The sequence below is a fragment of the Rhynchophorus ferrugineus genome, unplaced genomic scaffold, assembly GCF_030347505.1.
Source record: "Rhynchophorus ferrugineus isolate W39M unplaced genomic scaffold, kcgeb_rfMv2 rfM3, whole genome shotgun sequence".
Taxonomy (NCBI): domain Eukaryota; kingdom Metazoa; phylum Arthropoda; class Insecta; order Coleoptera; family Curculionidae; genus Rhynchophorus; species Rhynchophorus ferrugineus.
In genome coordinates, this window is record NW_027472582.1 from 47,032,201 (window position 1) to 47,154,096 (window position 121,896).

The following is a 121,896-nucleotide window of genomic DNA, read 5'->3' on the forward strand; positions in this document are numbered from 1 at the left end:
AATATTCGACCTTGTTCTTATCTTTAGGTGGATAATATATAGCGAACACTGTTATTGACCCATGAAATTCTTTTATAGCTAGACCGGTTGCTTGTGGGTAGTCTTTGCTAAATCTTTCTCTCTAATATGCTTTATCTTCGCATATGATTATATCTGTAGCTCCATCTGCTTTATTATTTGAGTGTTTTGTTTAGTATGATACAGCTTATGATGAAATGTGTTTGGGAAACCATCATTATGTCCATATTTTGTTTAGCTGTAAATATTTTTAGTTCCTTGGAATATTGTTGGAGGTCACTGGCATTCCATACGGCGGTTATTTTACTGGTGACGGTGAAGCATTGTATTCATTTGTTCCATTAGTACACTCATAATTTCCTCCAGTTTACTGATATGGGAGGTACAATTAGTGCAAATGTTGCTTATACGTTTTGTGCTTGGACCTCGTCAACTTTGTTTGTAAATATCGTAGTTCTGGTTGAAAGGTCTTATTGGATAGTCTGGATGATACGGACTGTCTTTGTTGTTGCTAATTTCTTTTTCCTTTAACGGCGTGATAACGTTTTCCTGTAGTTGCTTGCAAAGTACGTAATCCTTGTAATTTCCTGGGTTATCGCCGTTGTAATTGGAGTATTATACCTTATCGTCGCGTACATTACGGGTGAAGTTTATGGTTGAATGTTTTCCTGCTTATTTCGCATGTCTGAAAGGTTTGTGACATTATGTTCTTGGATGAGTGTGTTCTTGACACCTTGTGCAATATAGAGACGGTTCAGTTATATGATTATTTATATCCTATTTGTAGTTTACTAACCTTTACTCTGTATTATGCTAACATATCATTTTGTAACTATAAATAAGCTTGTGGTTTCTTTAGTCCTCAGTCTTGTTAGGTCAGTTATTTGTAATATATCAATTAGTTGTTAGTGCAAAGTCCTTCTGTATTAATATTAACACTAAAGTTTGTTTTGACTTTGAGCAATTGTAGAAGTCAACATTTTCTAGCAATAGTTTAATGCATTTGAATTTTCCAAGATCAAATAGATTTATAGCTCTATATCAAAATGAAGATGCATTCCAAGCATTTTTGTACTATCACTGCATTATTGCAAGTCTTAACTAGTAAGAGATTAATAACAGAAATGGTAATGGAAATAGCATTTAAAATAATTCTCTTAATTCTCTCAAAAGACGTTCCGTTCCCTCAGATAGCGCCTCTTCCAAATGCAGCTCGATGAAGGCAAAATGGAAATGTTACTACATACCGATATCAGATGACTAAGCAGAGGTAATTCCTATAATTGCCTGTAATTATAAATTTTCTTTACGAACAAGATGGGAACTGTGAAAATATAAATGATGGATCTTGGCTTAGTGGCTTAGCATTTTTTTTATCGATTTTACTTCAATATTAGGTTATTTAAATTTAGAATTAGAAGAACAATAAAACATCTGTAACAAAATAATCTAAATTATTTTCCAAATATGGTGGATAACCTAAAAATACATAACAATTTTAATTATAAGATTGATAAATGTGTTGTTTACTCGGCAAGTTCTTGATATATTAGAAAAAGCCAAGCCGAAAAAGTCATGTTCATCATGATTTTTCCTAGCCAAAAAAAAAAAAAAAATGCGCAACTGAAACATTGATATCAAATTATCGGTCATACTGTGCATTATTTTTATAACGATTTTTTCATATTTAAGAATAAATAGTACGACTTATAAACTGTAGGTGATAAAAAAATTAAATTGCATTTTAAGTTAGTAAAAATATGTCCTGAAAAATTTCGGTAAATCGATTATTTTAGGTGCCACATATATGGAATGCTATCAAAAGTTGGGTCTGGAAATTTATTTTCTTCATGAGCCTATATCTCGAAAATTTAGTAAGTGATTTAAAAAAGAAAAAAAAGTTTTGAACGTTTTACTTAACAGCTCAATTGTAAAGTTCCCGGCCTGACACATACATGGCGCTATTAGAATTAAAATGCATTTGTTTTTTAGTTAGCCCTAACCCTCAAAAGATGCGTGTATAAATTTTACAGCTGTCGGATTATTAGTTTGTGAATTTTAGCATTTTGAGTGAAGCTACTTTTGTTAGTGTGAAAAAAAATGGATAAAAAGGAATTTCGCTTGTTGATAAAATATTGCTTTTTGAAAGGAAAAAATACAGTTGAAACAAAAACTTGGCTTTATGCCGAGTTTCCAGACACTACCGCAGGAAAATTAACCATCAAGTACCAATCCTTAAGTTTTGATGTGGCGAAATGAGCACCGAAGACGGTGAACGCAGTGGACGTCCAAAAGAGGTTGTTACCGACGAAAACATTAAAAAAATTCACAAAATTATTTTGAATGACCGTAAATTGAATATGAATGAAATAGCAGACACTCTAATGATATCAGCTGAACGTGTACATTATATCATTCACGAATATTTGGGTATGAGAAAGCTCTGTGCAAAGAGGGTGCCGCGCGAGCTTATTATTGACCAAAAACAACGACGAGTTGATAATTCGGAGCAGTGTTTGAAGATGATCAAGCGTAATAAACCCGAGTTTTTGCATCGATATGTGACATAAGATGAAACATGGCTCTATTATTCCAATCGACAGTCATCCGAGTGGACTGCACACGATGAACCCGCTCCAAAGCGTGGGAAAGGGAATAAATTTCATTGACTACCTTGAAAAAGGAAGGATCATCAACAGCGACTATTATATAGCGTTATTGGACCGTTTAAAGGACGATATCGCAGAAAAAACGGCCGCATTTGAAGAAAAAGAAAGTGCTGCTTCATCAAGACAGTGCACCGTGTGAAAAATCCATGATTTGAGCTTCGAATTCCTTCCTCATCCAGATTTGGCTCCCAGCGACTATTTCCTGTTTTCACACCATGTATATATGTATTTCACCCCTTCTTTCCGCTTAAACTACACCTATGAGAGCAAGTCGATCGCGACATACTTTTAAGATAAAAAGTAGATCTTATATACAAAAATTTGGCCACCCCTGCTCTAGATTGTCTTATTATTTTCTTTTTTTTTTTGATGCTATTATAAAACATTGGCAAAGTTTTTTTTTATGCGATGCTATTGTTTATAATATTAGTGTATATCTACCACGTACCACCTACCATGTAGTCCTTTCAGCACACATTTACAAGTTTTTGTCACATTTTGGTCTGAATGTGTGGTATTGCGTGTTCCTCTTGTCTATTTCCGGCACGAGTGTGTTAAATTACTCATCGTCATATAGCTTTATTTTTAATGTTTCGAATAATTGTTTTAAATTTGTAGTTATGTGTGTTGCTTTTTAGTAGATCCTGAATAGGTTTAATTACTCATACATTGTAGAGAGTTGTTGGTGGTTGGGTAATTGTTTTTTCTTGGCTTGGTCTCATGTTTATTTCAATTTGTTTATTTTTATTTGTTTCTGTAATCAATGGTTGCTGATCCTGGTCTGTTTTCGCAGAATCTGTTCCGCGTGGCATGTAGTTTTTGTTTAAGACTGTTTCAGGAGCATTGTGTTGATCATAACTGTGATTGCATTGCATAGGCTATTGAACAAATACCGAAGTTGTTTTTAGGTACTTTTTGTTAATATATATCACTTCGTATTTTACTCGTTCTAGAACAAATACTTTATATTATTAGAATGTACGTTGGTTTAAGGGGTTTAAAGAGAACAGAGCAAAATTAAAAATATAACGACCTTTATTTAGAGTCACGTGTTATCTTACAGTTTATGATTAAACACAGATGTTTTCTGTAAGACAGTATTTATTCAGAGGTTGGAATGTATTGAGAAAATACGTCTTCACGGGTTGAAACTGACTGAAATAATGAAATAAATATAAATGTTGCTTTCCATGTAGACAAAATCAAGCCGCATATAAATGAAGATAGCACATCTTTTTTAACGTAATGATAATTTGTGCCCCCTCTATTAATTTTTTTCTTCAAACTTAGATACAATCAATTTTTGTAAAACTATTCCACACACAACATTGGTTGAAATGAGTTCAACGATTTATGCCTTAGAGTAGATGTTATATTATAAAATGCAAATATTATAGCTTCGCAAAGCTGCTAGAATTTTCATTTCGAAAATGGCAGCGATCGAAAATGGCACAAATGGCTCTTTCAGGAATTAATTTTTTTGTTATTACACGATGTGTAAATGTGGATCTACTTTCAAGATGTAGATAAGCGTCGTTCAATTAAATATAGACAATTTCGAATAATTGTTAGAGCAACGATTAATGGAGAGACATTTAGTAGAGGTTTACAATTTTATGGAGTTGTACAAACATTATTGACAGGATTTTGAGTATCGGTTCACCGTTATGGTCGAAGTAAACGAGGCGAACTATTTTGAGAGACTTTTTGACGTGCAAAGGAATTTTCTTTGTGTATTAGTTTTAAATCAGTAAGTCAATAAACTTAAAATAATATTATATCCTTTCGGACCAGTTGGATGAAAGGTATAAATTTTCATTAATACAACAAAACTCACATGATTCAAAAATCAACAAACGAATATGAAATGCAACTTCTAGTTTATCCGCCAGAATTAGTTCCCTCTAGCTTTTGTAATATATAAACAAATGTATGCAAAGAAAATTATTTTTTTGGATAGAACCAGTATCTCGACAGTCTTAACCGATTTCAAAAAAGGATGAGGTTCTTTGTTCGACTATATATATATATATATACTTTTTTAATGTATGTTTGCCAATTTGTTTGTCAATTGTGGATCGATTTTCAAGTTTTTTTTATTAGTGCACTTCCGAGCTAGTCACCCAAGTCAGAATCTGACGGGGAAGGGGAGAAATCGAGGGAATCCCTGAAATTTCAAAGGCATACAAAGTTTTCACATATTTATTTGATCTAAAATAATCAGATAATTGGATATAATTGTTGATTCGATGTGACGGAAAATCAGAAATTGTTCAGTGCAAAAGCAATTAAGTTTGCTTTTTAAGCACTGACCATAGCATATAACATCCCGAGCCCAAACAATACGAAAATAATAATATAATTTTGTGATATATACACAAAATTAAATTACGAACAAAGAAATATAATTTTTTGCTCGTACCGACTTCAAATTGATCACTTGGTAAATGCAAAAGCAAAAAAAAATTGCAAAAGTTAAAGTAATATTGTAAATAGATGAATAGTTTTATGTAGGTATTAAGCTAAATTGTGTGTATATAGTAGAATATAAAATATGCGTACTAAATAGGCTAATAAGGTTTTTATCTATATTTATTTATTACGTCTTTTATTTTAACACTTTTTTTGTATTAAACATCTAAGCTTGATTATTTTTTACTTTTTAGTGAGTTCCTTATTTATTTTTTGAAGTCGGTTTAAATTTTTTTGCTAAAAGTATTTTATTACTTCAGAGATTGTATTCACAATTTAGAAGATCATTGGAACAACTGTGTTGAAGTTCAAGGAGGTTATATTGAAAAACAAAATAATAGCTTGATGAAAAATAATTTCGGATTCCCCTAATAAGTGACTTTAAAGTACTATAAATTTAGTTACGCCTATTACATAAAGACATATTATAGAGCTTTAGAAAGATAAAAGTCTATAGAGCAGCCTCGACTAGACTATTACCGTAAGTAATTTATTTACTTAGTAAGCTAAATATTATTATGACTTCAAATGAGGCATTTCAGAAGGTCGTATATAATATAGTTATTTTTTTATTCCCGAAGAATAGCGCAGATTCATCGAAAATGTGTGAACGAAAATTTACAATTTAATATATTTTAAGGGTGGTATCTTCAGAAAGAAATATTTACTTAAATATGGTCGAAGTTTCAGATACTCCACAAGACTACTTTGAGAGAACATATCGAAATAGGTTTTGAGAGAGATTTATAAAAACCAAAATAGTTTCAAGAAGTTCAAGGATTTTAAAACCGAACCAATCTGGTATATCACCTTCCTTGTTTCCTAATTATTTAACGGGCCATGAAAATACAGGTTCTTCATTGGTTGAATACACAGTAAGGTATTTGCTCAAATAGGAGAAGTTGAATATCAATATTTTAAATATTGTGTAAGGTTCTTACACCATCTAATGTTTGTGGCAGTTGAGCACATGAATTATTATAGAATCTTCTCAAGGATATCAACAATTGTTTATAATGAGACAATGTTAACAGGTTAATTGAAAAGTCCCCGGCCTACTAGAGTAAAACACATTTTTTTGGCAATTTTTTTTAATTTAACATAATTCCTTTCAAGGGTTATACACTGATTAAGCGACCGCTTAATTTTTTGATACCATTTTTGTAGTACGATTTGTCCTTTGCTTCAAAATAGGCCTCAGTTTTGGCGATCACCTCTTTATTCAACGAATATTTCTTCCTAGTGAGCATTATTTTGATATCTGAGAACAGGAAATAGTAGCTGGGGACCAGATCTGGAGAATACGGTGGATGAGGAAGTAATTCGAAGCCCAATCCATGGATTTTTGCCATCGTTTTTACTGACTTGTGACACGATGCATTGTCTTGGTGAAACACCACTTTCTTTTTCTTCAAATGCGGCCGTTTTTTCGACGATTTCGTCCTTCAAGCGGTTTAATAAAGCTATGTAATAGTCGCTGTTGATGGTCCTTCCTTTTTCAAGGTAGTCAATGACAATTATTCCATGCTCATCCCAAAATACAGACGCCATAACCTTGTCACCCGACTGTTGCGTTTTCCCACGCTTTGGAGCGGGTTCATCGTGTGCAGTCCACTCGGAGAACTCGATTGGACTTCGGAGTGAAACGGAGGAGCCATGTTTCATCCTTTGTCACATATCGACGCAAAAAATAGGATCATCTTCAAACACTGCTCTGAATCATCAACTCGTCATTGATTTTGGTCAAAAGTGAGCTCGCGCGACACCCACTTTGCACAGAGCTTTCTCATACCCAAATATTCGTGAATGTTATATGTACATGTTAATTTGATATCTTTAGAGTGTCTGCTATTTCATTCAATTTCAATTTACGGTCATTCAAAATCATTTTATATTTTTTAATGTTTTCTTCGGTAACAACTTCTTTTGGACGCCCACCGCGTTCACCGTCTTCGGTGCTCATTTTATCTCGTCTGAACTTAGCATACCAATCCTTGATGGTTGATTTTCCTGGGGCAGTGTTCGGATATTCAGCATCAAGTATATGCTAATACGCGAAATTCCTTTCGTGGACTTTTCAATTGACCTGTTATATTCCATATTAGTTGTCTCTTATCTTTAAAGGTCACTGTAATCGACTTCAAAATAGCTAGCGGTTCTTATTAGCTGAAAAAGGAATATATTGAGAGAAATTTGTATAAGATATGTTAATAGACATATTTTACATCATTTTCTATAATTTTTTGCTATTTTCTGGTAACATTGCGATACCGTGTCGAAATAACGATGCTGGTTTGAATCAAGTCTAATCATCGATAAATTTTCGCACTTCTACAGCATTTTGAAACCATATGGCAGCGAAATCATGCTGCGTCGATCTGAATAAGTGGCAATTAGAAGGTGCTATATCTGACGGATACGATGGGTTCGACGAGTTTGAGCTGCAGCATTGTATTGAGATTGGCTTTGCATCTGTTACTCGCGATGGTCTTTGCAACAATACGTTTTTCAGTTTGTTTACGTGACATTAGTAGACGTCCGTACTTGTTTTCTGAACAGTTTGCTTCTATTTTCGCAGCTCGTAAAATTTTATGACCATGAATTTCCTATCTCGGTATCGATGTAAATGGCTTATCTGTACTAATTCTCGACTTTCTGCGCTTGGAGTATCGTAGTATATTTATTTTGTATCGCCAGTATATATTATATGCCATAGAAAACTCTTTCAAGAATTCTTTCATGGCAAGCAATAAAATCGCGATATCGAATCTGAAACTGAAATGGTTATATTTTCAGTTAGTTCATGTTGTGACTATTTAGCCTCCTTTTGGATCATCCGCACCATATGTAAAGGTCTGTAAACAGTTGATTCACCAACAGTAGAATTGGTCAGCAGAGTTTGAAATTTATTTTCAGCCAGTTAGCTATGTAATTCATTATCTTCAATCTCGTTTGGCTTTCTAGGTTGTTCTTTGTTATTAATATAAAAATTAAACATTTATAAATCATTAAAACCAGAACCGACAATTGGGATTTAGTACCAGGGGGGATTCGACAACACATTTAACAGTTAAACATGACTAGCGTTTATACATATTATATTAGCGTGTATACAGAATAACTCAATAATACAAAATCAAAAACTCTTATAGTATGTATAGTGATGCAGTGTCGTTATATTGTTTACATGGATACTTTCGTATTTTGACCAATAGATATAGCTGATTAAAATATATACAAGCATCTAACACTTGTAGTAATATACTTTCATAGAGCGTTTTTCAACATATTGAATAAATAATAGTGAGTACTTATATTTTTTCTATATACTAGAGGTTTGAATGTATGTGTCAATCTAATATCAATATAAATAACATAAAAATACCCACCATATATAACCATTAGAATAGAATAATATATAATGATAAAATAAATGATATAATAAATATAAAAATTATATTTCAAAATATTCATGTTTCGTATATAATGCCAATTAGATTTTATTAAATTGAACCGGATACCTACAGGTATAGGAATGTTCTATAAGCGTTTTTTAATCAATTGTATGTCCTTACTGACCGCATCTTCGATGTTTATGTTCTTGAGAGATCCTCTTGGAGGAAGTAAACGAACTTCACAGTCAGCTGGACGCGCTAACTAGAAACGCGACCCTGGCGCAAACCAATCTTGATCTTGCCGATTATTAATTGGTCATCTGAAAAACATTATAAAACCAGATACGAACCATAAACAATTTTAGTTTCTGATCGTTGCTAAAAGGAAGGTCTTAAAGGCAGCTAGTACCATATTTCTTGTTTTGTTTTAAAAGCTTAGTGAATAATAGTGTAAAGTGGTAAGTAGGATTTTTTCAATCATATTTCCAGCGTCTATATGTTTATGGATAAATCACAATTTTAAGGGTTAATTGACAAAAATGTACAGAATTTTGATAATAATAAAATTATTCTGTAATTGGAATATTTCGTAGTATAGTAAAATATTCATCGTTAAGTTCTATATAGTAATTTTTTCTACTCTAATATACATACCTTGTTTTATTATTCAGAAGAGTATTTCTTTATTATGTTTTTAAGGTTTGTATTATTTCATTTTAAAGCAAATAGAAGTATATACTTTTTAAAAGTTTTATATTATAATATACATTTTTATTTATACAATAATATTAGTTATCAAATACTGAATTCACACTGGACGGATTGTTGAACAAAATTGCTTGATAATAAAAGCTATATTTGTTTGGTAATTTGTTTAAGTAATAATATTGTACTCTATGTGTTTTAATATGTATTCTATCCATTTTTTCACGTATTTATTGAGAAAAATTAATAAAATGTACTAATCAACATATTTTTTATTGTCTTGCTCCAACTTTTTCCCTTCTTTTTGGCAATATGGCTATGCAATGTCGAAAGAAATATGTTGGTGTGACAGCCAAGCCATGCTGAATCTATCTGAACAAGCAATCCGAACACACAATGTCTGATGAGTATGCTGGGTAGGGCAGAAATTCTCTTGACTACTCTTGTAAAGTGTTGTCGAGCATCGGCAGGAAAAAGGATTACTTTGTGCCTGTTATTCATTATTGCTGATCTCTTGCAATAATGTCCAATTCACTTTGTTCAATTGACATCGGTAAACATCTACGGTAATAGTTTCATTCGGTTTTGACAGCTCGTAGTATACTACACCTTACCAACTCTATCGCCTATTATATGTAAATGTCAGCAATTGATTCATCAACTGCTAAGTTGCTAAACTAGAAATTCCTTAAGAATTTGGGCTGGATTTTTGTTTAAGAATGTCTAAGAAGTCTTGCAATTAATTGTCTTCGAACTTATTTGGTCATCCATAACGTTCCTTCTCAATGACATCAAAATCGCTTTTAAAACGTTCAAATCAAAACTGCCTATTGAGATATGACGGATAATCGTCATAAGTTTCTAAAAGTGTCTAATGGGCTTTGTGAGCAGATTCTTCCAAGTTAATTAAATCAAACTGAAAAACTATTCTTTTATGTAGAGAAATTCCAAAATTATCGAAATTAATAATTGTTTACATTGGTACTTCGCATTTTTACAAATTGACATAGCATCATAGACAATACGCTCAAAATACATGAAAACACCTATTAGTATACTACAAACAAAAAAGAATTAGTTCTATTGATTTTGGTCACATCAACCTAAAAAGAAAAAGAACTGTGAAAGGATTTTGAGGGATTTAACTTTATTTTAACATTAATTTTTTTAATCAACATACACGAAGCTACTAAAAGTATAAAACAAACAAAAATTAACTCCGAATAGATTTTGATGGATTTAACAACGATTTTTTATTTAATTAAGATGCTTATTGTAAAAAATGTGTACATTGTTAGTTTTTGAATCATTGATTGATAGATAAAGATATCTTTAGTCGGTACTATTGAAGAATAGGTAAATTTTCAACTATATTAATAAAATGAGCTTGTGATATAATCAATAGTCGGAACTGGTAATGTTTAAGGCAGTGTTTTAATTTAAGATTTTTCCTGTAGCAGAATATTGTCAGGTGAAACAATATTGATGCCTGACTGATTCCCATTCGATAATGTTACTTCAATTTCACTGTCAGTGTTTTATAGTCCATTTTCTGATATTCTAATAGAAAATTGACTTTTAGAGGCTTGGCTATGCCTCCTTACCTTAACAGCATTTGTGATGGTTGTTTGCGAATTTAATCTTCAGTTCAGCTTAAGTTTAGATTTTTGTAGTTTATTATCAATTTATTTTATACTACTTTTTACTAATATTATTTATCTGTATATTAAGCACTTTATTTATTTTTATTTGGCATTTTCCGTCATTTGGTTATTACAAAGTTTATATCTTTATAGCCAATTTTAGTTTCTAAGGAACTAATATGTCATTGTTACACATCTGTAACTTTGAAGACTCTCCAATTCCCAATATAAACAGTCTTAACATGACTAAAATGAGACGTCTCTGAGTTGCAACACATTTCCATCTTTTTTAAGCTGGTCTAGTGTGATATCAAAAAGACCTATGGCTAAAACTTTATTGACTGAATATTATTGGTGGGACTTATTGTAGAAATTTCGTGAAGAGTATTCGTTGTCTAACTTTGTATATCAATATTTTTATTTATAAATAATATATTAAGGAAATTACTTTTCTACTAATATTTAATTACGATTTGTCTTTCTTTTCCAATCAGATGTTCCATTTATATTCTATTTTGAGGAGTTCCCATTTTCTCGCCATTGTCAGGTTTCAGCAAATACAAAAGTCAAATATAAAAATATTATTAGTTCTTACTTACTTTTCTACTGCTAGAATGTCTTCTTTTGGATAAATCTATCTTCTTTCTATTTAATTAATAGGTATAAATTTACTATGTAAATAAATTCGTAGCAATAGTAAGTAAAATGTAATTAATACAAGTAGTATATAAATTCACTTTTCTGGAAAAGCGTACATATTATTACTTTAAAATATTCTATTATTATTTATAATACTCTATTTATTTCTATTTGATGCGGCTCATTGGCATATTTTTGCAACTTTAGAAAACACGGTTTTGACCACCTCTACGAGCAAACTATTCATGCATTGTGACGTTTTCTTGGAACCATATGTTATGTCGTCTACGTCCATACTGTTTAAAGAAATTAGTTATTAGTTTTTGCGGATGTAATCCCACGTGTAAATTACTGTCGTTCCATGTAAAACAATTATGGTTGTTAACATAGGCATTAATCTAAAAATGCTCTTCGTCGCTAAAGGTTATTTTTTGACTAAATTTTCAGTCATAAGGAATGTTTTTAACAATAAAGATCTATTTTTTAGATGTATTGCTCAATCATGTATATTATTGATGCCTTAATTGAAATGCTCTTATCATTTCAAAAAAAATCATGCCCTTATTGAAAACTAATAATACATTGAAATCACTACTTGTGTGGTTAAAGAAAAGTGACACTGATTTCAAACCTACTTATTTATAAAAGGACCATTAATAACAAATACTGGATATTGGTTGATGGATAAATATGGATTATTCTGATCTGCACGCTTTCATGTAAGCGTTGATGATGTGCTTTTTTTACTCGATTATTATGTGCGTGCTTTATTTGCTTGATAGCAGGGATATTCCGCTTCTGATATTGATTGACGATATTGAACGTAATAAATTCGTTGAATGTTCGATATTCGGCTTGAAAGAGCTTCAAAATTAACCCTGATGCTCATCTCTCGAATCCTTTGTGGTGCTATAGATTGAATTTGAATTAAAATATCTTTGCTGCATCTGATTCCTAGGATGTGGAAGACCTGAAGTAAGAAGAAAACGTGTTTTTTTCTTAAAACGTTTTATTGTATAGGTGTCAATTAATTTATACTTAACAAAAGATAAAGTAAACTGACAGAGCTTCGACATTAATATAAATACAAAAGTTGTCAATACAATGTAAGTTAAGCTATATATTGCAAATTACTTAAAATTCATATACAGTTCTTTGGAAAGTTTTCATGATCTTCAAAAATAAAAAAAAAACATTATAAATGCTATTGGAAATATTTATACAATATTATATTTAAAGCAGGATGTTAATACGCATTTATTTATTCTAATATTCCGGATATATAACCACTTTAAATACATAGCTAAAATATAGCGTGACCTCATAAAAATATAGAAAAAACATGGTCATTATTTTATTTGAGTAGACATACAAATCATAAATATTATAGTAATTTTTTGGAAGTCGTGTCAAATTTAAACGGTTATGTTTAATATCCAGATTTTCAGCAGCAGAGATTGTAATATATACAAAAAAATACTTTTTCCATTACTATTTACTGATAATGTTCGGTCAAATATTGTTTTGATTGTTTATCTGTAGTTAATATTGCCATAAAATTTGTTGAATGGTAAGCAGACACATTTTGAGTTATGTCCAGTGGAATAAGTGTTTTGGTGGATTCGATGGAATTTAGGAGGTGAAAAGGCTTTAATATTTATTATCCTTAGTATTTTAAAGGTCCGCCCAGAGACATAGTTTGTATAGGCATTACTTATGATAATTATTAAAAACATGATATGTAGAAAAGCAGTTTAGTAAGTGATTCTCTGTGTAAAATATTCTATTCTAAACGTTACCATTAGGCTTGTATATTCTATATCAGTTAATTTATCAGATAAGTAAATGTTTTAGTCACATACACTGTACTGCTATCACGCAATTAAGTACACATAAAATCAACGTTTATATAGTGCTGATAATCTTATGATTCTCAAATACGGAATGAGATTGATTATAACAATGAAAAGTTACATGAATCCTATCAAATACCAATATACAAATAAGTACAGCGGTAGAATATGATTAAGATAACATTTTTTTATTTGGAAATTTTACCATGACAAGGACTATAACGATCTATGTAGGCACTGCCACTAAAATTATATTAATGCAATAGAGTATGATTTTATTTAATAGATATTACCAGATATATAGTCTATAAAATAAAACAGCCAAAGCGCGTCATTAAACTTTATGATGCTAGTATGTCGCCACACTAAATTTGGTTTTTGGTTTACAACGTTTATCGGCTATTAACCTTATTATAATTACTGTTAGTAATCTCTGAAAAAAAATTGCAGACATCTGATAACAGGTCCAACCAATACCTACACAAATCGAATTTTATAAGCACATTCAGTTATATTTTCCGACGTATCAGACAGCATTCTGTTTTTTTTTAACTAGAACATTTTAACTAGTAAAGTGAGAAGGAAAAATCCGATCTGAATTTAAAACAAATTTTACATTTTTACGAGCTGCATTATATTCGACGTCATCTATGACGTGCATTAGTTGTTTTATCGAAAAGACTGTAAGCTAATTTTAAGCCATACGGTAAGAAAAATATATTGTCTGTATATTATATTACATGTATTTATATTATCAAAATTAATGAATTCAGATAAAAAAATATATCACTAAAATGGTGCACATGAAGATCCGTTCGAACTGCATGATTGCTTTTTTGTTTCAGATATATGATGGAAATATGGCTGGCGCTAATTGCATTTGTTATTTTACATTCGTCCAGGTATGGAGTTTATTCAGCTGAACAGCCTAATATCATATTTATTATTGTGGATGATTTGGTAAGTAAATAAGTAGAACATTCTTGGATATATATTTTTAACTATTAATCTTGATTAATCTCAATGAAGTATGATTATATCTGATATGATTTCTATATTGAAATATAATATAATTACAATATAAAATAAAGTGATCTGAATAATTAATAACCAATATTTAATATTTAATTAAAAAAAGTTCAATATTATATAAAATTCGGGAAATCTTTACAAAAGTAGATGTGGTGAATCATAGATCGTTATTTGATAATAAAACTATTCGGCATTCTTTTTGTTTAATATACTTTTCACATATATAAAATATTAAGTTGTCGTTAAGGGATTTATGAACGTTACTTATTCATTATTATTTATTATTTTTTACGTTTATAATTGCTATTAAATTGACGATGGTGATTTAATGTTATCTATTATAAAAACCCAATGTGAGTGAACTAAATTATTGTTTTTATTGTTATTGTAAGTAATGTAACATATAAGCGTATAATATATAGAAATTATAAGAGTTTTCAAATAGTATAGGTTGATATTCGCTGCCAGTGGTTGCCATGTTGTTTAACTTATGCCTATTTTTTAACAAACGCATTGGTTCTTAAACATTTTCGACGACTGGTTTGGTAAACATCAGTTAAGTAAACATCAGTGAATCAGTTAAAACTAGTAGGAGATCGTCTGAAAATATTGCCGCCGTGCATGAAACTGAGTAGATGTTGTGTTCTTTGACGAAACCTTTGATTCACTTGGAACGGAGGACATTCTGTATGAACGCGCGGAGGATATGGTGATTTGTCGAAACGATGCAAATTAGCCACAATTGCATTTACAACTGATTCAGTTAGACATTACCTGAAGTGGCGGTCGACTGATGTCTTTTAAAGTTAATATAACGATCAACAACATAATACATCTCGAACTCAGCTTGTTTCATTCTATTTCAACAGTTTAAAAAGCTTAAAATACCATATAAAAGTTAGCTAAAATTAAGCTTACTAAAAATAAACGAATTTTGAGTTAATCAAGTTATTAATCTTCTGGTAAACATCCTGATACATTAGCTTAATTTGGTAGGATTAATATAGATGTATAAGGTGATTAATTTTTGGTAACCTGTAATATTTGTAAACATGTTTTCCTATTAAATCGTACTCCGGGCTACTTATTTATTCTCTACCAGTTTCTGTGAATAACGCTTCAAATTTCAAAGAAACTTAAAATTTATTTGCGCATGCAATAGTTATTTTTATAGAGTGTCCTTTTTATTAGCTATTGCTTATTCAAACTTCTTCTATTGTTTAATCTGTATTTTGAATCAGGTGGTCGATGACAATTAGTATTGGAAGGCCGAAACTGTATGAAGACGCGAAATTGAAATATGAAAATGAACTCAATCATCATGATATTGATTGATATAAGTTATTAGCTTAACTCGAGAAGGGCTGACCGATTTGGCTAATTTGGTTTTGAAATATTTGTGGGAAAGTCCGGAGAATGTTTATACGGTGAGACAATAATCAATAATTATGAGAAAAATTGTAAAAACTACAAGTTTGTTTTTCCATACAGATTTACTCTCACTGTCATCAAGTTATAGTTTAATGCCACAAAGGATCGACATACTGTCAAATATGTATGGATGCGTTCGGATATTTATTTTGTAAATAAAATGATTACTAATTGAATCTATCGGCCACTATTGTTAAACTGCGATTAGTATATATAGGGTCTTAATATTGAAGATTTTTTGATAGGCACATCGATACGATAACGCAAAAATCAAATGAAAAGTAATGACATATACTGTAATGACCAATGTGGTATAACTATTTACTAGAGGTAATTTAGAATTATATTCTAATTGTGGTCGAGTAAACATTTACTGAGAATAGAGTTTAAGGAAAAGCATACTTTGCAAATGTGTTTCACATTTATTATGATTTGGTCTCAAATTTAGTGTGCGAGAACTTTTATTATTAACAAGGCCAAATAGACCACGACCTGATTTAGGTCGTCAAATGTGCGTCAAAGTCAATCAAATGTGCGACAAGCCGGCTTGGTCACTTGATGCAGTGGTAAAGGCGACAGGACGGTCCTCCTGCTCTGGCGATAATCGCGGGTTAGAATTCTGCTGGGACATGGTCGTAAATTTATGTTTGTAATTGTTTAATATATGTGATTATCCTTACCCTTAGATTCGTCAAAAAGAAACCGTGTTTATGCTAAACAGGTGACGAATCAAGATGAATTTTGGTGTTTCAGAGATCAAATATACGAAATGTATAAAACAGTAAGTAGCTTTTTTCAATCGAAACATAATTTAATACAATTACTTCAGGAAAAATTGTTAGTCTGGAAAGTATTCACAAAAATCCAAAAGATATACAGTTATTTGAGTGATGTAGAACATCCGCTTATACATTGTTGGATAATATAGGATTGAAGTGGTGTAAAGATAACTCACAAAGGGGTTTAATTATATCAATTTATATATTTAACATGAATATTTCAGAATGGTACTTTGGATTGCTCATGGAAAGATTATAATAAATATAGTGTAAAGACAACAAAAGTTCCTGGAAAAAGGTAAACATTGGAAAAACTATCGATTAGGTTTTGTTAGTCATAACATTTATTCATTGCAGACATATAGTTCTTCATGTTGGAAACAGGAAGGGTTTTATTTCTGGTGCAGAATTAGTGTTTTTCTAAGTCCAAGGGTGACTACCATGAAGAAATGAACCATAACTCGTCTTTGCAGTAGATTGAAAATCAGCTTTTAAATAACTTGGAGGAACCATCACATATTGTTATGGACAATGCACCATATCTACCATTTATATATAGTACACTGGTGAAGAGAATCCCAACACGTTCATCAACAAATGCTGCAATTAAGGAATGCCTTAAAGTACATAAAATAAGTTTCGAAGAAAACATGCTAAAGAATGAACTATTTCAAATTATTACTCGGTAAATATAAATGAAATATTTTATTACATTTTATGTAATTTACTTTTTCAGAATAAAGCCTGAGAAAGATATATAGTAGATCAGATTACTGAATGTTATGGCTACAGAGTATTACGTTTTCCTCCCTATCGCTGCATTTTTATGCCAATTGAGTTGATATGGGGTATTGCAAAGAATTATTACAATAGATATTCAGGTCGAGAAGGATATTCAAACCATAACTGTCTGGATTTATGGATAGAGACATTGCCGAAAATAACTCCGGTTTGTGTGAGCTCGATCAGACATATTGAAAAAGAAATTGACAAATGATAGAATCTTGAGCAAGTTTTTGATAGATTGGAAATAAAAAGTTTAGTTATTAACTTCATTAGTACTTTTAAAAGTTACAGTGATTGAACAAAACTTAATGAATGTTGGTTTATGATTCGATGCTGACAATTACCAAGACAAGGTGATGAAAGAGGAAACAACTAAAGTTCAGTATGCAATTAATATACTTTAATTGTAGGAAATTGTATTATAGCTTTGATTAACTGAAATTGTATGTGAAAGTTTTATGAGCATATGTATTATTGTTCAGAACATACATGAACATTTGGTTAACATGTATGAAGAGAGAAATAATACTCTTTTGCAGATATGGCAAATGCATTAAGGAGAATGCAGTGATTAAATGTAGTTTTATCAAGAAATATGTATACACATAGTAACAGGATAAACTAAAGAGAAATATAGTAATATCATAATGACTTTACAAGGATACATTGCATCAAAAGAAATAAGAACTAATCCTAAAACATAATTATGCTCCCTAATGAAAGCAAATTACATTACTCAGATATACAATTGTTAATTATGTGGATTAGGCCTTCGGGGGTTACCACTACAAAAAAAAACGCGTCTAGAATCCTACCGATACTAGTGTGGAAAAAAGCTCAATGTATATATAATAAAATAACTCTAACCTGTAAATTATTGTGGTTGTAAAATTAATTGTAGTTTTAAGTTCTTCGATAATAAATGTATTTGATGTACTATATATTAAAATAATTGTATTTAATAGAATATTTGTTGAATTATTTTATTTATATTAAAATTTTGTTATGTCAGAGCCTAAATGTACTAAAACTCAGAGTAGGTGCGGCAACATTGCGACGTTTTGAAAAGTCCCCCGTGTCACTGCTATTTTGAATTGACTCTATAAGTTGGTTACTCGCCAGTCGGTAGACTTAATGCGGAGGACCGTGGTTCGGAGCCTGTGTTAAATTGTAGATTCAGTCCCGATAAACCATCGTTGGTAAAAAGGGGAGTTTAAAATATATATTTAAAAAAATGTGTGACGACCGGATAACCCTCGTGTTACAATGTTACAATTATGTTACAATGTTATTATGTTAATTGCGCTATGTTACAATTGCTTTCAAGAGTGACGGGAAACAACATTGATAGGCTGTCAATTGTCTGTAATCTACTGGGATATGTTGTGTTGGTGGAAACAGTTGGTCTCATCATAGATCCATTATTAAAATCCATATTTAAATTAATTTATGTTACATCTTTAGTCTGTTAATTATATATACTTATTTCTTCTGGCTTAATCACCATAAATTTCATTTTGCTTTTGTTTGATATCATTCAGTATTACCTTAGTACTAGTTTTCTTGTGTCATTTGAGGCATTCTTTAGGTTGTCTGGAATATCAGCTGTTATCAGAACATTATTACTAAAAGCTTCTTCCGACATTTCTATGTTTTATACTCCTATATTTTATGTACAGCTCTATCTCTTTGATCTGACATTTCTCTATAATTTTATTAATTAATATTAGAACAATGATGGAGTTAAGTCTGCACCTTGCTTTAGTGCTGCTTGTATTGAAGCTGCTTTTTGAAGGTTTTTTAAATTTTTATAATTACGGTTTTTATATTTGTTCCATATGTTTTTTCAATTACGTTTATCATTTTCTTTTTATTCGAGTATTTTGTCTATATTTGCTCCTCTTCAGATTCAGATCAGATCTTCTGTGATTTGTCCATATTTCTGTCATGTATATTTTGGGTTAGCATTTTGGTATAATTTTTGCTTATGAGCCTGTTTTGTAACTTTTATGTTCTAAGTACAGTTTTTAACTGTATATATTTTCTTAGTTGATTGCTTATGTTGCGCATATTGTCGTTGCTGCTAAGGAGTGATCATTTGCAGTTTTTATTCCACTTCTTAATCTTGGTTGCATTACCTATCATTTGTTTATAATTTTGTTAGATTATACATGTGAGGTACATATGAGGTACAGCACCATTTCTTTGAAAATGGTTTGAATTTATATAAAGTCGTGTATTAGTCACACAAGTTGATTTATTAAAACAAATACAAAATTGTAGATAAAATTTGGAGCTTAAATTAAAAAGAAAAATTTGTGGAAAAGCGTTTATTGATCATCACATCACATATTTTGTTTTTTATTTACATTAGTTGAACCAGAAACTAATTCTTATAATTGCTATTTGATGGTTGTATTTTTAACATTTTGAAGCTGAAATTGAAAATGGTATTTCTGATGCCAATAACAAAGCACGCCAAAAATACAAATCCAGTTTAAATGTGTAAAGAACGTGCGAATAAGTTAGGACTTGATGACAGTTGGGAAATTTAATGCTTAGGAAAAAGAAGTATGAATCTATTTTATTTACATAATTGTCTGTAGAGTGAATGAGGATTCCATCAATTATGACAAAAATGGATGATCAGCCTCTCTCAAACTTTGTGATCAGTGAACAGAAACGGATGATCAGATAATAATTTTAATTCTTAATTCATACATTCTTCATCAAATCAAACATTGGCTTTGGAGTTTGGCTTGCTTTGTGGTTTTCTTGTGAATCTTTTTGGTCGCTCCTTAATATATGTTCTAACCGCCTTACTCTCCATTGCTTTATTTATTTTATATTTATTACTATCTCAAAATCTATTATTTAGTTCGTATTATTATTCGTCTTTTGCTATTTTAATATATTTATTGCTATTTTTGGCGACTATTAGACTAATAGAGTTATCGATTTCGCAAATACAATGGAACATTCAGTCTAAATATTGATTTTATAATATTGTAGTTAGAATGGGAAATTCGTGCGTACCCATATATTCAACTATAGGGTACTGCTAGCAAATCTAATATATCCATCATTCAACGGTTTCAAAATAAAGTGCATCAAAATAAAATGAGGTGATACAACGCGATATTCCTCTAGAACCTATAACGAGTGTAATTCAACGTGTTTGTGTGAAGTATTTCGAAGGGTGTCAGTGCATCCCAATGATTCGCTAATCAGCTAAATGTGCGAGGTGATAGTAAAGTGCGTAGATTAAAATATTTAATACCATCTGATTTGATGGACTTTGGAATAAGATTAATTAATTAAGATAGTATTTTGTACAGGACATCACTCTAAATGATTTTCTACATGCCATGTATATATATATATATATATATATATATATATAAACATAAGAAATACTTATTGTCTATTGGGCAGATTGTGGAACCACTAAGAGTAATAAAAAAACTAGTGGTATTTTCCAACGGTAAAAGGCTAATTTCAGTTCGAATGCTTGTAATATCGAACAAAATTTGTATTCTTGCATTTCAACATACAGTCATGTGTTTGTTTCTTTTTTGGAATTGGAGTTTTATATGTGGCGTCTTCAGCTTTGAACTGTGATACTCAGGTTTTCCTAATCAGTTTGTCTAATTTAATCAAGTGCCTCTCAGTAATCAACCAATAAATATTCTGCTTTTTCATGCACTAAAAAATGAGAGGATGGTGTATCAAGTAGGATATATTTGTTGAGATTATGTTACTATTCATATGTCTTAAGAACCACTCGCTTTCTTCTCTCAAATATATTTTTTTCCTTCTAAAAGTCGTATTTGAAGTTTTCGAACCCATTTAGTCTTCAGTCAAGGCTGTCTGGACCGTGCGTCCATATCTCCCACATTGTTGATGTTCTTTTACTCGTGTGCTTATAATCGTCCCATTTCCTTCTATGTACATTTTTTTGCACCATTCACAGTGGAGTTTGTTCATACCTGTCACCATTAAGAGAGTTTTCAGCGTTAGCATTCGTTCTTCACACAATGACATTTTCGCCGTTTTGTTAACGTGAAGATATAAAAGTCGTAAAACATGATAGGCAATTTGTTGACGAGACCTAACGTACCCATCTTTTTCAATAAATGTCTGTTAAGTCATCAAGTAAACATTTAAATATTAATTTCTAGTCCTAATATAAATATGACAGATTGTGTTCATTAGATTTTATTAAAATTCATCTATTATGTGATTGACATTTATCTGTGAATATTAATGCACAAGTTTATAGTATGGTTTTAATTCCACTTACTATGCGAAGTGCTCATCTGATGTTGCCGCTGATAGAAGATAATTAAAAAAACCAAGCAGTGAAACACGATTTATATCTGAAAATATTAACGTGAACGGAAGGCCGAGTCGGTTTTTCCATTGAGGATCGTACAACTATGGGAACCGGTTTTTCTCTTTCGTTCGACTCGAAACTGGGTCTAAATAGGACCAGGTTCGGATTTAACTTTAATTGGTGCAATTTATATCGACCGACGTGTTCTTGATGCCGCGGTATTTCCGAAACGGGAAGCTTGAAGAGCTATACGTTGTTTGTCTTAAAAAAAAACGAAACATTTTTTCAAGTATGTTAAATTGGAATATTTCTCAGTTGGAAAAAAATGTATAGTTTCGGTCTAATTTTGATTTGTTTTTTATACACTGCTTAAATGCTGTTAATATATGAGGATGAATATATCTTAACCTGCTTAGTAATTACCGTTAAGTTAATTTGAAATATTCCAACATCAATAGCATCCTGTTACATATTAATTATGATATATACCATTCATACGAGGGTGAAGCTACAATTTTTTTGGCACAACCAAGGTATAATTAAATTAGAAACGCGGATTGTCTTTATAAAAAACAAACTTTATTTCCAATATTGCTTAACACTAAGATATAATAACTACAATGGATTATTAGAGACTATATAACTCCTTCCTCCTTAAGTGCGAGAAAATGGGGTGTATTTCCCGAGACATATATATAACATTATTAAAATAACTATAATGATTAGTGCAAATACAATGTTTAAGCAGGACAATCCCTCTCCAACGGTAAGTGGTTGGAGACGGTGAACTACCAAGGAATCAACAGCTTCCAACCCATCATGAACGGGCTCATGTTTAATTATTCCAGTTTTACCGATTTTGACTCATCAGATTCTCATAATTTGTAATAATATCAATAGCCGAATCCAGATTTTGGGGGTTTTGAACAATTAACAGTGTTCTTAATTCGTTCGATATATTTGATAATAAATTTTGTTTAGCTATTAATTATATTTCGGTCTTCAATGTTTTCTATTTCTGCACAGATTTTAGTGATTGGGTCACTAAACTTTTACTGTAACGCGAATTTAATTTGATCCCAAGTATTTAAATCAGAACGAGTAAGGATGAAGTCTTCAGCTTCTCCGATTAATTTAGAATTTATTGCTAGCAATACATATTCTTGCTGTGATTGGTTCCATCGAAAGTTTTCAGTAATTGTACGGTTGATCTTAATGATTCAGCCATATTTTTGCTAAAGAAATCAATTAAATTCGAATATGTTTTTTCAAGATCTTTGTCGGAACTTGATTCATGTTTTCTACTTTTAATATTAGGATTTGTAATTCCTTCTAACTTTTTACAAAATTTTTTCATTCATATAATAAAAATAATTAATTGTAACATAAACAATTATATAAAATTCTTTGAATAGTTGTATAATATTAAATTATCAATATTTATTTTCAATTATAAATGATTTCTTTATATAAAATTCAACTTTTAATTTCTTTGTATAACATTCAAGATTTGTATTTATTTTTCAACTTAATTAAAAAGAATTAACCAATTTTAACTTTTAATGACTTACAGTAAGTCGTTAGTTCTGGATTGCTCCTATTGTCGATGCAGTGGAAGCCTTCTGCCGTAGATACACTTTCCGACTGGTCCGCTACTCGCCGAAGACACATGCTATGCCAATATGTTCGTGACTGTCAGTGGTTGAGGTCTAATTGCCTAATTCTAAGACATGTTTCCTAATCCTAACTGCCAATGGTTGAGGTCTTCGCTTAATTCCAGGGCAGGAGTCCCAATTCAAAAATTGTTGACTTTCAGTGTTTCTGCTGGTTCCGCTTCTTAATTGTTGATACAAACGGCGATCACAATTCACTGCGAACTATATGATACACCGGAAGAATCTTACGAACTGCGCCAATTAAATTAGGAACGCGGATTGTTTTTATAAAAAAACAAACTTTATTGCCAATATTAATACAAAGGATGCTTAACACTAAGATATAACAACTACAATGGATTATTTTAGACTATATAACTGTATCCAGCTAGAACCAATAGGTGTTTTGCTGATGTCGCTTCGGGTTCGGGAGATTTAATTTTGTGGGTGACAGATTACATTAGGATACGACTTGGATTGCCGTATTTTATTTACTTAGAGCAAATAGTGGGTCTGTAAGGACCTTAATCAGCTTCTCGGAATGTTTCAAGCTGCCAAGGGAAAACCTTACACTCAGCATGTTCGTGATTTTTTTTACAAATGGGATGCCTGATTTGATATGAGTGTTCGCATCCTCATAAACCATGGTGCATGGAGTAATGCGCAGGCTTTTTTGAATTGGAGCACTTGGAGTTGTACAAGTCTCTCAGAGACGTACTTGTACCACATCTTTGATCCAAAAAGGCGGACTGATCGGATTAGCGTTTTATACAGGGTCGATTTCTGTGGGAAGGATTGGAAGAAATTTTTTCAGCAGAGTAGTAAATATAGGAGGCTATACACGCCATTGCCTTTGGAGATAGCGTGTTGGATTTGTGTTGATCATTGGAACCTGCGATCGAATTGAAGACCGAGCTATGACACTTTCTGGTGCCAGGGGATAGATATTTTATCGATTTGAAGGCGGTATGCACGGAACTCGCTCCTACTATGGAACAGAATAGCCTGAGTTTCGCTCGGGTTAATCTGTAGTCGCTAGAACCTGTACCACGTGGCCGCCTGATTGAGTTGGCTTAGAGTCTGTTTCGAATGACATAGGACAGTATCCGGTGGTGAAAAAGTCTGTGCCGTCTGCACAAATTGCTGTGTTCGACTGCTTGGGGAGTGAGAACTTGGGCATGTACAAATTGAACGGGGCCGGGGCTATTGGAGAACCTTGTGGAGCGAGGAACTTGCGGAGATTTGCATTTGAGAGGAAACCGAGTCACCAATATTTACTTGAAAAGATCTGTCTTCCAAGTATGAAAGAATTAGGGATATTAGGTCACCCGGTAGACCTAGTTTTTTGGCATTGAAAATTAGGTCATTGGCACATGCCTATATCTTTGCGATCTTTACGAAGAGCATGATGAATAGTGGCTGCTACGTATGATGAAGGCTTAAGTGTTTGACACGGATACCGAATTGTTCGTTAGGAATTATATTATACTAATTATGTTCGTTAGCATTATGTGATTAAATTGTTGAGAGCTTGCAATATTGGAGAGTGAACTAATTAGGTTGATGGGCCTGTAGTCGGATGGATTCGAGTTGGCTTTCTTCTTAGGAATAATTGTGACGTGCGCGTGTTTGCATTGTTTGGGAAAATGTTTTAGCCTGAATATGGTGTTTATGATATTTGCAAGCTAGGAAAGTTGCTTTCTGGTGAGATTTTTCAGAAGGTTTGCTACGATACTATCTGAGTTTGGAACTTTTGTAGACGAAAGATGTTTGATTGAGAGCTGGTTTCTGGGAGAGATGAAAATTTCTTTTAGAAGATGTTCTGACGAGGAGTTTTCTTTGTAAAAAAGGGGATTGTGTCAGTTATTATGTCTAGCATCTGTCGTGTAGAGTAAAGTGAAGGAATGCATTCCATTTGATTCTCAAATATTTGAACAAATTTGGCTTTTTATGGTTTTTTCAACGCTGTCGTTGTCTTTTCGAACTCTGTGGAGGACTCGACCTAAAGCGGGGGCTAGCGTTCGAAGTTTTTCTAATAAGGCCAGAGATCGCCAGAAGCAATACGATTACTTAGATTTTGAAGAAATGCTTTTCATTTCCTCTCATTCCAGATTTTCATCCTGTCCTTGACTTCCGTAATTACGCACTATATTTTATATATATTATATATCAATATTATATATATATATATATATATATATATATATATATATATATATATATATATATATATATATATATATATATATATATATATATATGTATATGTGTATATTGCGACGTAATATGTTTATTTTGATTTAAGAGACTTGTTTAATTTTTAATTTGCGAGAATTATAATATTTTTTCTTTTGTATAGTTTAGTGGCCTGATTTATTAGATCATTGCACTGGTTTCTGTGAGATGGGAAATAATTATGACATGAGACAATATACAGTATTGCATTGTACCAAATGTTTGGTGAAGTTAGACCAAAATAAGAAAGACACCAAGCAAACAGGAAAGACGTGTCTGGCAAAAACATGTATCATTGAATTGTTGTCGACTGTTCTAGATAATGGGCGTGCAGGTATCAGGGCAGACGAGGCATGTCAGATGTTAGATCTGGCAGAGGATCCCTTATGGTGGTTATAACCATAAACTTGAAGAAGATCGTGGAATTTTGGAGCATTTCTTAAGAGTCCGCAGCATGCGTGTTTTATTGGTGCGAGAAGTTTCTAACTGGAAGAGTATTTCCCTCTTCGAATTTCTGAATGAATCGGGATACAGAAAAGGGCTTTTCGAAGCAGCCTCCTCAGCTACCACCAAGAATCGACAATATGCATCGAAAATGAAAATGAGAAACCGAGAAGTGGCCTAAATAATTAAAGAACTAAGAATAGAAGATCAGAATTAGTAAAAGATTTACAGAATTTATCAAAGAACATGAATTAATAAACAGTCAAAAGAGTCACTATTTAATCAGAATTAACAAGTTGTGTCCGATGATGGAATCAATATTATCCAAAATCAGACATACAATTATGTAAGGCATTTCCATCCAATTCATAATTCTATTCACCATTATTAAACAATATATAATAGCAACTTTCCCATTAACATTATTGAATTATTTACTATATATTCACGTTGACTATAGAACGCCCAAAATTGAATCGTAGACATTCATTACTTTGCATTGTTTGATTTAAATAAATCTGCTGCCGAGGTTCATTAGCAACTTTTATAAACCTATGGTGGTTTCGTTTTTAACGATTTAAATTTAGTGATTTTGTTAGTATGTTAATGTTAAAGAACTAACGTGAGAACAAAAAAGTTCAAACAGAATGAATCTCAAGACTTATTCGATACAAACCTAGCTGAAATTCTCAAGAAACTTTCAGGCAGATTAACTGTTCTTACATCTTATGCGAAAGATCCAAAATGTATGAAGATGTGTACCACACTAATTGAGTAAAATTTTTTTTCGAATCGTTTCAACATTGTGGTTTCGTTGTTTGTCAGGCAAAGAAAGAATGTTTGTATGAAAAGATGTTTTTAGGACCTATTAGCATGAGAATTCATAGTTCCCGTGTCGAAATCTAGTTGTTTTATCTTGATAACATAATATTATACATATACTTTCTTAAGGGCGCGATATAATGAATACAGGAAAATCACAAAGCCGATATATATAATTAATTATTATAATTATTAGTTCATTCGAGAAAGTTCCATTTTATAGTTTGCATTCTTCATTTTTTGCATATTTTTTTTATAAGGCAATGCTCCATGAATCGATAATTTTACAGCCTGTAATGATTATTACATGATTATGTATGACCGTTGTTTGTTTATAGAAAAAAATTAAAATCTGCTCATCAGTTTGGTTTTATGAACAAACATTCAAAAGCTGATCTTGTGTAGACATGTAATTGAAAAAGTCCACGAAGAAAAAAAAGTTGCTTAGCTGTGTCTTCGGGTGTAGCTGAAGAATTTGACTATTTGGTCTTGTAGTGCAGTATATTTAACAGAAAAAAACGGTGTTAATTGATACACGAATACTTCTACCATAGAGACTAAGTGAGGAACGATGAGTTCTTCTAAATATATTTTTAACTCAAAAACTAGGCATATAGTTTACAAAAAAAAGTTGTAGGGCAGCCGGCAATGACTAGTTACAAAGTTTTAATAAAATAATTAATTTTCTGGCCTTATTCGTCTCTTCTAAACATGGAAATCATTTTATCTGCTTCTAGTTAATATTATCTTGGTTATCTTGATCTGAAGTTTAATTATGGCAGAGTAATTATGTAAAATTACGTTTTTGTTTGTTTATTTTTGTGTTTGTTTTCTTGAACGTTAAAACAATTATGTCATTACAATTTAAGGGCTGGAACGATGTGGGATTTCATGGAAGCAACCAGATACCTACGCCAAATATTGACGTCTTGGCTTATAATGGTATTATACTCAACAGTCACTATGTGCAGTCTTATAGCACACCAACGAGGGCGGCCCTTCTCTCGGGAATATATCCAATGAAGTTAGGTAGGTATATACACTATGTTACGTTAATAATAAAAGCCTTTATACATATTTAATCTCGACAGGTATGCAAGGGCCAAGTTTTTTGGCAGCCGAGAAGAAAGCTATGCCGAAACATAAACTTTTACCAGAATATTTTAAGGTATATAAAATAAACGATTTTAACTTTTAGATGAAGAAAATAAAACGTATTGAAGTTAGTTATCCATAAGTTATCTAGTATTTCGCATTGATATATCAACAATTGAGATATCTAAATGAACTACTAAAGCCTTAAACTGTATGTTTATAGGAAAGGGAAATATATATATATATATATATATATATATATATATATATACATATATATATATATATATATATATATATATATATAAATATATATATATAAGTATAAATATATATATATATATATATATATATATATATATATATATATATATATTTATTTATTTATTTATTTATTTTTGTTTTATTGTTATCTTCAAGATGGAAGATGAGATTCTTGAGATTCTGATGCTCCTTAAACCAAGAATGAAATTTTTACCTGGTCGCGGAGACTTGCCCTGGAGTGACAAGTTGGGCCGGGTTATGTGGGACTGCCTCTGGGCTTACCAATACACTAAACCGAAACCGCCTCACAGTTGACCCCTGTGGATCACTACTGCTACTGCATTAAATTTGGGGATATGGCAGCCGCTGATCGGGCAGCCGTTATTGGGCACGAGGGCCCGGCGATTCTATTGATTCGCGAACCTGAGTTAGCACACAACTGGGTACTGTTGTATGGGGGCGAAAGTTGTGACTATAGCGACGGATGAGGTCGTTTCAGTCTGGAAAAGGGGGAGAGTTTAGCGGTGACGCGGTGCTAAGCTCCCAGCATGTCGACCAGCTCGCGAACAAGCGCGTTTTCAGAAGAACTTGAGCTGAGTTGTTGTTTGTGGAATGATTGAGATATGAAGTGCTTGATTTCTGGAGTGTCAGTTTCCCTATGAATTTGATTATTTCTGACAAACCATGGAGCGTTTAATATTCTCCTGAGGAGCTTATTTTGGAAAACTTGAAGCCGTTTGACCTGGTTGGGTGTAACAAACTTGAAGTAGACATTAGATCCGTAGAGGAGTACGGACCGAATTAACAGCTTGTAAAATAAGCATTTGATGGAGATGGGCAGATCAGAGAAGATAGCAGGTTTGCTATCCCCGAACCTTTTTGGATTGCTTTCTGGATTTGGGAATGCCAACCGAACCGCCGGTCGAAGTGAAGACCTAGGTACGTGACGTTATCCAGCCATGGAATTATTGCGGTGTCGATCTTAAGTTGCGAGACGCGCAGTGCGTAACGCTTCTTGTGGAAAATGATGGCGTGGGTTTTCAGGGGGTTGATTTGCAACCTCCAGAATTTAAACCACTTGACCGCATGATCGAGCTGCTTCTGTAAACGTTCATGAATTGTAACTTCGAACCTGGCGGCCGTGAAGAAAGCAGTGTGGTCAGCGTAAAAGGCGACGTCAATGCTCTTTTCTCGGCATATCTGAAATAAAGAGGTTAAATAAGGCTGGGGCCAGCGGGGAATCTTGAGGTACGCCAGCATCGATTTGTTTACGACTGGAAAGTGATGCCCTGATCTTGACCTGGAAAGATCTCTCCGAGAGATAGGACTTGATGAGAGCGGTTAGGTCTTCTGGGAGGCCTAGCCGCACGCACTTTGCGAACAATCCGTCGTGCCAGACCTTGTCGAAGGCTTTGGTTAGGTCCAGAAGAACTGCTCCAAGCTTTTTACTTTGGCCAAGGGCATGATGGATGTGTGCAGCCAGACGGGAAGCTTGATGGACGGATGAGTGGTGAGCGCGAAAGCCGAATTGTTCATCTGGAATGATGTTGTTTTCCTTTGTGAAAGAGTTGAGAGCGTAGAGTATTGCCCTCTCGGCAAGCATCGAAATGGCGCTGAGTAGGCTGATAGGCCTGTAATCAGATGGAGATGATTTTGCTCCTTTCTTGGGTATAACCGCTATATGTGCGTCTTTCCAAGATGCCGGGAAGTGTTGCAGTCTCATGATGGAGTTAATGACGTTTGCCAGTTCTGCGAGCTGCTTATGCGGGAGCTTTTTTAACTGGGTAATCGATATTCCATCGAAACCTGGAGATTTTTTGGTTTGAAGTTTGCCGATCATAGACTGTAGAGACTTTGGAGACACAAAATGGTTGAGAAGAAAGGCGGGGGTTGCTGGTCTTTTGACGGAGTTGGATTCGTTGATGACGGTGTCAATGTCTTTAGTTTTAGTGTTCTGTGCGGGTGGGAGGCATTTCATTTGAGGTTCGTAGGTCTCTGCAAGGAGCTCGACTTTTTCTTGGTCAGTGACTGCGAAATTTCCTGTAACCGCTGACTTCAGGGGAGGGATGACATTGTGCGTCTTCCCCACGAGGCATTTGGAGACACGCCAGAAGGAAGGGGGGCTATCCAGCCTTTGGTCCGCGAGAAATGAGTTCCATTTCATTGCTCGCCAAGTCGAGATGGCCGCCCTTACCCTCTTGCATGCTCTGTTCGCCTCCCTTTTGTCTGCAGCATCAAGGGTGAATCGAGCTAATCTGCATAAACCGTTTTTGATGCGAATTTCACGTTTAAGAGAAGCGGGAAGGTTGTTTTTCCACGGCTGGAGTTGTGATGAAATTTTGACTGTGGAAGATTTGTGAGCAGACTGAATATCGCGAGTTAGCTTGAGTACGGCTTCCTCGAGGTGTTCTGGTGTGTTAGTTTTCGGAATTGGATCGGATTTCAGGAGAAGAGATTGGTAGTTTTTCCAGTCGGTTTTTTTCCTGAATCTTGTTAGTGGGACTTGAGTGGTGGCGCAGTTTCCGAGTTTGAGAAGGACCGGACGATGATCAGAGTCTAGTTCGTCAAGGACTCGAACTTCGGAATCGCGATTTACGTCTTGAAGAATAAAGAAATCAAGGATTCTTGCTGCGCCTTGAGAGACTGTACTAGGGTGATGGACCAAGAATGAAAGCTTTCTGTTGTATACATGCGCCTTATATAGGTACTTCCTTGAATGATAGCCTGGTGAAGCTACCGTCTTACTGGTTTTTGTCGAAACAGTATTACTCAAGTGAGTGTTGAACTTTGCTGTCCCTTTTACTGCGATAGATTGTTGTTGTCTTTTCAAATTATTTTTCGCCTATCTGTGTCAGTTTACTTTAGGTTTCTCCCATTATTCCTTTTCACCGATGGTATTTTACCATGTATTTTATATGTTGTCATTGCCCTGGATACAGTGAACTATTCACGAGCGACTGTGAGCTTTAACCAATATTTTAGAGATTACACCGATAGATTTTTTTCGTCAATAATAACATAAAGCATATAATATACTGAAATATTTCCTACAAGGCGTGGCATGCTAACTGAGTGTTATTCGTGTGAATTCGTGAGTGAAAGTAGTGTTATCAATATTCCAAAAGATGTACTTTTATGGTAATGATGTTATTTTGACTATTACTGTATATAATACATAAAAGCATATATTAATATTATGTATATATGTACAAGCAAGAAATTATAAAACATGATGTGAAAAAATAATTTTCTGTATATCTATAAAACGCATATTCTATTTGGAAATTCAGTGCTATAATAATCCTAGCTGGAGTAAATATTTTTCCGTCAAATCATTTTCATATTTTTGAAAGGAAATGTGAGCTAAATCTGAAGGGTGTGAAATGAATTCCTACCTTTAAATGTAAATTTGTAGACTTTTACTAATGGTAACTTTCATTTTTTTTATTAGTTCTTTGTGTTTATAGTCTGATGTGGTGGATTTTTAATTTTGTTAAAAGCTGTATCACATCCAAATAAGTTAAAAGTGTAAATATGTTTTACACCTTGAATAGAGGAAGGTGATCTGGACGAGTAGTCAAAATGGTCAATATAAATATCTACAATACGAAAAATAAATTTTAGCTTGACAATCATTGTGTTATAAAAAATCCATTTTTGAAAATTACCATTGGCAATTTTGGCCATATTGGTTTTAATGGAAAATAAATGAAAATATTTGTCATTTTACTATTAAAAATTCCAGTTTAATGTTTTTTAAATCAGGATATGGGCTACGAGACTCATCTTGTTGGCAAATGGCATTTGGGATACAGTAGATGGAACGAGACACCGACCTTGCGAGGTTTTGATCACCATTTCGGATTTTACAACTCGTATTGCAGTTATTATGATTATTTATCTACTTGGACTGTAAGCAATTCAACGAATTAACAACTCATTGACATTTTTATGGAATTATAACTATTTCAGTACAATGAACACGATTATACTGGTTTCGAACTCAGGAAAGATGGTCAAGCAGTGTTTGATGAGGCTGGAAAATATGCGACAGATCTTTTCACTGAATACACAGTCAATACTATCAACGAGCATGATAGTGGGAAACCTTTATTCCTCATGTTATCACATTTAGGTGTTCATGCAGCCAATAGCGGCAAACCTTTGGAGGCACCACAAGAAACTATAAATAAGTTTCGACATATAGTTGATGCTAATAGAAGAACATACGCAGGTAAGTTAATAAACTTGTCGTAAATATAAATTATATATATATATACTGTATTGATAGCAATGGTATCCAAGATAGATGATAGTATGGGTTCAATCATTACCGCTTTAGATCAGAAGAATATGTTATCAAATACTATTATAGCTTTTATCAGTGACAATGGTGCTCCTACTACTGGTAAATGAAACTTAAAAAAAGATCTGTCTTCATTCCATTTTGAAATAACATGTTTTTGTAGGTCCCTACCAAAATTGGGGTAGTAATTTACCTTTGAGAGGGATTAAAGATACACTTTTTGAAGGTGGTGTTAGGTCCGTCGCCTTCATCTGGAGCCCTTTGCTTGTACAAACTGCACGCGTATCTACAGATCTAATGCATGTTACCGACTGGTTCCCAACTTTATTTACGGCTGCTGGTGGTGACATCGATGCACTAGATCCTGAGTTGGATGGTATCGATGTTTGGTCTAGTTTGGTGCGTATAAAATAAAAAAAATAATGCCAAATAAAATTCTTGACATGCAACATTTCTTGATAATAATTTTTTACATTATTCTTGATTTTAACACAGTTGCTCCTACGTTTCCATTTTCCAATATTAGTGTTTCTTCCTGGAAGTGAGAGTCTGAAAGATGAAAATGTTCGTTTGGGAACAAATGGAAATCAGAGGATTAAGTCAGGCTTTTGCCTATCTAGTTTGTTTTGCATCTTCTCTATCGATGTCTCTATAGACTCAGCTATCTTACCCAGATATTTTCAGTCACCTATTTTTCCCTAGAGCAATTTCTCAATAAGTTGATCATACTGAAATTTAACTGCACGCCTTTTAACGGTTGAATTGAAGCTGCTCCTGTACTTGCTGCTTTCCTCATGCTCCCTTGCAATTCTCTTGATTTCTTGACTGACTGTGGCTATCCGAAGGTCTCGATGTAAGTAATCAGTCCTATACTATTTGGGTGCTCCCACAATAGCTCTTAAGACTTTGTTCTGAAAAATTTGTATTTTATTTATGTTACTCTTTGCAGAACATCCCCATAATTGAACTCCGTATAGGTTTCAGTATTTACTTATATAATAGCAATTTATTATGCACTGATAATTGTCATTTTCTTCCAATTAGCCAGTACATTTTCTTATATTTCAATTCCACTTCTATTATTTTCTTCTTTATATGTTCATTCCAGCGAAGTTTTGCATCAAGATTCATTCCGAGATATTTAGCGTTGTTGCATGCATATCAATAATCTATTTTAAGCATGCTTATTTCTTATTCATATTTATAAAAATGCGACATTCAAGTTTAATTACTATTTCAGTGTCATTATTTTAACACCATTTCTATTCAATGTTTTGAGATACAGAAATATTTAGTTTATAATCCTTTTTATAGTAACATACCACTTCACTATATTGTTTTTACTTAAATTATTTTTATTATAATATCATTGGCATTCAGTTCGTTATTATTGTTTTTTGAAGTAATTTAATATGTTTTTTAACCAATATGATTCATACTAATGCGAAGAAACCAAACGTAATATATTTTTATGCATGAGTACAAAGAAACATATTTATACAATGTTGTGTATAATCTTTATTTACTTATTAGCTGAGAATCACACGCTTCGCTGAAGATAAAAGTTGGTTGTTTCGTTGTTGTTCTTTAAAAATCTCTGAGGGCAGATTATGATTGATAAGGAGATAATTCAATGGTTCACTGAACATCTAATGGGAGCTTGACTGTCACTAAAGCTTCTAAATGTTGGTCCTTCTATTTTAAATCACGTTATCAAATATTGGGCGACCATTATCCTATACTTACAAATTCATTTGTATCATTTGAATAGTTCATAAATGTTATATGTAATTCAGGATGATTTTGATTCTATTTTCTAAGGGATATATCGCCTAGCAGATTTTACAGATTCTTCAGTGTAACTTTGATAATAATTGTTCACTGCTAACTCCTAATTCCTACATGTCAATGTTTAACTGTCTTCTCTTTTCATATTATGAGAACTAAATGTATTAATATCCGTAAACTTTCTTAAATTTATTTTGTACAAATTTTGTTCTGACAATAACGAACATTTGTTTGATACGGATAAATCAAACAAAGGCAACATAATTTAAACAAATGACCAACAAATATTTCTTATTTATTAAAATATTATTGAATATTTATTTTATTAATGTTGAATCAATGTTTTTGGACAGTTATTGGTAGTTTTACCACCACTTATTTATACAATATATTTCGAAGGGTTTTACCAAAAATAATATAAAAACGGGTATGTGCCGCAACGTCAATGTTATATTTGTTAGAGGCTAAAATAATTTATCAGAAGGTGTTAATGAGAGAAATAGAAAATCGTCTTTAGAAACTTTAACACGTTGAAGCTTACAACAAGAATATCGAATTGTGAAGAAAAGAACTTACTATATTGTTAGTTCAGAAAACGATGATCAATGAAAACCATCTGAAAAAGAACATAAGCTACTTACTTACTTTATTATCAACTTTATTAGTAAGTATTGGTACGAATATCAATGAAATTCAATTATCTTATGCATCAAAGTGTATACTGGCTATTCATGGAATAGAATACCACCGGAAGCATAATACGGCTTCTCTAAAAAAGTCTCCAAAAGAGTATGGTTTGATTTCAGTGGGAGATAAAAACCGAAATATAAAATCTGAGTGGAATGAACTTCTGTGCATATTTTGGGTGCTTGCAGTTATTTATGATTTGTAACGAGGTTCACTGCGGACGATGTATGTCTTTTATACGTTTGAACGTGAATATTCTTAAAATAATATATGCAACCCACGACATAGTTTTGAGTGATCCACGAATCCAAGCGTCGGTAATCGTTGAGGCCACCATATGTTATGTTTTGGTGAGAGGTGTTATGTTATAGAGTTAAAAGGAAATTATATTAAAAAGAAACTATTTAAGAGAAAGCAAAACTATTTAAAATACACCTAATATTATTGTAGTTGAAATAAAATGACTGGCATCAAATGTCGCTGAAGCCTTAAAAAAAAACCAATTAAAATTTCTCTAGTAGCTATAGTTTCTGAATGAATATAGAAGCTTTGAATGTGGGAAATTCGAGACAACTGGAGCACGAATTAATATTATGTAAATAAAAACAGTATTTTCTGTAGTAACTGTCTACATAATAGATACATGTCAAATATAAACATTTTTAATAATCTATTTTTATAAATTAAGAAAATTGTTTATGTTATGTTTAATTTATGTTAGACTAATTCATTTGCAGTAGAGCCAATACAAATATTCCATATTTATATTTTATAGTATATAATAATAAAAGCTCAATATAAAAGTTAATATGTATATTTAAGAGCATTCCATTATAAATTTTGCTAAGATTTTGTATTAAACATATATTCATAATATGCATAATTTATAGGTTTATGATTTACCATCACCAAGAAATGATATTTTGCTTAATATTGATGAAAAAACAAGAAATGCCGGATTAAGGTTTTATAATTGGAAACTCATTGTAGGTGAGTTTACTTAGTATGATAACGTTTTCTATATTAATGCTTTCATTTTGTAAGGCACTAGTCAAAATGGAAGTTATAATGATTATTTTGGGCATATACCCATGGAGAATATCGAAGAGATACCATACAACTCATCGGCAGTTTATGAAAGTCCAGCTGGACAAGTGTTAAAGAAAGTTAATTACAGTCCATTAAGTGAAGTTGAATATGAAAATATAAGATATCAAGCGACAATAAAATGTACAGCCACTAAGAAGAATCCATGTGATCCAGCAAGTAAGTGGAAATGAGTATTCTTAAGGAAAACAAAAATCTATTTAAACCATGAAGTATTATATCATTTTTATATATAAATATTTTTTATGTAAATTAAGATTTTCTGTTGATTTTCACAGCTATATTATGGCAATTTATAATGGTACTAAACTCTTCTCTATTTTACTAGACGAGCAAACATATAATAGTGAACCAATTCGGACTTTTTCCATACAATGAAAACTTTTTCCAATCTGATATATTAACTGCTTGCTTGTATTTTGTTCATATTTCCACTTAAAAAGGCATTTATTGAGAAAAAATGGTATAATATTCATTGGCGCTAACATATACATATTTTCCAACAATTCTATATATTTTTCCTATGTTTTGGTAATATGGGGTTACTGTGTCAAACAGTGTTAGTTTCACTCATCACTTCATCTAATCATCGATTTATTTTACATTTCTTCAAAACATGGCGATCAGAAGGCGCTATGCCTAGTGCAACAGAACTTCCCATTCGAGCTGCAATAGCGTATCCTTCACAATATACAGCCGAATGTTGTCACGTTGTTGGCAGCTGTTCTTGCCAGATATCATCATATGCAGAGATTTATGGCCATGTACATTCCGTTTCGGTATCGATGTAGATGGCTCTCTGTGACTAACACATGACCTTTTGCTCTTAGGATTGTTGTAGTACATCCATTTTTCATCGCCAGTCACAATATGCTACATAACACGTACGGACGTGCAATAAGTCTTGCAATTTATTGGTCATCCTTTATCATTAACAATAATATCCGTACTTTTAAAGTGTTGAAACCAAAATTGGTTAATGACAGGCCATCATAAGTCTCTAAAGGTGTTTGATGATCTTAGGTCATATGACAGCCATAGGACCATATTTATTTACATCAAGCGCAAAATTAATTTGTATACAATGAGTAATTCAATAATATTAAACGGAAAGGTATTATTTTATGTTAACCTTGTCAAAACTATCGAATTTAGCAGTTAGTTATTAAACACCTATTTACATTGACTTACATATACATAGTTATAGCTGATCAAAATTCATGCAAGCTTTTGTCTTTGTAATTGATATAAAGACCAGTTTTAAATCGTTGAAAACAAACTCAGGCAGTATCACTAAAGAAATTTGATTTTAGTTTTATAATCAGGTGATTTTCGTAACTGCTGGATATACAAGATATTATTTATTTTTATGTCGAATTTCTATGTTAAAACTGGTCTTCTCGACCAACAACTAGTTTATTTCTAACATTTATGAGTTGTATAATCCAATGATAAGCTGCAGCTTTATTTTCCTACACATAAGTTCTTAGGTTTTGGCCGTCTTGAGTTTGCAAGCGATATGTTTATCAATAACTGCAGAGTTTCCATTGCATACTTTTTGATTTCTTCTTTGACCACTGGTATTCCTAGATCTTGCGCTAGACTTTGCTTTGAAATATTAGAATTTTGGTAAATTTGCTGTGCCGGGCATCAGAATTGCAGATATTGGTATAAAAATTTGTCTTTAAGGTATAATCTTACTATGTATTATGTATTGATGTGTTTGATTTTATTCCAAGAAGCCATCATAGTTGTCAATATTTTATTTTCATTTCGACTCACTTCGTTCGAGTTATAATAATTATTATATTCTCAAAGGGTAAACTAGTGCTGAATTAATTTGAGACCCGTTGGTTGTTTACTCCCTTATTGGTAAAGTTGATAGGAATATATTTGAGTTCTTTAGCTTTATTCGCAATTATTTGGTTTGGTCAATTATTTGATCGATAGTTGCCTGAAATTGCTTTATATATGTTTCTTGGTTTGTGCTTACTGCTAATAGTCATGCTAATAGCGTCCAAAGACGCAACCTAGGAGCAGTCCTGCTTGTATTTTTAATCGACTTTATAGTCGATTGGTAAATCCTTATCTGAATCCAAACTGATACTCCGTGATTTGGTAATATTTTCTCAAGAAGTCTCAGAATTGTTAATATAGTAATAGGTCTGGAAGATAGTAGAATTTTAGGAAGTAGGATTTTCCAGTATGCAGGCATATATTGCAAATCCGAAAGCTGCCTTAAACAGATGGATAAGGTTTTTAATTGTTTTTATAAATAACTTTGTTATATCGTATTTTCCAATCTCAAAGCTCGGTGGTTTCCTTTGAGTCGAGTTGATCTTATCTCCATGTAATTATGGCGTAATTTTTCTGTACTTGGTTCATAATATATAATTTAGCCATAGCCAGACGCTCAGTAAATAGCTCTGTTCGGTTCATTATTGCTTCTTATAGTACTATTGCTTCTTCTCCGTGGTGTCAAAAGTTAATTTATAAATATTTTTTAACGTTAAACATCACAAGTTGATTGAAAAAGTTCGTTGATCATTATTTCAAAATAATTTTTATTTTAAAATTTGAAGAAGAATATATATATAAATTATAATCCTACGCAAAAAAATGTTTAGGATACCATTAAACTGTGCGGTAAAGATTTTTAATTAATTTTTTTTTCAACCTCAAGATACGCAGTTTACAAATTATGCACGTTTTTCAGCTTTTTTCAATCACATATTAATGAATGAGATCATCTGTAGTTAACTGTTTGGAATAAAGTGGTACGCTTCTAATGTGTGCCTCATATTTTAAGTTTTTTTTGACACTTTTTAATGGACGAATCAAAATCTAGCTGTTTCATTACCAGTTTAGCAAAATAAATTTTTAATTTTATTCTTATTTAAAATTCCTTACCTAAAATATATTTAAAACATTTTCATTTATCATTAGAATAATACTATTAATTAATAATTAAATTATTATTTTTTAAGAAACTAGATTATTATGGAATTTACTTTACCAAAATGCCGTTTAAAAATGTGGATGATTTTGTCCACAGATCTATTTTTTAGCCAACTTTATTTTAAATTTAGCTAATAATATTCAATAATAAATACCAAATTTCATTCTTTACATGATGCTTTAAATATTTTCAGCTGGTGCAGTTTGTTTGTATGATATACCGAGCGATCCTTGCGAAGAAAATGATCTTGCAAAATACTTTCCAAGCGTCGTTAGGAGAATGAAACGGGCTTTAGTCGATTATAGAAAAGGCCTCATACCACAAATAGAGGGTGAGGTTGATATTGAAGCTGCGGATCCTAAGCTGTTTAAATATACTTGGTCGCCATGGGTAGACTGTGCCGACGCCACCTGTAATATTGCTTAGTATGTGCCTTGTAATTTTGTTGCATATTTGATAGTTTTAATCTTAAGTTATAAATAAACTATAGTTAGAATTAGTTGACATATAATTTACTCAAAAAAATAAAATATATTTATATTAATAGTTGTTTATATCATTTATTTGAAGACCCTTATTTTCATTAAATATTTGTATTTTGTGTATTAATTAACTGTTAACTGGCATTCCTTTCAATGCCACGTGAAGTGAAAAAGTTGTTGGTTGTATAATCTGTTTAGATTAGGATAAATAACATTTTTAGTTTTTTTCGTTTGGTGTATACATGAATAAGTTTTTCAGTTTCTTGGGTGTGAGTATGCCATTGACCGTCTATTTGAGAAGTATCAATTTACGAATATCAAACTTAGTCCACACACTTGTAGTGACTGTCCTTGCGTATTATTGATGATGATTTTAATTAAAAGATTCAAAGCAAATTTCCAGCGCTTTATTGAGATGCTAACAATAGTGCATATTTTATTTAAATTTTCTATTTTCTAAGATTATATCTTCCGCGGTAATATGTATGTAAAAAGTAAATTCTGAAAGATGACGAACATTTTTTTCATTCAAAATTTAAAACTTAGTCTTGATACATTGCAGTATTGATGGACTATGTCATCACATCTAGTATTATGTTGTGAATACTCATTAGAGCACTCACAATAATAGCAATGACGTCGCAGTTTTTATATGTTAATACGAGAATAAGGTAAGTTCTTCCCTTAACACAGAGATGGTGCCTCAATCAGCATAACATGCATATTTCTAACTTGGGTGTGCGTCTTCTTCGTTCGTATTACAAATTAATAAAATTAGTATAAAACTGTATTAGTTTAATTAATAATTAAAGTGACATCGCCATTGAAATGTCATTTTTTACTGTGGTGGCTGTTTAGGCTCTCTTTTCTTCTTGAAAAGGCAGACAGCATGGATGTATTTGCACACTATACCTACCTTTGATACTGTTTTTGAAGTACTGACAATTAACTTTTTATTAACTACATCTTTTAATATTATACAGGCATCTTTATTCACGTTGTCATATTAATTGATATAAATATACCTTTGTTTCATATAAGTCTAGAAAATCACTATTACTAAATCATAATATTTTACTAATAATGTATGCCTTACAAACGTATGTTGGTATTGTTTGTTCTTAATTTTCTTTATTAAGTAATAAATAATTATATAAACTAATTGAAGAATAAAGTAAACATAACATAATAACTTTAATGAATGCTGTAACGAAACACAAGTCGAAACAGTGGACTAAAGCCAGTGGGTCGGTTCCAAAGACAGTTGATCTACTATCTAATAACAAAGGGATCCTGTTATCTAATAACCTTTAAAAAAGCAGAAAAGTTCACTTTCCATTTCCATCTGTTCCTAAACCTAAATAAATGTGTTTTTATGAATGAAGTGCCTCTAATTCCATGAAGAGTTTTAGAGGGTCGTAGATTAATGAAGAATCGCAGCTTTCTAGATCCTCGCTTTTTATGCTGATGACACGGCTTTCTTCACGGCATTTAAATTTAAGGACACCATTCAAGGCTGACTTCAAATGTAGCTTGATCACACGGTTAAGTAGATTATATTGTGGAGGTTGCAAATCAACGACCACAAAATTCAGGTCTTTATCTTCCTTCAGAAGCCTTCTACAAGATGTAAATAAAGTTAGCTTCCCATAAGAATTATTAACATACCATGATTTGTCAGAAATTATCACATTAACACAGAAAAACTGACACTCCAAAAATCAAGAACTTCATATCTTACGCCTTTGACAAGTAGACAACAACAAGCGTTTCATCATTCGCGAGCTGGTCGATATGCATTTAGCACCATTCACCGTTATGACCTTTTTCGTCACTCCAGTTTTTATTTTTGCCTCACATTTCACTACCTTGTCATTTGTAGACTTCGCGGTACCACAGTTAATTTAATAGTTATATCGTCGTTGTTAGTTTATAAAGGCTTCCTGGTTAGCGTGTGCTATATCCCCAAAATTACACAGTAGGAGTAAGTGATCTTTGGCGATCAGCTGTGAGGCGGTTGGTTCAATGTATTGTTAAGTCCAGAGCCCAGTTCCATATAACTTGCCAATTCTAGGTCGAGTCTTCTGAGCCGGATATATGTAAAGTATTCTATCGTATTGGTTCCAATGAACTTTTTCTGTGATGACATTATAAAAGTAAAAAAAATACAAAAAAAACAGATTATAATTAAAAAAAAAAAATTTAAATGTTACAGTTAGTTCTCAATAAAATTAGGAGCTTATGTTAAAATTGTTTTGGAATATTACTATCGTAGTAATATTGCCCTATTACAAATAGTTTTAGTGTGTTTCGAATATAACTATGGTTACAAACTGTATTAATTTGAAAAACTATTAGAAATCTAAAATTCAAGACCATTGTGAAAGTTAAATATACTGGTGCTAAATATTATATCCTTTCTTTTCGGATTCTTAACTTAATTAATCTGCAAATAAATTTTAGTGCAATATTAACATAAATAGTGAAGAAAAAAAAACCCGTACTTTAATAATACATAAATAGACGTACAAAATACATTAGAGCTTTATTTATCAGAAGTAACACGTATAAAAACACTGATTCTTTGGTTTTCATTTTGTTTGAACATGATAGTACATGAACTTAACTAATTAATCGTATATAATTGTAAAAATATTTATCTATATATAAACTAATAACTCTTCGATCAGTCAAATATATAATAGAGATGTGATGGATAGTTGGACGGTATTTTTGGTATTAATTATATAATCGTTGATCAATAATTAGTGTATATATGAAGGGCTTTTCATTAAAGGCGATTGAACTTGCTACAGTTTAACGGCGAATGCTTGACACTCCCTATGATCGTTTAAAAGGCACTTTAACATTTATTATTGGTTTATATTTTATTATATTTATTTTAACAAAACAATCGATAAACAACTTTTACACTTTATTTCAGAGAGATCTTAGATTTCTGCTAATTATTCAAATAAAGTTGTTACTATGCTATCATATATTAGGAATCTTAAACTCCATCCGGTCATCTTAATTTAGTAAAGTCGATTTTTTAAGGGAATTGTTACCTAAATTTAATTTAGTTAGAAGTTTGAAGTGGTTTTTTTAAACTTATTTCTTCTAATAATTTGGTTAACATTATTTGGTTGTTTTAGTTTAGTGACAATGATTAATTAATCTCTGTAGTAGAATAACATTCATTTCAAATTTCAGTACTTAAGAAGGAAATTTAAGTGTAATTGATTATGGTTTTGGAAGTTTAATGTTGTTGATACAAGTTAGTTGTTCGTTTATTTTAATAGATAACGCTATGCTTGATTAAAAATTAACTTACTATACGTTTAGAGTGACATTGACTTTGATGACATTGTTCTATTGACAGTATTGAGACATCTGAATTAGAAAAAATAATGCGATCGAACCTTCTAAGCAGAGCTCAAGTTTCATCCGATTAATCTCAAATTAAAATTGTGGCTTTTTAGACTCTCAGTGGAATGTAATTAGACTTGCAATAAACAATTTAAGTTAGATTCAATCTGTTGTCAATTCGACAGTAAAAAATGTAGGTACATCTACAGAAATGATAAGGTAAAAACTTTAAATTGAATGTTATATTTGGTATCCAGAAATTAGATATTGTATTTTAATATTTAATTTTGAAGAGATATTTCATGAGTCATTAGGGACACTAAGAGTTGTATATAAAAGTCACAAAGCATCATTCACAAAGAATAAAGTGTTTTCCAAAATAAATTATTTAGTTGGTAGCCAAGATGGTTGGTCCCCTGATTTAGGTTTCTGGCTAATTTGAATTTTTTACGGGTGTAGTTAATGTGAGATGTATAGCAGTGTACTTTTCTTGTGTGTAGATGTGTACTTTACTTGTGTATTCTTCACAGAATCACTTTACTCGAATTTGTTCACCAAATGACAAATAACCAACTAAATAAAATTTGAAAATTAGATTTAATACTGAATTTTGGATTTTGATCGCATAGCTACACTGAAATTTCCTATATGATAACCATCTCAAATTTATACAGTGTTTTCCTGAACATGATCGCTGTACTCAATGTTCGTGCGCCTTTATTGAAAATACCAATAAGAAGCATGTTTGCTTGTTTTCTCAGTATAATTTTGAATGTAAGTTATTGCTTTGACTATTTATTTTACAAGATAATTCACAATTTTTCTTTAGATGTTGTTAAACATAATGCGCTTCTAGGAACCAAATAATCTTAATAAAATTTAGCGACGAGAGTAAAAACTAATAGGGGAATCTAAACTATACACAAAGTGTTTTCTTTGCAAACGGATATTTGAGCTTCTTGCATAATCCGAAGTCGTGGTCCTAGAGGGATTCCCATCTTTTGGAGCCTGTCTTCAGTCAGATAGGGTAATTCGATCATACCAATCTTTTCATTTTCGAAAACTGTAGCGTATTTCTAAAAAACAATGTAGTTTAGTTTTATAAAAGTACTTAAGATATTGACTAAATAATCTTTTTAAGATATAGCAACAGTGATACAACATTTACAAAACGTACTTCATAACCTAATTTCCTTAAAAATAGCCGTAACAGTGGAGGTTCATCGCCAAAAAATTTCGTTAGTTTCTTTACCCGGATGGGATTGGCCAAACTCGGTAAATCTCGGTTGCTTGTGGGCCTTAAAGCTGACTGAGATCTGAAAAGTAATTAATTGTAAAATAACTATTGCTTTCTTTTTTTCTTGAATTCATCTATATTAAATGTTCGAATTGATTGATTAAAATTTTAGAAAACGTTCAAACATAACATAAAAGTAATACTCTATATAAGGTACTCTATAACAGAGATATCACGAAATATCCCTGATTTTTGATCCCTGAAATTTGATGATTTGATATCTCTGCATTGTATACATTTTCCATTTGGCATTATTGAGTTATTTATCATATACACATGCTAATAATAGAATGCTCAAAATTTCATTTTCGATATTGATTAATTGTGTTCTTTGATCTGAAGCAATCTGCTGTCGAAGCCTGTTAAACATTTTTCGGAAATTTATCGTGATGCCGCTTCATCATATCTCAATTGTTAGATTAATGTCAACGATGTAAAAGTATTAATTATGATATCAATAACAAAGGATAGGTCGAAATGCTAAAAGTAGTTCGAAGATAATAAATTGTAAGTTTTATTGGAGGAGAACCCAACTGAAATTCACAAAGAACATACGGTTTCAGACGAAGATCAACAATAGCGAGTAATCGAAGCAGTCATTCTCTCGCATGGCAATGATCGAGCACAATTTGCAAGAGTCGGGTAGGATACACTGTGCAGCTGAAAAGGGAAGTTCTGCTTCACCCAGCATAGTCACCAGATATAAGCAATGTGATAACCACTTGTTTAGATTGAGACAGTATTTAAATACAGTAGTTAGAAAGCAGCGAGAATGATTACTTGATTGGAGTGCTGTCCAACCAACATTAAACTTTCTGCATGGTATCGACATGTTCATAGAAATTTGATTAATATATATTGTACGAATAGTTCGAATGAGCTTTTAAAGTGAAAAATTTTAATGTTCCATGAAAGCCCTTAATAACTTAAAAGAGATTATTGTTATTCCAAATAAAATAAGAATAATAAATAGTTAGACGTTTACTAATATACTATATCCTTGATGACATTTCAAAATTATATTAGTATGAGGTACAATTATACAAATGTAATAATAATTTACATTGTTTTATATTTGTATACTTTATTATTGCAGACAATTTATAAGAATGCCATAATTTGTTTTTATATGATTGCCTCGAACCGTATATTAATGTATTGTGAATAGTTGTTTCTAAAAACATATTTTCATTGTTCATGTTGTATATTATGTACTTTTAATTACTAGAATAAAGTGAAGATACTACTTAAGAATTTTATTTGCAACTGAGCTTTTTATAATAATAGTTTAAGCATTCACTCTTCACTTTCTATTGTTCAGTGATAGCAGATCATACAAAACTTAATATATAAATTAAATTGTACTTTATATTAAAATTTTGTGGTATTCAGTAGGTATTATCAATTACAGGTTCTTATTTGCCAATTAAAATATTTTAAGTTACAGTGCCCAGTGACTAAAATTTTTCAAAAACTGGAAAACAATATTATGTTCGCTTCACTGAAAAGAAAGCGTCAACATACGAAGCGGTTGACTAAACAAGATCATCTTAATATCTCCTGAACATAGATCCATAGTATCACAAAGTATTATGTTTTACTCGCTGGTACTGCGTGTGGCAAATAATTACAATGGACATGTCGACCAAGATGTTTGGATATCTGGAAATACGTATTGTTTACAATAACACCTTGAATACACACGTGAATACTGTTTTGCAGATATGGTAAGTGCATCAGGGTGAATGTAGTGATTAATTTTATTTAAAAAATGTACACAGATAGGTATTGCAACAGCAGTAACTAAGGACAAATAAAGATCAAAATAATTTGACAAAGAAACACTGCATCAAAGGAAACAATAATTAAATGAAAAAAGATAAGCATGCTTTCTAATGAAAGCAAAATACATTACTTGGATATAGAATTATTAATTAGGTAGTTTTATTAAATAGACTATAATATAAGTTAAACTATCACAAGATCTAGAACTCTTTACTAGAACTATGATTTGCAGGGAAAGTATTTCTTAAATATCTATAATAGTATATTGTATATATATATATTAAATCGATAAGCACTTGCAATAATTTTGCATATTTTTGATATTTTCAATACCAATACATTTATTTATCTTTACCTGATATTGAGCATATTTGTTTGTGCCCGTAAAGCTGCTACTTCTTGCCTTACGGCTTCCATCTCTTGAGTAACTAAATGTTGCGTTCTCATTTCGCTGGAGAGATGTGCCACGCTTCGAGCTAAGGTCACCACGTGCGCCTCTAGTCGTTGAAACCGTCGGGCAGTCGCTCTTGGCTGTTCACGCCCCCGTCTTCTATCTTCCGGTAATCCTCGAGTACTCCGCCTCTCACGCCTTATCGAACTGACTGACGAAGATACCAAAGACGACATGCTTCCATAGCTAGACGATAATAACTTAGTTTTGAATTATAGAAGCTCATTGAAGTGCTTACCGTCTTTTGTTGCATTTTGGATCGGATGGTTGATACTTTCCACCTCGTTTATTCACACCCAGTAATTTTAGAACTTCAGAGTACATAGTCTCCAGACCTTCCAACTGTTTCCTAATAGCCTTAGCATCTGCCATACTTAGGTCACCATCCGAATCTGTTTGTCCTTCCAACATTGATTCCAAATCCAGTGATCTGGTAGTCGTTGACGTTAGATCAGTATTATCCAATCCGAATACTAAAGTTAATTAATAGATAATAACAATTTTACTTTCTTAATTACTTATAGTATTACTCACTTTGTTTTCCTCTTAATATGGTGTTAGGGTCCATCTTCCTTGACGGCTTGTATTTCTGACTGCTATCGAGATATCTGGATTTGCTCGTGTTGCCTTTGTCATAATCCAGTTTACTCCCATACTGTAAACTAGAGATTTAATTATGATTATTAAGTAGCCACTGAAATCAAGGAAATGCTTTTCTACAACAGCAATTTTGATGAATTAACAAAATATAGTATATAACAATCAATACGTATATGATCTAAGAAACACATTTTTTACCATTTTTAAATTCATTCCAATACAAGAAAAATCCTCTGGTAGACGTAGTTTTTTTCATATGACGATATATCTTTGTTCTCTAAATACGCGTTACCTAATTAAAAATTGCTATAAAATTGAACCCCATAAACGAAAATCGAGATATTTCTTTCAAAATTATAGATTAACATGAGTATACGATTTCTTACTTGATTTCATTCACTAATTAAAGCTAAAGTAATTAAAATATTGTTACATTTGCAGATGACATTGCAATTATAACTAATGGACATAACATCACTGAATCAACCGAAAAGTGACAACCACCTATTGCCCAAAATACAATGCTAGACATTTCCGCGTCATAATGAATCAAAATAAATGAGTTCATATTGATTTCACTAACAAAAGAATCAAGCACAATCCAGTATGTATAAATCAGCGAATAGTCTTGTATGGAAATACTGTCAAAAATCTTGGCATGATCCGTGATGTTAAACTTAGGTGGAAAGAAGTGACATGTTAAGAAAAAATGTAAAGAACACGAGGAAGCTGAAGTACAAACAAATTTACTGATTGTTGGATATATATTCAGCACTGTCAGTATATAATGAAGTAATAAATAAAAGTAAAAGTAATAATGAAGCTTTTGCTTTAGTAACAAGTTTTAAAACCAGTAACGTTGGGAACTATCGACTGAAAACGACTGTCAGCTGTTCAGTAATTACTACCGACTGTTTCAGTCGCTATTTTTGGTTCGACTGACTTTGTTACTATTTACTATCGACTGTAGTTTTAGTTACTATTTTTGGTTCTACTAGTTTCATTCCACTGATTTTTAACGTCCTAGCTTTGTCGTCCTAGTCGTGTCCTTGACAAAAATGTGCCCAATTTATGCTTACATAGATTTATATGTAATATATACAGTTTTATGATTAGTTTGGTAGTTTGCTTGTAAATGACAATATATTGTATATTAATCAAGATTGTTAATGTAATAGGGTAACAAGATTAAAATTGTGAATGATAAATAGTAAAATACTTTTTACTGTTTTTATTGCAATAATAAGTAATATTTCGATTACTCTCTCGATTTTTGTAAATATTTAAAATAAAATATAAAATATTTCCGTTCAATAAATAAAGAATTTACTTTATTTAAAAAAGGTCTTGTAGTTATTCTTCATAAACATCATTTTTAATTATGTCATGGATTAGTTTTTTTTTAATGATTAGGTATATGTTTAATTTTTAGTCAGTATTTATAGTTATTGTACATCTTTAGTTTTAAGGTTTTGTTTAAGTTATATTTTATTGTCTATATTTATTATAGTATATTGTTTAAAAATAGCAATTAACATATTAAAATACGGTAAAACATTTGTGGGGTATTACTCCATTCCAGGTCCACAGAACATTCAAATATAAAAGTAATTCTACTTTATTTAAAATGAAATTATCAATTACATGTTAATATTTTCAGTAATTATTTTTGTCCTTTTCTTTTTAAAGTTAGTTCGTGTAGGAATATGTATGTTGGGTAAAAAGCAATTATCTTCGTCCTTTCCTCTTTTCATATAGGAAAGGGTTCGTACATCGTCGTCAGATATCACGAATTAATTTTAGCTAGATTTTTGACTATCGACTGTTTTGTAACTATCGACTGTTTCGACTGTTTTCAGTCGATAGTTACCAACGCTAGAAATCAGTGTGAACTTATGGTGTTGAACTCTGAACTTGTACAAGACGAACGGATAGAAATATAATATCAATCCAAAGCTGCGAGGTATTGATGATGCTCCATGGTACATTCGTAGCGACAATCTGCATAAGGATCTGAAGGTTGAAACGGTCGACAACTTTATTAAGGACTATGCCCAAACATGTGAATAAAGCCTCCATCACCACATCAATGTTGAGGATCTTCAGCTCCTAGGTAATCATGGCTTAGTCAGAAGATTAAAGAAAGTTAAGCGATTGGATCTATTTCAGTAAATTTGTTTGTAAAATTCAGTGCATATTAAAAACGGTAACATAGATGTTACGCTGAAAGTATATATTTTGGAATAAATGCTTTGTAACATATCATACCTGCTATGTTTATAATGTGACATGTTACGTGGCGTCATAGTTGGTGAGGAATGTTCGGCTACGGAGAGTGGAGGTAGAGGAGGAGTCATTGAAGATATACTTTCGCTTACAGTTGAATTAGCTATGGCTGGATTATTATTCTGTAAAGACAGTTCTTGTAGTTTAGGTTCTAAAATGTGTCGAAGTTCATGTTCAACTATATCGACCCATTCTGAATCTTGCTCTGAAAATATGCATAGTTGAAAAATGGTTAACTCAGTATTATTTTCGCAATTTTACCTTGATTTGATAGGTCTCCATATGGCTTGATTTGTTCATGTGGCAGATCTGCGTCTGTATTTTGCAGGTCCTCGTTAGGAAGACGTCGACCACTGCTATAGGCCGCACTGCCTCTTCCGGAATCAATGTTGGAAGATGCTCTTTCACCTTGAATATACATATATATTTTAACTAAAATATTTAGTTATTAAAAGATACTATCAGGCCTATAAATTAATTCTAAAGGAATCCAAAGAAATGTTCTTATTGTACATTAATCGCATCGGGTACATTGGTAATTTACTTCATGTTGAAGCTGCACTAACTGGATTCACTTTTCAGGATGTGTTATTTCATTAAAGTTGGAAGAAACACATTTTTCAATGTTTGATTTTGTGCTGAGTGAATTTAATTTGCGGGAAAGTTTACTTTTTTACTTCAATTTGAATAAACAGTCGACTGAAGGTCATCCATTGCTGTGTAAAGTTTATCACAACCTCCATTCATTTCAACATGTGAATGCCGTTTTCGAAGTTTTAAAAGTGGCGAGTTTGACCCCGAAGACAAAGATCATTCTAGAGAATCAAACACATTTTAGGATGACGATGTCAAGGCAATACTCTATAAATCAATCAATAGGGATTCGGAATACAAGTAAAGACACAACAATGTTATTCTTCAGCACGACATCGCTCGACCAGATGTTGCAAAATTGATGAAACATATTTGGAAACTTTAAACATCTTTGTGATTACTATCTGTTACGAAATTGAGTCGTGGCCTGTCTGAGCAGGCCTTCACTTCTTATGAAGATACCAGAAAATGGATCTATTCAAAATATACATCGTTTTTTCGATATGGAATTTGTAAATTATCTAAAAAATGGAAAAAAATTGCTGGTATCTATAAAGAGTACTTTGAATAAAATATATTGTATCGATTTTTCACAATAGGCTAATTTAAAAAATCCTATAAAACCCATTTTTAGGTTTAATAAGAAAATTATTGTTGATATGAATATATTTGTGTAAAGTGTAAGTGTCAGATTACCAGTATTAAGAATAGAGCAATCTGGTTAACCATGTAAATCAAGTGGTTAATTTAATTTTGAAGTCTTGTATATGTTTGTAGCAGTAGCGAATTTCTGTATATAGTATTTGACAAATAACTGTTTTGTGATTAACACACATTTTAAGAGTGCGGAGGCTCTTCGGAAGCCATTACCACGAGATTTTCCTGTTGTTAATTAAAAAAAAAGTTTGATATGGTGTTTCGTGAAATTTTTTTGTCCCATAAGCTAGTCATCACGAAATATGTCGGTCAAATTAAATCTGCAGCTAGCATTAATTAATTACTAACGTGCAAACATTCTGACTAATAACATAGCTGTATAAATAATTTCTCTTTAAATATTAAAACTGCATTGCAAAATGCATAAATGTCCAATTAGTTTATGTCAATATAACTTTCTAAAATAATAAAACAAATATCTTTGTAAGAATTATACTTACCGTTATATATTACTATATATACCGTTTGTACCTTATAAATAAGTCTCTATTACTTTCTCTATCACATTTTTCTCTTTCTAGCAGAGGCAATAATTTGTTAATTTATTTGCTTTTTAATGTATGTCATATGATAATGTAAATAAGCGATAAATGTACCTATCCTAAAAAAAAATACAGTATACAGTGTAAGAACTATAGAGACATAAGTCTCTTATCAATTGTTAGTCGGAAGGTCTTTATGAGGATCCAAAGGAGACTTAAAAGGGCACACGAGGAGAGAAACCGAGAAGACATTTTTTTCAAATTTTAGTATCGAGATTGCGTAGATAAGATTTTCATTTTTTATTATCAGCTATGAAATGCGTGTGATTGTTGTTTCATTTATATCGTAAATAATTCATGGAATACTCCTTGATCTCATGTTCGCTGCTGATATCAGATAGGCTTCGCATTCTTCATGATGCACCACAAAATCTATGCCTTGAGAATTAGTGAAGAAAAAATGAACTTAACAACCAACGAACCAACCATAGTCCTGACAACTGATTTTAACTGGGCCTAATTGGAGCAAGTGCAGCAATTCGACTACTTGGGATCAGTAATACAGGAGAAAAAAGTGGCATCCACCGCCGGAATAATAAGACTAATAGGTCAAGCTGCTATAGATTTTGGTTCTCTAAGAAGGTGCGTGTGGAAGAAAATAATGATAATCAGCTCACAATTAAGGAACACATTCAGAGACGCATTTTGAAATGGTTTTCCTCCCATACCTGTCAAATGAAAGGTGAGCGAATTCCTCACAGACGTCTTTAGTGAAATCGATCTTTTGTGTGGTAGTTCGAACAGCTTCTAAAAAAATGTATAATATAAGATAAAGAATATATAATAAGATAAAGTAATCGAAATTGATCTGAAACATGGGAGATTAACATTGTCTGCAGCCAGAACAATTATGGATCGCCAACTCTAGTGTATTTTAGTGAAGAATATTCGAAATTCTGCGGTACCAACCGCAATGTATTGGTTGAGAAGTAGACACTCTTTCCGAGCGCCGTTTTTGGATTGATGCTGAAGATAGAACCATTTCTATTTGATAATACAAAATAATTTCAGTTAAGTATCGTTATGCGTATGGTAGTTAAATTTGAAGGACTCCAATTTTGGTTTGCAAAAATATCCTTAGCAATTTTTTTATTTTATTACTCTTCGTGAGTCCACAATCTGCCCTATTTGCAATAAGTATTTCTTATATCTATATTATATATACTTGGCATGTAGAAAATCACTTCATTAAGAAATCTTTTGTATAAAATGTTATCTTAATTAATTAGTCTTATTTTAAAGCTGATTCTAAAGTCTACATATGTCCAGTAATCAGATCAGGTGGTGTTAAACGTTTTAGTCTACGCACTTCATTATCACGTCGCATATTTAGCTGATTAGCGAGTACATTGGGATGCACTGACACTCTTTCGAAGTACTTCACACAAACACGTTGAATTACTCTCGTTATAGGTTCTAGAGGAATATCGCGTTATATCACTTTATTTGAAATATAGTACGGAGCATCAACAATGGCACGCAACACCTTATTTTGTAATCGTTGAATAATGAATATATTAGATTTGCTAGCGGTACCCCATAGTTGGATTCCATATGTCCAAATGGGCTTGAGTATAGACTCATACAGCAATACCTTGTTATCTAATAATAACTTGGATTTGCGCCCGATGAGCCAATACATTTGATATAATTTTAGTCCCAGTTGTTTCCGTTTAGAGAGTATGTGCTTCTTCCAGGTTAGGCGTCGATTTAAGTGCATACCAAGATATTTAACATGCTCTGCTTGGGGGAGTTGACGATGATTGATATTCACTGGTGAACATGTTCTTCTACGCAGGGTAAACGTTATATGTGTGGATTTTGTTTCATTGGCTTTAATGCGCCATTTCTTCAACCATAATTGTATTTGCTCCAGGTGGGTTTGTAGGTTTATTGAGGCTGTGACCGGATCTCATGGGATGCCAAGATTGCTGTATCGTCTGCATATGTTGCCACAGTAGTTATTTTTGTGGGGGGCAGATCAGCCGTATACAGAAGATACAGTACTGGACCCAGTACACTACCTTGCGGAACTCCTGAATATAAAATATATGAATTTTATTCGGTATGTTCGTCACCTTGATTTACAATAAAATGTCTGTCAGTGAGATCCGATTTTAGTAACTGATAGTCCGGATGAGGGAGAAGTTTCTTTAGTTTAACCTGAAAGCCCGTATGCCATACTTTGTCAAAAATCTGAGATATGGCTAGAAAAGCTGCCGAACAATATCTTTTGGCATTTAAGTCAGCGTTTATTTTGTTTACAAATCTATGCACTTGTTCTATAGTCCCATGCTTATTGCGAAAGCCAAACTGATGTTCTGGAATAATTTTTCTTTTTTCTATTATATAGTTTAGCTATTTTATGTATAATTTCTCGAAAACTTTCGAGATTATCGGTAATAAACTTATAGGTCGATAGGAGGTCATATCTTCTGGTATTTTTCCTGGTTTAAGAATGCTTAATATTTTAGCTACTTTCCAGATACTAGGGAAGTAATTAATTCGTAGCATAGCATTAAATATAAACCTTAATAGTTTTAAATCCTTTTCTGATAGTTCTTTCAAAATTTTGCCAGTAATTAAGTCATAACCAGGAGCTTTTTTAATATTAATCTCTCTCATTATTTTATGTTTAACTTTTTTGACCGTTAATTTCTCGTGCGGTAAATCCATTTGAAATGGCGAATCTAGAAAGCTAATAATTTTATTTTCCTCATCTTTATATAGCTGAGACTGGAAAGGTTTAAAAACATTTTTTAAGTGTTTTGAGAAAATGTCGGCCTTCTCCTTATTGCTTCTCGCCCAATTATTTTCGTCTGTTTTAATAGGTGAGTTATACTGCTGGGATCTCCTAAGCTTTTTTGTTGCTTTCCACAACGAATAGTCTGTATCCTCAGTTGATGTCAAGTTTTCTAGGGATTCTTGAATGCCTTGGTTTTGTTCAATTTGAATTAGTTCTTTCAGATGTTTTATTGCCATATTAAATTTTCTTTTATTCTCTTCAGTCCTTTGCTGTTGCCAATTTCGTCGTAACTGTCTTTTAACTTGTTGCAAATTGCAATTTTTATCGATTTTAAAAGATAAACTAATAAAATTAATTATCGAACATATATGTGCAGCATATGAGTTAAAACTTAGATACCACCCATTAACCCCCTCGCGCTTCTGAACTGAAGTTACAATCGAAAGCTACAATGTTTGGTAGATAGATATTTTCAAAATCATTTTAATTTTAATCAGTCATATCTATTGATGAAAACGAGAAGTATATAAGACTTTAATAAGCTGACCTAACTATTAAATTAGATGATTTTGATATGTATCCACAAAAAAATTACAGTTTTAGTAGTGTATACAGAGAATAATCACAGAACGCTTAAAATTGCATTTTCAATATTTAGTACTTTTCTCCCTTAATTTCAAGAAATCTGGTACCAAAGCTCTTCAGAAACTTTTAGAAACTTATGGTAATACCTCTTCGTTATATTTCAATTATCGGTTTTGGTTTTAACGATTTAAAACTTCTCATTTTGACGGCAATGAGAAAGGAAAGCCTGAAGGACCAAAATAGTTCAATTTGCAAGACTTATTGCATAAAAAACCAAGTTCAAGCTCAATGATGAAGCAATCAATGTTAAAGCAATTGATGAATTGGGAGGAAAATTAACAGCAACACGAACTAACTTAAAATACCATTTCGATCTTCGAGGTTCCATTACTTCCCAGGCGAAAAAGAATATGTTTTCGTGGCGTTTTGATTATTACTTATTCTATAGGTTGATGCAACATGGCTTAATTGGCACACGGATTGGAAATATTGATGAAGTGTTAGACTGATACCAAACCAACATCATACTTTTGACATATACAAACTTCTAGAAAATGATTTTGCTTAATATATGTTATGGTAGAAAGTTTTTCAATAAATACCTTTTTAAAGTTAAAAAAATATCAGAATGCATACAAATACTAAATATCAGCCTAAATATTAACGTATTTCTTTCAATCTTCAAACTTGGACATAATATATCTATTGCAATCGATAGTAAATATTGATCCCAAAAAAAAACATATTATATTACTCATCATAACTAGTAGTAAAGACTATATAGTAATCAAAATGCTAAGTATATTTTATATATGGATTAAAATCAAATCTCTTTAATAAAGTTATGCATACTAATGGTCATAATCCACTTAAAGTTGGTACAGTTAACATGAAATAACTATTAAAGTTTTTAATTAAAAACAACATGACATATCTCTTCCTGATTTTTAAATTGGTTACAGTATCGAGATATATTTACCTGCTCTGTCATAATCGGAACTGGCTGCTGAGCTGCCATTTCCAATTTTATTTACAGAATTAGCCGTGGTGTGGGGGCTATCGGTTAGATGTTCGCACCCATATGTTACACGATGATTCACATTATAAACACCTTCAATCTTTCCTGTAAACCAAGTTAGTCACAATGAACCAGCACCGTTAATGCGATGATATTAACAAGGTTTCTCGTTTCCTCAGAGAGACAACATACTCGCACCATGTTAGTAGAAGTTATATTCAAATATCTACCTATTTCAACTTCCAGTTTTTTTCTGGAGTTTCCCTGCAAGGCTTCAGTAATTTTTCCACCGCTTATGTTAGCTGTCAATTTTTGGTTCACCGGGCCCCGCTCTAGTCCTTGCTCCTTCATTTCTGTCCGTTTCAGGAAACCACCATCGTCGCTCTCAGGTTCGTTTTCTGGTCTAGAGTTGGGATGAAAGGCGGCTTCAATGAGATTGCTTTGAGAACCCCTTCGTGGGTAACTTGGTGGTTCCTGCTGTTGAAACCCGCTTGCTGAAATTTAATAAAATGTTTAGATAATGTAAAAATTGGTACTAATTATTTATTTGTGAATTACATAAGTTATTAGTTAAGTTCTGCAATAGATGGTTTTTCTTTAATGCATTGCTTACGTTAAGATGATACCAAATTAAAGAAATTCTGCTTCACTTAAACTAATGTGGTCGTTAAAAATCAATTTTACATGGCCAAAATGTTTTTTCAGTAACTGAAAAAGTCAAAATAGAACAATACCTTCAGCTGCAAATAATGTTAACTATTTCATACGTCTAATATACGATATTATGGTTGTAAAATGCTTATATATTATTTTGATAAAGCGAATTTTATTTCAGGCTATATTAAAATTTATTGCTATAATAAATCTAAATTTAATGAATTAATAACTGACTATATTAATGTTACTAAAATTAGGGAAATAAAATAAGGCTATTAGAAAATTCTAGAAAATTAATAGGTTTTATTGATGGTGTAATAAAATTGAATACCGTAGAGAGACAGCTTATTTAATTATTCATATATATATATTTAATGATATAAATTATATATAAATGTGACCAAAAATGAAACAAATATATTTAATAAGTAATAAAAACGTCTAAATGGAATGAATTTAATGTTAAGATTCTATACTGTACCCATATTATTTCCACGAATATCGTCATCAAGAAGGAGCTGCGGATGTGATGCTGTTCTTCTTGCTTCAAAACTGCTTCTTCTCAAATTATCACGTTCGAGTTGTTGAGCACTGCGTCTCTCAAAAGCAGCTAGTGCTGCATGTCTATCTTTTGGTATTTCATTGCCAATTGGCATCTGCAAAAATAATTCATATTATTAGAACAGAACAATTGTGGCGACAAAATGAACAAATATGATGGTGTAAAAATGTCCAGGAAAATATTCTTATGTAATATTTAATCCATACTTAAACTATTCATTGGAAGCATCCGTATAATACGTTTTATAATCAGTATTTTTTACATTACTATTTACATGTTCAAAAAATATGTTTTAAAAGTTACATATATTCTCAATTCAATACATATTTATATGTATTTAACAAGCCAGAACGATGCAAACTGTCATATTAAATCTAAGTTTATATGCTTATTGGTAATAGGCTTAGATCATTGTCTATGGACTGATAGCAATTCAGAGCCTGGATGTTTAGGTCAAAAAGCAGGAGGTGCACGTGGAAAAAGGAAAATGCACAATCAAAATTAAAGTGGATGTTTGCAAAATTTGTAATTGCTAAGAAAATGTGTGTGTTTCCTTTGGATATCCTGTTAAAAATTAATTATTTAATTAAGACACCACAATAATATAGAGTCGAAGAATATATCCAAAGATGCAAATTGCATTATTTTGGATATGTTTGCCAAATAAAGAGCGAAAGCTTTCCTTATAGACGTCTGTGGTAAATTCGATATTTTGGATGGAATATAAAATGGCTAGTATCAGGAAAAACAATACCAAATAATGAAAGTTAATTCATCTTCTTAATTAAATGTAAGCTTATAAATGTTATGAGGATCTCTATATTTATATTTTGAGCTTAATAATGAAAATACAATGTTTTATTAACGAAAATGGCTTTATTGTTTTTCGAATTATTCCCCATGATGACTAATACACTTTTGCAGGACCTCTAAAATATGGTTTTTAAACAAATCAACGGTTTCTTGAGGTGTCGAAATCGTAGGCCACGCAATTTATTCTTGATATGTAGGAATAAAAGAGTTATTTGGTGCCAAATCAGGGTTATATGGAGGATGACTTCGCAATTCAACTTTTAGAGGTGAATTTTTCAACTGACGTGTGAGAGTCCGTACGATATGGAATGAACCTTCGTTACCGCTTCTTTTCTCGTATTTTCTCGTATTTCGCGAAGCTATTCCGGTTAACAAATATTTGTGTATAATTCAGAATTGACCGTTCTACACCGCTCTGACGAGATGGTTGCCACATTTCCAGTTATTTGGAAGAAACGGATGATAGCTTGCTTTGGAGTAATTCGCGCACGAAGCTCTTTTGTCGGATTTGGCTCGGCTTGGAATATCCATAGAGTAGATTAATGTTTTTTTTTTGATCTCATACGCATAGTTCAAGATTCGTCGCTTATAGATATTATAAAAAGCTTTTAATGATGTGTCAATTTTCTTGACCATCTCTTTGCACCAATTGACACGAGCAATCTTTTAAGCTCTTGTCAAATAATGAGGGATTTAGCGTGAACAAATCTTCTTCACAACTAAATGTTCATGCAATATCTCATTGATGTTTGTAAGTCCATGTCAATCTTGTAATTTTGCGCACAACATCAATTTTTTTTCACATAACAACTGATTTTGGATGACCTTCACGACTTTCATAAAATGCGACCACGATTAAATTCGTTATTCCAACATTTTACGAGAGCCAAGGATTGGGTTTTATCGCCAAAAGTCGAAGTAATTTGATCGCAAAATGAAAATGAAAATAGCAAAAAAATTATCGCTCGAAAATTATTCACAATTTTTTCTGAAGCTTTGTTCTCAAGAACAGAACATTAGAAAATTGAAACCAATTTGAAGCATTAGATGGGTAAAAAATACTTAATATTATCAAGGAACACAATATAAATAGCAACCCACGTAAAACTGTGGGGTCGTATAATGCTCCAGTAAAATAACATTCATAATAGAAATCATTTTAGGGTTTATACATTTGAAAAATTATTTGTTATTGAAGTAGGAAACGCAAGTTGAAAAAAAAAACTTACTGGCCTATTATTTGGAACCTGCCGAAATCTTTGGTCAATATTATTTTGTTGATCTTGCATCCCTCTATTCGATGTTCTCATTACGGCACCATTACCATAACCCTGATAATTCATTTGTTCTTCATATCGCGTAGCCAGCATTTCCTGTGATCTATGACAAAATGCTATAGAAATATATATTAAATTAATAATAGTAATTGGGTACCGTGCTTGCATTAACTGCGAGTACTGATGAGGTGATCTAGGCTTAGGTGGTAATTGCTGTGATTGTTGTTGAGTTTGTTGCATTATCATCTGCTGTTGTAGTATATGTTGATTATATTGGTGTTGGTTTGGGTTTTGGTTATAATCTGGAATTAATAAAAACAATTAATGAAATGTTTTTATAATTTATAGTTGTAAAAGTTTAAGTTCAGAATCAATAGAGTCTGATCATACATTATTTAGAACAATATTTCATTCCTACGCAATTTTAATTCGCTCTGTTTAAACTATTAATGAGTTAATGATACATTTTAATTTGTTTCTTCCGCGTATTTTTCTGTAAATGCGGTTTTTAAAAAGGCAAAAGTGTGCCATAGAAATATGCATACATTCAATAATTAATTGATGCTTGTATTGGCGAATTATAGAGTGTAAGTAAAAATTACTATTTCCACATAATAGTTGTTAATAAAAATATTAACAATAGTGACAATCCTTAAAACTTAATACTTTTTTGTTTAATTTAATTAAACGATATTTTTATCGTATCTTAAATAACCCTAAAATGTAATTGCTTTTCTAATACACCTACCAATTTTTGGGAGCACATTTTTCTTTTTGATATACTCCGGATTATTCTGTATATAATATTTTTGGAGGCTAGAAAGTAGAGGTATTTGATTATAGATATACTGTATTCTAGATAGGGTTTTCAAAACTTTACAGGATCTTGTGTACTATTACACAAATTATTTTAAGTTTATATAATTATGAATATATTGGGACCAGGAGTAAATTCTAATTAATTATTATCTATTGTCATTTTAATGTTACGATGAATAATATTTTTAACAGACTTCAAATAAGGAGGAGGTTCTATGTTCGGCTGCATATTTTATTTCATGTATGTTCACCGATTTCCGCGTCAATTATGGACCGATTTTCAAAATTCTTTTTTCATTCAAACGAACTTGCACTTCCAGGGTAGTCCCATTGGAACTAAGTCAGGATCTGATGTCGAAATTCGGGGAAATCGAAGGAAACCCTCAAATTTCAAAGGCATGCACAAAGTTTTCACATATTATTTTATCTAAAATAATAAGATATTTGTGTATAATGTTATTATATTATTGCAGAAATAATCTGACTGAAAATCAGGAATCATTCAATTTAAAAGCCATTCAGTTTGATTTTTAAGCACTAATGATATCACACGAGATGTCGTAGAAATATATTTGGCAGCTGCTTTTATGGTGTAATGGTTAGAGCGTTCAGTGTTCCCCGGCGGGGACAACGACTTTCTTCTAGTTAATTTAATATAATTGTTTGGGCATGGTACCGATTTCAAAATGATTTTTATTTAGTTATTAAAACGGTTATTACATACGTTTTTTTGTGTTAAAAATCTAAGTTTGATTGTGTTTTATTTTTTAGTGAGTTGCTTATATATTTTTTGGAGACAGTTGAATTTTTTTGGTAAAATTATTTTTACCTGATGTTATTAATGTTTTAGATATTGTATATGAATGCTAATAGTGCATCACTAGTATTTTCCACTCTTGGGATACGTAAAATTTGAAATTGAACATGAAAGTAGAAATTAATATTAGTAGTTTTTGATTATTGTGTACTTAATATGCAAAGGATCCCATTGTTTAAAAGGTGACAATTCTGGTGCAAATTACAATGAACTGTTTGAACTTACAATTTAGATGCTAGATGCTTATTGTATGGGCAAAAATCGAAAATAATTGCTTTTAATTACCTAGTCTTAGTATTTCTATTGCATGTATTTATTATTGATAGAGACATTTTTTGTAATACTTTTTTGGTAAGAATAATACATACAGTTTAATAAAGATTGAGGATTCATTTTATTCTATACAGGGCAGGCGATTATTTTTGCTGATGAATTCATACTGATGTTTAACATTTTTGTGACAAGTATAACTTAAGTCGGAATTAAAGTGTGATAAATAAATTGAAATTATAATAATTTAAAATATGTGCCGTCAAATTGTATTAAATTAGGCCTATTGGTATTTATATCAAAAATTTAAAGAAAAAAATTAAAATTATTTAAATATTCCATATTATTAATACGGATTAAGGAATGTAAAAGTGACTGAAATAATAGCTTGTGAGTAGGTGTAGTGAGAGCAGCGACTTTATGAATAACCATGCAATATTTTCCTTGGTGATGAAATACTATATTACTTATAGTTTCTCAAATATGTTTACTATTAATATACATATATAGTCTGTTCTAGAGTTATTACACATTTAGTGCTGTTAACTTATGTAGAAGATCTTTGACAAATATTAGAAACCATTTCTTGGCATTTCTGCTCAATAATTATTAATACCTTATGACAAAAAATTGGCTCCATATTATAAAAGCTTTAACCAGCACCTCAAAACTTCAAAGTGTAATTTATGTACTGGATACATGAGTAGTTATTTAAAAATGATAATAATTGAAATCGTTTACCTTTCAGAGCAGCTATAGTTGATAGATAGTTAATTTTTAAGCATACATTTCTAACACAATGACATAACAAAATCATTTCACATTTGATTTCTACATTTGGTTGCTGCACATTTTAAAACAAGTAAATATTGTGCAAAAGTTTAGTCAATTTTTAAATTTAGTTAAACATAATTTAATAAATATTTTACTTTTGCGTACATTATATTTTATCAATATTGAATTAACTTATACTATAAAAAAGTAATAAAACTGCTGTAATACACAATATAAACGTAAAATATAAAACGGCAGTAAATAAATGTAATAAATTTACATAGTTCTAAAATTAATTAAAACATTGAAAAAGTTTCAATTCAAAATATGTTACTAAAATATTTGAATTAAAAAGGTTTGCTGTAACATTTTATATAAGATAAGCTTAAAGCTTTCAAATCAAACTTACTACTAACTAAATTTGAAATACTGACACTTTACCTTGTAGATTCTGGGTTTTGGTTTTGTTTTCTTCGTCAAGACCTGGAGCTCTCCTCAGCTCTTGCATAGAATTGTTAAGACTAGTCTTTTCACCCTTACCGTCTTCTTTCCCTTTGAATTTTCCAGAAATTATATCTTTAATAGCGTGATATGTTTTGGTCACACCCCTGAAATGATTGAGCTTTCGTTAAGCTCCACTCTTTTCGAGTTTGGGTTTAGATAATCTTACCTAGACTTAGCATTATCCTGATCGACCTTGGCGCTACTTGTCACTTGCAGCGATGTCTGTGGATTGTGATCTTCCTGAGGTTTGGGTAAATATGGCGAATTTGATGATTCCCACATATTTTGTTTGGGGGTGGTATTGCTGTATATATCAGATGGGACATTATATGGTTGCCTATAAGCACTGGCTTCAGGTGGTTGCGCTAGGCTTTGGGTAAGACCAGGGTGAGTCTGAAAAAATAATATGTATTGGTTAACTATGTATACAAGAGCTCTTATTACCAAGTTTATATTTAGTAAATTGATAAAAAACGGGAGGTCGTCTATCGAAAATATATTTTTTATTAATTTATTCTTTATGAAGTTTTCTAAATTATTAAAATGTATATTTTTGGTAGCTATTTCTTAAAATTAATATTATCATCTCTCTATCCTCACGTTGCATAAAATTGACAACTTAATGAAATTTGATGTATTTTGATCAAATATTTGTACTTAATCTTAGCCTGATTTCCATTTATTCAATTTAGGGGATTTTAGTTATTGAGAAATTGCTTTTTAATATAATCAAATATTTTTAGTACTTTATTTATATATTCAACAACATCCTAGTTGATATATTTTGATGCTAATACTTTGCGAATATAATGTTTCTTTAGGAAGTGAATTTTACTACAGTTTTCGCCAAAACTATTTGTTTCATTTTAGTGATAAAGAAAAGGTGTTGACAATGAAAACATTAACGTTAAGACTTAGCTTTTGAAAGTAAGTCCAGTCAGTCAGTCAGTCAGTTCCTCTTGAGGTCTTGAACAAGTTCCAGAAGAATATTTACATTTTCTGGATGGATGACTAATTGGATTGGATTACTATAGATCCGAATAAGAAAGAGCATTGCCTAACACACATAGAATTATAATTTAAAATAAGTGTAATTTAAATAGCAAGTCTTTTATAATGATCACTTCAAATAATTGAATTGAAATACGTAATATATCCACCGATCATTTAGTTTTCCAATTAAGAAACAGATATTTATAAACAGTAGTTATATATTAGGTGGTTTCATGTATTTTGATTAGCGATATCTATTGGTAAAAATGCGAAAATGCAAATATACGTGTAAATAACTGCTAAATTCGACATTTCTTGTCGAAGTTTTGACATTTCTCTATATAAAGAACAATTTCACATTTTATAATGTTGAGTTATTAGGTGTATACAGGCGCTAATCATAGAACGTGCACAATTGCATTTTCGACATATTTTAATTTAATTTGAAGAAATCTGCTGCCGAAGTTGATCAAACTCTCAATTACTCCTTATGGTAATGCTGAACCGTTATATTTCAATTATCGATTTTAATATCAACTATTTAAAATTGCCGAATTTAATGACAACGACAAAGAGGCCTTTTACCGTTTAAAAAGGAATTATAAGACTTTCAATTAATTAATTAAATGAAAACCCATGCTAAATTCCTAAAGGAATGTTAAAACAGCTTGGCAGTTGTTGAACCAACTGTTCCCAGATATTTAGATTCAATGGATCCAAAATAAGGAATATTCAATTCAATAATAGAGAAGTTTTCTGTGGCGTATTATGACTGGTAATTATAAGTACATCTACTACCGCAATCCCAATATAATATACTTATGGATATTGCTTATCACATCATCAAACTTATATATTTAAAAAAGTGTATTAAAAATAATTTATATGGATGTATATGAATACATAATATATGTTATAAATAAATAATAAATATTGTTTATATTGTCTATAATATCGTAATACAAATACTATAAACAAAATATTTTTAAAAAATTTCACTTATTTATATTATTATTTGGCGATTGGTGTATATAGGAATTTTTCTTCAAAGTTCTCCAGTAGACTCCAGTAACTATTCATAGGTGAAATGTCTTCTTTAAAGTAGCTTTGCTTTTCTCTACGAAACGATTTTTTAAACAAGCTTTTCGGCCGAATACTGAGGACGCCATGGTTCGTACAGAAGTCCAAAGCTCATCATCAAAAAATCATAAAATAGAAATTCATTAAATCCCAAATGAATCACGAATTAGACTAGTTTGTTAGGCATCCTCTATTATCAATTTCACAAGTTTCTCCTTCAATCTATTATTTTGTGGGACTACCAGCTACTGATGGTAAAATAAATATCATATACCTTTCACGGTTTTCCGGTTATTTCAAACTTTCTTCAATCTACATCTTTTTTCAAACGGAAGTGGTACCAGTAGGGATTACAGGATCCGATTGAATCATTTTTCATATTTTGTATTTGATATTAAAATTTTTTGTTAACTTCTCATACATTTTCTGTAGTAAATTTATATTGCGTTAAAGGAGCATGAAGCTTGTTATAGAATGTTGTTCAAATTAATTCACAGTCCTCTTATTACATTAGGTATATTATATTCTATTAAACTTGTTTAATATATTTAAATATTTATGTACATGGATTTGGGTTATGTCATGGCATCTACTACTGTTACTTACTCATTTAACGTGGGTGTCAAACCTTGCTCTTCGGGATTAAGCTAATCAATAGCTAGCGAGTTACCAACTTAGTGTCTATTTTAGATGACATTTGGTTTTACGCAGCTTGGTTCGGTAAAACCGAATATAAGAACAGTATCTACCAGTGTATCTAGACCGAATGTCAGAAGAGTATCAGTGTATAGAATAGTATCTGGGGAGGTGGTAAGAGTGCTTGCGGGATTACCTCCTATTAGACTACAAGTAGAGGAAAACATAAAGTATATATAAAGGGCAGGGAGGTTAACAGGAGAGCAATGGAACACATATCGAGGATCAGAAAGTGGATCGGCAATAAGGACACATTTGATTACTTCACTACTTAAGCGCTTACTGGATACGAAGTATTTGACTAATACCTGTACAGGATAGGTAAGGCAGAGAATAGCAACTGCTGGTATTGCGAACATGAGGATACCAATAGGCATTCGTTGTTTGTGTGTCCAAGATGGACTGTGCTAAGGGTGAGAGCTAATTCAGAATGCAACTGTGTGGTTGAAGAGTCAAACACAGTAAAACTACTAGAGGGGGTGAGGGGCAGAGAGAGAGAGAGAGAGAGAGTATGGTGAGGATGTTCAGAGGCGTCATGCGCATTAAATGTGAAGGAACGGAGACCGACAACTGATTTGACGGTTAGATAGTCGCGAGGGACGCGGATACAATAAACAAGAGAAAGGACATCCCGTCATCCTGAAGTAATGCTTATGGTGATTTCAGGATGGCAGGGCTCGAAGAGAAGAGGATTTGTTTTTAGTGGGTAATCTCTGCAAATATAGATAAAAATATTAAACTGTATTAAAGGGTTGGCGGAAGTTTGTAGAGAAGTCCCTCGCATCGGCTATAAAAGCTGGATGGGAAACATGCATAATAGAAATTTAATAAAATGGTTACTTATATTACTAAGATATGTCTGCCTTGTTATATTTTCCATTTTGGAAGTGTTGGGTCAATACTATTGCCGTGAATGCAAATAGTTCATTATTTATCTACATTAATTGTATAATCATTAAAATAGCTCTTCTAAATTAATATGCCGACGAACAATTCAGTTGCTATCAAATCTATAAAGTAATTAAAAATAATGTACAACAGATGACTTCATATTGAAGCATCCGTCACAGGCTTCACGTTTATGTATCATTTCGTCGAATATCTAGTTCATTTTATAGAAAAAAGTTTCAGTGAAGGCCAACGAACGATGTGTGAAGTTTATACTGACAGAGAGCTAGAGAGGAACTGTCATTATAAAAAAGGCGATTTTAACACCGATGACAAAAAGAATTTTGGACAGGAAAAATAATTTGAAGATGAGGATTTGAAGGCATTATTCGACGGTAAAATGGAAGAAAAATATGCAAAATTGTTGGGAGTAACACAAGAAACCATTTCTTATCCCTTGAGAAGCATGGGAATCATATAAAAGCTTGGATATTTCGTGCCGTTTGAATTGAAACTGACATTGAAAGGCGCTTGGTCATTGTGAAATTCTGCTTTAACGGTATAATTGGAAAGGTTTTTTGCATCGTTTTGTTACTGATGATTTAAAGGTGATCCACTGCAGTAATATACAACGAAAAAAAGATGGGATTCAATGGTCATGCATTAATATCAACGATAAAGCCGAATTTCCATAGCTCCAAGATATTTTTATGCTCTGTATTTGGTGGGACCAGATTGGTGTAGTATATCACGAGCAACTTAAAACTAATGAAATGTATGGGGATTGCTATATAAATACGGTATATAAATACGACCGGAATACGAGTAAACACAATCTTATTCTTCAAAATGACAATGGTCGACCATGTGTCGTAAAATTATTGAAAACATAATTCCAAATATTAAAATGGGAAGTGCTACCCCACCCGCGTGTTCTCTAGATCTTGTCTTCTCTGATTATTACTAGTTACGACATAAGAGTGATGACCTGTATGAGCAGCGCTTCACTTTTTATGAACATAGCAAAAAAATGTGTCGATTCGTGGATATCTCAAAATGATGCTAACGATTCATTTTCGATGGACAATACTTTGAGTAAATTATATTGTGGTGAATTTTTAAAATAAAGATTCAAATTTAAAATAACTTTCTTAAATAAATTTATAGGCCTAATAATTTTTAAATCATTCAATTTTGCTTCAGTTCTAGAAGAATTCCCATGAGATGAATATGGTGCTTGAAGGTTTGTGTGTGTACGTTTGCATCGTTTACAATGGTAACCCTCTGAGATGATTCGTAAGGAACCATAATAGTTCTCCTCATGATAATTCCTCTAACACAAAAATCAGTCTCAAACATAACTTAAAGACATTCAATCCTGAGCCGAACAAAGCAATTCTTCCATTGTAACTTGACAGCTTTCGAAAGTACTTTATCACTTAACATATATGCAGTTGATTCTCTTTCATCAAAATTCTATTGGTAATGCAAAATTTAATGGTCAGTACAGACTTGAACGAAGCGAACGTTCGGGGTCTGCGCGAGACTTTGCGCGAAGATTCGGCAAAAATTTTTTCGTTCGCGGTGATTGAAATTAATTCGTGGCGCGTTCGGTTCCTCTCGGAAATTTTCGATCTCTAAAAATGACATTTGACGGTTTTCTTCTTTGGGTTATAACATCAAGTATAATATATTACTCTATGGTTTATAACCATACTTTTCACAATGGCATGCCAAAATAAAATATCTTGTGAATGATTTTTCGACAGTACATGTAGTGTTCTTTTCCTAAAAAGCAATGTTTATTGCTAAAATAATATGTACCGGCTAAGCGTTTTTAAAAGAGTATCAGAATATTGCAAGTATGGCCGGTAACATAATAAACAAAGTTATAAGAAGGAAGAAAATGCGAATGATATTGAAATACAACTCGTTTGAAGATTTTGGTAAGAAAATGTCATAAAACTCTTATGTTTATACAACTTTAGTGTTCTATTTGTAGATTCCTGAAGAGATTTCAAACATTTACAATTCTGTAACGATTACAAAATAATCCAAAATCACCCGAAAATATATTCAGTCCCGAAACCGAAAATATTTGGTTTGGAATTTTTTTATTATCATTTTGAGGGTGAAATATTTCGTAACTGTGTTCAAATTATTTCAGACAAAACGGCTAAGTAGTATGAAAAAATAAAACCTGACAAGTGCAAGATGCATGGAAGAGCCACAGTCCTTATAAGAGAATATTATGCTAGTATCTTTTCAAATTATAAAGTAAAGAATAGACTTGCTAACAAGCAAATTTCAGACACATCTTGGAAAAAATGAAGGAGTAATACCTTGAAACCACAGTGATATATCTGCTGTCTAAAGACATAGGAATAACATAGGTAAGTTACTCTTTTCTATAATTACTGTGTTTAATGAGATTTACTTTATATTTTAGGTCGAAGATATTGTAATCTTTTTAGAAAGAAGCTAAAAACCCTTATTGGTGGTTATTTTTACATGTTGAAGTTTTTTACTATGGAGAATATCAATAAAGGTAATTCCCTTCATTGAAAAATAAGAAAAGTCATATTTGTCATATTTTTATGACACATTGAAATTTGAAAAATATGACAAATTGAAAAATAATTTTGGTAGTCGTTTTAGCCAGCCTTTTTTTAGAATTTATTCAATGTCCGATAATCCGGCGGAATGTAATTTAGAGTATCTTTTTTTTAATGATTTATAATGTAATTTTATATTAATGACATGTAATTAATTTACCATAATGATGTTATATTTTTTTGATGGGGTAAATAGTTTTATTTAATCATTAATTAGTCTTTATATTTTAGATGAAGATTTATAGGAAATTCAGGAGTCAACATTATGCATTAGGCATAGCTAGTTTCATGTTATATTATTATACGTAAGCAAATATGTAAATCATAAAAAGTTTGATTATATTTTCTACTTCCTTCCTTTATACATATCGATGAATTTCAAGTAGTTTTTTTAAATTCCTTCAACATGTTTCTTGTTCTATTATTAACATAATATTTTGATGTAAAATATTGAACATGGAAAGCCTGTTATTTATAAAATATAAAGCGAATATTCCTTAAATAAAATAAAAAATGTCTTATATAAAGAAAATAACAATATTGGTAACTTAATCCTTTTAAAATTAAGAATAATTAGCAAATAATGAGTGACTTATATGATTGTTTTAAACAATAACAAAACAAGGTAAAGTTAACATGCCGAGTCAGGTAAGTACGAGTTGTTCCAATATGCTACTATTCCCCAAGAGTGATACGTTCAGTAGTGTAATTAGAAATAGAAACAGAGCGCTTCCCTATTTTTCTATATCTTTTTCGTAGAATTGTTTTCACTTTCAAATCCTTACTTTCAAAATTGGCTTCGATTCCAGCAATTCTGTTAAGTATTCTTTTACTCAAAGCAATTTGAAACACAACTCTTTCAATTTGACCATGGTTTTTATCGATTTGTGACATGGTCTTGTGTCACAATTATTGTTTATCGGTCATTATATGTATATTCGTAGGATTAGAATACATTATATATTGCGTGAAAAATGGTTGTTAATTTCCACTTACTCTACACTCAAGCTCTTATTACGTGTTAAATAAGTGTAATGACCTCTGAAAAATATCGATATTTTCGATATATCCGGGATTTAGATACTTTGATGGTAGTAATTATGTATTAGCTTTGGGTTAACATATCTTTTAATTAAAATACAAATATTTTCCATATTTGGATTGAATTTTTTATTAAAATTTAGAACTCCGCATGTATCAAAAATAAAAGTCAAATCAAATCATCAGAAGAAAATCATATATTTAAGGAAAATTATATTATTTAAAAAAAAATTAGTCTCAGTCTTTTCATTAGAAATTATTAATTATACGAAGTCAACTCCAAATCTACTCATTTATATAATATATTCATCAAATCTAATTAGCTTTAATAAGTATTTTGAATTAATATCGGTGTAATCATTATATTAAATTAGTAATATAACCCAAAATATGTTGTATGTATATAATATAAACTTCTTTAAATAATGTTAAGGGCAGGAGTTCCTGAACCAAGAAATTGAAATATGTGTAAAACCCATTTTAAAAATAATATTAATGTAACGTGTATAATACATAGTTATATTTAATAAATAATTAAATTGTTAAAAACAGCGAAAGAAAGATTTTAATTTTTTATTTATTTGTAGGACATGAGGAAGCAGAACACTTTAGTTCACTTTATTTTGCTAATATAAACTCAAATTATAGAATAGAAATAGAAGGCAGACGGGATTCCGATACGATATAACTAATGCTTGAAGGTTCTGTTATGATATGATGCAATGAACTTATTTGTATACCTATTAAACACTTCAATTACACTAGATTAAAATTTAATTATTTTAAATAAATGTTTTATTATTTATGGAAATTATTAAATGGAATAATTAAATATTGGAAATTAAATAATAGCTTAATTAAATATTTAAATTATGAATTATATGAAAGAAAGTAAACTAGTTAATTGTGTTGTTAATTACGTTTATTAACTTGTGTAAATTTTATGCTTAAGCATCAAACTTAAAAAATACTTTCCATCTCGGTACTTTAAAATGAAATTATATTTAATATACAACTAACTAATTTATCTTTACATTAATATTAATGATGCAATTAATAATGCATAATAAATTATTAAATAATTAAAAAGGGTTTTATGAATTTTCAAAATGTTATCTCACATTTATCTGTCATTTAATATTTCATTTTAACAAATGGCTGTGCCCTTTTTAGTTGGTAGAGTAATTTCAAAAGAAGCTAAATGGAGAAGAACTAAAAAAAGAATAAAAACTCTACAAAGTAGATTGTTAAGAAGCAGCAAGAGAAATATAAATTGCCCAGATTCCTTTCATATTTTTTTCAAATCGTTATTATAAACAAATTGTAGCATAATATTTTCACGATGCTTAATAAAATTCGAGAATTACTTTCGTATTATCTTTTCTAAGTAGTATTTTAAGAGAACCAGTTTATTTAATGACTTGAAATACCACATCTTAACAACTATATCTTCCTAGGTATAACGTTAAATAATTAGGTTTACATTAAAAATTAGATTAGAATTACTTGATTGAACTTCAAGCTTACTTCATTACTAATATATTATATTAAATTTTATTGAAAAATTGTCTTATTAATAAATGTTGCTGTTAACTCTCGAATAAAACAGGAGGATAAGAATAGTGTAATTCTAAAATATATAAATTTGTTTAAGTGTTTTTTTAAAATTATTTTTTATATTTTAATGTCTCCTGTTACCAACGAGGGTTTATCTGGTCTGAACCTACTGTTTAACGTGGGCTCTGAACCACGGTCATCGGCGTTAAGTCTACCGACTGACGAGTGACCAACTTAGAAATCATCCTAGGATACATTCGGTCTTACCCAGCCTGGTTGCTGGTCTGACTGGGTATACTTTCCTTGTCGGATTTTGCACTTTTATCTAGGACGATCACAAATATTAAACGATCACAAACATAAATTTACGACCATGCCCCAGCAGGATTCGGACACGCGAATATCGCAATAGTGAGTGGACCTGTCGCCTTTACCACCGCGTTAACCAAGATGGCTTTAAAGGTCTTGTTGTTTTGAAAGTATGGTTTCAAAATAACAGAAGTAAATTAAAAATCACAAAAATGTAAAATATTTCTGTAATTTTTTATTATAATATTTTCTCATCTATAGAGAAAATTTGTACTCATTCAGCTCCGAGGTTTACGAACATTAATGTAAAAGTAAACAAAGCAAATTACTTACTACGAACGACAAGCGGAAGCGTTTAAGAATAATAAAAGAATGAACAGGTTCAACATTTTCACATTATGAGATGCCTTTCAGGGTATCCCTGTACTTACTGACAGAACAATTTCTAGATATCATTTGACTATCTTTATTCTTAACAAAACTGTATCATATATTGTGTAATTTTGAGAACGAAAAGGTAGTATTAATATGATTGACCAACTGATTGACTGAAAATAGAATCCTAAATGAAGTGTCAAGTTTATGTCAACGTTACTTTTATATTTGGGAACAATTTCTGCATTCGATTTTATGGATTGAAATTTAAAGTCTTTTCTAGTTTTCTCAATGAAATAATGATTTACAACTCCGATATCTTGGGACAAATACTCTCACAAAACCTATACGTTCAAATAGTATCCTCGTTGATAGTTTGGTCCAGAGGAAGGTATTTTTCTGATGAATTATGAGTTTTATCTTTTACTTTTTTGTCACTTGTAGAGTTTATGGATCAAATTTTTCTTTCTTTTTCCTCCACTCGATTCATGTGGTGTAATTGTATTTATGAAAATGTCAATTTTTAAAAAAATAGTCACTACTTTAACAGAGAAATTCTGTTGAAATGCTTAATTTGATATATGTTTATGTATAGGAGATAAAATATTATGAATACCATGCAATATAGTACATATTCTTGCATGTTGGCAATACTAATTCCATGTAAATAACGAGGCCCATGTGTATTGCTCAATTTACATGTCAAGTTCTGTAGGTTATACTTCAATGTACTATGCGCTTTGTTCTGTACAAACATAGAATATATATATTTCCTCATAACCCACTAGTTCTGTGAGTACCGACAATATCTACGGCTAATAGTATAAAAAATTGTGACTAGGCAAAGTAAAACTGAGAGCAGTACACAAAAATAACTTGAGTAATACTGTTTCGACAAAAACAGTAAGGTGGAAGTTCCTCAAAGCTAACATTCGTGTAAAGGCTGCGATTGCTTTAAAACTATGTATAATGAAAGCAAACGCTAAGCTGTGAGAAAAAAGTGGTGTAAAGACTATAAAACCTGGACATTCGATGATTTGAACAATGTGGTGTAATCTACTGAATCATCATTTACATTGTTTTCTACAAACTGTCGAGTTTATGTATGGAGACTCCCAAAAGTAATCCACTATCCTGACTGCATGTTTCCTACAGTTAATCATATGGCAGTCCGCTATGATTTTGGTGTCAGTATAGTGATATTGAGCTGATCCTCTTGTTCACGCCACTGGTTGGAATGAGGAATACTGTATTTCTGCTAAGCGCTGTCGTATTCCAAAATGATATTCGCAGCCAAAAAGGCTCAGTCTTAGTTTGAGGAGCATCAGAATATTATCAAATATCTTCCTTGGTCATCACAATTGCCAGACCTTAATGTAATTGAATCATTATGGGGAGTTTTAGAGTAGATATCGAATAATAGATTTCCATTTCCAACGTCATTGAAACAATTGGTAGTTGATTTGGTGCAGAAATGCAACAGACACTATAACGCGAAGAAAACAATTAATAATAATTTACGGAGGTTTTTCCATCTGTTTATGGTATTAGGGATATTGGATATTAGATATTAGATATTATTACATATAAATTCATCAGAAATCCAAACAATGGGTTTAAAACATAACCATTCCTGTATGCCCTGTGAAAAACCGTCTATTCGAATTAACACTTTTTTAACCATTTAACCTAACATAAAAATTTTTATGAAGTTACTCGAAAATGTTACTCTTTAACATTATTTACGATTTTTACAAATAAAAAGAATTTAGTCAATGGTTTATAGTTCCAAGAATATATGCTTCCTTGAATTGTGTAGTAAAACGCTATAAAAAATTACTGCTTCTACGGTGTCCTGTCATATTTTACAATAGTCTATTGTTTTATCAATTCAGCACTTTTTGTGTATCATTGTTATTAATAACTTATACCATAATAGTCAAACAACTGATGCCGACTGAAAATTGTAAAATTTGAAGGAATTCGCTATTATTTCTAATATTTTTTTCCATTACTTAAACATTTTTGGTTGTTAATTTTTATATTTGGGACATATGGGGCATTTTTGTTGTTTGAATCATCCAGAAAATTATTACAGCTACGTATACTGAAAAAGTTATTTATTATTTTCCTGTTCTTTAATTTATATAGTTCAGCATATTTTAGTTACACCACCAACGAAAGAGGAAAAATAAATAATGCAAATTATTTAAATTGAACCTTGAGCGGAAACTCTTAAGAATAATTAATTAAGAATAATTACGAGAATCATTTAATTGCGGTAGAGATTTTAATTTTATTGTTCTTTACATTTTAATGTTATAGTTCTATGAAGATAGTTTTAGCATTTAAAAATACTAGCAGCAGCTGTATTCCATGTAAAATAATATTTCTTTTTATAATCAATTTATTGAAGTGGGAAAATGACTGAAGACATAGAAAGGGAAATAAAATCCAAGGAATCGTAACCATCTACAGGTGCGTTTGGTTTTTAATTCTATAAAAGGTTTGTAGAATATCTTCGGTTATATTTTTTTAAAATTTTTGTTATTATAATTAAGCACATATTTAAACTAAATAAAAGTGGTTTGTACCAGGATTTAAATGTTCACAAAAAATGCATATTTTCAAAGCATTATGCACTAGCCCAGAAAATGTTTTTAAAAGTAAACTATGACAAATTTAAGGAAATATCTTATGGCTCCTATATAAGCAGATGGCGGTTTGTTTCTTGTATTTAAGACAGGGTGATTATATTCCTAATAAGATATAATTGTTAATTGTAATTTAAGTAGTAAATCTTCCACTATGCCTAAAGTACATAGATAAATTTAGATAGATAACTTGTGTTTATTGATAGAAACTTTACCTTAATTTATTGAAAAGGAAAATATGTTCAATATCTATATAAGTTCAATATTGCAATCAACAAAAGTTGCTCGGTCTACATTAAAATCTACAAAAATAATAACTAAAAGAATTTTTTCGAACGAAAGTTTAAAAACTGAAAATTATATTTGTACGACTGTAAATTATTTTGAAAAAAAATTCAGGAAAATAGGAATCAGATGGCACAAAATCAAAAACGTAAATGTATATGCGGTAACATTAGAAGCAAACACTGTTATATATTGAATACCTCTCTTGTAATTGTTACGCTGTAATGTTAATTGCCTATCTTTATTCTGCTATAGTTTCTATGTTGTGTTAGTGAGTAATATTAAATTTAACTAATTTAACTGAAATTATCAATAATATATTATATCAGTTAATGCATGTATTATTTAATAAAATAATAGTGTTTGTTTTGACGGATGGCAATAGTCAGTAAAATTTCATAGTCCTATTCCATATGTATTTTTGTGTTAAATATTGTAGAAATGGAACATTTATTCATTTATTATATACAATACATATAGTGTCTTTGAGATTAAAAATATCTGTTAATAAAATAAGGCTAATAAAATTGTAATATTTGTTAAACATAACAATTGTAAGTTTAAATAGTATCTTTTGAATTATTTTTTAATTAACTATATTTTAAATTAATCATATATTACATAGTATTTAAATAAACACTTTTAATTGAATACTTAAATATTACCACCTGTTGCGCACTTGCAGATTATTTCAATGCACAACATTTGTTTTGTAGTCGTTACAAAGCCGTGGTGAATTGATATTTCAGAGAAAATTGATAGGCACGATTATTTTTAATACTAACATGTGTCAAGAATATCTAGAAAGGTGCTGCCGACTGACCAATAACTAGTCTAGAGACCATTCAAAAAGACATCCGGCCTTACCTGGCCTTGTAATTGACCTGGATGGGTCCGTTTTTCTTGGATAACTTTCAACTCTTGTCTATAGACAATCATATTTATATAGATCGTAAATATAAAGGTTCATCCGTGCTCCAGTTTGATTCGAACCCTGTACTTTGGCAGCAGCAACCCGTCGCCTTTATCACTGTGGGTACTAATCTGGCTATATCTGCCAAAAATCATTTGAGAGATTTTCGTGCAGGCTTGGTTAGAGTTAACAACAGCACGTATTATGGCCAAGGAAAATAAATTTTGTAGCCAGAGAAAGGCAAGTTTGAATTATATGGGTCAGATGAAGTAAAATTAAACCCGCCCAACTAGTGGAAGTTCAGTATTAATACATCAAATCAACTTTTAAACATGATGATAGTGTAATTAGGTCTACTTTGGGCATTGGCTAGGACAAATTATAAAATTTAAGGTATAATGAATGGTACCTTGATATCAAAAGGATTCTGCTGTTATACAGAGGATAACTTTTTGGTTTAGAAATTTCAACATTCAAAAAAATGATAAAAATGATGTTACGGAATGTTATTAAAAAATAATTTTATAATCTCTATAAATATTATTAGTAATTTTGGGGGTACAATACTAATTATTATATGTACTTATATTGAACTGTTATAATAAATTTATATTCTTTGATTTTTATACTGCTACCGTAAAATAAAAACGAATTAATAAAATATCATTAAAATATCGCTTTTCCTCGAACGGTCCCGTAAAATAGCCATAGAGAAAATAACTAACTGCATCTAAAGTGTTCGACCGCGTTTTACGATCGTTATTTTGAACATGAAAGGCGACGTATTCTAAGATCGAGACAGCCGATAAATGTAGCACTTCCTTCTTTCGGCCGGTCGTCCCGTCCAAGAACCAGTTGCCCGTTGGGACTTCCTCTTTCCTCATAACACGAGTTGGTCGATTTAAAATAGAAACACAACTTACTGGATCCGTGTGATTCAAGGCGAACTCCACCATAGTATCATCGAGGTACGTCGTCTTAGCTATGCGCGCGTACACTTCTTCACCGTCAACACAACCCGTAACAATACACCGACGACTGCTTGAGGTTTGACGGCCTCCCGGACGACTGAATTGTTAATGGTGGCCGACTATGTGAACGAATCGCGCCGTATCCTGCATATTTCCATCCTGTTTGGTATTCTGCTCAGGAAGCGTAAAAAAATTCTATTTTTAATGAAGAGGTAGCTGTTTATTGGGTACAGTTTGGATTGAAATGTCTTGGTTATGTTGGGATACTTCTCAACCGTTTCTTCAGTCGGCCTACAGATTGTTGTTTTTTTTGGTTCTATTGTTTGCAAAATGAAATAATGGCAACGCCAACACGCGACCAAACGTTGAATAAACAATGAAGTTTAAATATTTATTTCATTTATGAGTTACTACTAGAAAAATAACAATAGTTTCCTATATATTATTTACTATGTATTATGAAATATTTTTAACAGAATCTTTCTAGAAATTTAGTTTAAAATAATAAATTTAATATTTATTTAAGTATAAAAAGGCATAAAAGGAATAGTGTTAAGCTAAAATACTGTTGAAGAAAAACAGTGGTTTATTAAATATTATGGAGGCCAGATAAATTTACTATTATTGGAGAAATACCGATCATACTGCCACAGTCGGTAGTTTTTTACAGAAAACATTAAGAAAATTGAATTATTCATTATAGCAATTTAGAAACGCTAATAAGTTATTTGTTTTTATCCTAATTTGCTACGGTAGACAATTTGGGATTAATATCTATGCCAGTATTTTTAATGTGCGCTGAGTTTTACATATAATTTCATTGAAATATATTAAAAGATTTTACTCTCCTTAATCCTCTGACTAAGCCATTAATATCTAGTAGCTGGAGAAGCTCAACATTAATATGCTGATGGAGTCTCTGTGTGTATGTCTTTGGACATAGTCTAGTATAGTATTGATAAAGTTATCGAGAGTAACTACCCTCAGCTCTTTACACCCTACGTAAGATATCCTATTTATTGCTCTTAAACACTTTAAAAGTACTCTAAATTCTCGACATATTGCTTCTGATCCAAGATCCAATGATCAAATTTTCATATAAAATTGTAAAAACGCCATCTATCTATCTATCTATCTATCTATCTATCTATATATATATATATACATATATATATATATATATATATATATATATATATATATATATATATATATATATATATATATCGCTATCTATCTATCTATATATATATATATATATATATATATATATATATATATATATATATATATATATATATTTTGGTATATTTTTCAACACCAATTCCGGATCATTAAATTTTATTGGTAAAATGTAGGATGGAGGCGCAAAAGATCGAAACACAAACCTATGGGCTTTGAATGAACGTATCGAAATTTTGTTGGTAAACATTTTAATTATTATAGACATATATTTTGAATTTTAAAACTATTGTTTTATTGTTTTGAGTTATCATTATATAAAAAGTATATGTTGCAAATTGTATGTATTATTGGTATTGTTAGTTTTAATTTTTTGTGTTCGCTCGAATGTTTAAATCAGATTTCATAAATCAAGCGATTCTGGGATTTCTGTTTATAAAAACAATTTTAGCGGTTAAACATATAGCAAAAATACTATAAATATTTCATCAGTGGTCTTTTATATACAACATGAGGAAGGAGATATAACGATTTGAGCAAGGATGTAAATCATAGCCGTTCAATTATCACTAGTCAGTTATTTAATTCACTTATCATTAATCATCAAAAAACTGCATATAGGGTAAAAGAAGATGACTTCAATCAAAAAAGTTACGACTTATTGACACTACTTACCTTAAAACTGTAATATTTAAGATCAGTATAGGTTTATGCACGAGTGAAACAACATTTATAATAGTTTTCCAATTCATCACTTTAAAAGAGTTAATACAGCTACGGTTTTGGGTATCAAAACAAGAACTGCTTGGTGGATTACCTTGTAGGTGCTCAAAGTAATGTTTTTTAGCTACTTTGTAAGAATGATTGGCCTTTGGCAGTATAATGCTTATGCTTTTTCAATATCAGTTGATGTACAGAATCAATAATTATGGGAAAAACCACTGAGTTCGAATGATTTTTACGAAACTTCTCCAAAAGTACCAACTGATGTCACCAGCAGGTGTATATCATTAGTATTTTATAGTGTTTGTCGTCAAAATTTAAGTACAGTTTAACAATTTAATGTTGTTGAGATTATATTCACAAAGAAGTGTGTAAAAAATAATCAATCGAAAATATTTACACTGCAATTTCTAGTTGAAAAGCGAGTCAACAAAGATAGTTCTTAAGTGATGAAATATTCGTTATAGACCGTACAAATGTTACTGTGCGATAAAAATGTTAATTATGAAAATGATAAGCTTAGCAGAATGTCGAAATAAAAAAGCTGTTGTGTAATATGTATTACGAATGATTTAAGCTTATTAGAATTTTTATGTACACTCATAGGAAAAATTTATAAATATATTTATATTATTAAAACAAATGTATTGGGATTGATTTTAAAGAATGAACATAATAATAAAAATATGCACAATTAAATAAACATAAACTAGAATAAACATACTTATTTCATGAATTATTTATTAATAATATAATTTATATTTGTGAATTCGACTCTTTAAATTTAATTCAAGTAGTTTGGTATAATGTAGAAAACATAATAAATATTTTGTTAATTCTTCTCTCGAATATCATAGACAACTATAAAATTATATGATTATATTGTGAAACATCAATATGATGGTGCTTTGTAAAAATAATATATATATATATATCAAATTATTAGGATCATTTTACAATTTTTATGATCCCTGATATATTATGTTTTACATTATATTATATATAAGTGACTATTGTTATTAGGCAGTATAATATATTGAGTCTAGGAAAAAGTCGTTTGCGGGCTATACAGTTACAATTTTTTTTATTCAAATATCGCTGGTTTTTGTTTTTCTGTATCCTGAATCCTGAAATATGAGCGGATCAAATTTTTTTCCAAGGTCATCACGTGGGATCTATATATTAGGCTTTCGTTGGATATTCTAAACTGCTTCTAATCTATATATAGTTTTATTATGTTCTTACCAGAGAAGGGTGATTTTGCATAACATCAGATATTCAAAATGAGTAAAAGGTCATAAGACTACTAATTGGGATATTGCTTGAATAACTTTAGTAACTAACATGGATTTATAACTTTACTCAATCTGATATTGTATTTTTGATAAAATTACTTTTCAAAACGGCATACTATTTAGTATACTATTTTTTTAATTAAGATTATTAAAAGTGGTAAGGTGTTTATGTTAATCATATAGCTCCTAAATAAAATAACCTACAATCTAATGACTAGAAGTAAAACTATTGTTTTGTGATGTGAAAATTTCGTGCTTTAGCATAGGTTTGAAACTGAATATGTTTGCTATAAATCTTGTTTAGAACAAATATTGTTATGTGTGTATATAAGAAATAGTATCAAGTAAAGTAATCGGACCATAAAATTGACATAATCAGAGGTAATTAAATGTGCAAAGAAAGTATAGAGAAAATTAAAATAGTCTTTAAAAGCAACCTCTATATGCTATGTATATTAACAGGTAAATTGAAAAGTCCTCGGCCTACCATAGTAAAACACATTCTTTTGGCAAATTTTTTTTTGTTCAACATAATTCCCTTCAATGTAGTACGATTTGTCCTTACGAATAGGCCTCAGTTTCGGCGATCACGTCTTCATTCAGCGAAAAATTCTCCACAGCGAGCATTCTTTTGAGATCTGAGAACAGGAAATAGTCACTGGGGGCCAGGTCTGGAGAACACGGTGGATTAGGTAGCAATTCGAAGCCCAATTCATGGATTTTTGCCATCGTTTTCACTGGCTTGTGACACAGACACACTTTTTCTTCAAATGCGGCTGTTTTTCGGCGTTTTTGTCCTTCAAATGGACCAATAACGCTATGTAATAGTCGCTGTTGATGGTTCTACCTTTTTCAAGGTAGTCAATGAAAATTATTCCATGCTATCCCAAAATACAGACGCCATAACTTTGCCAGCCGACTGTTGCGTTTTCCCATGTTTTGGAGCGGGTTCATCGTGTGCAGTCCACTCGGATGACTGTCGATTGGACTTCGGAGTGAAATGGTGGAGCCATGTTTCATTCATTGCCACATATCGACGTAAAAATCTTCACACACTGCTCCGAATCATCAACTCGTCAATGTTTTTGGTCAAAAGTGAGCTCGCGCGGCACCCACTTTGCACAGAGCTTTCTCATAGCCAAATATTCGTGAATTATATGATGTTCAGTGGATATATTTAGAGTGTCTGCTGTTTCGTTCAATTTCAATTTACGGTCATTCAAAATCATTTTGTGGATATTTTAAATGTTTTCATCATTGACAACCTCTTTTGTGCTTGTCACCATAACTAAATTTAGCATACTAATCCATGGTGCTTGATTTTCCTGAGGCAGTGTCCGGAAACTCGGCATCAAGCCAAGTTTTTGCTTCAACTGTATTTTTTCCTAACAAAAAGCAATATTTTATCAACATGCGAAATTTCTTTTAAACCATTTTTTTTCACAGTAACAAAAGTTGCTTCACTCAAAATGCTATAATTCACAAACTAATGATCCGACAGCTGTAAAATTTATACATGCATGCATACTAGCGCGATCTATTTGTTAGGCCGGGGACTTTTCAATTGACCTGTTATCAAATTATCACTCACAATGACACGGAAAATACTATTTTTCCGTAGGACATGACATGACTGACTATTATCGTGGAATTAGGTCGGATATGTTACCTAGATAGTATATAGTTCTTGGATGGGATAAGACCATCGGCCTGTTACACTAGCGGCATGAGAAGAGTTACGGATCTAATTTGTGCTGAATAAAATGAAGAAAATATGTGGTCTAGATCCAGCATTTTCATATCTTTCGGCATCTTTTATACATATCTGAATAAATACACTCCTAATAAGTTTCAATTTGTACTATCATTGGATCAATGTGTATAACTAAACTTATTATTTATTATTTATTACATTTTCGAACAAAATATTGTAAATAAATTTGAAAAGATATGATTATCAATTTATGAATAAAATTGCTTGCTATATTTATTAGAGATAGTGTGCGATTTTACGTGGAATTCGTTTCTGATATTATTTCATTTTTAATTATACTGAAAATATGTTTCTGTCCTCTATGGCTACGTAGCGTAATGTATCAATATACCTCTCAATGTATATTCGTTACAATATCAACTATAAATTACATCAAATTATATATATATATATATATATATATATATATATATATTTCACTTGATTATTAATTATAATTATATTAATTTTCGGTCAAGTCGATCATAATTGATATAAATAGACCCAAGTTTATATTGTATATATCAGATATAATATTATTTCATTTACATATTATGGGTTTATAAGCTGTGACATTCTGAAGAATATTAGGTCATCGAGCTTAAAAGGATGCATGTTTCAGCGTCATGAAGTTACCTTTTATAGGACAGTTTGTTATGTTTTCCCTGCAGGCCGGATCCCTAAAGTTTTCCACCTCGGCAACCCTATCAAAAAGAGAACAAAATCACTGGCTTTTGCTTCTCTCCGACAGGTTTGTTATATTTTGCCACAAAAATACATTACCAACCTGCAAAACCTGTTGGACACTAATAATAATTTTTGAGAGGAATGGAATTTTTCGTAAGTAACTGATAAGATGTGTTGACATCGAATGGACCGAACAGTATACATTATGGCATTGAATAGTTTTTCTTGGGCCCTATTGCCGTATTTGTATTTTGCATGCCGTATTTTATGTTTTGTGGACTTTCCCCAAATATTAAGCTTATAATTATAAAAGTATGACAACTTATCTATGGCTATGTATCAATCTATGATTTTTCCTGGTATTTGACCTGACTAAGTATTTTTATAAAAAGGCTAGTCCAAGTAATCATTAAATCAAGGTCTAGCGAAAGAACTGTAATTTCATCAAAATTTATGGAATGTACTGCATATTTTCCTATTATCCTCAGACACTATATGTATTTCTTATCTTATGTATTATGTTGGTAATTGAACTCCTAAGCAGCTGGATCGATTTTGATCAAATTTTGTGCTTATGTGTGTTTATGTAGGTATGAGAATGGTGTGTAGTCAGAATTAGATCCAGTAGGTAGCTGCTATAAGGTTCCAGGATTATTTTATAGTATTTTTTATTTAAACTGGCGTATCTCTATCAGAATGACATTTTCATGCTAACCACCGCAACAATGGTGATTGCTATATGTAGAATAAATTTAATTTTATATTATACTCATATACTATTTATATTATTGATGTGTATTTATAAAAAAAACACAATGCAACGTCTTCAAGATACAGAAATAGTCCGAGTGCAACACAATGAATTTCTTCGATCTAATAGGATGAGACAATGAGAGGCACGTCATGTTCGAATATGATGACGAAATGGACTATTTGTCACATGCAAAAGTCATCGTCAATATGGAAAAATGCAAACATTGTTATGTATTATATACATAGGTGAATCGGTCGATCCTTGCAACAAAAACCAAACAAACAACAAAAAATCGATCGAGAATGAGGATGCTACCAATTTTGAATCAATATCAATATTCAGAGCCAGATGTTTTGAATAGCGTTTGTAATAGTGCATGTATTCAGAGCCAAGTGTGTATTGAATCATTTTCATAACGGACCAGTACCATTTGTTGTTTCTGTGCTTCAATTATATTACTATACAAAACCAGTTTCAACCAATTCAACATGCTTAATCTGGTCATTCTAATAACCTAATCACTTTTGCCGTAATATTCTTCAATAAATTACTAGGTATAGAGTGCGCATTGTAATTAACGTGATTATGAAAATGTTAAAAATTATAATAACGAAATTATGTTTATCATAGAATAATACATTATGATAATGACCTAAATCTTTTCCAAATAAGGCAAAATAAACGTTTTAAGTATGCTATTAATTTTAGTTTTTCTACTAAATGTCTTAAATTTACCTGATCTGGTAGGATCTGAGTTTGCATTTGAACTTGAGTCCACGCAGCCATTTGTTTCGAAGGTGCGTCTGGTGCTATTAGAGTCTTTTTTGGCTTTTTCCGTAGTTCTTGCAGAATCGGAAATTTTGAATTCTTATCTACGTTAGAGAGAATAACTTCTCGTACAATCTGAAATACAGATTTTGTTTTGTAATTATTTTGTTTCGTGTATTAGAGTACTATGGAATATTTAAGTAAACTTATTAACTAAACTTACAGGAAATTTGGCGGAATGGGTATGGTATTGGGGCAGATTAGAGCTAGGCTGGTAGTCTAAAGCTGCTCCAGGTATTCCTGGGTCATTTTGTCCAGGAAATAACGGCATACGGTAGGGAGGGGGTTTGGTAGGCTGAACTAAAGATTGCTCCTGACTGCAATGTTGACCTCCTGGACCTGAAATAAAGTTAATATGATTTAATTAACATATCTTTATTGTATAGATGTTTCTCATAATGTATTTAATACCGTTTATTATATAGTAACAGTAAGGGCTAAAATTTATGATGCTGTTCATTATGATTGTTTCCACAACCACTATCAACGAAAATTAATATATGAGTTCATGTTATTTCTCTACCTTTAAACTTAGCTCTTAAATTTAACTTTAGCTCCTTTGGAGTTTTGACTAGAGAAATCGATGAAGGCTTTGAGAACTATTCCAATGACTCAATCAGAAAACTCTTTTGAAGATTGGCACACATGTACATACCGGATTACTAGATTTTGAAAAATACTCAATATAAAGTCTCAAAAGTCAAGTATTGTCAATATTGACTCAAAAGTCGATATCAATTCAAAAATCTTATTATTTTGTCATCACAAAAATATAATCATCTAACGGAGACTTACTAGATACATTTTTTCGATACAATAATGCTTGCATTTTATTTACGTGCAAATTAATGTTAATGTAGTAATTAATGTGTTATTTAATCATAATTTCTTTAATTTTATTAATATACTTAATACGTAGTACAAAGAGTGATAAGGAAATTTCAATCTGTTTTTGTTATATTATTAATATTTTACACTTCTTGAAGTTTGCTGACTATAACTTAATGTGTTACGCTACCAAGCCAGGCAACTTATTGTAATTTATTAAAACAATTGTTTTAATTTATATTTAGATATCTATAGCAATAAATTCTTAGAATTTTACTCAAAATTTTTTATTAAAAAGACCATATTAAATTAAATATCTTTATATAAATATATTCAGTTATTCTTAGGAGATTTATTTTTAATTTAGTTTTTTTTTGTATTTAGCATACTCGTTTTAATTATATTAATTATTTTATATTTTTAATTTTGTTACTTTTAAGTTTGATTCGAAATTTGGTAATAATAAGTAGATAAAGAATTACAGGTTAATTAATAGTTTAATAAGTTTTGTAAATTATTTTTTATACCTCTGAAAAATAATGAAATAAGAAACAGTTACCTTCAACAACTAATAGTAAATAAATAATAATAGTAAAGAGTATACCTAAATCAAGGTTAGACACCTTATTAATCATGTCCAACTTAACTTTTTCATTTAATATTTTTTATTATTTCTGTTAGAATTAAAATTAATATTATCATTGGTGTTCTAAATGCTGAGTCTTTTCTTGTAACCTGAAGTTTTTACTTATGTATAATTAATAATATTGCAATGCTACCAGAGATGACGTTGTTAAAATGAAATTCCTTGACGCTGGGTACCATATGCGACTTTCTCCTAGCATCATCCTGTTTCACCTGTCGCACTGTCGTCCTGCTACCACTATATCCGTATGCTGCCATCTTTCGACTTAACCCCACATCGAACCAATCAGGCGTTAATCCTCCATCACCCGCGCAATCGACATCGTTTCTCCAACGGAAACTGTCATGTCTTTGTCGTGTTTACGAACTTGATAACTAGATAGAGCCGAACGACGGAATTATAGTCCGATTTCCACGGTGTCCGTGTGCGCTCGTATTGTTCTCGTAACTGCTCGAAGAAAGAATACATATCTCCCATTAGGCAACGGAAGAAAGAAGAACTTTTGTTGGTAAACGAAGCGCAAAGTTACGCCTCAGAAAGCGGAATATTTTTTCTAGTCTATGGTTCGTTATCGAGGTCGGAGTTTGGTGGTGCTTCAGATGTCGGTTAACTGTCTTTGTCAATTGTTTAGTCGAAACCTCATTTGTTTGAGTACAAGGTAACTATTTCAGTACTGTACATGCAATAAGATTCACAAAAATCTAATTACATTATGCTTATTTACGTAAGTTTTGATATTATAAGTAATTCTGTATTACTAGGGTTTTTCAACTTGAAACATTAGTTGAAATTAACTTCAATTGTTTGTGATTAATTTGAATTAAATTAAAAATTCAAGATATATTGGATGATTTCATGTAGCGTTGGGAACTGTCGTCTGAAAGCGACTACCGACTTTTAGTATTTTATTACTTTTTACTATCGACTGTTTCAGTCAATTACTTTCAGCCGCTATTTTCGGTTCGACTAATTTAACTACCTTTTACTATCGACTGTTTCAGTCGTGCATTTTCAGTTACTAGTTTCGGGCCCACTCAATAATTTCACTCAAATGATTTTTAATGTTTTGTCTTTGCCGTCATAGCGGCGAGCTTGAAAATAATATTCCGAAATCATATTTACATATATTTGTATGTAATATATATGGTTTTATGTTTTGTTTATAGTATGACTGCAAATAATAATATATTGTACATTAATATAGCAGCATTTTTAAGCTCTATTTTTCAAGATTATTTTTTAATGAAATGACGTAAGAAGTTCCTTATTAACTATAAATAAAGTTACAGCGGTATTTAAAATAGGTGCATTGTTTAAATAGTTGATAAAGATTCGTTGAGGAAATTCGATACAAATATTTAGTGGTCATTATTTCATCACTCTTTACAATCTAGTCAAAAATATAAAATAAAAAATTATTCTTACATTCAAAGTGTAACTGTTATCTTGAAGGTTATAGTAATTATTTCTTTCCTCTTCTTTCCCAAGAAAGTTCGAAAAGAAATATTTCCGTCTCACTTGACGCGGTTGAAAAAAAAATTAGTAAGCGCATGTTGGAATGAAATAGAAATAAATCAATTACTGTTATTATGTTGTATCATTGTTACTTTCCGAATATTAAAATTAACTGATCTGTACAATACATAATCAAACAATAACATCCGTCCTTTTCTCTCTTAAAATTAGTACAGGAAGGAATTCATATATGTCGGTCTGTCATCACAAATAGAAAAACATTAGAATGCATTTGACTGACATAGTGATTACGATTTTCAGTCGCTAGTTTGGTTAATATCGACCAGTTCGATTGTTTTGCGACTATCGACGGTTTTTCTATTTTCTACTTTCATGTATTTTGTTTATGAATATCTATTGGTGAATGTATGAAACCTTCAAAACTTGTGTTACATTAAGTGTACACATACGCTAATAATAAAACGATCTAAATTTAGTTGTCGACATTTTTGTTGTTTGATTTAAATAAATCTTGTACCGTTAATTTTTTTTTGATCGTGCTCGGTACGGTACATGCTGACACAGGAATTTGGCGAATGTTTGGAATCTTATGAGAATTCGTACCTTGGTACAAATGTACCTCGCCGAGCGTTTGATTTAATTTTTGCCGAGGCGCTGCCTGGATTGGGAGTCTGCAGACTGTCATTTTCCCGAAGGGAGAATGTCAGTGAAGAGTTTCTTGTAGTTAGAAAAGCCTCAGTAGGGGTTCTTTAATTTTCTTGTTTGTGAACTAATGACTCCGTTGTCTACAAAATTTAGTGCGAGAACTTTTTTAGTATGAAAACACTTTAGAACTAAGGCATTTTTCGCCGTCCACATACCCGGTTCGTCGTAGTATCAGAGTGTAGGAGTCAGCAATGGAGTCAGAGAGAGGCCAAAATTTGAGTAGTTATTACTCACATTACTCTATATCAGTCTAACCGGATGATCGGTACTTTAGTGTTAGATATTAAGTTGATTATTTTTAGTTATGAGGTTATTAGGTCGGATTAGGTCACGATTTGGAATAGGTAGAATATATATTATCTTCTCCCTTCTCAGTGACATTATTTAAAGTGCCCCATGTCTCCTTCGTGGTTAGGGATACCGGAGAGATCCAAAAACCATGAGCAAAAGCCTATGAGGAGACGCTGTGTCTAACCGACCGACTTATGGTCCATAGATGCTTTGCCGAAGAACGACGTTCGTATAGCTTGCTTGGATTATTACACCAGCTGAAGACTATACGATAAAAGAAAAAAAAGTAGATCACAATGTACTACCAAAACCCATAAAATATTTTTTAAAACATTTGGTGATGCTACTCAGTCACATTCCAATTTTAGGTTTTGGTTTTAACAAGTTAAAGGTGCTGACATTGATATAAATGGAAAAGAACGGCCTGGCGAACGAAAAAAACTTCAAAGATAGAGAGTTATGAGACTAATCGGACGAAAGCTCAGCTCAAAGTCTTAAAAAAATGTATGCAACTTGCACTTACAAGGTTAACAACAGAAACGTTACATGAGATGGAAATGATTACCACATGAATTGACTTAATATACTATTTTGAAATATTTAAATAAATATAATATAATTACAAATATAATTTCAATAAATACGAGAAACATTTTAGCAGCTACTGCTAGGTTTTGGTGTTTGATTCTATATTTATTTAATAAAATAGTAACGAAACCCTGAAAGGAGTAAGAGTAATTCATTAGATACCCTATAACTTGGCCTGCGTCTTCATCGGTTAATGCTTTCTAAAATTGATCTCTTATTAAATTATGATAAACGCTTGCGTCTCTAAGATAACGGTACGTCTGAAAAAGAAGAAATATTAGAATCAAGACTAAATACAGACGAACTCTCACACTAACGGCAGCGTGTTAGTTGAGAAGTAGACAGTCTTCTCTCTTAAAATTAGTACAGGAAGGAATTCATATATGTCGGTCTGTCATCACAAATAGAAAAACATTAGAATGCATTTGACTGATATAGTGATTACTATTTTCAATCGCTAGTTTGGTTACTATCGACCAGTTCAATTGTTTTGCGACTATCGACGGTTTTTCTATTTTCTACTTTCATGTATTTTGTTTATGAATATCTATTGGTGAATGTATGAAACCTTCAAAACTTGTGTTACATTAAGTGTACACATACGCTAATAATAAAACGATCTAAATTTAGTTGTCGACATTTTTGTTGTTTGATTTAAATAAATCTTGTACCGTTAATTTTTTTTTGATCGTGCTCGGTACGGTACATGCTGACACAGGAATTTGGCGAATGTTTGGAATCTTATGAGAATTCGTACCTTGGTACAAATGTACCTCGCCGAGCGTTTGATTTAATTTTTGCCGAGGCGCTGCCTGGATTGGGAGTCTGCAGACTGTCATTTTCCCGAAGGGAGAATGTCAGTGAAGAGTTTCTTGTAGTTAGAAAAGCCTCAGTAGGGGTTCTTTAATTTTCTTGTTTGTGAACTAATGACTCCGTTGTCTACAAAATTTAGTGCGAGAACTTTTTTAGTATGAAAACACTTTAGAACTAAGGCATTTTTCGCCGTCCACATACCCGGTTCGTCGTAGTATCAGAGTGTAGGAGTCAGCAATGGAGTCAGAGAGAGGCCAAAATTTGAGTAGTTATTACTCACATTACTCTATATCAGTCTAACCGGATGATCGGTACTTTAGTGTTAGATATTAAGTTGATTATTTTTAGTTATGAGGTTATTAGGTCGGATTAGGTCACGATTTGGAATAGGTAGAATATATATTATCTTCTCCCTTCTCAGTGACATTATTTAAAGTGCCCCATGTCTCCTTCGTGGTTAGGGATACCGGAGAGATCCAAAAACCATGAGCAAAAGCCTATGAGGAGACGCTGTGTCTAACCGACCGACTTATGGTCCATAGATGCTTTGCCGAAGAACGACGTTCGTATAGCTTGCTTGGATTATTACACCAGCTGAAGACTATACGATAAAAGAAAAAAAAGTAGATCACAATGTACTACCAAAACCCATAAAATATTTTTTAAAACATTTGGTGATGCTACTCAGTCATATTCCAATTTTAGGTTTTGGTTTTAACAAGTTAAAGGTGCTGACATTGATATAAATGGAAAAGAACGGCCTGGCGAACGAAAAAAACTTCAAAGATAGAGAGCTATGAGACTAATCGGACGAAAGCTCAGCTCAAAGTCTTAAAAAAATGTATGCAACTTGCACTTACAAGGTTAACAACAGAAACGTTACATGAGATGGAAATGATTACCACATGAATTGACTTAATATACTATTTTGAAATATTTAAATAAATATAATATAATTACAAATATAATTTCAATAAATACGAGAAACATTTTAGCAGCTACGGCTAGGTTTTGGTGTTTGATTCTATATTTATTTAATAAAATAGTAACGAAACCCTGAAAGGAGTAAGAGTAATTCATTAGATACCCTATAACTTGGCCTGCGTCTTCATCGGTTAATGCTTTCTAAAATTGATCTCTTATTAAATTATGATAAACGCTTGCGTCTCTAAGATAACGGTACGTCCGAAAAAGAAGAAATATTAGAAGCAAGACTAAATACTGACGAACTCTCACACTAACGGCAGCGTGTTAGTTGAGAAGTAGACAGTCTTCCGAAGTTCTAACTTCGACCCGATTTTATTGCTTCTTTTATCAATTCATTTTTGGGGACCTTTCAGCCTAAGCGGAAAATATTAAATACTCTAGTCATAAGTTCTATTGTACGGTAAATGTTGTTATCGTTGGCCAATTTCAGTATTTTGTTAGCAACCTTTTTTTATCTTCTTAATAAAATATACTGTCTTTACCCACTTTCAGTATTATTTATTGAATAAACTATGCAAATTTACCACTTCTACTATATTATGAGCATTATTAAAACGATTACTGTAGTTATACATTGAAAAATGCTTGTTTTTTTTATTGGGGAATAAGTCTCCTATAAATTGTCGTATTTATGAAGATGATCGAAGGATACCAGACGAGATTGATTTTCTCGAGTGGAATAATGTTATACAGTGAATCGTGATATTGTTGTTTTTCAGTTTGTGGTTGGATTTCAACTATACATGTTATATCACGAGACTATTAACGGACTATGATGTGTGAGACGTCTAGAGATAGAAAGTTTAGTTTATGCTGGTAATCGTTGGTAATTTTGCAACAAGTCTCTTCTTGTTTCCCTAAATAAAATAGGGTTTTAATATAAATAAAAAGGTTTATTGTTTTAAACGCCCTCATTTTTATAACGCTTCATAGATTCATTAGCGCTTTAAAATTAATTAGACTATTTCAAGAAGTTATATATGAATACAGACCAATATTTTGTCCAATTCGTTAAGTGGGCGTGCGGATAATGGCATGCGACAAACTAATTTGGGCACAGCTCTAATAGAGTATCGTATCTATTTATTTAAGAGAAAAAATGTCTACCTTTGCGGCCACATGGTTTCGTTTAAATATTTTCCAAATATAGAAAAATCATTAGATATTACCTCAATTCACAATGTAATTACAGATAAAATAATAGTTAAATAATGAGTAACTTTAATTTTTCTTTAATACTTACTAAAGTGTAATTGATTGAGAGGACGTCAGTATATATTTGTTTATAAAAATATAATGGGCATAATATAATATAATTTGTCCTTTCGCATCATATTTGCTTCGGAGCTCAAATATATTCTTTGTGATTTAGATTTAATTTTTTCTTGCAATTTTAAATTATTTTAAATATTTCAGAAATAGATTTTTTTGCATAATTTTGCCACAATAAAGGCAATATGCATACTACTATACATTGGAAAAGATGACATTCGACTTTCTAGATAGAAAAAGATGAATTAACTTTCGCCGTGTTAAATAATCGCGAAATGTCCAATTCAGTATTAGCAGATATTTTTAGATTTATAAATTAGAGATAAAAAATCGTACTCGAATGCGTTTGCACTCGAATGCGATGTGTTATTTATAAAGTACTATTAATGGTACAAATTGAAACCGAATAGTACAAAAAGTAGCGCCAACGGAAACAGGAACTCTAAAATGATGAAAGGGAAATTTATATGTTAAGGTAAAATATTTCTCATTGTCTGTGAGAGAAAGTACAGGGAATATTTTTAGGTTCAAATCGGAGTATTTCAGTGAGGAAGACAAAAAGCCGATGGGAGTAATATAGAAGCTTAAAAACGCTGAATTGGAGGAGCTGAATTAGATGATGAAAATTGTTGGCAAACTCAGCAAGAACATATCCTCTTGTTAGAGGTTACTCAACAATTTATATCCCATCGATTAAAAGCATTGGAAATGCTTTAAAAAGAGGGACGTTAGTTACCGTAAGAATTGAGGCATAGAGGTGTTTAATGACGTTTTTCACTTGTCAGTAATTCGTCCACCAGTAGAAGATAAAGGGGCTTTTGCGTCGCATATTGGAGATAAAATATGGTTCCACTATGACAAGCTCGAATGAAAAACTTTATGTATACCCCAGCCACCTTTCCATATATATGAAGCTAAATATACATAGCGCAATAATATAGTTTTTGTGGAGTACAAAAATGGTGGGACCAACTCGGAGTGAACAACGAGTTGCCAATTTTGCTCAAAACGATTACAGAAACATTTCTTGTGCATTTGTGCAGGACATTGGAAGAAAAACACCCGATATATAAGAAATTTACTTTAATAATTTGTTGTTTTTAAGACTTAACTTGAAACAAAATGAGACAAAATGGTTATCCTACCACACTAGCCGTGCTATTCATATATTGTTCATTTGAATTATTATGTATTCGGATATGTGGAACACGGTGTGGTTAAACAGCAGTTTCATTCTTTGGAAGATATCAAAAATTGAGTTGACTCTTGAACCTTGCCTAAAGAAGATGCGATGCGTTAATAGTGGTTTCGTAATAAATGGTAATGTATTTCAACCATTCTCTGAGTATGATCAGAAACAAATAGTCGAATTAAAAGAGTACCTTAAATCACTTCTGCAAGTGTGCCTACCATTGAAGAGTTTGTATCCTAAAGAGTATTTGGAAAAATAAAGAACTCTTGAGCAAGTAAATCATCAAGCAAGAGACTAGTCAAAACATCTACTGAATGTTTTAAACTCGAATATTATCCAGAACAATGGAAATTTGTCCAAGTCATAATGGTGTCCAAACAAGGCACACCACCGTACGTAGAGATCTCTAACTAGTAATTGCTAAATTAATAGAAAAATTATTCATTATATAACGAAGATATCCTATAAGAGGAACATGCAAAATATGTGGGTTTTTAGTTAGATTGTAGATTAACTTGGCAGACGCACATTTGGATTAAATCATCTGGTACATTATTCGAGATCAAATTCCGTAGTATGCATTGTCTTAACAGGTCGCCAATCTCATTTAATAAATGTAGTAAAATGATGTTATACAAAGTCAAGCCAATTTGTATATACCATAGAAGAATTCCAGAGCAAAGCTTTAAAGAACATGCTCAATATTGTTCAAAGCGGGAGCAGAAGGTACAGCTATCTAGATCTTAGTGTGAAAACTGTCAAGTGAAAATTAACATAAAATAGCATAAAGTATCAGAGGAAACAACATACGCATCATACAAACGAACTGGTATTGCCGCTGAATAGAGTATTCAGTTTCTCAGTAACTGATTCACTTTTAGGGGTTTTTCTCATAAAAAAATACAACAAACAAACAGTTCAGTGGTCGGACAACGCAATGCCTTATTGTTCCGAGGCATATTGTCACAGTGCAAAAAAAAAAATGGAAGAAACGCCAGACTATACTGAAAAGGGATATATATTTCTTCTCTGGATTCTTTAAAGTTTTTTTAGAAAACTTTAACTTCTTAAATATTTTCTTCCCTTAGCTATAACCATATATCTTGTAACAGGTTTAAATAGAGTATATCTTCAATTCTACTTGCTATTCAATGTCTTCGGTTTTTTTGACTTGGATTGGACGTGGATATTGTTGGCCTCAAAATGCCAACTTTTAAACCATTGAAATGACCACCCATAGCTTGGAAGTAATGAAGAACCATCATAAGCTACAAAATAACGAAGATATATAAGATACATAGTGTTGGAACTTTAACCCGCGTTTTTACTTCCCTAACTGATATTTAAACAATTCTCTTAACTATTGAAAATATTTATTCTCTTATTTTAATGATTATATATACTATGGTAATTGACTAATTAGTTGCTTCTTTCTCCTACGCTCTTTAATACCAATTTCTTCGTATGTACATATACAAATTGTCAAAACTAGATCAGACTAGAACCACCTTGCCAACTATGGAAGACAGGTATATTGCGAATGTTGCGCTTAATTTACAAATGATAACGACTTATTTATATCCAAAACAACAAGTTTCCTTCATTTCTACCTGGCCTGTATTTAATTTATGTTTTTTTTTGGTTTTACTTCATTCTGGAGATTTAACATTGTTTTTTAAGCTTTTTTTGAAGAAAATCTATTGGGTCACAAAGCAAGTATATTGTGTTCCAGGAGGTACATGTTCAGAGTGCAAAACAAATCATTATGATGTGTATAAAACTAATAATTAATTTATATATTAGTCTGAGATATTAGCTAAAATTTAATCACATATCTTACTTTTTCATACCTGAACCCATTAAGGACCACTTATTTTGTTGGGTTGAAAAAGTAATTAAGTGAACTGCCTTAATTTACGTTTTTTTAAAAAAAACTTTTTTTTTAAAGAACATAAGACGCCGCAAATGAGCGTTCGTTGACATCGAGTAGCTTTTAGTAATTTTAACTAATTAAAATATGAACATCCTCATTTTCCTTGGCCGACCTTGAACTCGACTATGGGCCTTCGGGCTGTTAGAAAACAAACCTCAGCAATGCCGCATGTCGTTCAACTCTTTCCTCCTGATACTTTCTCAGCAATTTAGAAAATTAGCAATGAGACCGATCCTTATTTATGTGATTCCCGTTTATCTTTTCGCAAAAGCAGAAAAACATCCGGTGCCGGCACTAAAAACTGCACAAGCTGATGGAATTCTTGCTGTTTTTTTTTCTCTAGATGACAGTGGTCGTTTGTATTTTTCTTAATGGTGGGTATTTGAAAACTCGCAAGACTGGATCTAGCCGGCTATGGGTATTGCTAACTATGTATAGAGGGGCTTGTTTATGATGTCGTATGCATTTTCTTTTGGCTATTATTAAAATAATCAACTTGTCACGTTTTTATTCTGAAAAAGATGTTATTCTGTAGTATATAGTTTGAAATTAATAGATGCTTGATTACATACAGCTGTTCGTAAGGATAAATATGAAGTTATTAATTATAAGAAGATGAGTTCAGTTTTTCACTGTAAATTTACATTTCCTTTGCATTTAAATCGATGTTATTAGACCGAGTTATATGTTAATCAATACCCTTTTGTTATAAATTTATTAAAAAATCATAAAAAATTATTGATTTACCAGGCCAAGAAAGATTATTCAATATAGCAAAATAGTTGTTCTTGCATATTAACATTTTGACCTGGGCGTATTCGATTAAATAAATAAGGTGCAAATTATGATGGATAGGGTCCCTCAAACAAGAAACAAGACAAAAGACAGACAAGAGAGGGCTTGAGAAAAATGCTTAGTGTATTAAGATTAAGTTGCTTATTATTATTAAAATATTAAAATGTTTGTTTAATTAAAGTACCTGCATAATTTGGAAATGTATTGCTTAGAAAGTAACATAGTGTTATAGTAATATAAATTCACGGAATTTGATTAATTAAGGATCGGAAAGTCAGCTCTACCCTTTTACTTAGGCAAATGAAGGGTTCTCTTAGCTTGCACTATGATTTTGTTACATTCCATTAGCGACAGTTTTGTTTATTTGTTTATTAAGATATATTGCCCAGTTTCGTTAGTTGATATCGTTTTATGACATCAAGCCTTTGATTGCGCTTCTGGGGGTCTAATTGTTACGTCAAATTAATACTGTAGGGGTGCACTTTTAGGTATGTAAGAAGGACGTGGATTTTGAAGTGAAAGGTTGGAGTGGTCATGAATAAATTGTTCAAGAGTCACCACGCTCTCTATCACTATTGATGATTTCGGTCAGTGTTGGTCGACCCTTTTCAACCTTTTTCACTCATTGATGAATGAGATAAATAGTTAGAACATAATTTTAGTGTTGGAAACCTTACGAAATAGTAACTGACTTGATGTTTTTGTAAAACTCTCGCAAGGATAACGCCCTTAAAGCTATTGAAAACCCCTCCAAATTTAGTGAATTTCCAAGAGTCAGGTTACTATTTAATATATCTTCTGCTTCGTTAGGGTTCTTTGTTTGATGCAGTAAGCCTTTACATATTTCGCTATACGCTAACTACTTATCCAGCAGCAAATCCCTTCTTCTGATGAAAGCCACATTAGGTTTTCACCACGGAGCATAAAAGTGAGCTGACTTAAATGATTATTTCAGTGAGAAATGGTGGTATACGCTTTTTCCTCTTCCTTATGTACTTTTAGATGAGCTTGGGCATTGCTGTCATATTGACCATTTATGTCAACACAATCTATCTCCAAAAATTATCTTTAATTTTTAAGCAATATTTTTAAATTACTTCAGATTATTTAATTTGGTAATGCTATTCAATTGGCTGTTAAGCTTTGAGCGAAATAACTTTGGATTGCCAATTTTAATAAAGTTCCACAGTTTTAAAATACATCTGATTTTTTTTTAAATATTATTTTATCATAATACTTGGATATGCTTTTAAATAACGTTTTGATATTATTGGAATAATCATTTTATTATTTAATCATCGGTAACCAGTTTCTATAAGGCTGGTAGTCGATAGGCTCTACGGATTTTGATATAATAGAGTAATAAGTGAAAATCAGAAATCGAAACCGGAAGTAAAACAAAAGTTTAGTGAGTAGAAAATGTAAGAAGTAAATGTGACTGAAATATAAGTTTTTTATTTTGAATTGGAACAAATTATTATTCTTTTTAAGTCATATTGTATTTTATTCCAATATCAATCTAAGTTCCAATTTAAGCGTAACGATAACTTAACTATTTTGAAATTAATAAATTTTGAATCCAACTTAACCTCACTGTCTAAACAGTAAAAGTGCAATTATTGTTTATTATAGATATTGGAATAACCATTTAATTAGGAAAGTTAAACAAATAAAAATGCAGTATTAGATTTAGTATTTCGTATTATTTATGTTTTTTATGGTAAAACATAAATTGAATTGTGTCTAGAGAAAATACAAGCAAATTATATGAAAGTATATAAGCATGAAATAATTAGATAATAGTCAGACATATTTGAAATAATTATATGTTTTTTAATTTTTCTGAATTATATATACTAAATTAATACATGATATGTCTACAATACTTTTACAAACTTAATTCATAGGTACATATTTGATATGTTACATATATTTATATACATAATATTTTCATTTTATTTTTAGTTGATATTTATAGCTTTTAAATAGGAAATTAAATCAGCGTCACCTATGGGTGACTCACTTGGTTAAGAGCTATTTTCTGAATTAATTGATATTCTTTCAAAGCTGCATGACAGATTATACGAAGACGAGGGTTACTGCCTTGTAAGTGAAAATGTGCTTATAGAAGAAAATATCAATATGAATTTCTCTTTTAAGCTTGGTAAAACTTTTAGAGAAACATTTGCTGTTGTAGTATCATATACGGTCGGAATCTGCTAAAGAGATGCTTGTTACATTATAATGCGCTATCTGATCGTTCAATAATTATTATTTATTTTCCTTTATATAAAATGCATGATTAGCATCGAGCACTAACTGTATTCGTCTCATATAGCGCCATATAAATATTCCTTTGATCTACATATTTAAGATAACCGACTTCAGAAAATTAATAAGGAACTCATTAAAACGTAAAAAATAATCAAACTTACATTTTTAACACAAAAAAACTTTTTAAAATAAAATGCTTTCATAATAATCGTTGTAATAACTAAATAAAAATAAACAAAAAAATTATTTAACATATCTACTACACGTATTTTATATTCTACTATATACACACAATTTAGCTTAATATCTACCTAAACCTATTTATCAATTTACAAACTTAATTCTTAGCTACATATTTGCTATGTTATGATAGCTATATGTTTGATGTTTGAAGTTAAAGTATAGTCCATATAAAAAAAATAAGAATAAATAAACAACGATTGAACATCAGGAACCTTTCGGGCCCTGGGATTCGCTTCCATGTCTAGGTGATTTGACATATATTCCAACCAGACTAGAACAAAAAAAGCTACTACCCCGTAGGAAACCGAACCCGCGACCTCCCCGTATAAACTTAATGTTTCAATAATTACACCGTATAAATATTTGCTTACAATGTTCCTACGGCTTCTTATATGATATATTTAGTACTTAAAAAGCAAATTTAAGGGTTTTTACACTGAATTACATCCGATTTTTCACCACATTAATTTAGCAACAACATTATACCCAAATATGTGATTATTTTAGATAAAAAATATGTGAAAACAATGTAAATGCCTTTGAAATTTGAGGTTTTCCCTTGTTTTTCCCCCTTCCTCCCAACTTGGTTCCAATGTAACCACCTCGGAAGTGCATTCGCACTCCTTTGTATTTGATTTTATTTTATTTATATATATAAATATATATATATATATATATATATATATATATATATATATATATATATATAGACCATAGAGTAATACTATAATAATAACTACCACTAATTACTACAGTAGAGGATAATTTATTATAAAAGTATTTGTGTCCATTCATCAAAAATCGTCTTCACATTTTTAAAAGGTTTCTAATATTTGACTGTATCTTTTCAATATAAAAGTTCATATTTTCAGGAACAATTCAAGACTAAAAAAAGTAATCTACCTGCTACATAATTAATCTTATCACGAGAAAGTGGCATTAGAAGAAAATTATAGCCTTACACCATTTTAAATTACCTCAATAGTGACTTTAATCTATAGTCATTATTATTTAAATACAGTATGCTTTAGTAGATAGTTTGAACTCGTAATTCAGGCAATATGCAGATAATTTAGAACATTTAGCGGTACTAAAACATCTGGTACCCTAACATAGTTTATATAATATTTTTACTGCATCTGAATAAATCTACTATTAGATAAACCAAATTATTTAAATAAACTTAATTTAGTTTTTTAACTATTATATATTTTTTAATGTTTCATAAAATAATTTTTTTTACAAATATATGCATTTTAACACTAATTTTAATCTGTATAATATAAAAGAAGTAAAACAAACGTTAGTATTCAATAATTATTGTACAATTGAGATAATGCCACTACTGATGAGAGATTCTGGTGAACTAACTATGAGTGGATAAGTATCTACATATTAAACATTAGGAAGCCTAAGGTATTACCATTACAGGATATCCAACAATGGAATATAATTTAATTCTAATGATTAAAGAGTATAAAGCATTCAATGCGACGTAACAATTTATAAGGCGAGGCATAGGGAACATTAAATATTTATGAAGTTTTTGGAACACATTAACAACCATCTCTAAACGACGAACAATTTTTCTTATTATTGGGCGTTAAATAAATTAAAAACAAGGTAGTAATAAAACAAATGTCCAAATTAGTTTTGACTTCATAAAATCTTAATTTAATTGCAGGCATTAAAGCTTCTGTTTCAGCACATATAAACTTTTTTTTAATTAAATATTTAATTCTTGATTTAGACTATTCAATAATAAATTAACATGGTGCTTATTATTACAAATACATATATTGCTTTGTAATAAATGATATGTTTTCAATAAAATATTGATATCAACAGTTACAAATAATTAATATTTAGAATGAAAAATCTCCATTTATGAAGTAAAAATTATACTGCGTTATGTGGTGAGACTGAAGCTAATTACGATGCATATAGCAGACAAATGCAATGCCCTAATTATTATTATTTTATCTTTACGCTTTTATAACCACAGGTTTTCTTTGAATTCGCAGCTCAAACGGACCAAATGCAAATGATCTGCCATTATGGATCTATTATCTATTAAAATCCTCATCTCTGAACTCGTTCTCCACTATTTCAGTAATCAACTGTGTTGAAGTCAGGATTGTCAAAATATTTATATATTTTATGGGAGCATTGTATTCACTGTCAGCTTGCAATAAAAATGATGACTGATTAAACAAGAAAAGTATATTTAGAAATCGTTGTTTTGCAATAGAACTTATCAAAATGATACATTATAAAAATTAAAGCATAATAACAGAATTGTAATTTCTAGGAAAGTTCCAGGTGATAGAGTACAAGTTATACTATGTACTGTAAATTTCTTGATACAAAGACTTGCACACATTTTTTATTAAATATTAAGCGATGGTCCTTTACTGTATTCACTGCCAGCTTGCAATAAACACGATGACATTTTTAATTTAAACAAGAAAAGTATATTTAGCAATCGTTGTTTTGCAGTAGATCTTATCAAAATGATACGTAATAAAAATTAAAGCATAATAACAGAATTGTAACTTCTAGGAACGTTCCGGGTGATAGAGTACAAGTTATACTATTTATTGTAAATTTCTTAATACAAAAAGTTGCACACATTATTTATTAAATATTAAGCGACGGTCCTTTACTGTATTCACTGTCAGCTTGCAATAAACACGACGACTTTTTTAATTTAAATAGGAAAAGTATATTTAGCAATCGTTGTTTTGCAGTAGATCTTGTCAAAATGATACATAATAAAAATTGAAGCATAATAACAGAATTATAACTTCTAGGAACCTTCTAAGTGATAGAGTACAAGTTATACTATGTATTGTAAATGTCTTGATACAAGGACTTGCATACATTTTTTATTAAATATTAAGCGGTGGTTCTTTACTGAAACATGATCGATGTGGAATACAAAAATATACCACAAACAATTTTGTTATGCGGATATATTTTAATTATTTTTCATAAAAAGGAAATTAAGTAAAAACTTTTTAATGAGCTTGAGTATTCGATATATTTCGTAGTCGTTTTGATATCAAAGCTGAAATAATTGAAATTTTTGTTGATAAAACTGAAAAATATAAAACTATGTTCTTTGAGGTTGGTTTTTAGTCAGATCAGGAAACATACAAGAAACATTTTATTACCAGAGGGTTTTCATAAAAATATCTCGCTCTTAAAAATAAGAAGAATTACTATAAAAAACTGTGTTGAATTTTATCTTGTGTTACCATTTTTCTTGGATGTTATGCAAAACTATAAGTTATATGTACAAATATATAATTAATTATTGACAATTTTGCAATAACGCCTCGTATAGATCGTGCACAATTTGTTCTAAATTTTTTTGGTTTATATATTTTTTGTCCTTCGTATAATGTTAGTTTAATCGGTTAAACACCCACACTACATTTAAAAGGCGCCGTGGTTAGAGCCTATCGGCTTTATGTCGGCTTATGATTAGATATTCGTAATTAGCATATTTACCGGTATCAGAGTAGCTTCGTAGATCCAGGATGAAACTGTTTTTCGGTTACTTTAGAAAATCCAAAAACTAAACAATCAAACAAACAGATAAACCAAACGGAATACGGTTCGTACACGAATCAACTACGACATACGAAATCGACCAGAGCTGCGACAACGACGTCAAGAACCGTCATGTCGCGTACACCGAAACAAAGGTGAACTTAACTGTTAAGGAACACCTGAAGAAGGCAGCTGGTGTGTGGCAGGTTGGTGAGAAGCACGCCGACCGTATGCTTCGGGTGCGTTCGGGTGTCATCGGTATGGGTGTGCTGATATACCCGGGTGGGGCAAGGGACGCACATCGGAAGATATCGATGGGCCGTGGTGACGGTAACCTCTCATTTCTCTGACTATTGTTGATGTAGGTCTGATTGGTGTTTCGTCTATTGCATTTTTCGAAAGTGTAAGTTTATCTTACTAGTGAATGGCAGTATTGAAACTACAAGAAATTGTCTTTAATGCTTTCTTATCATATTGATATTTCTCAATAAATCAACTATCACTAGTAAATTATTGTTTTAAGTTATATGTAACGTTAATAAAATATATCAATAACAGTGTCTTGTAACAGTTTATATTTTGGTTTAAAATTATACATAGTTTATTTCTGAGTAGATAAAATATTTTACAGAAAATATATTTTCTATACTACATTTGGTTCAAAATATTTTCAAATAATAAACAACTAAAAAATTAAATCAATTGTAAATAAATTAGATGTTTTATCGTGAACAATTGTATGTATTATTATTTCCGGAATAGTTCCCATCAGGAGCTATTATTTATCTGTGATATATCTGACAGTTGGGTGGAATTATATTTCGAAGGATATTATTTGATTTGAAGTTTTATTCTGCAAAATTGGTACAATGTATTTAATTTAAGTATTGTCCATGGATAGGTGCTGATTTTTCTTATCTTTAGTCAATTCACGGTTTGATACTACCTCGAATGAACTGCTAACAAGTGGTAATCAGAAGGAGAAAGGTCTGGAGACTACGGCTGGTAGGCCCAGCACTTTCGATTGTAATGTATCCGAGTTTGTTTTCACCAGTTTTGCAACATACCTCATGTCATTGATGAACATTGTCATGCTGACGAATAATATTGTTGTATATATACTCGTTCTTTGCGTAGTGCTCAGTTCAAACGTATTAATTTTAGTGGATACAGATCCTCATTGAGGTTTCTATTAGACTTCAGTAATTGAGAGCATATCACACCAAGCTGATCCCATGAAATACACAGCGTTAGCTTGGATCCATAGATATGTGGCTTTGCCATTGATGTTGATAGATCACCAGGTTGACTCTTTGATTTTGTTTGCATTGGATTTTCGAAATGTGTCCACTTTTAATCACCAGTAACAATACGATGCAAGAAACCTTTTCGATTTTGCCATTGAAGCAGCATTTCACACACGACCAAAGGCAATGTTTCAATGATTCTTAACACACACAAAATAAACACATAAATACCAACATAAAATACGGCTTTTGGATTATTTCCATGTTCTTTGAGCGATTGGAGATAATTTATTGTGTTATCTCTAACAATTATGCATATCATTTTGATGTTTTATAAGAATTATCATCAAGTAATGCCTTCAAATTGTCGTTTTTAAATTGTTTTGCTTGTCTTGAATGCTTTTTGTCTTAAGTTTTAATATCAGCATAACGTTACATAATCAAGATGGCGCGCAATCAAATTGGTAGCGGTATTTTTGCTCACCTTATATATATATATATATATATATATATATATATATATATATATATTATTTATATCAAATATATTATTTCATATGTATTCATATATTTCAATATACGATTTCAACTAAAAAAATATTTAATGTTTTAGCGTTTTTATATTTTCAATATAGTAACTTTTTTACAGTTACTTTCCCATTAAATTATTCAAAAATGACTTTTAACTCTAATATAAATAAGTACATAACGAAATATTTACGTCTGGTCAGCTTTAAACGAATAAAAAATAACGGTGTTTCTAAAAGAGGCTGCAGAAGTACTGCTACAAATTTGGAGTTAATTTTATCTAAGCGTTGTTCAAGAACGATTAAATATAATTAGCTTTACTTAACACGAAGTAGTGTATTTCTGATATTGTAAATGAGAGAAAGATAAAAAACGAAATACATAATTGGAGAGCTTTTATGCTATACAAATTTCTGCTTCATCATGTAAATGGGCCTTAGCGCTGTAAACCCGCCATACTCATCATCTGTTACTTAATGACCCATTTCCTGCGCAGATACCGTTTTTACAGTTAGAGAGGTATCAAAACAATGGAGATTTTCGTTCTAATTATATGTATCCATCGAAATTTATTTTTATAAGATTAAATACGAAAATTGTTGAATTATTTTAATGAGACTTATTTATCAGATTTATAAATCGCTTTTACATTATAAAATAAAGCAGAATAGCGTGAGTTTAGCGACATCAGGTTGAACGTAACGAAATTATTAACCGTTTATTGCTAAGCGGTTCACATATTTGTGTCGATAGCACGATATAAAAGTTAATATGCAAATCATTTCAAAGAAACTGCATTGCTTTGTTCAGCACGGAATTTTAAAAGAACTGTAATCAGCTACGCCAAAATGCGTCCACAAAAATTACATGCTATTACTGTCTTGCCGGCAAACATTTTTTAAGGATTCTACGAATGATGGGTTACATGCGATGTCTGGAGTTTGTTGCATTAAAAATCTGGGAGCATTTCGAACGTTGTGAAATATAAATTGTGAATTGATTTTAAGGGGCCGTAAATTTAATAATCGCACTGCAAACGTGTATATAAAATATTATTGTTAATGTTGCCCACTGTTTGCAAGCACTCCTTTTATTATGTTTATTTAACGAGACTATATGATAGTCAGTGTTTAACTATATTATATAGTATGTAATAGTACCCCAAAGATGTATGTAAAATATTATTGTTACAATGCTGTCCACTGTTTGCAAGTACTCCTTTTATTATGTTTATTTAATTAGTTAGTGTTAAACTATATTATACAGTATATAATAGCACCCCAAAGATGTATGTAAAATATTATTGTTACAATGCTGTCCACTGTTTGCACTTACTCCTTTTATTATGTTTATTTAATTAGTTAGTGTTAAACTATATTATATAGTATAAATAGCACACCAAAGATGTATGTAAAATATTATTGTTACAATGCTGTCCACTGTTTGCAAGTACTCCTTTTATTATGTTTATTTAATTAGTTAGTGTTAAACTATATTATATAGTATAAATAGCACACCAAAGATGTATGTAAAATATTTTTGTTACAATGCTGTCTACTGTTTGCAAGTACTCCTTTTATTATGTTTATTTAATTAGTTAGTGTTAAACTATATTATATAGTATATAATAGCACCCCAAAGATGTATGTAAAATATTTTTGTTACAATGCTGTCCACTGTTTGCAAGTACTCCTTTTATTATGTTTATTTAATTAGTTAGTGTTAAACTATATTATATAGTATAAATAGCACACCAAAGATGTATGTAAAATATTTTTGTTACAATGCTGTCCACTGTTTGCAAGTACTCCTTTTATTATGTTTATTTAATTAGTTAGTGTTAAACTATATTATATAGTATAAATAGCACACCAAAGATGTATGTAAAATATTTTTGTTACAATGCTGTCCACTGTTTGCAAGTACGCCTTTTATTATGTTTATTTAATTAGTTAGTGTTAAACTATATTATATAGTATATAATAGCACCCCAAAGATGTATGTAAACTATTATTGTTACAATCCTGTCCACTGTTTGTAAGTACTCCTTTTATTATGTTTATTTAACGAGACATATGATAGTCAGTGTTTAACTATATTATATAGTATATAATAGCACCCCAAAGATGTATGTAAAATATTATTGTTACAATGCTGTCCACTGTTTGCAAGTACTCCTTTTATTATGTTTATTTAATTAGTTAGTGTTAAACTATATTATATAGTATAAATAGCACACCAAAGATGTATGTAAAATATTATTGTTACAATGCTGTCCACTGTTTGCAAGTACTCCTTTTATTATGTTTATTTAATTAGTTAGTGTTAAACTATATTATATAGTATAAATAGCACACCAAAGATGTATGTAAAATATTATTGTTACAATGCTGTCCACTGTTTGCAAGTACTCCTTTTATTATGTTTATTTAATTAGTTAGTGTTAAACTATATTATATAGTATAAATAGCACACGAAAGATGTATGTAAAATATTTTTGTTACAATGCTGTCTACTGTTTGCAAGTACTCCTTTTATTATGTTTATTTAATTAGTTAGTGTTAAACTATATTATATAGTATATAATAGCACCCCAAAGATGTATGTAAAATATTTTTGTTACAATGCTGTCCACTGTTTGCAAGTACTCCTTTTATTATGTTTATTTAATTAGTTAGTGTTAAACTATATTATATAGTATAAATAGCACACCAAAGATGTATGTAAAATATTTTTGTTACAATGCTGTCCACTGTTTGCAAGTACTCCTTTTATTATGTTTATTTAATTAGTTAGTGTTAAACTATATTATATAGTATAAATAGCACACCAAAGATGTATGTAAAATATTATTGTTACAATGCTGTCCACTGTTTGCAAGTACTCCTTTTATTATGTTTATTTAATTAGTTAGTGTTAAACTATATTATATAGTATAAATAGCACACGAAAGATGTATGTAAAATATTTTTGTTACAATGCTGTCTACTGTTTGCAAGTACTCCTTTTATTATGTTTATTTAATTAGTTAGTGTTAAACTATATTATATAGTATATAATAGCACCCCAAAGATGTATGTAAAATATTTTTGTTACAATGCTGTCCACTGTTTGCAAGTACTCCTTTTATTATGTTTATTTAATTAGTTAGTGTTAAACTATATTATATAGTATAAATAGCACACCAAAGATGTATGTAAAATATTTTTGTTACAATGCTGTCCACTGTTTGCAAGTACTCCTTTTATTATGTTTATTTAATTAGTTAGTGTTAAACTATATTATATAGTATAAATAGCACACCAAAGATGTATGTAAAATATTTTTGTTACAATGCTGTCCACTGTTTGCAAGTACTCCTTTTATTATGTTTATTTAATTAGTTAGTGTTAAACTATATTATATAGTATATAATAGCACCCCAAAGATGTATGTAAACTATTATTGTTACAATCCTGTCCACTGTTTGTAAGTACTCCTTTTATTATGTTTATTTAACGAGACATATGATAGTCAGTGTTTAACTATATTATATAGTATATAATAGCACCCCAAAGATGTATGTAAAATATTATTGTTACAATGCTGTCCACTGTTTGCAAGTACTCCTTTTATTATGTTTATTTAATTAGTTAGTGTTAAACTATATTATATAGTATATAATAGCACCCCAAAGATGTATGTAAACTATTATTGTTACAATCCTGTCCACTGTTTGTATGTACTCCTTTTATTATGTTTATTTAACGAGACATATGATAGTCAGTGTTTAACTATATTATATAGTATATAATAGCACCCCAAAGATGTAAGTAAACTATTATTGTTACAATGCTGTCTACTGTTTGCAAATGCTTCTTTTATTATGTTTATTTAACGAGACTATATGATACGCAGTGTTTAACTGTATTATATAGTATATACTAGCACTGCAAAGATGTATGTAAAATGACAGTTCCGTGCTAGCTCTCGAAGAGAACGGTCGTGTCCGGTCCGCCGAACCTACCTGCGCTTCCGAGAATTACCCGAAACTTTCCCTAAGACGGTCGACCCGTTATCACGTTTCACCAGTGCCTACGTAAAAAAAAAAAGCGTCTGTAAGCGCCGAAAAGGCGTTTTTACAGACAAGGCAATGGCGTCATGTACGTCAGAGCCGACGTCGCCTCCTGAACATAATCCCAGTGTTTCAAATTCAAATGGACCATCTTCAGAAGACAGCCGAGAAGTGCTTATAACGGAATTGAGAAAACAGAACGAAGACCTGCGAAAGCAGATAGCTGACCTTAAAACGTTCGCAAAAGCCCAAACAGACGCCCTGAACAAACAGACGGAAAAGCTGGAAAAGAGCGAAAAGGCTTCCGAAGAGCTCAAGGAAGAAATAAAAACTCTCACAGCTACGATAACACAATTCATGAAGCATCAAAGAGATGCCATGGAAGTAAAGATTCCCGCTGCCATAGAAATTCAGTCCCAGACACCAGCTAAACCGACACAACACTTAGACCAAACTGAAGACTCAGAAGACGGTTTCACCTTGGTGGGAAAAAGGAAAAGAGGGCCCGTCACTCCACCTCAGGAAAGCCAGCTGCCGAAGGCCGGCAACAAGGGAAAACAGGCTCCCAAATCACAACCCAATCCGGTAGCCAAGCCAGCCACTAAATCTACCCAATCGAAAGCCAAGGCTAACGTACAGCCTTCGATTACAAAATTTGCCACCAGACCAGTGCAAAACAAGCCGACCACCAAGACGGCCCCACAGCCAGTACCGAAACAAGTTACCACAAGACCAACCCAAGACCAGCCTGCGCAGGTAAGTAGCCAGGTCACTAAACAAGTCTTAACCTCCACAGAAAAAACAGTGCCAACCGTTTCGGCGACTGTTTCTCAAAGTCCCCCAAAGGAAAAAATTCCGCCTATAGTGCTCCGTGATAAGAAGAGGTTCATGGAGCTCATTAGAATTACTAAGGCACAATCAATAGACATTATAACCCGAAATAAAAAGGACGGCATTTTCTTATTCGTCGCCACAAGCGACAATTACCGTAAACTTACTACCCTGCTCGAGGAAAGGAATTACCCTTACCATTCCTTCTGTCATCCGGAGGAGAGAGCATTCCGGGTAATAATAAAAAACATCCCAGAATCACTCTGCATTGACGAAGTACGTGAACTTCTCTTTGATCAAGGCTTCCATCCCAAATTTGTGCAAAGATGGAAATTAAAATCCGGGACAGAACTACCAATTGTTCAGGTAGTTGTCCCTCGCGAAGAGCGACAGATCATATATATGACCAAACTCGGCGTCATCACAGTGAAGGTCGAGGTCCAGAGAGGAAACGGCCAGCCAGTGCAGTGCTTCAACTGCCAGCTTTTCGGGCACTCCAGCTCATATTGCCGAGCCCCCCCACGGTGCGTCAAATGTGCCGGGCATCACGACACTAGATCCTGTACCAAAATCCCAGAAGCACCTCCAAAGTGCAGCAACTGCGGTGAAACTCATACCGCAAACTTCAGCGGTTGCACCTGCCGTCCTGCTCCAAGAAAACCAAAAATTCCGACCGAAACCAGACCTCCACAAGGTTCTGCATGGAGTAACCAAGGTGGCAGAAAGCTAGCCCAAAAATTAGCCAGCGCTACCCAGCCTGCTCCAACTCAAACTCCTGCTCCAACCAATACACCGGACCTTAACTCCACAATGCAGGCGTTTACTGACCCGCAGGCTTTCCTACAAGTGATCGCCCTGGCTCACCAACTTGCTCGTCTTTTTCCAAATGTCGCCGCCTAAGCGGCAACACTTACCTGTCTCTATAACTTTCAGCAGCCTTTAACTCTTCGAAATGGCTGTTCCGAAATCTCTTATACTGATGACATGGAATGCAAATAGCTTACGCGGAAAGCAAGCGGAATTGGAGGACGTCATAACATTCTATGACGTCGACATCGTGCTCATCCAGGAAACTTTCCTGAAACCTTCGCATCGTCTCTCTTTCGAACACTTTTTTGTCTACAGAAACGATAGAACTCCGGGTCGAGGCGGTGGAACCGCCATTCTCGTCAGAAAAGGAGTCAAACACGAGCTCCTTCCATCGTTATCAGTAAACAACTTCGAAACAACCTCCATTAAAATCGATATCCAAGAACGTCCCTTCGTGATTACATCCCTGTACAGGAAATCTTCTGCATTCAACTATGCCGAATACCGATCACTCGTCGAAGGAAAATTTCCGAAAATAATAGGTGGCGACTTCAACGCCCACCACCCCACCTGGGGGTGTTCCAGAGCGAATCCCGCAGGTAACGCCATCGTAGCTCTAAGTGCAGATCTGGGCTACGGTCTTGCCTTGCCAGATGAACCCACCCATCACCCTAGTACAGTCTCTCAAGGCGCAGCAAGAATCCTTGATTTCTTTATTCTTCAAGACGTAAATCGCGATTCCGAAGTTCGAGTCCTTGACGAACTAGACTCTGATCATCGTCCGATCCTTCTCAAACTCGGAAACTGCGCCACCACTCAAGTCCCACTAACAAGATTCAGGAAAAAAACCGACTGGAAAAACTACCAATCTCTTCTCCTGAAATCCGATCCAATTCCGAAAATTAACACACCAGAACACCTCGAGGAAGCCGTACTCAAGCTAACTCGCGATATTCAGTCTGCTCACGAATCTTCCACAGTCAAAATTTCATCACAACCCCAGCCGTGGAAAAACAATCTTCCCGCTTCTCTTAAACGTGAAATTCGCATCAAAAACGGTTTATGCAGATTAGCTCGATTCACCCTTGATGCTGCAGACAAAAGGGAGGCGAACAGAGCATGCAAGGGGGTAAGGGCGGCCGTCTCGACTTGGCGAGCAATGAAATGGAACTCATTTCTCGCGGACCAAAGGCTGGATGGCCCCCCTTCCTTCTGGCGTGTCTCCAAATGCCTCGTGGGGAAGACGCACAATGTCATCCCTCCCCTGAAGTCAGCGGTTACAGGAAATTTTGCAGTCACTGACCAAGAAAAAGTCGAGCTCCTTGCAGAGACCTACGAAGCTCAAATGAAATGCCTCCCACCCGCACAGAACACTAAAACTAAAGACATTGACACTGTCATCAACGAATCCAACTCCGTCAAAAGACCAGTAACCCCCGCCTTTCTTCTCAACCATTTTGTATCTCCAAAGTCTCTACAGACTATGATCGGCAAACTTCAAACCAAAAAATCTCCAGGTTTCGATGGAATATCGATTACCCAGTTAAAAAAGCTCCCGCATAAGCAACTCGCAGAACTGGCAAACATTATTAACTCCATCATGAGACTGCAACACTTCCCGGCGTCTTGGAAACACGCACATATAGCGGTTATACCCAAGAAAGGAGCAAAATCATCTCCATCTGATTACAGGCCTATCAGCCTTCTCAGCGCCATTTCAAAGCTTGCCGAGAGGGCAATACTCTACGCTCTCAACTCTTTCACAAAGGAAAACAACATCATTCCAGATGAACAATTCGGCTTTCGCGCTCACCACTCATCCGTCCATCAAGCTTCCCGTCTGGCTGCACACATCCATCATGCTCTTGACCAACGTAAAAAGCTTGGAGCAGTTCTTCTGGACCTAACCAAAGCCTTCGACAAGGTCTGGCACGACGGATTGTTCGCAAAGTGCGTGCGGTTAGGCCTCCCAGAAGACCTAACCGCTCTCATCAAGTCCTATCTCTCGGACAGATCTTTCCAGGTCAAGATCAGGGCATCACTTTCCAATCGTAAACAAATCAATGCTGGCGTACCTCAAGGTTCCCCGCTGGACCCAGCCTTATTTAACCTCTTTATTTCAGATTTCACGGCCGCCAGGTTCGAAGTTACAATTCATGAACGTTTACAGAAGCAGCTCGATCATGCGGTCAAGTGGTTCAAATTCTGGAGGTTGCAAATCAACCCCCTGAAAACCCAGGCCATCATTTTCCACAAGAAGCGTTACGCACTGCGCGTCTCGCAACTTAAGATCGACACCGCAATAATTCCATGGCTGGATAACGTCACGTACCTAGGTCTTCACTTCGACCGGCGGTTCGGTTGGCATTCCCAAATCCAGAAAGCAATCCAAAAAGGTTCGGGGATAGCAAACCTGCTATCTCCTCTGATCTGCCCTTCTAGCAGGCTTCCCATCTCCATCAAATGCTTATTTTACAAGATGTTAATTCGGTCCGTACTCCTCTACGGATCTAATGTCTACTTCAAGTTTGTTACACCCAACCAGGTCAAACGGCTTCAAGTTTTCCAAAATAAGCTCCTCAGGAGAATATTAAACGCTCCATGGTTTGTCAGAAATAATCAAATCCATAGGGAAACTGACACTCCAGAAATCAAGCACTTCATATCTCAATCATTCCACAAACAACAACTCAGCTCAAGTTCTTCTGAAAACGCGCTTGTTCGCGAGCTGGTCGACATGCTGGGAGCTTAGCACCGCGTCACCGCTAAGCTCTCCCCCTTTTCCAGGCTGAAACGACCTCATCCGTCGCTACAGTCATAACTTTTGCCCCCATACAACAGTACCCAGTTGTGTGTTAACTCAGGTTCGCGAATCAATAGAATCGCCGGGCTCTCGTGCCCAATAACGGCTGCCCGATCAGCGGGTGCCATATCCCCAAATTTAATGCAGTAGCAGTAGTGATCCACAGGGGTCAACTGTGAGGCGGTTTCGGTTTAGTGTATTGGTAAGCCCAGAGGCAGTCCCACATAACCCGGTCCAACTTGTCACTCCAGGGCAAGTCTCCGCGACCAGGTATGCGTCATGCATTCCACCGCCTGGTTTTTAGGCCAGAACAAAAAAAAAAAAAAAAAAAAAAAAATGTATGTAAAATGTTATTGTTACAATGTTATCCACTGTTTGCGAGTACTTATTTTATTATGTTTATTTAAAGATACTATATGATATTCAGTGTTTAATTATATTATATAGTATCGATTGGACGGACAAGTGACATTCGGAATGTGCGGTTAATAAGAGTTTTCATGTAGATCAAGGATTCCGCAACATGTGGTGGAACGTTATCACATTGCAAAATCACCTGCATTTTTTATTGCATTAAAATAATCGTTTACTTGTAAACTCTAGTTACGATTGACAGTACTATGCCATGACAATTTTCTTTTTTTGGTTTAGTCCACCAACGCCCATATCAATTTTCGGATAACTTCGGCCAGGTTATTACTTTGTTCCAACAGAATTAAGGTTTTATAATTTTATGATGCGTAATAAATTCATTTTTATATAGATAACGGGTCAACCATTTTTGTAGTACGATTTGTCCTTTGCTTCAAAATAGGTCTCAGTTTCTCAATCTGAGAACAGAAAATAGTCGCTGGGGGCAGATCTGGATGATACGGTGGATGAGGAAGCAATTGGAAGCCCAATTCATGAATTTTTGCCATCCTTTTTACTGACATGTGACATGGAAGCAGCACTTTATTTTTCTCCAAATGCGGCAGTTTTTCGGCGATTTCAACCTTCAAACGGCCCAATAACGCTATGTAATAGTGGCTGTTGATGGTTCTTCTTTTTTCAAGGTAGTCAATGAAAATTATTCCACGCGCATCCCAAAATACAGATGCCATAACCTTGCCAGCTGACCGTTGCGTTTTCCCACGCTTTGGAGCGGGTTCATCGTGTGCAGTCCACTCAGATGACTGTCGATTGGAATTCGGAGTGAAATGATATCCATCCATTGTCATATATCGACCCAAAAACTCGGTTTTATTACGCTTGATCATCTTCAAACACTGCTCCGAATCATTAACTCGTCGTTGTTTTTGACCAAAAGTGAGCTCGCAAGGCATCCACTTTGCACAAAGCTTTCTCATGCGCAAATATTAGTGAATAATATGATGTACAAGTTTAGTTAATATCTTTAGCACATAAGGTAACAGCTTCTTTAGGGCGTCCACTGCGTTCACCGTCTTCGGTGCTCATTTCACCACGTTTAAACTTAGCATACAAATCCTTGATGGTTGAATTTACTGGGGCAGTGTCCAGAAATTCGGCATCAAGCCAAGTTTTTGCTTCAACTGTATTTTTTCCCTTCAAAATGCAATATTTTTCAACACGCAAAATTCCTTTTTATCCATTTTTTTACAATAACAAAAGTTGCTTTACTCAAAATGCTATAATTCACAAACTAATGATTCGACAGCTCTTAAATTTATACACGCATCTTTTGAGGATTAGGGCTAACTAAAAAACATATGGATTTAAATCTAGTAGCGCCATCTATGTGTCAGGCCGGGGACTTTTCAATTGCCCTGTTATATTCATGTTAATGAGCCAAACACACAATACCATTATGCTTTTTATGTTATTCTAAATGGATGGTAGTTTGGTGCGTTCCTCTAATATAAATTAAATCTAATTTTTTTAAAGTATAGTTACACATATGCAAAATGCACAAAATTTGAAAAATCTGTTAAAGATGTTTTGAATTGAAATTTTAGAATAAATGAAGTTTAAACTTATTCGTTGTATTTACCACGAATTTATTGTTTTGATTTTTCCTTGGTTTCGATCGCCTGTTTAGAAATCACATTATATAAAAAGATACCAACAATTGGGTGTGTTGGTGGATAGCCTTAAAATATTAAGCATTCATACAATTGATTAAATATTTTATGAAAATATTAACTATATATTGGCGAAAAATTGAATAACTGGTAACTAGCGATGGAATAGAATAATAATATATATTGTATAATATTTTGAATGAAAGAGAATACAACGATACGTCACCAATTTTCCATATAATATCTACTAAGCCACTTTACACTCTCAATAAAATACGCGAGGTAAAATTTCGAAGAAGACAATTCAACCGAATGACACATTATACAAAATTAATGCCTCAATATTATCTTTGTATGTAGAATTTGTATATTATGCGGTTTGATAATCAAATATTTTTATTTGGTAATGAACCTAATTTCTATGCAAGTTCAAGACTGTTCGAAGTTCGAGACTGACGCTCATGGCCATTCCGTGCTTTGGTAGACATATGACATTAAAAATATGATATGATCTATTATCTTTAAAAGACAGCTAGCACCTAGAGAATGTTTACTTCTCACCTATGTAAGCCGATAATATAAGTGTCGTCGCGCTCGTTTTTATTTATCTAGCTCGTTAATTATACCGATAGTCTTTGTTTGATTTTTAAGTTGAACATAAAAATTAATTTTTTTACAATTTTATATCACCATCATAAAACTTTAGTTCGCGTTCAATGAAGTGTTAGGTAATATGTATTAAATAACATCAAAATAAATACTAGCAGATTGAGTCATAGTCACTTCCACCAGCTCTATATAAAACTGAGCCCTGGCTATGCGACGACTGTTCTACATATTGTAGAAAACCGACAACATGAAAGACTAATAGATCACGAAAAATACTAAAAACTGAATAAACCGTTCTTGATGCTAATGTTATGCTTAAGAGAAGCGGGAAGGTTGTTTTTCCATGGTTAGGGATGCTGAAATTTCGACTGTAGCAGATTCGTGAGCAGACTGAATATCACGAGTTAGCTTGAGTACGGCTTCCTCGAGCTGTGAATTGGATCGGATTTCAGGAGAAGAGATTGGTAATTTTTCCAGGCGGTCTTTTTCTTGAATTTTGTAAGTGGGACTTAAGTGGTGGCACAGTTTCCGAGTTTGAGCAGAACCGGACGATGATCAGGGTCTAGTTCGTCAAGGACTCGAACTTCGGAAGGGTGATTTACGTCTTGAAGAATAAGGAAATCAAGGACTCTTGCTGAGCCTTGAGAAACTCTACTGGGGTGATGGGTGGGTTCATCTGGCGGGGCAAGACCGTAACTCAGATCTGCACTTAGATCTACGATGGCGTTACCTGCGGGATTCGCTCTGGAACACCCCCAGGTGGTGTGGTTGGCGTTGAAATCGCCACCTATTATTTTTGGAAATTTTCCTTCGACGAGTGATCGGTATTTGGTACAGTTGAATGCAGAAGATTTCCTGTACAGGGATGTAATCACGAAGGGACGTTCTTGGATATCGATTTTAATGGAGGTTGTTTCGAAGTTGTTTACTGATAACGAGAGTAGAAGCTTGTGTATGACACCTTTTCTGATGGGAATGGTGGTTCCACCGCCTCGACCTGGAGGTCTATCGTTTCTGTAGACAAAAAAGGGTTTGAAAGAGAGACGATGCGAAGGTTTCAGGAAAGTTTCCTGGATGAGAACGATGTCGACGTCATAGAATGTCATGACGTCTTCCAATTCTGCTTGTTTTTCGCGTAAGCTGTTTCCATTCCACAACATCAGTATAAGAGATTTCGGAACACCCATTTCAAAGATTTAAAATCTGCTGGAAGTTAAAGAAACAGGTAAATGTTGCCGCTTAGGCATAGGCGGCGACATTTAAGAAAAGTCGAGCAAGTTGGTGAGCCAGGGCGATCACTTGCAGGAAAGCCTGCGGGTCAGTAAACACCTGCATTGAGAAGTTAAGGTCCGATGCATTGGCTGGAGCAGGAGTTTGAGTTGGAGTAGGCTGGGTGGCGCTGGCTAGTTTTTGGGCTAGCTTCTTGCCATCTTTGTTACACCATGCAGAACCTTGTGCAAACTTTTGGTTTTCTTGGTGCAGGACAGCAGCTGTAACCGGTGAAATTTGCGGTATGAATTTCACCGCAATTGCTGCACTTTCGAGGTGCTTCTGAGATTTTGGTACAGGATCTAGTGTCGAGATGCCCGGCACATTTAACACACCGTGGGGGAGTCACCAATACGAGCTGGAATGCCCGAAAAGCTGGCAGTTGAAGCACTGCACTGGCTGGCCGTTTCTCCTCTGGACCTCGACCTTCACTGTGATGATGCCGAGTTTGGTCATATAGATGATTTGTCGCTCTTCGCGAGGGACAACTACTTGAACTGGTAGTTCTATCCCGGATTTTAATTTTCATCTTTACACAAATTTAGGAAGGAAGCCTCGATCAAAGAGAAGCTCACGTACCTCGTCAATGCAGAGTGATTCTGGGATATTTCTTATTATTATACGGAATGCTCTCCCCTCCGGATTACAGAAGGTATGGTAAGGGAAATTTCTCTCCTCGAGCAGGGTAGTGAATTTCCGGTAATCGTCGCTTGTGGCGACGGATAAGAAAATACCCTCCTTTTTGTTTCCGGTTATAATATCAATTGATTGTGCCTTAGTAATTCTAATGAGCTCCATGGACCTTTTCTTGTCACGGAGCACTATAGGCGGATTTTTTTCTTTTGGGCGAGTTTGAGAAACAGTCGCCGAACCGATTGGCATTGTTTTTGCTGTGGAGGTTAAGGTTTTCTAAGTGGCCTGGCTACTTACCTGCGCAGGCTGAGTTGATCTTGTGGTAATTTGATTCGGTAGTGGCTGTGGGACTGTTCTGGTGATGGGCTTGTTTTACACTGGTCTGGTGGCATATTTTGTAATCGAAGGCTGTACGTTAGTCTTGGCTTTCTATTGGGTAGATTGAATGGCCGGCTTGGCTACCGGATTGGGTTGTGATTTTGAAGCAGTTGCCTGTTTCCCCTTGTTGCCGGCCTTCGGCAGCTGGCTTTCCTGAGGTGGAGTGATGAACCCTCTCTTCCTTTTTCTCACCAAGGTGAAACTGTCGTCTGGGTCTTCAGTTTGGTCTGACCGTTGTGCCGGTTTAGCTGATGTCTGGGTCTGGGTTTCTGAAAAGAGCTTGGTGCAGCTCACCCAGAGACCTGCAAAAAAAAAACTCTAAGCACAGATAATGTTATTGTAAATCATTTAAAAAACCTCGACAGCAAGCAATTTTCCGGTCTTGCAAATATTATAAACTCTATACTAAGCTTAAAGCAATTCCTTAAAATTTGGAAACTGCACGTTCTAAATAGTTTCACTGGCGCAAATCACATAATTCCCAATGAACAATTGAGTTTTCGTGCCAAACACTCAATCCTTTATCGAGCTGTTCGCATCGTAGCTACCATCCATGATGGTGGATATTAGCGACGCAAGTTCTTCTCGGAAACAAATTTTCGCAGGAGTTCTACAAGGTTCTCTATTAGCCCCGACTCTGTCTAACTTGTACATAGCCTATTTCCCTCTCCCGAAGCAATCGGACACAGTATGTGTATGTCCTATTGCCGTTCCGAAACAGACTCAAAATTCAGCTCAACCAGGCGATCGCGTAGTACAATATCTGGGTCTTCTATTCGACTGCAGGTTTCAGTGGTCAGCATAAATTCTATACCCACTAATCTGCAGAAAAAACAAATCCCCAACTGTGTAATACACAAATCAGCTGATTAAAGCCCTACTCTCTCACCATTCGCGGTAGGTAGTTAAAATACGACAATCCCAGTTGTATCCCAGCGTCTCTGTCGCCCGCAAAATTAAATTTCCCGAAATCGAAGCTACATCATCAAAATTCCAATTGGTATTATCTAAAAATACAATCAATACTAGTCGGTCTCTTTCAAACTCTTATCTTGCCAATCCATTTCTAGGGCTTCGATACTTGAACACTGTTTTAATCTGTAAACTGTACGCTTTAGCTCTTTCAGATGCGAAGGCAAATTCTACGTGTTTTTCTCTGAGATTGTATGAAAAATAAGTTTATTCAGTTGGGGAATACCTTTAAAGAACTAGATTACAAATGTTTGGACATGTCAAATGAACGGTTAACGAACCCCGCATAGTTTTTTGTGGCGGAATTGATCTCGAGACACAGTGAACAGCTCTGAAGAAGATAATTTCAAATCATTGAAAGCGATGTGCAAAATAATAGACATTGCTATATAGCAACATTGTCCGATACCGGAACAGCTGCGGTGGATCATCAGGAGTGGCGAGATTTTTCGACGTCATCAATGGCAATATGAATTGTTAGTAAATTGGACCAAGGATTGATGATGAATAGGCTCTCTTTAATTTTTCCATATCAGTCATTGTGTAGTTTCTTAGTTGTCATGCCGGTTACAAATATACTGAATAATGTGTTTATTAATGTACAAAACACTAATGGAACGTATATTAGACATAACAAAGTACTCATGGGGAGATTTAACTTCCATAACGAAATAATTAATCAAAGTGATACTGATTTCTTAACAAAATAAATTTTTATATAAAATACTCATCAAAAAGTTAAAGGAGCACTTAGGAAATCAAAGAAATGATATTATTTTTTGTATATTGTTTTGAAGAAGGGTATGGAGAATTGGAATTTATAGAAAAACGGTGATATGTTATATAGTTTTTTTAATAAATGTATAAATTTATTAATAACTAATTAACGTATTAAAAATTATATGACATATTAACCAAAATATTATAATATTTAAATTATTTTTTTTACTATTTATTAGTATTATTAATATTTAGTTATGTATTATTAATTAGACTATATATTGTACTTTTAACAGGATATTTAAAAAATACTAGTTAACATTAACTTTCCTCACTTAAAAAGTATTGGAAAGTATATATAGATGAATAAGTAATGCTTTGTATTTGATGTTCGGTAAATATCCACGTGTTATACTGTGATATGTCGGTTTCTTTTTGTTAAAACTGAATATGGCGGTCTTTTACTAAGAACAGGTAACACTAGCAATCACATATTCTTATCATCTTTGTCCGTTTCACGTGTTTGCTCAACGTTCGGCGGTTCTCACAGGAAACAGATGAAGTAACACCTGTTCTTTTGGTGCACTAATCTCGACATTCGCTGTCGGCCAACTTAGGTAGCCAACAAAAGTAAGATCCATTTTCTGAACAAAGCTCTACGTAAATGACATTTTTTATATATTTTAAAAATAGGATGAAGATTAATATACTAAAATATTAGGAAGTTTATTATTACTTCAATCAATCAGAATGAAGCAATTTTATATTATAATGCGCAATAAATTATTTTATCTATAGACATATTTAATATTAATGATGAGTTAAACACAAGCGTAATGGTATACGCTTGTTACGTTATTCTAAATGTATGGTAGTTTGGTGCATTCCTTTTATATAGATTATATCAAGTAAAAAAACAAAAATACAAAACATAAGTATAGGTCTTGTGATAAAAAATAAGATGTTTGATAAAGTGTAAACAAGTTATATATCGTTCAAATTTATTTTGCCCTCTACAGTCGTACGGTCACAGTACGGTCGTCTTGTTGTTGCGATAGCCGTGGGTTCAAATCCTTTTGGGTCATAGTTGTCAAATTATGTCTAAGATTGTTTAAAATTGTGATTAACCATAAAGTAAGAGTTCAAAATCATCCCAGTTACACCATTAACCAGGCTGGGTAAGACCGGATATATTCTGGGATGATTGTAAGATGGTTAGTCGCCAGTACGTAGGCTTAATGCTAAAACCAAATTAAGCAGTAGGTCCTGTCCACATAAATCATAGTTGGTAAAAAGTCAAATGCCTGATAAATATATTACGTATTTCCCAACATTTTTTAGGTTCAATATGCAGTAGTTTATTTATACCACTATGCACACGAGTTGACTAAGGGTTTTGTATTTATAAATATATTATAATAATTGCGAGAGCATTTATATGTAAATAATATAACGGAGAGTTTAGTGATATGGTCTCGCATTGGTATTTTAGAGGTTTCATATGATACTCAAGTATGTCTGGGAAAAAGGGGTCGACAGTTAGTTCTTCTATATATTGCGATATGTAACGAGCCTTTGCTAAGAGAACCGAATAACTTTTCAAAGCGAAGTCTTTTATATAAATCTCAAATACCAATCAATGATGAATCACTTAGGCGTTATTGTGACCTTAATTATAACTAGGTCATTAAATAAACAACAAACTATACGTAATTAATTAGTTATAAATTAACAGAATGGTATATTGGTTCTTTTTTCATGTCGAATATTAATTATGTACCGTATAAATAACTAATGCGTTTCACTATAATTATTAATACTGACAAAATTACTGATAAATAGCATCAGATAGTATTTAATAGTGATAATATAGATAAACAATATAGAGTTATGCTGTATTGATAGTATCAGTTTGTTTGATAGGAAAACTATTTAATACATTCTAATAAGTATCTAAATTACTTATATCAAGAAATATTGTTTTTAAGGTATATATTAAATATATTAATGTCTCAATGGAAATCATTATTGTGATGATTAGTAAACAAGCCTACTTTTTATTCTTCTTTTATTAAATGCTTAACGTTCTTAGTCATATACTATATCATTATTATAAGGAATTAAACCATTTAGCAAGTACTTGTATATTTTGTTTCTATTGTTAAAATGTCATAGTTTTTATAGGCTAAAGTCAAATCGAGTAGAGAAATAATTCCAAAATAGTTAAGTAATATCTTGTTAACGTTATAGTAATAGCTTCTGATAAAAAATGTTTTAAATATGTAAAAAAAATTTTTTAAAAATTACAAATCTGTCCTACAATTCTTTTATGTTTTGAAATGTTATTATCATTAGAAATGTTGTAATGATTGTTTATTTCAGATATACATATTTTTAAATAAATAGCATGGAAAGTAATGTTATGATTTGTTTTAACCTTGAGAGAAATAGTAGCTGGTTTTAGAATGTTTAATATATATATATATATATATATATATATATATATATATATATATATATATATATATATATATATATATATATATATATATAATTTTTTACCGATGCGCTAAATGTTCGATATATCAAATCAGATGTCATCAGATGTACATTTTAATGTCTTGTAGCTACTATCAGCTAGAAATTGATATTTTGTTAGCCCTGTGAAAGACACTTGCATCTGTATCGTAAAATTATCTTCATACAATTTTTCAGAAAATTTGTATTGGATATAATTTTGATATATCTTAGAAATTATGGAACACTTGATCTCAATAATACTATAATCATAATTCCAACTGGTGATTGTGTTATCATGGGTTGATATTTACGCAGTATGGACACTTATTCATTTTCTTGCCAAGTGTTCTACTGACAGAATTTTACACATAATCCTTTTCAAATATTCTATAACATTTCATGGTTAGTATCTGGAATAGTTCCTCCCTCGTTGCTATAAGGTTATTAAAAATAATATTAAGATAAACTAATGTATGGCCATATGGTGGTAGCGAGGATCCGAACACTTTATTCATTATATCTTAAGAGCTTATGCATAACCCTGACCATTTAACCGCTTATTGAAGATATAACATGCAATTTAATCGTATATTGAGTCTTACACATACGCATAGGTATACATACCGGCATTACTTACTAAAGGGATTTTCAATCGAATAATAATCACCGCTGGAAGGAAGGGGTGCATTGAAATCTGTCTTACTTTTTTTGGTGAGTCTTTGTTTCTAAGTGAAAACCAATTTTATAACTCTAAAATATAAGATAAATGGTCCAAGTAAAATTGAGGAACGCCAAAAAGTTTAGATGCATTATGGATTAGTCATTACAAAGTAACAAAATTAACACATGACCCGCCTTATATACTCTATAAAATATTAAGCTGATAAGAATAAAACTACAGTTTTGCACGATCAAAAAACCAGTATATTCCATTAGACAACTATATTTAGCTAGTAACCTAATAACAATGTTTAACATTTAACGCTGATGTTACAACAGCATAACACCTTTCATGCACCCTTATTTCTCGAACAATAATATCCAGTTATAGTTGCACCCTGACAGCTGATTATATTCGATTTCCAATAATCCACTTAATCAAATTCTATTTATTATTGCCTAACTATATCGATAAATAAGGCATATAGTGCTACATTCTAGATCATTCAGTAATATACTTATCTCAATTGACATT

The 121,896-nt window shown here is 32.1% G+C and overlaps 3 protein-coding genes across 4 annotated transcripts; 2 read left to right on the top strand and 1 right to left on the bottom strand.

Moving 5' to 3' along the window:
* The first annotated feature begins 8,913 nt into the window (after positions 1-8,913).
* LOC143194141 (arylsulfatase B) lies at positions 8,914-39,664 on the top strand. The gene is made up of 11 exons (XM_076400719.1): positions 8,914-9,012; positions 14,240-14,354; positions 27,784-27,943; positions 28,006-28,082; positions 32,039-32,185; positions 32,246-32,507; positions 32,565-32,681; positions 32,743-32,978; positions 35,945-36,044; positions 36,099-36,320; positions 39,314-39,664. The coding sequence occupies exons 2-11, from the start codon at positions 14,244-14,246 to the stop codon at positions 39,544-39,546; spliced, it is 1,665 nt and encodes a 554-aa protein (XP_076256834.1). The 5' UTR covers positions 8,914-9,012; positions 14,240-14,243; the 3' UTR covers positions 39,547-39,664.
* Positions 39,665-42,133: 2,469 nt separating this feature from the next.
* LOC143194417 (uncharacterized) lies at positions 42,134-101,486 on the bottom strand. Of its 2 annotated transcripts, XM_076401196.1 has the most exons (17): positions 101,244-101,448; positions 83,848-84,023; positions 83,592-83,759; positions 62,252-62,478; positions 62,023-62,189; positions 59,059-59,203; positions 58,854-59,004; positions 56,731-56,905; positions 55,823-56,086; positions 55,554-55,697; positions 49,652-49,798; positions 49,373-49,595; positions 47,039-47,166; positions 46,743-46,977; positions 46,409-46,690; positions 44,149-44,287; positions 42,134-44,047 (listed from the first exon to the last, which is right to left on the bottom strand). In XM_076401196.1, exons 2-17 carry the CDS (start codon positions 83,953-83,955, stop codon positions 43,883-43,885), a joined length of 2,868 nt encoding a protein of 955 aa, XP_076257311.1. In that variant the 5' UTR covers positions 83,956-84,023; positions 101,244-101,448; the 3' UTR covers positions 42,134-43,882. The 2 variants fall into 2 exon arrangements, with proteins under 2 accessions (XP_076257311.1, XP_076257312.1); XM_076401197.1 differs by lacking the exon at positions 55,554-55,697 and having other exon boundaries at positions 101,244-101,486.
* On the top strand, positions 53,495-109,227 carry LOC143194423 (uncharacterized). Its single transcript, XM_076401204.1, has 2 exons — positions 53,495-53,610; positions 107,016-109,227. The coding sequence occupies exon 2, from the start codon at positions 107,193-107,195 to the stop codon at positions 108,843-108,845; it is 1,653 nt and encodes a 550-aa protein (XP_076257319.1). The 5' UTR covers positions 53,495-53,610; positions 107,016-107,192; the 3' UTR covers positions 108,846-109,227.
* Positions 109,228-121,896: the final 12,669 nt, after the last annotated feature.

Coding starts and splice junctions, on each gene's coding strand:
- LOC143194141 (XM_076400719.1), top strand. CDS start 14,244: ATGATGGAAATATGGCTGGCGCTAATTGCATTTGTTATTTTACATTCG. Junction 32,979..35,944: donor TCGATGTTTGGTCTAGTTTG/GTGCGTATAAAA, acceptor CATAATTTATAG/GTTTATGATTTACCATCACC. Junction 36,321..39,313: donor GAATCCATGTGATCCAGCAA/GTAAGTGGAAAT, acceptor AAATATTTTCAG/CTGGTGCAGTTTGTTTGTAT.
- LOC143194417 (XM_076401196.1), bottom strand. CDS start 83,955: ATGCCGTTATTTCCTGGACAAAATGACCCAGGAATACCTGGAGCAGCT. Junction 59,204..62,022: donor CAAAACCCAGAATCTACAAG/GTAAAGTGTCAG, acceptor TATTAATTCCAG/ATTATAACCAAAACCCAAAC. Junction 46,978..47,038: donor CATATTAAGAGGAAAACAAA/GTGAGTAATACT, acceptor AATTAACTTTAG/TATTCGGATTGGATAATACT.
- LOC143194423 (XM_076401204.1), top strand. CDS start 107,193: ATGGCGTCATGTACGTCAGAGCCGACGTCGCCTCCTGAACATAATCCC.